The sequence below is a fragment of the Trachinotus anak genome, unplaced genomic scaffold (assembly GCF_046630095.1).
Source record: "Trachinotus anak isolate AG129_WGS33_773 ecotype Australia unplaced genomic scaffold, CSIRO_AGI_Tana_v1 ptg000018l, whole genome shotgun sequence".
In the NCBI taxonomy this organism is placed as follows: Eukaryota; Metazoa; Chordata; class Actinopteri; order Carangiformes; family Carangidae; genus Trachinotus; species Trachinotus anak.
The window spans coordinates 1,368,515-1,478,551 of NW_027273869.1; the positions used below are offsets into that span (position 1 = coordinate 1,368,515).

The window sequence follows — 110,037 nt, forward strand, 5'->3', positions numbered from 1 at the left end:
TGCAGGCAGAACAACCTAGAGCTAAACGCTCTGAAGACAGTGGAAATGATAGTGGACTTCAGGAAGAGCCCAGCCCCACCCACCCCCATCACCCTGTGTGACTCCCCCGTGGCTACCGTGGAGCATTTTCGCTTCTTGGGAACCACCATCACACAGGATCTCAAATGGGAGCTGAACATCAGCTCCCTCATCAAAAAAGCTCAGCAGAGGATGTATTTCCTGAGGCAGTTGAAGAAGTTCAACCTGCCAAGGACTATGATGGTGAACTTCTACACCTCCATCATCGAGTCCATCCTCACCTCCTCCATCACCATCTGGTACGCTGCTGCCACGGAGAGGGACAATAACAGACTGCAGCGTATCATCCACTCTGCTGAGAAGGTGATTGGCTGCAATCTTCCGTCCCTCCAGGACCTGTACGCCTCAAGGGCTCTGAGGCGTGCAGGGAAGATTGTAGCTGACTCCTCCCACCCTGGACACAAACTCTTTGAGACACTCCCCTCTGGCAGGAGGCTGCGGTCCTTCAGGACCAAAACCTCTCGCCACAAAAATAGCTTCTTCCCATCTGCTATTAGCCTCATCAACAAGGCTAGAGAGCCCCACTGTTGCTTATCAATTGCACCAATCACCAGAAAAAATTCCTTGTATGTGAAAACATACTTGGCAATAAAACTGATTCTGATTCTGATTCTGATTCATGGTCCGTGTGAATTTCTGCTTCCAGGTGTGGACAGTTTAAAGCAAAGCTCCAGCTCAACACTGACTGAGTATGAAACTGTTTTCAGTGATAAATGGAAAAAGTGAAAGCATCACTTTTGAATTTTTATTCAAAGGATGTACATGACATTAAAGCACATGGTAAATTGTCTGAACTTACAAAAGAGCTGCATGATCTCATGTGACAGTAACAACACGGCTTTTCTCAGTTCAAACAGAGAAGACCTTCAAAATAAGCTTCCAATACATCACCTTCCCCACTACTACCCCACAACCCCCACCCCCCAAGAAAAAAATAATGCATAAAAGCAAACACATGAACACACACACAAAAACAATTCCACCACTAAATCATGTATAAGACTAGCCTTTAAAATAAAGCCTCAAATTCCCCAGGTGCTTTGGACGCACTCCAAAACATTTGCTATCTCACAACTAGAAACTACACTTTCTACAACAGGTAGTGATTTCTGTGTACACGAGGGTTTGTGCAGACGCCTCTCCCTCCTCTCTCCCTGTCCATCTGGTGACCTTCACCCTGTGGCAGGGTCAGAGGTCATCAGGTGAGTGTGAGCCCGGTGCGAAGCTGCTGCGGTCAGGCTGGGAGGAAGTCCTCGTCATGAAAACTGGATCTGTTGTACAGTGGGAATCTGGAACAGAGCGGCACAGTTTAGTTGGACAGGGTGTGTGTTCATCAGAGCTGGGGCACAGCTGTGAGCTGCTGCTGCCTCCGTGTGGACCGTACCTGTTGATATGAGGTGGTGTACACCATGACGTTCTGCTGCTGTCCATCTGCTGTGATGATCCCAGCTGGCAGTGGATTTGCTGATGGAGGGAGAAAACGTATTTTAACCAGACTCAAAAGATCAGATTGAGACACAGACGGAAACAAACTGTCAACACAGAGGGGGATGAATTAACAATTCACTTACTGAAGCTGTCGTCTGTCAGATCCTCCCCAAGGCTTTCTCCCACCGCCACCCCGGGCATCCCCTTCTCCCCCTTCATCGCCTGGAGACACAGAGTATAACACATGTGAACAACATGTGGAACCAAACAAGAACACGCAATCATCTGGTAACAGGCCTTCACTGCCACATGAAGAAGAAACATGAGCCAGTGAGAGGTGTGTTCCATAAAGACGGATGATGCATTAAACCAGGATTAAATCCTGCTTCAGGGAGTTCAAATAAGTCTCAGTTACCATGGAAACCAGGTTAGTTTTCAGGCTGAACCAGTCTGACAATCTGACAGTTTCATTCTCCCTGGATGTTCCGCTTCACTGTTGCACACAGTTTACAGTTTGTATCAAATCTATCCCATTTACACACACAGAGTGGATTTACTTACTACTTTCAAACCTTAGTGTGGGTCATTTTTTACTCAGTGGTTCCAGCCTGTGAGAGTGAAGGTACCACAGGTGGGCCGTAAGAGTCATTTACAAAATGGTACAGTTCAGGTGAAAAGATGTGATTAACACATTCACACTTCTTCTAAATCCACAGTGAAGAAAGAGTGCTGCAGCCAAAGTCCCAAACAGATCAGCTGAGCAGCAAAACACACGACATCACAGAGGGAAGTGACACAATTCAATAAAATCAGCTCTGCTCCACGGACTGGAAATGAAAATACAAACTGAGCAGCTTCATTCAGTTGCTGTCACATTTTAAATGAAGTCACTGTTGTTACACTTCCAATTTATTGCCCCCTGAATTTCAAGTCCATCGTTCAGAATATCTTCAGGAGGAAATGTAAATGGACCAGTTTTGTAAAATGTGTGTTACATTAGATTTGGCAACAATAAGCCTCTGAACGCTTCTTGTGGATCTCTAGTCTCTATCTCTTGCACCTTTCTGCTGCCACTGTATCTGCTGCTCCTCCACTGCTGTGTTCAGGAGCCCTGGTTTCAGCTCTGCAGAGGCTTTAATGGGATTAGACTCACTGCTGGCCTCCTCCTAGGTTCAGTGTGGGGGTACGGTCTGCACTGAAAGCACCAATCCAGACTGCTCCAGGTCAGTCTGATGCTCTTATTCTATTTTGTTTTTAACTCATTTAAACTCTCTGACTCATTTGTGTTTGTATCATTTCACTATCATACAAGTGTTTTTTCCTTTTCTTCAGTGACCATGGACATTTTATGAAAACCGTCTGCTCAAAGAAAACCAGTTCATTTGCTTTTCTTTCTGAGGATGTTCTGAACAGTGAGCAGGACTGGACATGGCCACTTTGTGTCTCACCTCTCTAAACTTCTGCAGGTAGAGCTTCAGCGGCTCCACGTACATGTCGAAACCCAGTGTGGACATGGCAAACAAGATGTCCTCCCCATTGATGGTCTTCCTCTTCTCCTGGTGGCAGCGCTCGCTCGCCTCCGACGTGATGAAGCTGATGAACTCACTCACACACTCCTGCACACACTCCTTGGCATCTTTCGCAATCTGTGGAGATGCATACACGCATGCATGCACGCACGCACGCACGCACGCACGCACGCGCGCACACACACACACACACACACAATACAGAAAGGAAGAAGTCAGCCAATAAAGAAGAGTTTGTGAAGTTCATCAACATTATATTGTTGTTAACAGACTCATCATCATCTCCTCCTCCTCCTGTTTCTTAAACTAATCACCTATACACCACTTCATCTTTAGAGCACAGCAACAGCCACATACACCATCAGTGTGTGTGCACTCCGTGACAGTGACAGTGACAGGGTTCAGGTAGGGAGAGACTGAGCCTGGAAACAAAAAGTACTTCTGTCACCAACCAAGGCTGATTGCGGCCCCGTCACAGAGGGGCAACAAAAGTCTAATGATCATCACTCACAACAATGTCAACACGTGAAATTTTAAACTCACGCACTTTCAGAAAATGCATATGTGATCATTTTGGCTGCAGTCTGGAGCCCTGAGGAGAAACACTGTAGCCTACAGCAGGTGACGTTACACCGTCTGCTCAGAGACCTGCAGACAGACCCTGAGACTTTACCAACAACTACTGAAGTGAAAAATAAATATTCCCACAAAATGAACAAAAAGCAAAAAATACAGAAAACATGTTGCCACAGTTCTGTTTATTTTACTTATATTATTCATTTTAAGGAATTCTTAAGTCAAGTGTTTTTCCCCTGTGGAGAGTCCCTGGGTCAATTTTCACTGTAATTTAATCCCAAAGTTCCACAATGACAGTGTGTGACTACTTTGGTTTACATACTTTCTGTAATCAAAGTTCAAATCTGATCAGATCAGGGTCTGTGCTCTTATTTCTATCAGTTTAGGTCCTTGATGATTGAGAGCCACTGATGTACAGGACTCATACATCATGCCAGGACCGCTCGTTCAGACCTCAGAGGAACACTAAGAAAGAACAGATCTGTTCCTCCCTGAGACTCACTGGTCTTCAGACAAGTAACAGGCAAAGGGTTCAAGTGGAATTGAACTACATCTTCTCCACCATCACCAGTTTCATATAACAACATGATGATCAGTCTCATTTCCTCTGTCACTGAGTATAACCCACAAAAAACACTGACACCGACAACCCCACCCCCACGCACACACTCACAAACACAAACCTTTCCAGTCTGAGGAACAGCATTCTTCATGATGCGAGCCACGTTGGCGATGGGGAGGTAGATGTCCTGCTCCCTGTAGTTCTCTTTGACTCCACCGTCTTCATGGTCGTTCAGACTCTCTTCTGCATCATCTACACAAAACACACACACAGTCAGCAGCTGTTCACTGTCTACACTGTTCTCAGACCAGCTCCTGTGTCTGCTCCTCACCATCTTGAGACTGGAGAACATAGTGACTGGACGCCATGTACTCTCCAGTGATCCCCAGCTGGGAAGCGTCGGTGGTTGAGCTGTCTCCGTCCATCTGTGAGACAAACACACATCACACTGACTTCAGTATACCTGCAAGGCCTGGATGTACCCCACAAACACACACACACACACACACACACACACACACACACACACACACACACACAGCTTGTAGTTCTTCTCTTCAGAAAAGCCTGACAGGCTGAACCTTGATCATATGAAGCAGGAAGTACAAAAGTCCCAAAGATAATTGTTCTGGGTGGTTCACAAGCTGTGTCTGCACAGACACACAAAGGTAAGAATTTTTTGGTGATCTTCAGAATCTTTGCTGTTGTGATTGACAGCTGGAAAAACAGGAAGAATCCCATCAATATCCCTGAATCCTTATCACCCAGAGCTGTACAGCAGTTCTCAGCTGTGCCCGTGTGAGGATTTGTTGCTTTTCTCAGAGTAAAATAACAAAACGTGTGTCTCTCTACGGGTTCTGGAAAATTATAGAAGATTGCATTTTCTGATGTTTTATGGAAAAATTAGAATGAATTATCTGAGAAACTAATCATTAAAGGGCCATAACACGCCTGTACTCATGCTGTCAAACACAACCACATACACACTTTATACTTTGGATTCCTCTCAGTCCCATCAGGGAGGCGTCTGTTTGAATTGAGAACCCGTTCCACTTGAGAACCTGTTTCAAACTGTCTGGACCATTGGGATCCTACAGCCCCAAGCTCAACAATTCTTTTTACTTATGCCAGCATCAGTAAAAAGTGTTAAAGTGTGTCAGTGTTAAAACTGTGATGAGAGGACGAAGTGGAACTATCTCTCTGGTAGCTTTGTGGTAGTTTTGTGCCTCTTTCAGTCAGGTCTTTCTGTCTTGCCTCTATGCAGGAGGGGTGGGGGTCCGTCGTGTGTTCTTCAGCCACAGAAACAGGAAACGTCCACTGAACTGGCCTTGGCACAGTGAGTCTGGTAAATAATTTCTTCCTAGAAGGCTGGATCTCTCAGTCCTGTGGTCACATCAGGTATGACCAGTGTGATGAACACCGAACAGACAACATGGGGCCTTGCATTGTGAACACATGGCTAATGTCGTGTTACTGAAGAGTATTAAAACGTTTCTGACTTGTCCACCTTCACGGTCACTGTGTGTGGCTGCAGGAATTCAGCCGGAACCCATCTGCTCTCCGGGTGCAGCGCAGTTATCTGTGACATATGTGTGTTTCGCTTTGTCTGTGTGTGTTAACGACAGGAACAGCGACCAGCGGATTCATCAGCTCACTGGCCTGCTGTTGTACTCAGCTCATCATCATTACACGTTTCCACCTTAAAGACACCAGCTAATGTGCCCTGCCCCCCCCCCCCCCCCCCCCCCCCCCCCCCCATGTTTGGACGGTTATATGATGAACTGTGTTTGCGGGCTCCGACATGACACTGGGGCTGCTAGCTGCTTGTGTTAGCGAGGTTAGCGGTATAACCTGCCTGTTGTACAGCTGTGACCGGGGGGGGGGGGGCGCCGCTACGCACAAGCTAAAAGCACCGACCTGTGTTTAGCTAACGTGTGCTAACTGGAGTAGCAGCTCAGGCGCGCTGTGTGACAGGGTGAGCTAACGAGCCAGTTCACCGGTCTCCATGAAACTCCGTGAATTAGTTGAGCACAGAGGAGAGAGGCTGTCCGGTGGGCTGTTACCTTCTGTAGTTAACCTTTTCAGGTACATTGTGTCCCTGGAACAAATTGTCGGTGTAAATCCACCGCAGCTGGCGCCTGCACAGACCGCGCTGGCCTGTTCTTTGTCGCACGGAGCAGAGCAAGACGTGGCCGAGGCCGAAATGATAAAGACTTGTTTTTAAAGTTTCACCCGCCGGATACTTCCTGATGAGCAACCCTCATTCACTCAGACAACAAATAAAAAATCAGGCAGAGACGGACATTTCCATTCGAGCTAACGAGAAATCGGTTAGCAATCATTGGCCGGAGCCAGGCACAAACCTGCAATGAAGCCCTGGTTGGTTACCTCCCTGAGACGGCTGTTTGGTTGGACAGAAAATGGCTGCGAAAGGACCAGTCCCAGCGCGGAGCTGCGGCTGTACTACCGCCTGTGGCCGGCAGGGGGCCGCCCGGCGTTCAGGGACTGCTCACAAGCTCCTACACCGCAGAAGCCTCGACCGCCAACGCAACATCACCAGTGGAAGCACATCGAATTACAAAATACATGATGATTTAAAAAAAATAATCATCATGTCTTTTAGCTTTTATTTTAGTTTTATTTTATTTTAGTGTAACAATCAAGCACAAGCCAAGCACAGCTTCACTGCAGTCTGAAACGACAGAAAGAGAAGAAGTACACATCTAACATGCATTCATTAGTCAAAACCATAATAAAATAGAACTTCTACAGCATTTTGTTCATATGGTTTCATCCCCCTAAGTATGACATTTCGGTAACTCTGTTTCTAGCCTGTAATATAAAATTTGTTCTTTCAGAGGAGCGACGGTCGGTCGTAATCGCTCGTAACTATCATAATTCCCATAGTTGTGGCAGCAATTGAACGCATCTCTTCCAGCCTCCGCCTGGAGCGAGTACAGCTCCTGCAGGGCCGGAGGCTGCAGTCTCAGGACCGCAACTTTAGGACCCTGGTTTCTCGCGAAACTGCCACCTAAGGACTTGGGCGACAGCATCACATTTCTCAAGAAGACGGACGGTAAACGGGATGTGAGTGTGACAGTTCATATAAATATATTAAGAGTAGCCAACTAATTAGGCTACTTTATTGGCACAACCATCTACCATATTTATAATAATGAAGTAATATATAATTATCAATAATACACAGCTGCGGTCCTGAAACTGCAGCCTCCGGTACTGCAGGAACGGGTCTTATTATCTATTAGAGGAACATTAGGTATTAAATTCGGTGGGCAATTTCGCAATAAATTATTAATGCTGCTTTTTTGGTCATTTTTGTACTTTATAAACCAACTGTATTGTTTTATAATGCTGTTACTGTACTGATTTTAGTTGCCCTGACCATCATCTCTGGGAGAAGAGCTGAGGGAAACGGAGTCTGCCTCTCCTGCACTGTACCTGGCCTTCTGCTTTATCAGAATAAAAGATAATCCCATCACGTTTTGTCAGGTACCGGCCAAGTAAATAAATCCATCCAGTCCTAAAGCGGTTCACACCTATATGAAGTGATTTAACTGCTACAGATTCATTTCTGTACATCCGAAATGAATTACAGTTGAATTTGTCTGTGCAGGAGGATGAGCAGGTCTTCCTCTCTGGTCCCTTTATCACCGCAGGTAAGAGTAGACAATGTGCTTTTTTTTAGACAATGCCATAAAGTCTTTATCAGCTATAAATAACAATAGGTAATACCTTAGTTAAGTAGTAATGTTAATTGTTAATGTAATTAATGTACCCTGAAAAGAATTACATTAACAACATAATCAGTGCTTGGTTAACACAAATATTGGTAACACTTGAAAAAGTGTTACCAATATTTGTGTTAACCAAGCACTGATTATGTTTTCTGTGAAGTGGAGGAATTTAGAAGAGGGATTCCAAAGGACTTAAGGAAACAAGCAAGACTATCCAGATGGTACATGGAGCTGTTACCTACTTACAATCAGGGGTAATACATTTCAATAACATGTTATTCTCTCTCTCTCTCTCTCTCTCTCTCTCTCTCTCTCTCTCTCTCTCTCTCTCTCTCTCTCTCTCTCTCTCTCTCTCTCTCTCTCTCTGTGTGTGTGTGTGTGTGTGTGTGTGTGTGTGTGTGTGTGTGTGTGTGTGTGTGTGTGTGTGTGTGTGTGTGTGTGTGTAATAACGCAATGTAAATTTAACAAGAGTTAAGGGTAGGTGGTAGGGAGGTGAACTATTTGTAGAAAACTGTTCCGACATGCACTAACATTTCACCAGTCGTTTCTCATCAAAGTAAGAAGGCTCTGGGGGCTGTGTGTGCACAGTTTGGCACTTGTGTTGTCACTATGGGTTTTAGACAGTCTGGTATGTTTACTCCCTGTGTTTTAAATTGTGCAGCATGTCTGTGAAACCTGTTTCTCAGGATCTCCAACAGGCAGCTGCTGAGAGAACCTGCTACCAGTTTCCACCACAAGATGTCACCTTGATACCTTGAAATCAACAAAGGCTCTTTTCTTAGTGTCTATGTTCTTTTGATGTGAGTTAGTACAAGAACATACTAAAATCTGCCTTCCTGTCAGACTCTGGGCGACACACAACACACGGTAAACATCTGGTGGTTTCGTGAAGTTGTTGCACATTTTAACCTGTAATGATGTATGCCAGTTATTTGATTGGGTTCTACACCACAACACTTCTCTTTACTTGTTATTGTGAGATTGCTGCTTATTTTCTTTGGCACTTGACACCAATCACACTACAGTTGTGTGATTTCTGCACAGTGCAGTTATCACACTATAGCTGTCTTGGCTCTTTATAGTTATCTTTATTTTCATCACACTATTGTTATCTTACTCCACCATCTTTTTTCTTCCACACATTCTTTGACACACTACTAGCCCTGGACACTAAAATGTTAGATATACAGATATCTGTAACGGTTAATCTTGTATGAATTTTTTTTTCTAATGATTTTATTTATTTATTATTTGTGAATGGTTTTCTACAGGGAATAAAAAAACATAGGCCACTGCTGTAAAAGAGATGTCGCTAACAGTGTTGACGGAACACTTTCAGCAATAAGCAGAGTCTGTTATTACTGCTGTAATGTTTATTTTTAAGCCATGGGGTTGTAGTCTTTGTAAAACTTTAGCATTTGTTTCATAGTGCCATCCTTGAAGTTCACCAAGTCTGTCATTCATTCACAACAGTCATTTATTTTATGGCTTTTACTTTACATTGGGACCCTGGGTCAGCCCAGGTCAGCAACCCATTTCCTCACGTTATCATAAGCTGAGTTGGTGTTATTTAGGCTTTTGACACATACTGATGTTTTTTTCCTCAGCAACATTATTAATTCACTGTCACCTTTTTGATGTCCCGTCATGCCCTGTCTCAGAGCTCAGTTTTGAGAAATGACCATGTTCGGCTGGTGATAAAACTCCACTGTCTGGGGTCAGTGCTGGAGCAGTCGATTCAAATGAGTTTCTTGCTCTGAACTACCTGTCTGTCAAAATTTAATAAACTCCATCACCCACAGTCCATCCCAGATTGACCTCATAGTGCATGATCAGGTTAATACTTGAGATTTTCAACCCTTAATTAATAAAGCATTCAGTGAAGTGTTAAATAGAGGTCACTCTATTGTAGTGGCTAACCACAGATCCCCCACAGGACTGACTGATTAGATATATTGATTGAGGGATGGAGGATGCTGTAATTATGCACCTTTTATTGACAGCATGTTTTACAGGCCAGAGGTCAGAGATTTGTTCCTGGATTTCAAACTTTTACACACTTAAATTTTACAAGAATATGGAAAATAACAATGAACCAGTAAGCATGAATTGAAGACCATCCTGCAATGGGATCACACTAGAGTAACCAGACATCCCTGTTTCCTGGAACAGACCCCCTTTTTAGGTAGCCTGTCTGTTAAAAACAGACCGATGACACAGATGCCAGCAGAGCAGACAGGCAGACGTCTAGCCTTGCACTTGTTTTAGCCAACAGAAGGGGCTGGCTGCTTGCAAAAGCAGCTTCACAAATGAAGCTAAAGCCATCAAAATAGAGTTATCCAATCAGATTTTTCCTTTTTCTGTTTTCTCTAGCCTAAAAAACTACATGGAGCTACCACCCTTTAGGCTCACCACCTGCAGGATAGGCATTGGGATCAAGTGTATTGTAGGCTGGGCAGCAGGCAAGAGAGACCTAGGCATTCAGACTGGCTCTGCAAAATCTCATCTCTTTGGTGGAAGGAACTGCAGCTAGGCCTGATCTGAACCTGAGTAGTCCTTTATTATTGGATGTCTGTGCTAGTCATGGATTGGCCATAGCATTGTCATTGAGTCATTGAGTTTGTGGTCACATTATTTGATCTGTAGCCGTCTACCGCAACCACTTTAATAATGATAGGAGCAGAGCTGTCTCTGATCACCAACTGGTGGTGAGTTTGATCAGATGGAGGAGAAGTCTGCCTGAAAAAGTCAGACATGTAGAGATGGTGAACTGGTCATTTGTGATTTCACCAGCTGGTGGACACCAGCAGTGAAGGAGGCCTCTGAAGAAGAAGGCCTTTCAGGCCTGGCTGACCCAGCAGTCTTCTGAAACAGCAGACAAGTACCGCCAGGCCAGAGGGGCTACAACTGCCCCGGTTGATCTGGGGAGTTCATGGAGAAGGCCTTTAAGTGAGCTTCAAGGAAAGTCTGGCATCAGATCACATCACTCAGGAAGTGAAATCAGAGCTTGACTTAGGCTGTGTTCAGCAGTTGAGAAGAATTGCTGACCCTTGACTGTTGATATTATCAAGCAAAAGAACACTTTGAGAAACTCCTGAACTTGACTAAGAGGCAGAGTCTGAAGACACGGGGAAAGCCTCACCCATATCCTTGGCAGAGGCCAGGGTGCTGGGTGCATCCAGGGTGCTGGAAAAGGGGGCCTCAAACAATTGCTGAACCTCAGATCCAAGCGGAACAATGTGAATTCTGTCATTGTCATGGAACAGTGGACTAGCTCTTTACCCTTGCAATGTTATTAGAGGGGTTTTGGGAGTTTGCCCATCTAGTCTATATGTGTTTTGTGGACTTGAAGAATAAGTGTATTGAGATCTTGTTCGGGAATGAGGGAAAAATGAACCACGAGATTAACAGGTGCAGCATTAATGGGCGTCTTGTACCAGACATTGTGGTGAAGAAGGAGCTGAGCTAGAAAACAATTTATCAGTTGATACTATGTTCTAACCCTCACCTATGGCGAAAAGATATCTGGATGGCACTCAGAGATGCTGCTCCTTCATGTCAAAAGGAGCCAGTTGAGCTGGTTTGGGTATCTGATCAGGATCATCTGGGTCACCTTCGTTTGGCACCTCCAACTGGTACAAATGATTATATATATCTGGCCTGGGAACACTTGATGGATGGATGGATGGATGGATGGATCTTACAACTAAAAGTCTACAGATGAAAAGTCATGACTTGGATTTCCTAAATAATAAATTATTCCTAAAGGATTTAAGAGTAACTTCTGTTTAAAGTATTGTTTTTATACAACATAAGTAAGTAAGCACTGATTTTCTCACATTCTCTACTACTCTCTCAGCCCATGGACACATGCTGATAAGGCATTGACCTCACTGACCCAGAACCCAGCATATGTCTGAGGCCTTGATGCTGAGGAGAAACTGCTGAGATCACCCCCTGCTGTTAATCACTATTCCCTTTAGCAACAGTACAAGGCAGCAGGGAAGTGTCAACAATGATATCCGGAGGCAGGACGGTGTTCCAATGATGCCTTCACCTGAAGCCTGTAGCCAGACAGGTGAGGACTGATGTGTGTGTTTGTGTCTGTGCTGCTTTACAAGTTTGTGTACATTTTTTTATGAACCGTTTGCTTCCAGCATAACTTGCAGCCCCACTCATGCATTTTATGGCTCTCAACTTTAAAGAAGATAAGCTTTAAGGTTGTGCCTTTGAAAGCCTCTGTAAGCTTTAATATAGCAGAGTATTTAAAGGCTCCAGGAGAATGATAAGACTCTGGGATTTGATACATTTACATGAAGCAAAAGCTCCAGCTTATTCTGTGTTTGTATCACTATGGCACGAGCCTCAGCCCTAATAACATGCAACAAACTAGATAGGGATTATGGAATTAGACAAATTAATAGTGTTTATTGGTTAATGCTCTCACTTTAATTGATGCATTTGTTGGCTTTATTGAGACATTAGGCCAGAGTTTCTGAATCACTCTCCTGTTTGCTTTCCCTCTTTTATATTCTCTCTGATTCAGTGCCTCCAAGCATAGCAGTCGTCTTAAACAACTGTTGAATATTCATTTGGATTATGAAGTGAAGTGTCTTCAGGGACTGGAGTGGAGATGTTTTTCAAAAGCATGCCGCTGATTTCCCTGTCACCTCAGCTCTACATGAATAGTCTACATTTACAATTGCACTGTCCATCTGTGAGTGCACAACAAGGGCATCATTTTAATTCTTGGCATGTGTTGCTGCTTGTCCATGTTAATGCATGTACTGCTGTGCACTGCATACATTACAGTGCAACAATTAGTCTGTGCAGCACATTGTCTGAGGTTATCCTCCAGACCACCTTCAGATTCTCCCTTGATCAGACCTGCTTGTGTAAGTAAGACAAATGTCTTAATTAGAAAATGTGCATAGGAGTCTTTGGTATGTACTTGAAAATACCATTAGAGCACAATTTGATCAAAACAAAGCAGTTTCTATGACTATGACAGGTCTCACAGCAATTTTAAGATGCTGCATACAGGTCTACCTGTCACTGTGCTTATCTTGGACAGTAGTCTGTGATCTCATCTGACCTCTGTGCAGTGTGTGCTCTTATACCACTAGGTGGCACTGGAGTTGCATGTGGAATAGATAAATTAATTTTGTCAGACTGGGAAAACAGAAAAGTAAAACTAACATAGTAATACTGCTATAATGTCTCCAACCATACAACCACTGGCATTATTGCTGTAGGATTACTACTAGGCCTACCACCGTTACTATTGCTCTAACTATGATGTGTACTACAACCATTACTTCTGCTGTTACTACTCAGAACTCAGTGGTAGAGGAAGTAAAAGTAAAGGATTTTAACTGAGTAAAACCACACAGTCAAAATATGTCATTAAAAGTGAAAGTTTTCTTCTCTTTTCAAGAGTAATTAGTAACATCATCTTACATTATAGTACTTAAACGTAATGCATCAGTAATAGTACTCCAATCTCCTAGTAAATGCCACTATAAAGCTCTGAAAGAGGTCATTCTGCATAATGAGTTCTTTTACTTTTACATTTGTTCATAATACTTAAATTTTACTCACAGTAAATGAATGATGTCTTCTTTACACCACATTTCAGAGGGAAGTTGTGTTAGCTACTTTGCTTCACTAAGTGGTTTTGTGCTACTTCAGAGCTGCAGTTACTTTGCATATTAATCATTTGCTCACAAAACAGCTCATCAAATCACTGCATTATTATGGCCAAAACTATCCAGCCCCCCAGCTACAATATTAAAGTGCTGCTTACACAAGAATGCTTTGTTTTTAAGTATAGGGTATAATGAAATAACATAGGGGCCATTTTTCCTGCAGAATGAGTAGCCTATGCTTTAGGACAATAATCAGATTTTACTTTTGGTAAAACTTTGAATCCAGATTAGCAGTTTGGGAAACGTATGCATTACTGTTTTCTAAAAATAGTGAATATCTCTGCCTCTGCACTCACCCAGAACAGTGAAGCTAATGCCGTTCACCACTGTTTGTTTCTACCAGCAGAAGCCAATTGATTTTTTTTTTTAAGTTTGTGTATCTTTCAGAAACATTATTGTGTTCCTGTAGTGTTCTGATGATGGGAAGGAGCACATCTGGACGCGTCCATTTCCTCTAAGCAGGGGTGCCCTCCCGCCTCCCCACCCCCCCTGCAGCACAGCAGTGGTACGCTCCGTGTTGGACGCTTTAGCTCATTGACCGGCGGACAATCCTCATCAGTACCAGCAGAGCCCCGGAGCCTCCGACAAACCGGCCCTTCATTCCTCCACACAGCGAGCAGCAGCCTCCAGCCTCTCCGCCCGCCATGAAACAGACTCTGAGCGAACTGTTGAGGATGAGCAGGATATGCCGGATGGTATTTGCCACTTGTTTGGGATCCTTTATCCTGGTCATCTTTTATTTCCAAAGTATGTTCCAACCAGGTAGGATCTCTCTCCTCTCTCGTGTGTATATGTTTGTGTAGCTATTATGTGTGTGTGTGTGTGTGTGTGTGTGTGTGTGTGTGTGTGTGTGTAGCTGTGTGTATACTGATGTATGGAGTCTTGTCTGACAGCCTCCTGGCATGTTGACAAATCGATTTGTTCAGGCTGTACAGTAACGCAGCGGATGAATAATTGATACTTGTGTCGTGTGACGGCGTAAATCATCCAGCAGGTGTGCGCTGTCTCAAATCACTCTTCTCTGTGGCACGATTACAAGAGCCTGGATCGATTGTCTTGCCGCGGTGATTCTCCGGCTGTTGCTGAGCGGGTCTTTCTTTCTTTGTGGAGGTGCATGTGCGTTTGGGTGGGAGCGGACGGAGCGAGCGAACAGCGCCTGGTTGCGCGCTCCCCCTCAGCTGACAAGTGGCGTGGAGATGGTGAGAGAAGGCTTTTTGTCTCCAGAAACGTGGCGTAGCGAGGGGAACTCATGGTGCACGGGCGGCAGTGGGCTTGGGCAAAGTGCGCACATGGAGCCTGATGCGATCCAAATCGGATCCGCCCGGAGGTTCTCACCATCCGAACCAAGAGGAAAGCTGTCATGGAGAAATCAATCCGGAGTCCAGCCTTAAAATAAACCGTCTTTAGGGAGAATTTAAAGCCGATGTCCTGTCTGGTCTGCGCACGTCCGGAGACCCGCGGTTCACTCATCACACAGTAACGCGCAAAGCAGAAGCGCACCGACTGTGCAGCGGCGTAGTCTCTGCCGTTGACCTACTGTACAACAGGTTTACTGTACGGTGGTGGTGGTGGTGGGGGCCATCTATAACTGATCGCTCTTGTAGGGTCAGTGAAGTGTCCATTGCTGAGGTAATAAGATGCCGAGGACAAAAAGGGCTGTGTATCAGTCTATAGGTGATGATGTGGAGGTGAGGTGTGAATATGTGAGTGATGGGGCTGTGGGATAAAAGCTGCACACAGGAATCTCAGCATGAAGCTGAACAGACCTGCTGCCCCTGACTCAGGAGCCATGTCTGTCTTTGTGAGTCACCTGTGCTGTTGCTGGCAGCATTTCATATTTCTAAACCCCCCAAAGAAAATAATTGTTTCCCCTAAAAGTCCTGAAGTGGTAACCCTCCTCTCCAACACACACTTCCTCATTTGTTGCATCAAGTAATGACTTACCTTGCTGCATCAAGCATTAACAAACATGCAGAGGCGTCCAGAAGTCTGAGACAGAGGCACATGTCCGGAGGTTCACCTCAGAGTTGTCCATCTACAGAACTGCAGACGTTGTCCTCACGGTGGCAGTGATTCTGCTTCAGGTCAGTCACCACAGAGTGAGCGCAGAAAGTCTTCACTCCCTGTCAGGTGTCTAATGAACAAGTGTTACAAAAACTCTAACACCAGAAATCGATACATGGATTTGGGATGAGGGTAATTAGTGACACCAATCACAACTACAGAGCAGGTGAAAGTTCATTGTTTTTAAATTATGTTTTACAGCAGAGGTCACACATGATTTCCACAAGGGACATCTGAAACATGTTCTGCAAAAACTATAGTTCTCATGAAATTGTGTTCTAGTAAAACAACAGTGTAATACACAAACACTGGGACTGCACAGGTTAAATAAACCAGATATAATGTGTTAGATAGGGTTTTTTTTTAATGAGGTAGATTTTATTCCCTTTGGACAAAGCCAGTTTTCCCATCTCCAGTCTTTATGCTAAGCTAAGCTAATCGGCTGCTGGTTGTAGCCTTATATTTACAGACATGAGAGTAGAATCAATCTTTTCATCTACCTCTCTGCGGGCGATTAAGTAAGCTTGGATCTGCAAATGTAAATCTGTTCTTTTGAAGTTGTAGTTTCACCTGCTGAGGTTTTGAGATGTCTGTTTCTGAGATTTCTGCTTCCAACCCAAGTCATTTCAGCTGAAAGGAACTTAATTAATGGTGTTGACAGCTTTAAAAAAAATACTACAAGATCTTTTTTACCAGTTATCTTTGGACCTACTCTCATGAAAAAATAGGCCACTGGAGGCTGCTGACAAAGTGTTCGGTCAATGATCAGGTTCACTGATGCTCATGCTGAATTTTCAGTGCTGCGAGCACTAATTATAGTCCACTGAGTTCTGCTGTATTGTGTTGCAGTAGAGCTCTCTATGTGTGCAGCTACATTCAATATGAACTAAGTGATGGGCTGAAACATGATGACCACCCACAGTGAGGAGTGCTGAATAAGCTCTGGGATTCAGAAGACAGCGAGTGAACGGTTGGTTCTTCCAGTCAGTGTGTTGGGCGAGGTGAAAGGACCTGAGCCACTTTGACAAGGACCAGATCATTATGACCAGACAAGTGGCTCAGAGCGTCCTCGAAACAGCAAGGCTCATGGTGAGGACCCACTGACAGGGGTCTGATGAGGGACGGCCCACCGACCACAGACAGGGTGCTGGAGGATGTCTAACACACAACAGCTCCATCCTTTAAGTGAATCAGGACTTTAAGTTCAACAGGACTCAGAGGATCAGGTGCTAACGTCTTGGTGCCAGATGCCACGGGGTCCCTACCAAGGGTCCATGTCTCTGCAGGCAGCAGCAGAGCTGTTGTAATATTTTGGCTCGTCATGGTGTGTTTTTTATTTTCATTTGGGTGAAGTGAGCCTTTACCCTCCACCTGAGAGGGCCCTGGAGTCAGATATGATTTAGTTCAGAATTAAGTCCCTGTGTTCTGTCACAGGAACATTGTACAGAGTGAGACCTCTCCTCTTTGGTGCATCATTAAATCAGCTTCCAGGGAGAGAATTGATTGTAAAAATTAAACCAAGACACAATTAAAGCTCTGTCAGCGACCCCCAGATTCTGCTCTCAGAGTGCACCAACTCCACAGGCCTTGCATCAGCTCCTGTTCAACACACACACACACACACACACACAGACAGGTCACAAAGTGGATGTTTTATTTTGTATTGGTGATGACAGGGTGCTACCTCCAGGACGTGCTGATTGAAGAGGAGATGTCTACAGATGAGTGTTTGTGCAGGAGCTTGGATATAATTTTTAATGATGCAGTGTGTATTTATGTGTGATTACACAGCTGAGACAATGATTTGTGTGTGTGTGCGTGTGTTTAATGTTGTTGACTTCCCTTATAACCCCTCTTCTTATCTCTATCTCAGTCTGTTTACCTTCTTTCTTAAATGACTTCATCACTTTTCACAATCCTCTAGATTTTTGCCCTGTTTTCACTCTCTCTATTCCTCCCTCTCTTTTTCTCTCTCTCACACACACACACACACACACATATGCGTGGCACCACCATTGTTGTCCATCAGATAAAGTTCCAGGCAGTGGCTCCCTGGTTCAGGCATGTTTAGTGGGCCTGGGAATACCATCTGGCCTCCCAGTGTAAACTCTCACCTCTCTTCGAGGACTTGTGGGGTCACGACCTCTTGTAAAAGGGACAGAGGAGGAGGGGGCACAGTGGTATCACACACTGGCCTTAACTAACACACACACACACCCCTCAGAACCTAAAGGCTTGTAAAATATTGTGTTTATACTGCAAAATGTCAGATTTATGGCCAAAAAGAAGCCCCACTACTGTGACATTTTTACTTCTCTACTTCTTGTGAGGAAGCCAGCTGTTTATACCTGTGTGTTAAAGGTGTGTTTAGTGTGGACAGCTAGGATTGTAGATGACTGAAAATGAGATTTTTAATCATCAAGAATAAAGTTTATAGTTATGGTTTATAGTTATAGTTATTCCTATTTGACTACTGTCAGCTGGTTTCAGTCGAGACTCAGCTGCTTTCAGTCTACTGTCAGCTGAAACTGTGACTGAAACATGGTCCATTAAGACGACGTGTTAACCAGCAGTCACTTCAAGCTGCTACTAAAATCCTGGTTTTATAATCACGACGTCGTCTGACAGAATCTAACACATCAGTCACAGACAAAGACTGTTAAATACAGACTGTGATGTTTGGTTAAAGGCAGAGCCAACCTCAGTAACTGAAGTGATGTAATTCATTACTTTTGCAATTTTATAATTAGCTAAGTAATGTAATTACTTTTTCAATGATTCATTTTCTGTCATGTGATAAGAAACTGAAAATCTGTTGGTTGGAAAAACAAAACCTTTGAAGGTTTTAATGTGGTTTTAGAAACTTTTTTTCTTATAAACCGGTACTTAAATCTGCTCCATCTCCACTGCAGGCTGGAGATTTGTGATTTGGGGCCAAACCTCTCCTCAAATATTGGTCACCAAAGTCCTCAAAAGTTGGTGCAGTCCTTTAGGAGTGTCGATCCAAATTGAAATCAAATATGAAGCTAATCTGACAGAGATCGGCTGACGTCATAAAAGCTCACATTAGAGTCTGACTGGAGTTATTTAAGATGCTCACTGACGGCAGTCCCGTCTGCTGGCCTGAAATAATGAGTCATGAATTTCAGACAGTGAAAGCTTTCTCCAAAATGAACTAGTAAGGTTTTAGGAAGCAAACAACAGATTCCTGGTACAGTTTACATCACTACAGACACACACCGGTGCACAAATACACAGTCTGGTGGTGAGACGTGGCTCATTCAGGCCTAAAGGAGGCTGTCATACCTGTTGCTATATTTCAGCCTGAAGGGCTGGCTTGTTTAGACAGCCCTGAGCGAGGACCTGTGCCCTTCCACCTCATCTCTTCTCTCTGAATTCACTAGAGTCTGGGGTCACTTCAGATCCAGTCTGCCTCATCAGGCCGAGTCTCTGCTGCTCTTCTAAAGGCAGAGGAGCCCAGATCAGCAGCTAATAAGGCTGTTTGCGCTCTGGGCTGCTTGTTTGTTTTTGGAATCTGTGTGTGTGTGTGTGTGTGTGTGTGTTTGTGTGCTGAGACTGCAGATCTGTTCACACACTGTACTGTGTCTTTACTCAGCCTCTGAGTGGTATCCATGCTTGTACACCCAGGCTTCAAAGTTGCACGCTTACATTTCACATCTCCTTCTACGCCCTCAGAGTGGTCGGCTGCTCGCAGAGCCTGACCTGAGTCACCTCATTTGAAACCCCACCATTAGAGAGATTTCCATAACAACAGACCTGCGCCGGTTTGAAGCGAGGAATGGGAAAGTCTTGAGAGAGAATAAAATTTGTCTGCCTGGAATTTCTGCAGGAAACTCTAAATTCCTCACCCTCATTGATCTGTGGTGGTGGTGTCAGTTGTGTCAGCTGTAACTGGAGTGCAGGGGGGGGGGTGCTGAGTGGCTGGGGTCAGCGACCTCAAACAAGGGAGCCTATAATCGCAGAAATGGGCTCCAATCCTGGAACTGCTCGGTAAAGATCTCCAGTCTTCACCTGAACACATTCAACACAGTCTATAAATGATGAAGAGAATTTCTTCTTTTCTTCAGGTTACAGTCATAAACTGAGAAAAGCAGCATCACAGAGGCTGGAATCTTTTCCTGATTCATGTCTTTAAAGATTCATCACTTTTTAAAGGCAATGTGAACCTTTTCATTTTAACACCACTTTACCAGTTCTGGTCTTATTGTCATTCACATCCAGATATTTCTGCTTTTTGCCTCCTTCAGTCTGTGAATAATTTGTTTTCCTCTTTATGATCTAATTATCACAGAGGAGAAAATAGACGTTAGTGCTGAGAAATCATGATCGTGCTCCATGAAGGCAATTCCAACTTTCCCTACATCAAGACACTGAGGTGGTTTTCAAAAAGTCAGTAACAAACAGGAAGAGCCTGACGGATAGAACTGTACTGATAGAACTGTACTGATAGAACTGTGTTGATAGGTCTGTATTGATAGGTCTGTATTGATAGATCTGTGTTGATAGATCTGTGTTGATAGATCTGTATTGATAGGTCTGTATTGATAGGTCTGTATTGCCCATGCTTATGCCTCACAGGAAAAAGATACTCGAGCCCAAAGCAGATAATGTGGACATATAAACATCCATATATATCCATGCCTTACACATATTTGCACATATCTATACCAAGACTGTAGCGTGGTATTTTATCAGAGGCTGCTGTGGCAGAGGCTGAAGAGCTCCTACCAAAGCACATCTGCAGCCAGATGGACGTGACATCAAGTGTGGAGTGATTTCTATTCTGAGACGTTTGTTTTGTGTTGATGTTCATTCAGACTCTCGTTTCATTTTTGGTTACGTCCATCAGATACGTGTGGATGAAATGTCCTCAGGGAAGTGTGGTCACTAGACTGTATTTGATATGGACGGTAATCCGAGGTTTAGAGGTTGGACATTGTTTGAAGGTTCTCATGGGTGCAGTGGTTTTAATGCAGAGCTTCACCACGTTGTAATTCAGTGGTGGATTCCCCTCATGAATCCTGGCAGTCTGGGTGGTGAATGAATCAGCAACACCTCTGATGATCAATGACTCTTTAAGAAGAAAAGCCAAATTCTCTGGTTCCAGTTTCTCAGATGAGAATTCACAGGCTTCCTTTGTCTTCTATGTAAATTGAACATCTTTGGGTTTTGTACTGTTGCTTGGATGAAACAAGATTTCTGAAGATGTCTTCTGGGCATGTTGGTCACACTTCACCATTACCTCATATTTCAAAGTCCAAACAAAATCTTCATAAATCATAAATAAATAATGAACAGATTAAGTGATACTGGATATAATCTGAAACCAACAAAGGATTTTTCTACTCAACTGGTTAGTTCAAGCCATTAGTCAACTAAGATTAAGATGAATATGTTCTTTTATTAGTCCCACAGTGGGGAAATTTGCAGCGTTACAGCAGCAAAGTGACAGTGCAAGAGAAAAAACTGCAAATGTTAGTAACAGATACTTAAGAAAAAGATAAATAATAGATAAGAATATGTTAATATATACAATCAGATATTTACAAAAATAGCAGCAGATTGTCACAAATGTATGTAACACTGTGCTACATTACAGAGAAATAAAAGCTGTAAATGTTCCAAATGACAGGTGTGGAAGGTGTTGAAGGTGACAGGCGGAGGTTTGAATGTCGCAGGGGTTACAAACTGAAAGTGTCGTCACAGCAGAGTCACCTCACAGAGTAGTGGAGTCTGATCATGTGACGAGAGCAGACCAGTGATAAGCCTTGTTTGAGGGGGCGAATATTTGTCTGGTCCTCAGCTTGTGTGTGTGTGTGTGTGTGTGTGTCACAGGGACGTCCTGCTTCAGCCTGACTGATGTTATCTCACAGTGACAGGGGAGACCACCCGACTCGTGAAATTAGAGCCGCACCCTGTGTTTGTGTGTTCGTGCCTCGTCTCCCCACCCCAGCCCATTCCTCTGCCCCCTGTGTGTGTGTGTGTGTGTGTGTGTATTGTGAGAGTGAATTGCGGATGTCCTGTTTGTGTGATCTTAGTGCTGCTGCTGTTTTCCTGCCCAGCTCTGCTGCTAAATCCTGGATCACACATCACAGCACATCAGCTGTGCTGCTGCTGTGTCCCACCATCCACATCCAGCACCAGTACCCCCAGTTCAGCTGCCACACACACACACACTGGAAGGACGATGACATGCATCAGCTGCTCAAACCAGCACAAAATAACAACTTTGGAAAATGAAGTTGGTGAAAGAGAGGCATGTTAAAAAACATGTTAAAAAGCTGATGTGATGTAATGGCGATGGCTCTGATGGTCTGACGCCCTCTCACAGTCACAGTCCACTGGAACCTGAGCTCTTCTGCTCAGGCTTGAGCAAACTCTCACAAACCAACCAAACATGGTTCCCATCAGGCTTCAGATCATGGACGTCTTCCTGGGTCACGCAGCGATGCTGAGGACTGAGCTCTTAACCATCTGCCTGAGTCTGCACTTCATCACAGCGGCGATGAGAGGGCTGCTACACACACACACACACACACAAACACACACACACACACACATATAAACCATCTTATGAAAGGAGTTAAACAGGACTGGAAAGAGTTCTCTTTTTTCTAGGCTTGTGAGGACACTGGAAATAAAACACACACTCACACTTACACTCCCAGTTTTTACGACGATGAAGTCATTAACAGAGAGAAGAACAAACAGGCTCATCAGAGAAACAATAGACAGACACTGTGTGTGCGTGTGTGTGTGTGCATGTGTGTGTGTTTTAAAGCTGGCTGCTGTATATAGATGTGGATTTTAAGGACTTCAGGAGAAGGGTGTTCCTCCTCTGAATGAACAGCGGGGTCCAGGTCCTGAGGAGGTCCTGCTCTGGTTGATCCAGCTCTCTGAGGACGGAGCACTCACAAAAACTACTGTTCAGGAAACTTCCCCTGACTGATGTTGATTTGTCACTTCCTGTGAGCAGAGCAGATTTCCTACCACAGGCCAAAGCCAGGTCAGAGAGGCCGGTGAAATATGTGACAAATTAATAAATAAATCAGGCTTCAAAATAAAAAGAACCGTTAAAGATGTGAAATGATTTTATCAGACAGGCAGGAGAAACAGGGAGAAAGAGGATGACTAATGATGAAGGTTAGCATCTTTGTTGAAGAATAGATGGAAACATGAATGTTATTTTCACCTTGTAGTTGTGTTGAACGTTACTGCACTTGATCACAGTAACACTTGGCACAGCAGAGTCACAGCGATCAATGGATTTATTCATGGAGACACAGTGAACTTTGGTGAACTCCTGACATGAGTCTGTGCCAGTGACCGACTGCAAACCAACAATGACAATGAGAACCGAGTCCAGACTGGAAGAAGGTCTTGTGTTGGTTGGGTCACATGACCTACAAGTAGGGCTGCAACCCTGCAACACTGGCTTCATGGTTTACAGTGAGTCTGTGGAGGAAGTCTTCACCTGCACGGTAAAAGTACTCAGTTACAAGTAAAAATACTGCATTCAAAAAAAAATTCCCCAGTGATTTTCCTGCTGTAGTTGGTGAGGTGGAGCTTTTTTAAACTATTTTGTATCTAATGATTCTTGTCATTGTGGATTCATTGGCTGATTATTTTCTCCAATAACTTATCAATTGTTTGATTTAAAAAAAATCTTAAAATAGTGGGAAATGGTGTCACGAGTGGCGTAAACATGACTGTAGGTGTGTGACAGTGCAGCCAGTCTGGTCCTGTCTGTACCTTTAACTCACACACACACACACTCACTTCATCAGCCCCCCCCAAGGCCAGGACACTTGTGTGTGTTGTTTGTTTATGGGGTCAGATAGGAGTCAGTGTGTGTCTGTTTGTGAGTCAGAGGTTAGCATTTACTGAACAACACAGACGGAGCCGGGAGGTGGCATGTGGGGAAATATTTCAGTCTTGCAACAGCGTTCGCACGTTAAGATTTAAAGTTATAAAGGAGACGCACACTTTCATCTGCACGGACGGATGATGTTCTCGTTCCTCATGTTTGATGTGTCTCCTCCACTGGTTGCTGCTGTGCGTCCAGTTTTTATGCAAACTGGAGATCTGCCCTCTCTGCTGCTGCATGTGCAGGTGAGATTCTCTAGTCAGTTCAGTTGTTTTCTTTTTTCTTCAGTAGCACTAACAAGCAAATGTACTTGGTTCAATATCCATCAATTTTCCTACCATGGTCTGAATAATGTCATTAATGTCATAAAAGTGTGAGCAGCAGTGGATTAATGGCTGATGACTACGAGTCGACGAGGAAGCTCTTGGTCGGTTCTTCACTGTAGGTCAAACACTTGCTATTAGACCCGTGTTTGCTGTGATATGTTTTATGAGCATTGATCTTGTTTTGGATGTAAATTTATAAGTGGGCCCTCACAAAGACCAGCTCAACGGGAAAGCACTTCCCACTGGCCAGCCCAGGCCCTGCCACCATCTTTAGTGTTTCAGACTCCAGTCAGAACTCTTGAAGTGCTTTGACTCTCTCTTACAGCCTCTCTGGCATTTAGCTAACAAGTGGAATCTGTGCCACTAGCATGAGTGGACGACTGTTTCTTGTGAATAACATTGATTTATGTAAATGTGTTTTAGCACATAGGTAAGGCAGTCTGTGTGACGAAATGAATTACTCCCCCAGACGCAAAACAAATGTATTATGTCACGTCTGGTTATATTCTCAATATCTTTTGTAATCAACAACAGATCTCATGTGCAGATCAAAACCACTCACAGCGACTGTGCATGTGTCCACTGTCCTGTATCTTACTCCTCTGTGCCACATCATTATTTTATTCATTTGGAAGAGCAATGGCCAATGATGTAACTCCATCACTCAGTCAGTGACATCTACAGGACTGGCTGCACAGAGGCGGTCCAGCCAAAAACATCAAGCAGACATCAGGGAGCCAAACTGTTGCACAGGGTGACATGTTCCTCCATCCATGAACACACACACACACACACACACACTGTTGTTTAGTTTGATCCAGTCACACACTCACCAGCCTGCTGCCGCAAATAATCGTCTCTGTTCCAGACTGACTGTTTGATAAGATCGCTGAGTAACTGCAAAAAAATCCTGAGCAGCTTTAAATATCATGAATCATGTAGGGGTGGGGGTCAGGGGGCTCTGTGCTATATCCTGTCTGAGGATCTTGAAGTGTCTAGCTGCACCCCTGATGTCTATGTGTGTGTGTGTGTGTGTGTGTGTGTGTGTGTGAGTGAGTGCTGGGTGCTGGCATGTTGATAAGTGTACAGTGGGAGTGGAATGGTTCCCTGTGGTCGTTATGCACGGCTGCCCCCGCTTGTCTGCAGGCCCTGGGCAGCAGTGGGAATGTAATCACTCCACCGCTGCCAATAAATATTGATTTGGTTGTTAGGTTTTCGCCCCGAGCAGTAACTGGAGTGTAAGCGACACGCGTTAGCTACATTTGGACATTCAGAACAGCGGAGCAGGAGGGAGCAGAGGGCATTTTTAGGTGGTGACCGAACGGCTTTCTGGCAGTCAAGGTGCCAGGCTAGTGTGTGTTTGTTTGTGTGTGTGTGTGTGTGTATGTATTTGTTGGCATTAGTAGGCCCAAAATATGACATATGTGCCTCTAGAGGATAATGCAACGTGTGTGTGTGTGTGTGTGTGTGAGAGAGAGAGAGAATCAATGTCGATGCATTGATTTAGGAATTGGGGAAAGTCGGTGGGCATGGTGAGCCCTCCTAGCTCTTTGAGAGTCAACTGAAACTGTTTGTTTGTGTGTGTGTGTGTATGTGTGTGTGTGTGTGGTGAGGAGAAGTGAATCATGGCTTTAATTAAGTGGAGGAGGGCTGAGCAGTGTCTCATTAAACAGGCTGCTCTGCACCAGCTACTGGGACACTGCACAAAAACTGGAAGGGATTTTCCACTCCTCCTCCTCCTCCTCTTCCTCCTCTTCCTCTTTGTCCTCCATCCTCTCTCTGGATCAGTCTGCTTGCTAAAGAAAAGAAATCCACCCTGGGATACTCGGTACACACCGCTAAATGTCATCAGTCTTTGGTATTCTGGTCATTCTGGAGGGATTTTGTGATAAAGTCCTGCAATTAAGGTTTTCAACCCCCCTACACACCCACCCACCCCCTACCCCACCCCTCCATCAGCCTCATCTGGTTCTACTTTGAAAAAAATATGGTAGGATTTCAACTGTGAACCAGCTTGTGTTTTTAGTCCAACCTTTAAACAGCTGAGTGTAAAGTGGAGCTCAGATTAGCCCTCGCCTGCTTCTCTCCGCCGCTCCGTCAGAAGCGTCGTCCTCCTTCTACAGCGTCTTCAGTCAGTTTGTATAAAATGTACATTTTTTCTAAATCCTTTGACTGCTCACTGCTCTCACCTTCACCTCGGTGGATCCACACCTGCTGCTTCCCGTCATCTCCCTCTGTCTCTTACACACACACACACACACACACATCTCTCTCCACTGGATTTATAATGTGTTCCCAGTGTTTGTTATACTGTACAGTAAAAATCATTTTCCCATCAGAATATTGTCTGGAACCATCACTAACCTCCTGAACCTCCTTCTAACAAAAACTACATTTAACTAAATTGAAGCACCAATAATTTAACTGAATTTTCCATTTATTTGGATGACTTTAATGATTAATTAAAATTATATGTTTAATAATTAATGAGACTGATCTGAAACCTCTGGATGCACCTTGATTCTTGGTCATTGGTGTGACATTTGACATTACCAAGTAGAGGGCCCAGATTGTTGTTTGCATTATGGGTAATGTAGGATCCAGTGTTTCTGGAGTGTAACCAATACTAAAGACTAAACGTCTGGGTATTTTTGGCCTTTGCTGCATTGATTTCCATGATTTTTTGGAAATCTGTCTCCTGGAACAGCTACAGGCTACTAAACTGCTGCAGTACCACTTTAAAATGTCAAATGTCATTTTACTTTCACTCTCGGTCTGATTTCTGCTGCTGCGGGTGCAGATGCTTGTCTCTACGTCTCTTTTATGACGGATTTCTTCCTGTATGAATGCTGACGGTTGGTTGTGGTACCAGATAAAAGCCTCTTTGATTCTGAGAGACTAACGCCAAAACCTGACAACTGTGATGTCAGCGCATCCACAGGAAAATGAAAATATCAATCCACAGTAATGAGCGCAGTATCAGGGATGCGCTTTGTGATTAGTTGCATTGATTCAAAGTTCTTTTCCTGACAGTTTTCAGTTTCTGCCACAGCTGTGTGAAATGACCTCTCTCTCCAAGCTGACAACATGACAGTCCAGATCTGTGGATTCACTACTCCTCCACAGTTTTTCCACATCGCATCCTTCTCTCTTCATGCACCTCTCTTTCCCATTATCCGTCCATCTGGGCTCATTGTCCAGGCAGTTTTTCCAGCTGTGGATATCCTGCCAGCGTGGCCAGGTTGGCCGGTGCAGTGGTGGATGTTGCCACCGGCCGGCTGCAGACTTCATAGTGTGGCATGGCAGCACAGAGCATGCTCAGCTGGTCGCTCCGACCGAGACTCAAAGGCTCCTCTCATGTCCCGCCAAACGGGTCAGGGCGGACACGTTGGCAGAGCCGGCCAAACAAATCTCTCCTCATCACTGACTCAGCAAGAAGTGGGCATAAACACACACACTCTCATACTCACACACACACACACACACACACACACACACACACACACACACATTTATGCTCTAGTGACAGTAAAATTCCTTGGAGAATAGTCTCTGAGCTGCCTCGTCATGGGTTAAGGTGAGATTTTGACCTGACTAGGGTGAAATCATGAGGGTCGCTGCTGTTTAGGAAATTGTGATTAGTGTTGATTTCCTGTGTGCAGAGTGTCTGCCTGTGACCCCCCCTGTCACAGAGTCAGACAGGTTCTCAGGCTGACAAATACCTGAAACTGAAAAAAAGGCTGAAAAATCAAGTCAAAGAGAGCAGACTTGTGTTGTTATGACTCTTTGGAGATTTCAGACCAGTGATGAGGTCAATCAGTCAAACTGTACTCTGACCACCAACCTGCATCAAAACAGCAGTGCTGACCTGTGACAGAACAAAACCAGGCCAAACAGAAGGAGCAGTCATGTGAGTTGGTCACATGGTTCTCAGGTAGCCATCAGGGCTCACTGACAGAAACAACAGCTGATTCCACTCATCATTAATACAAGTTCAATTCCCTTCAACAGTTTTGAGCGACGACCCCGCCACGAGGTTTGCAACCCCCTCACTCTTGTCTCACCCTTCAGCCACCTGCTTCACTTCGGCGCCCTGCCCTGTTGGCTCTGCTGTTTACATGATTGTGCACGTGCAGCGCTCAGTGTGTATTAACACACGGGACACAGGCTGAGTGACCCTCTGATGCAAACACACACTTCTCAGAGGTTACTGTCACACATGACAGCTCCCAGACGTACACAAACTCGTGACACTTGTTAGAGGCCAAATTTGTCAAAGCCGCCGGCGCCTCATGTAACATCCCACCTTCACATGTCCCTCTTTGGACTGGCAGACCCCGCTGTGCTGGGTCAGGAGGTCAGGAGGAGACGACTCCCACAGTCACACATACTCATTTCACTCACCCTGATCTGTTTTACCACCCCCCCCGGTGGTCCCGACCCCCAGGTTGAGAGCCACAACTTTAGACCAAAGAGTTGGTGGATGGACCAATCAAATGACAGATTGACCCATTTTGCCATTTTTAGGTTGGAGAGTATAAATGAAGCCAGATTGGTGTCGTGGTCATGAAAAAATTACTGTTCAATTTTCCACACACATTTAGTCACAAGGCCCCTCCTCTCTCTCTACCTCTCTCTCTCTCTCCTTCTCTCTCTCTTCTTCTTCTTCTTCTCTCTTTCTCTCTTTATCTGTCTTTCTTTCTCTCTCTCTCATGCCCCCCCCCCTCTCTTTCTCTCTTTCCCATGCTACCTCTCTCTCTTGATTACACACACATTCAGAATCCCACCTCGCCTTCAAACCGCTGTGGTTGTAGCGTTGTGGTGTGGTGTCTGGTCGGGTCACACCAGGACACGCCATGTCTGAACATGGCTGAGGGGAAAAAGGAAAAGAGGGATCAGGGGAGGAATAAAGAGAGAGGAGCTGAGGAGGAGGAGGAGGGCTGAGGAAGTTATGTCAGGAGTGGAGAGAAGAGATCATGGTGCAGATCATCAGAGAAAACTGTGTCCCATTTTATTAAACACAATATCACAGCAACAGCTTGAGGGAACTTCTTCTAATTTGGCACAAACATTTACTTGGACTCAAGGATGAACACATTACATTTTGGTGGTCAAAGGTCAAAGGTCAAGGTCACTGTGTGCTTCACTGAAGCAGATAAACATGGTGGAAATGATTTCCTGTCAGCTTCCACACCTTCTGCCATTATGTGAAGAATCTAACTGGAACTACATCAGAGCTGCTCCCTCATAGTCCACCAGACGTTAGTTGATGAGAAGAGTCTGAGTCAACCAAGTTTAGATCAGTCGGTTGGTCGCAGGGAAGAAGAAAAAAAATGGAACTCATTGGGAACTGGTGACAGACATGATTTCCACAGCTGCTCCCTGTGGGTATTAGACAGTCATGTAACCGAGCGCCTTGGGTTCAACTTCCTGGACATATTTAGTAAAATAATAAGGACAAAGAGATGCAGTACAATGAACAGCAGCAACAACGTTATTTTTACTAATGTGTGACAACAGCTCCTGGCTTCACAATTCTTAGAGGACACACAGCCTCAAATATCGAAACAACATAGTCTGCATTAAACGTACTGGTGGCAGACAGTGGGATCATTTCCTGAAGCTAAAGGAGCCTGATTGCTGCAACTAAAATAATCCACGTCTGCGTTGTGAAGCAGATTTCTCTCATAATTCAAGTCGCTGTAAAACACAGTGCAGAGACTTGTAGAAGCAGACAAACTCATCTGTAACAGCTTCTCTTCACAGTAATTATACTAAATAATATCTCAGAATGAATGTATTTATGGCCTGTTGACGTGAAGAGGCTACAGTACACTTAGAAGACGAGGCAGAGCGGAGTCTGTTTAAACCACATCCAGGCAGATACATCATAATGACAGCTGTCTGTTCTCTCATCTCTACTGCAGTTATCTTCCTCCTCTTCCCTCACACCATACCTCACTACCACAGGGCTCACTGACACACAGTCACACACAGTGTGGCTTTGGATGCAGTTGGCTGAACCCTGCTGCTGAGGGGGGCTGGATAACACTTGTTCCTGCTGCAGACTGAGCAGGTGAGTCTGACAGGGCCGTCGCCTTCCTGCAGCTCTGTCCTGCAGTTTTGTGGGGCCACAGGAGGATTCAGCTTAGGAGAGGTCAGATCTGTCAGGAGGACAACCACTTGATTTGCACTAAACTGTTCAATCTGAGCAGTGAGGAGAGAGTGGAGGTGGATGATGTGTGTGTGTGTGTGTGTGTGTGTGTGTGTGTGTGTGTGTGTGTGTGTGTGTGTGTGTACACGGATGGCTAAATTGTCCATCTGGATCTCCAGAGAGACAGAATGTGGGGAGGGTTGTGTGGACCCTGAGCTGATGACTGGAGGTCGGGTGACTCCTCCCTTCTGGGATGGGTGATGTGAGGTGGTGGGCAGACTGGGAGACCTCAGCCTTGTAGGGACTGTGAACAGAGCTCTGTGTACACTAGGAGATGATGGATGATTGGTCCTGCTGGGACAGTGGCAGCCAGTGGCTCTGCAGGTGATGAATGTGATTTTTGTTTATAATGCTGTGGGGCTTTTTTGGTTCTGTGGAACCAGATTTACACATGCAGGCTGTATCCTTTGGAGAGCTATGAGTCAATCAAGGTTTATTTAAAGGTCTTCTCTTGTCTGAAGCTCAATGCTTTCACCTCAGTGTAATCTGTCACTCTTGGCCTGCGAAGGCCCATCTGTCTCCTGTGTGTGTGTATGTGGGGGAGTTGTGCTGTATATGTACCTGAAGGTCTATGTCTATGTGCTTCATGAATCACCAGCGATGGAGATTAGGAGATATTTATGAGGAATAGCTGGGCATCTGTTACCTGCTGATAGAAGTAGAGAAGGAGGGAGGGAGCGCCTGGTGGAGGAACAAAGACTGATGGGGGGGCTTGGCGCTCAGCTTTTACACCTTCTTCCTACTACATCCCGGTTGACGGGGGTCCGCCCAACACTATGGAACTATAGAGTGTGACTTCTGACAGTGAGCGAGTCTGGCGGAGCTCTGCTGGAGTCTGTTCTCACCTCATGTGTTTGTGGGGGGGTTGGACTAAATCTGAACTGATGAGATGAACACAATGAAACGTCTGTTTATCATCACTGTCAGCTACAAATAGGAACTAGGCTTGGGTCCATACTACATCATGCCAAAACCTTGAACTGCTGTTTAGCATCACTTATACATGAAACATGAAACACATGATTATAGATTATAAAAAATACCCGAAACATTAAAAAACTAGAGTCACTACCTGATGATTGTTTCCTTCACCAACCAGAGAAGTATCAGGAAACATGGTCACAGTCTCTCCTTCCTCAGTTACACTGTTGAAAAATAGCTAGAGATCTTTTTGCAGAACATTATGATGTCACAGTGAAGTTGACCTTTGACCTGTTGGATATAAAATGTCATCATTTCATTTTATCCTTACAGACATTTGAATTGAATTTTGTCAGAATTAGTGAATGAATTCATGGGTTATGACCAAAAAATGTGTTTCGTGAGATCACAGTGACCTTTGACCTTTGACCACCAAAACTGGGTCTAAATTAATGTTTGTACCAAATTTGAAGAAATTGCCTCAAGGTGTTTTTCTGACATTTTGTGTTCACGAGAATGAGACGGACAAACGGACGAGACATAAAAATCACACAAACACACACACGCACGCACACTCATATATACATCAGCTTTACAAAGACTAACAGCCGCAGCTTTGGTCACTGAATGAACATTTTTCATTTTATCCAGTGGGATTTGAAAGAGTTTCATTATCATAAGCTTGTATAATTTTCTTTACCCATACAGAACAGTGTGATCCTTTAATTGGGGTTTAAATATAATTTTTTTTTTCAGATTTGGAGTTACGAGGTTTCCTCATGGTGTTGGACATTAGAAATGAGGTTTGGAGAACATGATCAAAGATGATACACAAATGCAGCACATTATCTGCATTACAGCACTTTGTAGGCATGTGTATGTGTGTACTGTAAATTCTTCACTTCATTCAACTGCAGAAGACTTTTCTGAATGGGTTTTACAGTAAAGACAAACTTTTATTGTTTTTATTACACAAGTATATTTTATTTTATTTCATTTTATATTATTTCAGTAAGACATCTTGCTGTTTCCTGATCTGTTCGTGTTGTGATTTACTGCAGGTGTTTTACCTGTTGTCTTATTAAATTCAGCATACTGAGGCCATGTGACTTTCTCCCTCATTGCAGTCAGTTCCACTTTGCATTTTTTTGTTCCATATTGGTCCGCTGTAAACGAAACTCAAGATTTCCTGCATGTTTTTAAAATTAAAAGCCTTCCAGCAGCTCAAAGGGCGTAATCCGTCCCTTTTCTGGTCTGGAGTTTAATGTGAAACCTACAGGAATTATTGAGTCTTATTGATATTATTTACTTTATTGAAGAGATGTCAGCTAATTAAATGGAAATTCTGATGTTTCCAACGGGGTCGTGCTCTGTTCTGTTTTTGGATCACAGTAACTCTGCACTCAACACCTGCAGTGATAAAGATTTCATATACAACAATCCCAGTGAAAACCCTTTTTTCACCTTCACCAGGGGCCTTTAACTGTTGACACAGGACACAGCCCCCGTCATTATGTCAGACTCTCAATCACTTGAATAGCAGCTTTGATTTGAGAAGATATGGTATGCATGTCTGCTCTCTGTCTCTCTTATATCTGCCTGCGTCTTCTCTCTCAGACTCTAAGTTGAGATGACTTGGACACGTGTTTAGTGTCTCGTCCATTCTGAATTGATTTCCCACACATCCTCTTGCCAAGTTGTGGCCGTGATCAGCTGTAGATCTGACTGACACAGACACCTAAGATGCTGCTTTGTATCCCTGCTCTGTGTCTCTCAGGGTCCACTGGCTCCCTGAATCATGCTCAGTCACTCTCTCGCTCTCTCACACACACACACAGAGACACTAACATATGGGCAGACAGGGCCATAATTTCCCCTGCTGTCTATTTTAAGAGGGCTCACAATCCTCGAAAAAACACGCACAGTATAATTTAGCGGTGCATAACAGCAGTGTTGCAAGAGCAGGCGGCATTAAAGGTACCTCAGTGCACGGAGGGAGAAGGCCAGACAGACAAGCAGAGCGGGACATGACTCAGTGCCTCTATCCTTCATTTATGTCTCATTCAGGCTAATGCTATGTTCTCACAAATGAGCTCTTTGCATTTCCTGTTGATCGCTCTATAAAGAATAAAAATAACCAGTTCCACTTAAACAGCTTTAACGGCTCAGTGCTGGCATGGAGACAGATGCTTGGCTGCCATGTGACCATCGTGTTTCCTCTGCTCAGAACTGCGCTCAGCTCTAAACAAATGAAGGCTAGAGTCAATGGCGTGTCCGCTAATCTGTCTTCCTGTTTCTGTGTGAGCATCGGCCGGAAACAAAAAGATTAAACAAAGGGGCTGAAATGTGTGTCCTCCCCTGTGTTGTGTGTTTGTCTCTCTGTGGGACGGTGCGGGGTTATAGAGGCAACACAGAAACAAAAGTGAGAGTAGCAGCGTGTTTGGTTCAGTGCAGATGAATCACTAGAGCTTTAAATGCAGAGTGTAATGTGTGAAAACACATTCAAGCAAGTAGTTATTACCTGTTGTTAGTAATACAATGTTTGATTATTGATTTTTGACCTTTTAATTTCAGCTGCCATCTTTAAAATGGGCTCAGTTCCTGCAATGAGTGTTTAAAGGTCCATCCAGTCTAAAGGTAGATGTCCATGTGTTTGTGATTATAAAGCAGGTCTAGGTTCTATATTAACACTGTGAAAGTATCAAAGCCTCAGTCCACAGAGAAATGCACACAGCCTGTATTCAGAAACTGAGCCTTAAAACCGGCTTCTGGAACTTTGTGATGTCACAACAAAGCAGTCACTGCCCTCAGCCATACCCCCAAGCCCCGCCCACCTGGACCCACCATCCAACCTTGCAGGATTTGGTTTCTCTGAGTGTTTACCTGAAATCTGCTATATTTTTATTGGATCACTCAGAAAACAGTCAACCAATCAGGAGAGAGGCTCAGATACTCTCTTCTGCTTCAGCTGTTGAATGAATTCAGCAGGATCCATCCAGTGCAGGTTTTTTTTTTATCATGAGGCATTTGTGTAAGCGTGCTGTGTAGCTCTGAAAGTGTTAGTGGAGCAGATTGCTATAAAATGTTGTAAAGTATCATTTGAGGCTTGAGTAGACTGAGTATCATTTCTTCATTGCTGTTACGTTTCTCTTCATTGTGTTGAAGTTTATTTCCTATAAATGAGTTTGATTTATTATGTTGTTCATAGTTTTCTCAGTTTGTTATTTTGTTGAAATGTGACAGTTTGTAATTCATTCCAGGTGTGTTCTGTTGTGCTGTTTTTTGTTCAGTTTATTTTGTACTATGTGCTGTTGGTTTTCCTCATGAATGGAGTTTGAAATAATTTCCCCTCCGCACCAGTTTCCCATAGTGGAGAAGTATTTGGAGAGTCGTTCAGCAGATGCCCCCACCTCCCGGATTAGGCTGTCAAACTAAAAGCAAACTGAAAACTTAAAGCTGTAATAGATGATTCTGTCCTCAGGGTCAGTGTTACCCTTCGTGATCGTTCATCATGATTGGCTTGATTGATATTTAGAGTTGCTGGAGAAGGAAAAGTCAGTGAATATGATGTTTTGGAGAAAAGTCATAATATTCTCTTGCAGTTAAATTTCTAAGCCTCCAGCTGCCACCCAGACTGTGTTGTCCTTTATTCCAGGTGAGTTACCTGCCTGCCATGATCTGTCTGCTCACAGAGGTGACGTCCCCTCTGATTATGGTTGTTGGGTTTGAGGTGTGGTTGGTTGTTTGTGAGAAAACTGTGATAGAGTGGAACATATCTTCTCTCTGTGAGTGTGTTGCTTATTGTAGGTAAGTGAACAGATTGGATTGTGTGTTGGCCTGAGGGATTTGTTGCTCTGAATTATTTAGGTGAGTTTCTTGTAATAGGCATTTGTCTGGTTAATTCTGTTTGACTGAGTCAATTCCAAGAGATTAAAGTTATAGGAAGCAAAGAAACGTGAAAAAGAACGAAAATAATTCAGTAAGTTGACCACATATGAGCACAGATAAATACATGATGACCACATTGTAATGGCTGATTGATTGACAGGTTGTGATGCTGTTGCTGCGTAATGTCAATATCTAATTATGTGATTGAGTTATGTTTTCATCTGTGAATAATGTGTAAAATGTGAAGGGTTTCAAAATAAATGTCTTGTTTACACTTTGACATAATGTGATAAACAGCACTATATGTTTCCTCCGGTATTTACTATAGTCAAAATAATCCATAAATAATATTTATATTACTCAAAAAAATGTTACATATGTTCAGATCAATGAGGCCATTGAAACTACAGGCTCAAAAGAGAAGTGAAAAACATACCAGAATTATCATGTTTCTAAAAAAACAAACTATTATTAAATGATTTTTGTGGGGAATAATCTTCTTTTTAAATTGCTGAGTACAAAGTGATTTTATTCACATCTGTAATGTGACAGGTTCATTGCTACCACCTTCTTGAGGGAGAGAGACAGATGTGCACATCAGGCTGCACTCTGGGTCTGTGGGGCCATCATCTTCCTCACATCTGCCTCCCTCTGCAGCTTCTGCTCCACTGTACCCGCCCCTGACTGTACCTGCCCCTGACTGTACCTGCCCCTGACCGTACATGTCCCTGACTGTACCCGCCCCTGACTGTACCTGCCCCTGACTGTACCTGCCCCTGACTGTACCTGCCCCTGACTGTACCTGCCCCTGACTGTACCTGCCCCTGACCGTACATGTCCCTGACTGTACCCGCCCCTGACTGTACCTGCCCCTGACTGTACCTGCCCCTGACTGTACCTGCCCCTGACCGTACATGTCCCTGACTGTACCCGCCCCTGACTGTACCCGCCCCTGACTGTACCTGCCCCTGACTGTACCCGCCCCCGACTGTACCCGCCCCCGACTGTACCCGCCCCCGACTGTACCCGCCCCTGACCGTACATGTCCCTGACCGTACCCGCCCCTGACCGTACCCACCCCTGACTGTACCCGCCCCTGACCGTACATGTCCCTGACCGTACCCGCCCCTGACCGTACCCGCCCCTGACTGTACCCGCCCCTGACTGTACCTGCCCCTGACTGTACCCGCCCCTGACTGTACCTGCCCCTGATCGTACCCACCCTGATCATACCTGCCCCTGACTGTACACGCCCCTGATCGTACCTGCCCCTGACTGTACACGCCCCTGATCGTACCTGCCCCTGAGGGTATCTGCCCCTGGCTGACCTGCTCTTCAGGTGAGAAATCAAGTTGAAGTAGTGGGTGTCTGGACGTGGTCCCATTCTCTGTATGGTCCTGGTCCTGCTGGTGTGCTGCAGGAAAACACTTCCTGTTGGTGCTCGGAGCAGGACCTGACATGTGTCGTATATTTTCAGCTTCAGCCTCTTCCTCCATTGCTGCTGTTAAAGGAATAAGAGGAGCTCATTAGTGAAACTGCTGATTCTGTATTCTCTCCACTAATAATGTATTCAGCCTCTCTTCCATGTTGAGCCCAGCTGCTGCTGGTTTGCACCTGGTTTGCACCAGTGCCTGTGGTCACCAAATCAGAATCAGAATCAGAATCAGTTTTATTGCCAAGTATGCTTTCACATACAAGGAATTTTTTCTGGTGATTGGTGCAATTGATCAGCAACAGTGGGGCTCTCTAGCCTTGTTGATGAGGCTAATAGCAGATGGGAAGAAGCTATTTTTGTGGCGAGAGGTTTTGGTCCTGAAGGACCGCAGCCTCCTGCCAGAGGGGAGTGTCTCAAAGAGTTTGTGTCCAGGGTGGGAGGAGTCAGCTACAATCTTCCCTGCACGCCTCAGAGTCCTTGAGGCGTACAGGTCCTGGAGGGACGGAAGATTGCAGCCAATCACCTTCTCAGCAGAGTGGATGATACGCTGCAGTCTGTTATTGTCCCTCTCCGTGGCAGCAGCGTACCAGATGGTGATGGAGGAGGTGAGGATGGACTCAATGATGGAGGTGTAGAAGTTCACCATCATAGTCCTTGGCAGGTTGAACTTCTTCAACTGCCTCAGGAAATACATCCTCTGCTGAGCTTTTTTGATGAGGGAGCTGATGTTCAGCTCCCATTTGAGATCCTGTGTGATGGTGGTTCCCAAGAAGCGAAAATGCTCCACGGTAGCCACGGGGGAGTCGCACAGGGTGATGGGGGTGGGTGGGGCTGGGCTCTTCCTGAAGTCCACTATCATTTCCACTGTCTTCAGAGCGTTTAGCTCTAGGTTGTTCTGCCTGCACCAGGTCACCAGACGCTCAGTCTCCCACCTGTAGGCAGACTCATCGCCATCAGAGATGAGTCCAATGAGAGTGGTGTCGTCTGCAAACTTCAGGAGCTTGACAGACTGATGGCTGGAGGTGCAGGTGTTGGTGTACAGGGAGAAGAGCAGAGGAGAAAGAACGCAGCCTTGTGGGGATCCAGTGCTGATGGTCTGGGAGTCAGACACGTGCTTTCCTAGCTTCACGTGCTGCCTCCTGTCAGACAGGAAGTCGGTGATCCACCTGCAGGTGGAGTCAGGCACGCTCAGCTGGGAGAGCTTGTCCTGCAGCAGAGCCGGGATGATGGTGTTGAAGGCAGAGCTGAAGTCCACAAACAGGATCCTGGCATAGGTCCCTGAGGAGTCCAGGTGCTGGAGGATGAAGTGGAGAGCCATGTTGACGGCGTCGTCTACAGACCTGTTGGCTCTGTAGGCGAACTGCAGGGGGTCCAGGAGTGGGTCAGTGATGGATTTGAGATGGGACAGGACAAGACGCTCAAATGATTTCATGACCACAGAGGTCAGGGCAATGGGTCTGTAGTCATTTAGTCCTGTGGGCCTTGGTTTTTTGGGGACAGGGATGATGGTGGAGGATTTGAAGCAGGCTGGCACGTGGCAGGTCTCCAGTGAGGTGTTGAAGATGTCTGTGAACACTGGAGACAGCTGATCAGCACAGTGCTTCAGGGATGATGGAGAGACAGAGTCAGGACCGGCTGCTTTGCGGGGGTTCTGCTTCTTAAAAAGCCTGTTGACATCTCTCTCCAGGATAGAGAGAGACGTTCCTTTGGTAGAGGAGGAGGGGGGTTCTGATGTGGCTCTGATGTGGAGGTTAGTGTCAGGCTTGTCCCACTGTCTTTCAAAGCGGCAGTAGAACTCATTCAGATCGTTGGCCAGACGGAAGTCATTAATGGAGTGGGGGGGTTTAGGTTTGTAGTTAGTGATCTGTCTGAGCCCTTTCCAGACAGAGGCAGAGTCATTGGCTGAGAACTGGAGCTGAAGGTTCTCAGAGTACAGTCGTTTAGCTTCTCTCACCGCTTTGCTAAACCTGTACTTGGACTCTTTAAACCTGTCCCTGTCCCCACTCCTGAAAGCTTCCTCCTTTTGCCTCCTGAGCTGACTGAGCTTAGCTGTGAACCAGGGTTTGTCATTGTTATAACTCCCCCTGGTGCGTGATGGGATACAGCAGTCCTCACAGAAGCTGATGTATGACGTCACAGCCTCTGTGAACTCATCCAGACTGTTGGAAGCAGTCCTGAACACCTCCCAGTCAGTGCAGTCCAAACATGCCGCAGATCCTCTATGGCTTCACTGCTCCACTGCTTCGATGTCCTCGCAACAGGTTTACACAGTTTTAGTTTCTGCCTGTATGTGGGAATCAGGTGGACCATGACATGGTCAGAGTGGCCCAGTGCAGCCCGGGGGACGGCGTGATAAGCACCACTGATTGTGGTGTAACAGTGGTCCAGAGTGTTCCCCTCTCTGGTCGGGCAATTAACAAACTGTCTGTATTTGGGCAGTTCATGACTGAGGTTACCTTTGTTAAAGTCACCAAGGACAATAACTACGGAGTCCGGGTTGGTCCGCTCCACACACAGTATCTGCTGTGGCCTGTGGTGGGATGGAAACACCGACCAGGATGAATGAGGTGAACTCACGGGGGGAGTAGAAGGGCCTGCAGTTTATGATGAAAGTCTCCAGGTCAGGAGAACAGTGCTGCAGGATCACTGTCACGTCTCTGCACCAGCCACTGTTTGCATAAAAACAGATTCCTCCACCTTTCGTTTTGCCGGACAGCTCTGTGTCGCGATCCGCTCTGAAGAGCTGGAAGCCGGCCAGCTCCAGCGCAGAGTTCGGAATCGATCCACACAGCCACGTCTCCGTGAAGCACAGGACGGCAGATGAGGAAAAGTCTCTGTTCTTCTGCACCAGTAGCTGAAGTTCATCCAGCTTGTTGGGCAGTGAACGCACCTTGGAGAGAAAGATACCTGGGAGAGGTGTGCGGAGTGCGCGCCGGCGGAGACGCGCAAGCGCACCGGCACGTTTTCCTCTCCTCCGGCGTTTCACTGCGAGAGCAACGGTCAGTGCACCTCTGACCAAAATGTCCAATAATCCCACAGATGAGTCGAGAAAAGTAGGAAAAAAATCCACTGGAGTTGTTTCTCTGATATTAATGAGCTCTTCTCTGGTGAAAGAGCTCCGGAAACCAAAGCAGAAAACTGGATTTATAAAGAAAATAAGGCAAAAAAATGCGCACCAAAACACCGAGGCAGCCATCCGCGGCGCCATGGCAACCAAAGATGCTGATGCTCTGTGACTGAACTCAACCTCTTAAAAACAAACTGCAGATCCCTTAATAAAGGCAACAGCAGCTCGTCAGTGGTGGGAGTGTGTGGGTTTAGAGGAATTCTAATGAAGGGAGAATAGAAAAAAAGGTAACAGGTTCATTTCATTTGAAGGTGCAATGAGGAATTGAGTTCCCTAAATGTAAGTGGAGATGGAAGCGAAGTGGCAGCTCGCTCCAAAGGAACTAATGATGAAGAAAATGACAACATGCACTCCTGCATGCGATGGGGAACACCACACGATAAACAACCTATTAAAATCATTACAATCCCAATGCTGCTGATGCACACACACACACACACACACACACACACACACACACACACACACACACTACTGAGTGTATCAATACCAGCTCTTTTTTTTATCTGTCTGGAAGACAATTTCAAGGTAATGAGGAAGACTGGAGATAAATAATGTGGCTCATCTTGTTATCTTTCTAATGCACTGTGCTTGTTGCTATAGACTTAAATGTGTGGACACACTGATGCACTTGTACTGGGCACACACTCCTATTATTAATATTTCTATTTGTTATGGCCACTGATCTGTCTGGGGCCATAAACAGACACAGACACAGAGAGATGGATGTGATTGTTCGGTTTCATTCGAGTGATCAGAGTGAAGCGGAGACTGATGGCGACTGAGGCGAGGGTAGGGGGCAGGCTGTATGAAGGGCTGAAGTGGCGTGGGCTGCTGAGAAGGCCAGGTGGAGCAGCAGGCACAGGGACGTGGGACAGAGTAAAGAAACAGCACATCAGGTAAAATCAGAATCAGAAATACTCTATTAATCCCTCACGGGAAATTGTTATGTTGCAGTGCTCCATTTCACATTTACAGAAAATAATAAAAATGATTATCATTACACTGAAATCTAGTGCACATGGTCCTGAACAGCTGAGAGCGTATCTGCCACTGAGCTCAGGTCTTGTACCGTGAGGTGATGATTGAAGACAGGTGTGAAAACATAACTAAGCTAACAGGCTAGGCTAGGCTAGCTCTGTCCTGGTGTAACAGTGTGACTCTGTCATGTTTCTGTGAGAATCATCACAGATACAGAAACGGCAGAGGAGTGAAGGATGAATGAAAGGATGTTTCCGCAGCTCAGAGGCTACAAGCAGCTACCACACACTGTTAAAGTGGAATGTTTTCTAGCGTTTTACTCAGTGCGTGAGTTGATGTTTTGAATTAATCGATACACCTTAAATGTCAATATGACAATTTTGATTTTATTGGCACTTGCATGACCTATACTTTAGTGACGATTGGATAAAGACCCTGAATGAATTTCAACCAGACGAGGCAAACACTGAATACTTTATTTCTTCATGTTGAGTGAAAAAGTGTTGGAGCATTGCTCCAGCTCTGTAACAGCATCACCTGACCTTTCTCCTTTGCTTGGGTCATAATTCCCACAGACACTAGAGGACACTGTCATTCGCTGAAATGACTGATGCTGCCTCACACGTGCGCTAAAGATCACTGAACAATAAACGATGACACGACCTGCGGGGATGGATTTTTATTGGAGGACAGTCTTGTTTGCTGTGAGTGGGCTCAGAGCGGCAGTATTTCAGTGTATGGACACACACACACTTCCCCTCTGCTCCCTGCTGATTAAGGCTTTTATAGTAACAGGCCTCTTACTGCCCAACTTGTTTGCACTTCAAAGACGGCTGGTCGTGATTGGAGGAGGAGAGTAACGATGGCGTCACGCCAGAGCTGTCCTATCATTTCTCTCCAATTATTTTCTGCTTTTTCCTGAGCCTAATGTGTATTTATGGAAGGAGAAATGGTATCTCTGATAGAAACTCATAAATGAAAACACACACACACACACACACACACACACACACACACACACACACACACACTTCAAACACAACTTTCCTGACTCAAGTTTTCTGCTCATACAGTTTATGCTCTAACAGGAGGTAGTTTCCATTACAGTGTCATCAAGCCTTTTCTTCACACAGTGCTCCAGCTTTTTATCTTCAAGAGACATAAATCCAAAATGTTCTCCATTGTTCATGTTGCAACAGCAGAGAGAGGCTATTAAAAAATGAATACTGGGTTTTATTGCTAAATTAAGAGCTTGTTTCATTGCTCTTTAGGTCTGTGTCTTCATCTGTTGTAAATCCTCGTGCATAAATTCCAGTTCAGTGTTGCCCAGATAATGACAACTTCTTCCTCATATGCAAAGTCAGACATTGAAAAGATGGACTGGGAGTTTGAGCAGGCATTGTTTGACCAGCAGTCTCCTCTTTATTCTTCCCTAAAAGAAAATCGTCTTTTTGAGGCCTAAACAGGCTCAAAAACACGACACATATTTTCAGACGAACAGTGGTTCCTCTGTTTAACATCTTTTTATTTTTTATAACTCACCGTTTCTATCTGAAATGTTGGTTCAAGTCTGTGAAAGGGTCAGTTCACAAAAATTACAAATTAAATAAATAAAAAACAAGTCAACATTTCAAAATTTCTGCACTTGCAGCTTTAGCACAAAAGGAGTGAGAACTTTCGTGATTTGGAGGAACTGACCCTTTGAAGGTGGCAAAACTTAGTTTAGGTGGTTTCACCCTCCACTGAATTTCTTTTTAGAAAACATCAGTATTTCTTTCTAAGAGTACCCAAACACACACACGCAGCCTTTCCCATGTTGCCGTTCAGCGCGGCAGAACTGATTTGCCGCGAGAAATTTAGCGTGTGTTTGTGCTGCAGGTCCTTCAGCAGAGCAGCAGGTCGATCACCATCGATGGCTTGTGTAGACATTTAGCAGCCAATTGGGAACGCCACCCCCCCCCCCCCCCCTCGAAGTGAGTCCAGCTGCTGAGCCAGTGTTAGTGTAAAATCAATCCCATTTCTCTTCCTGTCAGCTCTGTCACCACATGGACTGTTTTTTTTTTCTGCGTTTTCGATTGGTAGAACTGGGCTGAAACTGGCTCCTTCCTTCTCCATTTTATGCTTCAGCAGCGTCAGTTGCTACAGAGCACAAATGGAGCTGACACGGAGAGGTGGCTACCAGCGCTGCTGCTGAGGCTGTCAAGTCATCTGAACTGAACGCGGGCCTCACCCTGTTTCCTGCCCGCTCTCTGCATTTCAAGAATTTCAGCAGTAAAGCTGCAAAAGAAGTTTGTGTTGTCAGACCAAAGTCATCAGCTGGGCTCAAAAGGCGGGAACATGCTTCTCTGGGCTGTAAATACGAACGAATAAAAATAAACTCCAATTATATAATTATATTAATTATACCCAGTTACTATAAAAAACAGAATGATGAAATAACATCTGATTCGATTGAGCTGAGTTTTAATCATTTCTTAAATACTTATAAATTATAAATTATATAAATTTTATTGGCTTATACAAATTCTTTTGTATTCTTCTTTTAACGATATATTCACAGAGGCCTTTGACAAGTTATTATGTTACAGTCATTATTATCTGCCCTGGGCACCTATTTATTGATTTCATTTAATAAAATATATCTTTTTAGAATCTAAATTAAGTATTGTTATGCACTTTTAAAGCTTCTGTAAACCATCATCACTACACCACCAGCATCTCAAACCAGAGCAAACACTTCGTCAGCCACACCTCAGGCCTCTGTTCGGCCTCCCCCTCACCCCGCCCTCCCTCCTCCCCTCCCGTCACATTCTCAGTCAGCAGGGTGTGAGGATTTGAGTCAGTGGTCCTCATGTCCACTCCTCCTGTGCTCTGGTCTCATCTCTGTCTGAGCCTTTCTTCTTCAGCGGAGGAGATTCTGGAAGGTCACTTTCACCTGAGCGCTGCATACTGCACTGTGTCATCTCACCTGTGGGCAGTGTGCTTGTGTTTAACAGGAAGGACTCACATGCACTAACATGCACCCGTACATGTACTAACATGCATGCACTAGCAGACTGGATACAAAAACAAAGAACAGAGAAACTCAGATTACAACACACACAGAGGGGGCGTGGCTTCATTCTCAGCTCAAGAAACCTTGACTCCTCTTTATCGTTACATCAAAAACAGTTGTTCACTGCTATGTTGTTTTAAATCCAGTTTACTGAACCTTTAAAGCATGACTTGTCTTGCAAGTGATGCCTTCAGGTGCTGATAGGAAGTTCAATCATCAGAAACACAGTCTACACTGTTAGGTCAAAATCCAAAAGAAAAACATTGAGCTTGCACAGATTTCATGAAAACGATAATAATAGTCCCCTATTAGAATGGACCTTCATGCTCAGGAAGGTTGATGTTTGAGATCTTAACCAGGAGCCTTGGATGTGTGTGTGCTTCCTGTCACCACTGGAGCACAGTGACACATCACAACACGATGATGATGATGATGATGTTTACCATGATGGATGACCTGTGTCCAGCTAATTTCAAGTCTCTGTGAGTTAATTTTCATCCTGCACTAACGTTAAATGAAACTAACGGCTGCCTGGTATATGTGAAAACACATTATTCAGCTCATTACATCAGCAGCTATACTTTGGAAGAAGGGGACCTATAATGTAAAAACCATGCAGCAGAGCAGCGGTCGGCTCCACACTGGCTTCGTGCTGAGGCTGTAATGTTTGTGTGCAGTGGGACTCACCAGCCTGTGAGCTGCTGAGCCGTTCAGGCCACAGAAAGTCCAGCTGGGGCCGTCCACAGCATCTGAAATCACCTCAGTCTACAGTGCAGGTTAGGGCTGGACAACATGCTCGGCTACGCTCTCACACTCTGCTCATCTCACTGCCTTTATTACATCTCTTTCTTCTCCCTCTCTGTGGAACCAGCCTTTGGGGTTTTATCTAAATTGATCTTCCTTCCTTCTGTGTTAGTATCTGCTTCAGACCCTGTTTTCTCCTGGATTGCCAAAGCCTAAGCTCTCTCTCTATATTTAGTCCCGGAGGCCAGCTGTGGCTCCGGAGGGGGCTGATCTGGCTCCAAGTAGCCCTCCCTGGGACTCAGCTCTCCCACAAAACCTTTAATCGTGCAGACCGCACCCCAGAGAGGAGCTAGATGGATGAGATGCTGGTATAGGGAGGGGTTGGGGAGAAAAGACTGCGTGTCAGAAAAGACGAGCTGAAAAGTAGATTTGAAAGAACAAGTGTGTGAAGGAGGGGAAATAAAAAAGTGTGAGAGAAAAGCAGAAAACGAGCCCATAAAAGCAGCTCATTAGCTTTGTGCAGAAATCTCATTTTCAGCCTCTGAATGGAACAAAGAGATGGAGGGAAAGAAGGAAACCTGGCACACAGACGAGCACGGTTTACCACCAACACATTTACATCCCTGTGAGGACTTTTAGAGGCCTCATCCATCTCAGTCAGTTTTCTCACTGCTGCAGATAATGAGGCAGCTCCGAGAACCACGGTGAATAACTGTAACTGTAATTTTTGTCTTGTTTGATTGAATGAAAAGTTGTTTGTTTCCGTTGGTTACTGTGGTACACAGCTAGCTTGGAAGAATTAATGTTGTTCTTAGTAACTAGAAGCTACTGTGACTATTAGAGATGGTTGTCGTTAAACCAGTCCTCCAACCTGAACAAGCATAGGTTGTTTTTTTAAACCCTTGCCTGAAACAGACGCCAGGCGTAGGGGCTGGTTGTCATGGTTACCATGATAAGCATGCGGAGTGTATGGACAGCAGCGCACTGGATGATATATGACTCAGTTAGGTTTAGGCAGAAAAGCTACTTGGTTGAGTTTAGGGAAAAGATCTTAAGTACTCGCTTAACAGTGGACAATCTTTGTTGTCATGGTTACAATAATAACAGCGAACGGTCATGGATAATAGAAACAACATAAGCTGCTACTGTCACATGGGAATCAAACACCGCTCTCCTGTGTCATATTCATCCATCCACCCCAAGCTCCTCCTGACGTGGACTTTGTCGCTCTATAAACTACGTCACCGCACTTTTCCCTTTGCTCCTGTCATCATTACTACGACCACTAGATGTCGCCTAGCAACAGAACCTAACTATGGGTTATAATAACCTGCTGACACAGACCTGTGGCCTGTTGTCACAGGAGGAAAGTCTCTCTTGTAATTAAGGGCAGGATTTGAATTCGAGGGAATCTGGGATAAACTCAGTTTCACAGCTAGTTGCTGAACTTTGTAGCATACGGCTGCTGACTCTACTGAGAACTGTGTTTGTGTTTGTGCACAACAGCTGACACACAATGATGATAGTGACTATAATCCAGGCTCAGACACTGACAAACTAAGACTAAACTTCTTTTTCCACAAAATACCACGACTGACATCTGGCCATGGCGAAAGCTGGAGCCACATTGTTTTCAGCAGTTTGTATAATGACAACACAATAAGCCAGGAGTGTGAATGTCAGTAGAATCAGCAGGATGTGCATGAGAGTGTGTGCAAGTGCTGTAAGTGCACAAAAACTGAATATAAGAAAAGAACAAATAAAGACCTAGAGCACAGGGAAGGTGAGGATGCGGGACTGTCAGCAGCAGCCAGAGGTTTATGGGCTGCTCACACCGGGCCCAGGTGTTACCAGCTGGCACTGACACACCTGCCCCACCCTCCAGGGATCTGAAACACCGGCAGACAAAAGAGGTTGACTTCACTGTAAAAATGTATTGCAATGAAGATGATTTCCTGTATATATTGTTGTTGTTCTTTTATGGTCCCTGATATATTTTGGCCTAGAGAAGAAACTTCACCACACGTTCTCCCTCTCAAGGATGTGAAAACTTTGGACATCAATATCTCAGCAGCACTAAGCTGTCAGAGAGAACTATGACTACTAGGAGACAAACTGGCCAAGTGCAGACAGTGAGACATTACAGTGGAATCTGAAAGCAGAGCACCTTTCAGCTAATCAGGGTTTGGTGTGAGTTCCTCAGATCAGAGTCAGAGCAGTCAACAGTCGCACAGTGAGAAATCCATCAGAGAGGAGAGCACAGCGCTGCCACCAGATGAATCCTGCTCTGGGTAAAGAACTTTTGTTTCTCTAAAGTGGGCGACTTCATTTTTTTTTTTTTTTTGTCTTTGTGATGCCATCGCTGCCACTCCCCCCGCCCACATGTCTCACCACAGCTGCATGGACCACATTTCTGGGGCCAGATGTGTAGATTCAAGGCTAAAGGTCTTGTGATGAGTGGTTTACATGTGCACAGTGCTGCCAACTCCCAGAGTTGTCTCTAAATAGATGCTGACACACCCGTATTCAGTTTGGACATAAACTGTCTTTGTTCACCTCTAAACGTCTCATCCTGGTCCAGTCTTTGTGCAGATAGTTGTGTCTGCCTTATTTTTGTGCCTGCATCTGCCTTCAAGGCTCCTCTCTGTGGGTTGATGAAAGGCATTTTGGGAAGTGTAGGAAACCACTAACTGAAGCGAGAGCAGATGGGGCGGATTTCATGACAGAAATGAAGCATCAGACAGTGATGTGCAACATGTACAAACAGCAGCAGGTGGTGGATTTGTCCTTTATCCTGGTGTCTCTCAAATGAAGTCAGGTTTGATCTGACAGGTTTAACATTTAAATGGACTTCCTGTTTCCACACTGGTTTTATTGTGAAAGTCCTGACTGGAAGTTGTGATTCGTATCTTTCCACCTCTTTTTTTTTGCATGCTTAGTTCATGTGGAGTTTTCATTTGCACAGGGCTGCTATTTATTTATGAGATGCAGTGTAAGTATTTTAATTTGAAAGTTCAGTTGCTGCTGCAGATCTTCCACCTTGTGTTTCCCTAGAACTCCAAACGCCAAACTCACTGAGGCTGGTTCACTTTTAAAATTAAATATCTTAATATAGAAACTTTTCATGAGGTGATCTGTATGATTCATCTGAAAAGTAGATCTTATGTCAAAGAAAGACATCTCCTCTCTCAGGCTTCTCTCTGGAGCTCTAGTAACAACAGGTCAGTCAGCCAATCAGAAGAGAGGATCTGAGCCTCTCTTCTGATTGGCTGACTGTTTTCTGAGTGATCTAATGAAAATATAGCAGATTTCAGGTAAACACTCAGAGAAACCAAATCATGCAAGGTTGGATGGTGCCCCATCCACCTGGACCGGTGGGCGGGGCTTGGGGCAGGACTGAGAGCAGTGATTGCTTTGTTGTGACATCACAAAGTTCCAGAAGTCCTGACGGCTGGTTTTAAGGCTCAGTTTCTGAATACAGGCTGTGTGCATTTCTCTGTGGACTGAGGCTTTGATACTTTCACAGTATTAATATAGAACCTAGACCTGCTTTATAATCAGAAACACATGGACATCTGCCTTTAGACTGTGTGGACCTTTAATATTGCTTTGCAAGTTGTCTGAAAGTCTAAAACTCAACCTGCTCCTCATAAAGATAAAACTCCCAATGACACACACTCACACTGACATGTTCAGCCCTCCCAGGAGCACACCAGAGGGAAGCCACTGCACACACACATAAATGACAAGTATGAAAAATAAAGAACAAACAAGCATTAACAGGTGACAGACTCTTTAAGAGGCGTTCAGGTGACACATGGAGAAAAGAGCACTTCAGTGGGAGAGAAGAACAACACGTCAGCCATCCCTTCACCTGATCAGCTGACATTGGAGCGACATTGGCTTCTGACAGAGAGAAATACTGTTGGCTTCTCAGCCTTGCACCGTGTCACACACACACACACACGCACACACACAGACACACACACACACAAATAGAGTTGTGCTCTGTCAGAATGTCATCAGTTATTTTGCACCCAGCTTCTTTCTGCTGACTCTGCTGACTCCTTTCCCCCTCTCTCTCTCTCTCTCTCTCGCTCTCTCTCTCTCCCCCTCTCCCCTGTTGAAAGACTCACTGTACCGCACTTGGTGACGTAGATCAAGGCGTTGTGTCAACAGCACGCTAACGCCGAGCTGACGTCAGGCCTTTCACAAAGAGTGCTTGGTGAGCTGGGAGCAGTGAGAGCTGCGAGTGCCACGTGTTGTGTTCGTGCTTTCTATATGTTCTAAGAAAATAAAGGTGATTTCTGCATGTTTGTTAACATTACTGCTCTAGTGCTCCATAAATGTGAATGAATGTATTTATGTTTCATAAATAGTAGGTTCATATTCTACTCTGTACAGTAAAAATATCACTTCACAGACTCTAAAGTTGCAGTAGAGATGCAGCAGAGATGCAGCAGATGCGTCTCTAATGTCCACAGGTGAATTGTAAAGGTTTTTACGCCACAATTCATCATGTGTTTTGTTAATTACAACTTGACTGGTGAGAAAAATAAAAAGAATAATGCTTTGTTGGCGGTCCTCCAAACGTTAACCAGCATGTATCTTACTTCACAGGGCAGAGCCAAACCTCATCACAGTCATCATCTAACTTTTACATTAGCTAATCTTCACACAACTCAACAGCTGCTTTCAAGAATCTGCTAACAGATATAATAATCTGCTTCAGATTGTTACAGACATGAACGAAAATGAATGAATTCCTGCAACATTCAAATTTAAAAGTCACAGTATGATCTGCTAAATGGTCAAAATAAAACCAGTTAACCAGTTTTAATGTGGCTGATCAGTGTATATGCCTGTAATAAACACACACACACACACACACAGGACCATGAGGATGGATGATTAAAGCTCTCAGAGTTAAAGTGAGGCTTGTTGGAGAAACTGCTTTATAACGGGCAGATAAAAACCTCACTGATGGTCAGACAGATGGAGGCAGAGAGAGAGGCTAAGGTGTAGGTGTAACAGATGCTGAAACATGTGATTTCCCACCATTGGCTCAGTTAATTGGCCTCTTCTGTTCTCGTGGCAAACAATGGGCAACTTGGCTAGTGAGCCAGCTCCTCCTGTGCCTAAGGGTCCAGCTGCAGCCTCGCTCATCTGGAAAACAGCCACTCTGTCTTCCCTCTCAGAGATGAGGCAGGTTTTTAAGACTTCACGACAGTCATCTGTTCCCTTTACAAGTCAGCTCTTAGTTTTCTGTCAGAAACACCCAGCACACCAAAATACATCATTCCCATTACTGCACTTGCAAACATACGCTGTCTCTGTCAGTTTCGTGGTTGTGATGAAAGACTGATAATTGTCTGATGGAGGAAACAGCAGATCTGGATCCCCACCAACACTGAATCAATTGTTCCTTGGCCCGAAGCCTAACTGCTCCCCAGTTTGCTTAACAATACATTCATCTATTTTGCAAACATCCTGCTGACAAACAAACTAATAGAAACAAGCATGCATGAATTAGGTAATGAAAGATTAATGTGATTCATTCACTATAACTGCAGGGTGACAGTCTCTAAAATTAGACACCTGTGTTTAAGGAGGTGGTTTGAAAAGTAAAGACATTCAGAAGTCAGTGCTGCTCACTGGATTTCATCACTGAACTCTCTACAGTGAGCTGTGACCTCTGACCTCCACTGGGTCTTAATGTGGCTCATTAAGCATATTGATTACAGGATGATTAAATAATCCTGCTGGTTAACAAAGTCCAACTTCTACACACACACACACACACCAACTCAAATGGTTTGTAACTGGTTGATGTTTCGGGAGCTTGACATCAACAGCGACAACCTGTAAGGAACATGTGCAGACTAGCTGTTTTGGATTTTATAGCATCAACCAGATGGCACCAGGAACAAACCAATCACACTTCTGAAGCAAAGATCACACACTGTGGACACATAGAGGATGAGGCTGCTACACAATGTAAAATGTGACAGTAGTTCATGTTACGTTACAACACTGTTTTTGCCTGTTGGTCATGTGTGACGGTTAGCAAAGGGTTAAATTAAGAGAACAAGATTTTAGGATTGAAAGCTAAAAATGGACCAACTGACACTGTGTTCTCAGGATCATTTTGTAGTTTTTCAGCTCAGTAGTTTGGTTTGCTTTAACGTCGTGGTTGACTCTCAGCAGGCAGCTGCTGACAAAGAGGTGGTCAAAAATTGATTACTGCACCTTTAAGGTTAGACAGCTGAGCTAAATTACCGCTTCGATTGAGACGAGGCAGTTGTGAGGCATCATCAGGGTTATTTTCTCAGACTTGATAAAGCTGCTTCACAGCCATAGAATACATTATACAACTCTTTTCACAGGATGAGTGGTAGCCTGCTCTTCAGGGCTATAAATCTCAGTCAGAGCTGGACACTGACACTTAGTGTTTAGTGTCTGGACTCACCCGCCCACTAGTCCAGCATCAGACGACTCTCTACAGCCATGTCTCCACCATACATCCTTTACTTTTATGGACATGTGTATCCGTTTCTTTTATGCACCAAGCATCTTTCTAACACACATCACGCTCCCTCAGATCAATCACCATCATCGATTCTGTGCGGTGAGAGAGGTGCCTTAGGTTTAAATCTCAAGCATCTCCGCCTGCTGAAGTGTCCTTGAGGAAGACACTAATATCCCAGACCTCCAACCCTTCCGTGGAGGGACCAGTGTTCATTGTGTGAATTAAAATTTGAAGCGTCTGTGTTTGTTTGACGTGACGTTAAAGTCTGTTGCCACTTGCACCATCCATCAAACCTCTGATATAAGGGAAGCCTGTAAAATGCTCACCAGGGAGCATCTGAAATACCATTATATTATGAATAAATTCTCAAAAAAAATCCATTAGCTTCAGTCATATGTAATGGTGAGTCTTACAGTCGTGCCAACATCATTTTTACAAGGGGGTAGATTTGTCTTTGTGGCTCACATGGTGAGATTAGTTCAAATTAGGTTGAGTCCCAGCTTATAGCAAAAATACACAAATTAGAGTTTCACAGTTTCAACATTTGAAAGGCCGGAAGTGCTGCAACACAGGTCCAACCTGGACAAAATGTGGAAGGACGTCTCACCAGGGAATACCACGAATTCAACACTTAGAGTGAGTGTGTAGCCTGACTCAACACCGGAGTCTTTTCTCTTTCTATCCTTACCAGTGTCACTGTAGCACTCCTAACAGTCAAGGAGCAAAGTCATTGTTTGGCCTCTTATATATCCAGAGGGGTTTGGAGGTTTGCTGCTGTCCTCTGGAAGATCAGCATAATTAGTTAAACTTCATGTTTTAAACTCTGTAAAAATCCTCTGCTCTGATTCATATTTAGTTGAACATGTTTTCATAGAAACTGGTCTGAAGCTCATCTACTCTGACGTCCTGACTGAGACACCTGGATCAGGCCTTGGCCCCGCCCACCACCTGCTGGCTCCAGGTGTCCAGGTGAAAGAGCAGAGAGGATGAAGATGTTAGAGGAGGAAACATCAGAGAGACTCAGCCTCATGTTGGAGCCTCAGTCAGACCCAGACTCAGATGAGGAGTCTGTTGAGACCAGAATCAGAGACCAGCAGACGGATCAGAACAGTTAGCATAGTTAGCATCTTTTATTAGTTTATGTCGTTTGTTAGCTTGTAACTGGCAGTGGCTGACACAGTGTTAGAGGTTGTGCTAATGCTAACTCTGGCTCTCTGTACTGACAAGATTTCAGGTGTGTTTAGCCCCGCCCCCCATCCCCACAAGGTGACAGGATTGGTTCCTCAGGTTCTATGACGTATGAATCCCTGACTGTCTGAATCTGTTTTTATGAGACTGTCATTGGTTCACTGCAGTTCAAGGTGGAAACAGTCAGTCATGGTGCTGACTTATTATTTCACTCATCATGTGTCTTTATTATAGAAAAACATCATGTGGACGTTAACGAGGTGAAACACCTGATCTTCATCAGAGGGTCTTCCTCGCTGTGCCAGCTGTTTGCCCTCACTATTTTTGACCACTGATTTATTTTCCCTGAGCCTGTTTGAATTGTGACACAGGTCGGCTCACAGGTCTTACATCAGCGAGTTGGGTCAAACAGAATTAATCTGGAAATGATTGTGAATGATGGTTCAGTTCCAGCTCCTAGACTTTAGCAGGATTCTCTCCCGGTGGGACTGGTGGGCCATGACAGTACAGTGAATAGACGTCCGCAGTCTCTGTTAGAGACATGCTGATTAGACTGTCATAGCACACTGGGTCACACCTGCTCCGGCTGGGAGTGCCAGTAAAATGTGTTGAGGACAGAGCCAACACAGTGTGGACCTCCACGCCATCTTTGTATTTTCATGCAGCTAAATCAGACACATAAGCACCAGCAGTATCAGTCTTCACTAACTGCTGCAGTATTAATAAGCTACCTCTCTCCACGTGAGAGGACAGCCAAGTGGGGAAAGATTCCAGCTGTTGAGGGTTTTAGTCTCCCAAAACTGTTCAAATGCTTTTTCAGAAGGTATTGCACAAGAGGAAATTTGTGGAAAAACTCTCAAGTCTGGCTTTGATTCATGTTCTGCCAAGAAAATGGTCCAAATTAAAGATATTGAATATTGGCACAAAATATGATTCAAGAAGCCAAAATCGCTGAAACTCAAATGTGTCTGTAAGCTGCACATGTAGAGGCATGGGTGTTTATGTGTGCATGTATGCACTTGCTTTTGAAATCCCCTGCTTTGCCTTGGACGTGATACAGCACTACAGATTTGAAGTAATCTCTCAAAGTACACAGATGGAGGCGGACGAGCTGGAGCGAATTCACACTGAATGAAGCTGAACTGGAGTGAAATCACAGCAAGAGAGTGTGTGTGTGTGTGTGTGTGTGTGTGTGTGTGTGTATGGGTCACAGTAGGGTGTACATTTGCTGGAGGGAAGCGTGTGGGTAATTAAAGAACTAGAAAAGCAGAGCGGCTGTAACATTCATCACTGTGCTGATTTTGTTCTCAGGGTGGCGCTACAGGGAAACTACAAGGTTATTATAGATTATATTATATATTAAGCAGGAATGGGTCCAGCAAATTTCATTTCAATTTGCTCAGTACATTTATTGTATACAAGTGAACATTGTGGTTAATGTGCTGTGAAAATCAGCAGGATCCATCCTCTGTGGACCATGAAGATCCACAGCCAGCTTCATCTCAATCAGACCAGTAGATTCAAGATTCCCCATCAAAGACCAAAGAGTTTGTTCTGGTGACATGAGGATGGCACTAGAATAATACTCATAGGCACAAAGTCATGAATTAAGATTTTCTGAGTCAGTTTCAATCATCTGTTAATTTTGAGGACTTAACTTTTAACAGTTGCTTTTCTATTTCAACTTCAAGTTCTTGGTGAATTTTTTTTGGAGCTGGTTCACACAGTCACTGTCCATGAGTCGACCACACACCGACCAGGATCATGAGAGTCCTGAGATCAAGTGCTTACACTGTGTGTGTGTGTGTGTGTGTATTCCAGTAGTAGTAACCTCTCTCACCCCGTGCTTTAATCTGACCCAGTGAACTGATTCAGCAGCAGTATGAGGAGTGTTTAGCGACAGCGTCTGACAGCTGGAGGGCAGATCCCTCCCTCTGATTCCAGTCAGCAGTGTCTGATGACAACACCTCCTGCCGGGCTGTGGTCAGAGGCTGAATGGGTAGTCATGTAACATTTTGGAGCTGATTAAATTTAATAATAAATAGTATTGGAGGACTGCAGACACATTGTGAACATGCTGCATTCTGCAGACACTTTGATCCACAGTGTCTCAGTAACAGTAACATATATTTTTAGCGTAGGCAGCCCCCAGTGGAAATAACAAAAGCAATGCAGAGGAGCTTCACACAGATGGAGAGCAGTGTGTTTGAAACATCACACAGGTACTGATGTTATCCACCATCCATGAGAGGAGGCGTCTGAACAGCAGCTGGTTTGGACAAATGGCGTCTTCAGAGGGTCAGAGTGAAGAGGCTGAGACTGATTTGACAGTCGTCCAAAAACCTGGAACAACAGTTACACCTCAAAATACAGTTTCGACCTTCCACACTAATTATCTTTACTCACTGTCATCTTCTTAAGCTTGATGCCTAAACCGGTCAGTCTGCAGGCTCGTGTTATGAGATATGCAAGCTTAACATCTCTCATTTAGTTCCCAAGAACTTGACTAGTGAACTTCACAAGGGGGTGGGGCTTAGTCAGTAAATCATCCTGAATCTGGGCACATGTCTGAGGTATTTTGATACAAGGCCGATACAAATAGCAAGACCCAGTGGACACAATGTCACTAGTTCAGGTGTTTTAACCAAAACCTGAAGTGCCGTATTGGTTTCAGATATTTGCTCATAAGTCAGTATGACTTTGAGGCATCCTGTGTTATCTCCTGAACACACACAGTTTCATTCAAATCTGATGAAGGGGGGGCGAATGGCAGAGATGTGCAATTACTGAAATGCTTTTTACATTGTAATGAGGACACACGTGTGTGATTGGTCTGACTCCCTCTTTAAACAGAGTCAGCTGAAGGGACTTTGTGAAGCCTGAAACCTGCTGGTTGCTGCTCACAGTTTTCATTTTGGTCGACTGAGCTGCTTCCTCCTCGACTTGACCCCAAAATCACTGCTTTCAATATATTTTTTATTTATTTATTATGCAATTATATTTATCATGACTCTAACCCTTCAGGAGTAATGTGTGTGGAACATGCATGGAGTGCATGGCCCTGCCCCAGGCAGAGAGCAGGACAAACAAGCATCAAAAATCAATGTGTGGCTGTGGCCGACCTCCACAGATAAATCAGAGTGTGGGAAACAGGCTCTTTAGTGTTCGTGTCAAAACACTGAAGTCCAAGTAAAAAGTAAAAGTGTTAAAGTCAGCATCTTTTCTTATTTTTTCTAAAGTCATCAAATTTTAATTTTCAAGCCACCTCTGTTGATTGGTGCAAGTGGGCGTGGCCTGTCATATATTTGCTCGTAAGTCAAGATGCCTTTGAGGTTACTGACTAAACTCACTGCAGACATCCTGTGTTATCTCCTGAACACACACACCAAGTGTCAAATCCACTGACGGGGGGGACAAATGGTGGGACGTTGAGTGTACCGTCATTGAAATGCTGCAGACTCTGTGATGATGAAACAGTGTGTGATTGCTCTCACTCCACCTCTAAACACAGTCACACTCGCTGCAGTGACTTTGCTCGGCTTTGTCAAGTCTGAAACCTGCTCGTTGCTGCTTGCAGTGTAAAGCTTGTGCGGTTGACCTGCTTCCTCCTGGTGCTTCAGCCCTGGAGTCACTGCTTGCAGCTGTGTTTCTTGGTTGTGTTTTTGCCTGCAGGAAGTATCTTTAGCTCTTCAGCTGCTAAAGCTCCACCACCTTCACCAGTGAAGCTCTCACCCCCTCTCTCTCTGTTTGCTGCTGAGCAGGTAGCAGACAGCAGCTCTAAATGTTTTCACTGGGTTCGTCACTTTGAGCAACACCTTTCAAATAACATGAAGTCATTTCATCCCTTGTTATTATAAAGATATTAACGACAGCAGCTTCAGAGCCACTATACAGTATATAGACTTTGGACTTTGCTCTCTAGTGGCTACATCAAAAAAGACAACAACTGAAAGGCTTGAGTCAAATCATCAACAATTCAATCAACTTATCTCAGTTATCCATGAACAGGGCGCTGATGATTAGTCACCACAGACTCACCATTGAGTGCTTTTATTTATGATTTCATGCAAATGTATTCAGATAGCTCGGCTGTAGCTTTCAGCCTATTGAATGTCTTTCTCTTGCTATCATGTTTTCTGCCCCTGAGCTTTACACTAGGATGTGCTGCCTGTTTCCAGTCCAAACCGCTGACCGGCCCTGGCTGTCTGTGTGGAGCTGTGCTGCACAGTCCTCTCACTGCAGCACACACTCAGTTCAAACAACGTGGTCCGGCTGTTTGATATAAGTTACAAATAGCACAGTAAAAAAGATATGTCGCTTAAATCATCAGGACAAATTATTGTGATTTATTATCACTGTGCTGTTAGACATTTTTATTCTGTGTATGCAGCCGGTCCCTCTCTCTCTTTCTCTTTCTCTCTCTCTCTCCGTCTCTCTCTCTCTCTCTCTCTGTTTCTCTCTCCTTGTGGCTGACGGTGTTCGAGGAGAGAATCTACCCTTAAAAACAACGACCTTGTGTCTGTTTTCCTGATTGGTGGCATGAAACTGTTTTAATATAAAGAAATATTCTTCCCAATCTTTTACTTGTAGAAAATCTTTCAACAGATTAAAACATCAACAGTAAATTTCCAGCCATTTCCAGCCGCTCCTCCAACCTGAACAGCCATCAATCCTCCGATACGACCCACAGCTGCGTCTCCTGAAATAGCGCCCCTACAGCAGCAGGTGTACCGGACCTTGGTTGTCATGGTTACAATAATAATCATTTTGGCTTGGTTAGGTTTAGGAAAAGATGGTGATTTGGGTTAAAATAAGTACTTCCTCATAATTAGACAATTTTTGTTGTCATGGTTACAATAATAACAGTCATGGACAATAGAAGCAACATAAGCTGCTACTTTCACTTGGGAATCGAACACCACTCTCCTGTGTCATGACGTGGACTTTGTCGCTCTATAAACTACGTCACCGCACTTTTCCCTTTGCTCCTGTCATCATTACTACAACCACTAGATGTCGCCTAGCGACAAAACCTACCTATGGGTCATAATAACCTGCTGACAGACGACCTATGGGCTTGTTTGTTACTAGACAGTGTTGAATAACTTCAACTGTGCCAGTAACATAACACTGGCTTTACTGTCCTGATTTCAGCTGCATTTTCAAAGAACTGGACCAAACCTGGTCCAAGCTGGTCCCGATCAGTCCCGATGTCCAGATAAAGTGAGCAATGAGACGAGTAGCTTTGTTTAACTTCTCATGAAGAGACAGATGTAAAAACCTGTTCAGTCAAAAAAACGATGTCATTTGTGGATTTGTATAATTCAAATCAATGAGATGCAGCATGTTAATGAGGGAGTGTTACAGGTGCTGGTCTCCACACTACCTGTTTACTAACACACAAACACAACACTTTCCTATAAGAAGTGTGTGTCGACCAGCACACACTGATTATCTATCAGTGTGAGTGTCTGTTCTCCAGTGTGTCCGGCCTCTGACAGAGCTGACTTTAGCCTGCTGACCTCTCTGCACCCAGCTGTTAGCGTGAATGCAGCCCTCCCTACCTCCCTCCCTGCCTGCAGCAGCTGGGGCATGGCTCCACCCAGGCCACATTCTTCTTCTTCTGAGCTTAATGCCGCGGGCAGAGCTCCTTATGTTCAGCTTGAGTTGATAACTCATCTCTTCAAGAATCATTTCACGTCCACTCTTCCTCGATCTTCTCTCTTCCTCCGCCTTTGTCTGGCGGAGCGGCTGTGTCTGACTCATCTGTCTTCATGTGGCTCTTCTCTGTCTCACTAAACAAACCAAGGGCACTGTAATATTCAAATCTATTTTTAACATCTATTATCAGGCCTCTGTGGTTCTGATCCTTACTGCGGGTTGGTGATTTTCAGGAATGAAAGCTTTTGAATGAAAGATTGCAGTTACCATTCAACTCCCCAGACACAGTACAGACGAGGATGTAGACTCTCTGCCTCGCAGCAAACTTAGTGAAAAGAGTTTAGTTTTTCTAAATGCTGGTGGAAAAAATCAACCCAGGACAGTTTCTTCATTAATATGCTGAGCGTGAGGAACAGCTTTCTCAGCTGAAGACTGACTGCGACCTTCTGTTGAATATGCAAATAAAATATCTGCAGAGTCTCATTCCATAATTACATATCTGCTGTGTGAACTGTGTGACCCTGCTCTGGGGAAATGATTGCAGGCCAAAGAGATTATTAAAGACAAGAACTACAGTGAGGTCCAAAGGTCTGAGACCACTTTTCCCATGGTCTGACCTCATTGTGTATCTTTAACCCTTTAAATCTAAAATATTGCATTGTATTTGAGGTGGGTGGGGAGAGTGCGTGGAGGGTGAGGGGTTTGATGTGGATGTCCTTTCTCCAGCTGTTCACTGACTCCTGGTTGGTGCCAAAGGTCCATGTTTTAACTTCTCCAGTGTTTTATTTGAGGTGTCCATAAAAAGATATATTTGTGATTTAGTTCATATTATTGTAGTGTTACACATTCTCACTCGATTTTCTCTCTGAAACAGGTCGGTGAGCTAATCAGAAGAAAAGCTCTGAGCCTCTCCTCTGATTGGCTGACTCTTCTGAGTGACACATGATCAGGCCAACCAGCAGATTGTATCCTACTAGTGTAACTTGGTAAAACTCACCTGTAAATCAATTGCCGATGGTCAGTCAGTGCAAACAGACAAATTCAGACTTTGATGTTTCAGAAAAAATCATCTTTAGCCACTGGTCTTAAATATCACTGAAATGTTCAGATGATGAGGTTTTATCCATGTTAGCAGCACAGCTCTGTGGATGTCAGAGTAGGCTGGTTGTTCCAGACATTGATGATCTGCTGACTTTTCCTCTCCTGCCAAAAGCAGGTTGATATTTTTGGGTTTTTAGTGAAATATCTCAACAACTCTTGTGTGGTTCAGTACAGGTGCCCATGGTGCCCAGACAGACAAGAACATGTTTGTATTCTTGTCCTAAAAGTCTCTTCATTTTTTCCTGTGAGGCTTGTTTTTCCAAGTTGGATTCAGGAAACTCTCCTAACTGCATGAACTTGTCATAAATTGCTCATTTCAGCCCGATGAGCACTTCCTGTTCATGGGAAGGTGCATGTTCATCAGATTTGATCATTAGTATGATCTGTGCCCTTAAACTGTCTTTATGAGGCTTCCTGTTCTGCTTCATCTGTGGTACAGGTTCATTCACAAAAATGTGACACAGCAGTAAAAAGTTTGATGCTGCTGAGCTTCAAGTCCCGTGTCAGAGAGACAGACCTTGACAGATCAGATGGAAATGATATAAACAGATGTGACACATAATGTGATGAATAAACAGTCTCGAGCAGTCTGTCTTGTTACAAGGAGAAACTATATCACAGTCCCCTCTGCTGACACAGAGGAGAAGCATTGTGGATACACAGTGAATGGTTTAGGCCTCATGAAGAAGATGTCCTCAGAAACCATGATTAATATGTTTAATATATGTATGAAATATCGTAGACCACACCCTTCGAAGGATGCAGCCCCTGAACAGAGACACAGCTACTGCCAGGTGTTGACCTGCAGCATGTTAACATTGTCATGTTAGTTAGCACACTGAAATTAGCATTTAGCTCAAAGCACTGCTGTTCCTAGGTACAACCTCACCACTACAGAGAGTAGCTATCGTGTTGCTCCTCCATGAATATGATGTAACTAATATAAAACACTTCATACCACTTTAAAATCAACCACTCTCAGCTGTAAGTCATTAATGTTTAATGAGAAGCTAACATTAAACAGGCTGTCCAGGCAGAGAATATGGTTTAATCTAAGCCTTCTGACTTTTTACTAATCTGTAAAAAGTCCAAATAAATGATTGCTTAACCATTAATAAAGTCAGCAATGATTTTAGGAGTATGTCCAGTCATTCAGCAACACGATTTAGCTTCCTCATTGAAATGAACGTGTTAATTGTGCTTTTGAGTGTTGCCCTGCAGACAGATTGTCGACACTTCTCCAGTCATTTGAACTCAGCCAGTCACCTCATGTCCTCATCATTACTGCTCAATAATTCTCCTTCCTGGAAGGAATCTCATGGATACCCACCCTCATGCATTACTCACGACCTCTCGTCAACTGAGAGCGTTTTTCCAACTTTAGATGTTTTATGCATAAGACCCTGGAGTGCAGGCAGTGAGGACCAGGGAAGACCACAACCATTTCAGTCTGTAGTTTGTTGAGAATTAAGTGTCTTTGTTGCTGCCTTCCACTGACTGACTGATTCTTCTCCCAGCATGCCCTCTGTACCCACCCTCCTGTCTGCCTGCCTCCCTGTCTGCCTGTCTGTGATGGTTTTAGGATGACAGCTGAACTTGTCTTCCTGCCTCAGGGATCAGATACCTCCGTCTGATCCCAGCATGCTTTTCTTCTTCGTTCATGTTCACTTCCATTCACACTCTTTATTGCAGGGTGGAGCGTGGGGAGGTGGAGGGTGCAAAGCATGAAGTGTGTGTGTGTGTGTGTGTGTGTGTGTGTGTGTGTCTGAGACTCCCACAGGGCATGTGTGAGGAGGCTCATTGAGTTCATTTTGATTCGTCCTGTCGGCCTGTCTGTATCCAGGCAGGCAGAAGTCTCTTCTCGTCTCCCTCACCATCCCTCTGTTCACGCTCATGACCCCCACCCGGTGCGTCTGCTCCAGTGCCCCTGTCGACCCCTCACATGTGACTGAGTCTCTCTCCACGCTTGGCCACCTCAGACCGATTTGGCCGACACTTGACCACATTTCACCACTGCTCCATTTCCACTCAGTCATATTTTGTGTGAGTGTGTGTGTGTGTGTGTGTGTGTGTGTGTGTGTGTGTGTGTGTGTGTGTCCCAGGGGAGGGGCAGACTGTAAACAGTCATCACTTGTTGACTTCCTGCCATCCATGAAAGCCTTGAGCTCCATTAAGTCCATGAACCCTCAGCTTCCTTCTCACGTATTAAAACTTGTGATATGATGAAGGTTCCACACAAAACTTTATTTTGTTTGCATATTTAATTTCGTCACCTGTTTGTTCAATAATAGCCTTGCAAAAACGTCCCTTATTTAAAGGCAGTGATGTGTCCACAACCAATAAAATGCCCCTGAATGTGACAGGATTTCCATTTTTAGGATTTACTGTCATGAATTGTGGTTCTCAAGCTTTCCCTCGTAAATGAAGTCTGGACATGAAAATCTTACTCACAGTAAAAGCTGCCTTTGTTTCCACTATCTGTCTGCTCTGCTAACAGTTTCCACGCTGACGTACTGAACCGAACACGTGTGTTGTTTGTGTCATGAATGAGCCCCAAAGAGTGAAGTGAACGTCTGTGGCCTTAAGGAGACTGGAGATGAATTCCTTTCCTTTTTAGTGAGGGGAATGTTGAGTCAGGCAGTGAGAGGGCAGCTCTGACTCAGGCTTCCTGGGACACGTCCTGTCGGCCCGTCTGAATCCAGGCAGATGTGGAAGTGGGAAGGTGGTGATGTCATGCACAGGAGTAGATAGAGGTTCGCAGATATTTTGGTTTTTATTCATTTAGATTTTGCGATATCGCTCTCTGAGATTTCTGTCTCACAGTTTTGAAAAATGACATCATACTGCACTTATTCAACAGTATACTTGAGCTAGAAGTGTGAGGAGTTTTAATTGGAACTTCTTCTACCAACGAAACAGTGCTTATGGAAACAGCTCACAGTGAGAGCTGTAGATTATCCAGAGTGTAAAAATGTGATGTAAATGTAAATGCACATACGACGCACACACTGCTGTATTGTTTATTTGACACTTTCTACTGCCTGAGCAGAGGAAAGTGAAGCACACATGAACAAGTAATGAATCCAGCCACACCAAAGAGACTGAAGAAGCTGGAAAAGCTAGTAAGTAAACTAAGAGTTTGAAATATTAACCACAAACACAATCAGAAAGTCCAAGGTCAAGAATCAATTAAAATGTACACATTTTCAGTGTTTTTTTTATTTATTTCTGTATTTTGGATGTAGGGCCCCTCACTTTATTGTGCTCCCCCACCCCTGATTTCTTCTGTACAGTTTCAGTTTTTTAATGCCAGTGATCAGACAGCCAGTAAAGTCACTGTGCCCTTTATGGATGACTTTAAATGAGTCACTAATGAAGAGAGCTGGACAGAGTTAATCATGTCCATCACTGTGGGTCACCATCATTCTCCAAAGTCGAAGCCATGCTGTGGGATCCACCCTGCAGCATCTACTATGTCACAACATTATAAATGAATGAATCATGTGTTCATGCAGGTACACTTCTCATTTTCACTCCCTCCTCCCCCCCGACCTCCCCCTGATGTGGTGATTCGTGTTGTCTAACAGTTCTACATCATCGAGAGCCTCTTCACCAAATCTACCTGTATAACCATGTGCTGTAAACGCTCAATTCCCCAATGTAAGTCTGACTGAGTATTATTAAATACCCAGTGATTACTGTATTTCCCCTCATCAAGCTTTAATTACTGAGCTAATTAATGGAAGAAGCCTTGAAGCTGTAAATGTATAATTTATTCTTCCTCAGAAACATCTTGTATCCCAAAGACTCTAACATAATAATGTCTGTATTCATTAAAGATGTTTTCAGGATCCATAAATTATCTCATCACAAGTAAAATCATCGCACACATTATCCTAGAGGCTGCAGCGCACTGTGGTCGATTGAGGCTTAAGCCAGTGGAGAAAAAGTTCGATGTAGATGTTTTTAAAGCTGTCAGGTGCCGTCTTTGTCTTTGGTGGTTTCCCATTAAGTCTCTGCTTTTCCTCTTATTATCACCCCAGAGCTAGAATCACTCAATTTTCCAGCTGCAGCGAATGCACCAGAGTTTTTCTTGGTGACATCAAAGCATGGACATATTGACAGGCAACACAGTGAAATGTGACTGGTAGACTTTGTGCAGGGCTACAGGAGCTCTCTCTCAGTGTAAACAGGCTGCGGAGGAGTACTGGTGGTAATGCATGCAGTCAGGTGCAGTCAGGAGGGCAATAAGTGGCAAATTAGCAAAGTCAGATCTTATTTTTCTTATTCAAGATAAATGATCTTGTCAAACACTGTTTGCTTTAGATTACTAAACTTGTCTCAAGGTAACTGGTCCTGATTTTTCTTAATAAGATATCCAATTTATTTCTCAGCTACAGCTGGCAGGAAACAAATCTGAGAGGTGGATGAAAGCACAGTGGTCACAGTCAGAGCTCTGTGTCCTGTTAAAGGAGCTATTTGTCAGTTTTGCTACTGCTACATAGCTACATTAGCATGAACAGCTGTTTACTCACCAGTCTCGGAGGAAACATTATGCACTCAGCATCAAACTTCATTTCTGTCCTTAGTTGTGGAAAACTACCCTTTTGTTTTGCCTCTATTTCTATCACTTCTTTCCTTCTGCTGAAGTTAGCACGCTAATCAGCTAGCCCCATGCTAACCAGCTAGCCCCAGCCCAATGTCACCGAGCCAGTTGTTTTAAAGCATCCTGCAAACAGCTGGAGCCAATAAGCCAGTAGAGAACTGATGCTTCATCATGTTGTGAGATAGTGGATGCGAGCACAGTGATGGACATGGTCTTTAGTTTCCTTATTAAACACTGATTACTGACAGACATGATACTGATGATTCTGTTTCTAACCAGTCATCATATACAGCACTGTAACACACCCCAGGTCACATGTGACTTTGTTGATATTTAATACTGTGGACCGGAGGTAGAGCAGGTCGTCCAGTAATCCAAGGTCAGTGGTTCGACATCTCAAAGTGTCCTTGATACTGTGGCTGCTCCATCAGTGTATGAATATGTGTGTGTGCGTCGATGGGGGAGTGCAGGCCATTTAGCCTGCAGGTGCACGACACAGACGTCACTCAGTGTTAAGAACTGCCTCATCCAGGATTCATATACAACTCTCAGTTTCCATCTTTACTACCAAGGCAACAGTTTAATTGTTTTGTATTTGACTGATGTTCAGCTCTGTCTTAGCAAACTGTAAATTAAGATTCAGATTAATTGATTGATTTTTTTTTAACCCAATATAAATAATTCACAGGACTTTTCCATTAGTGTGTGTAGGTGTTCATTGAAGGCGGCACATTTCACTGACAGTCTCTGCAATAGGGTATAAGGTCTATATCCTAAGAGACGAGGCCCAGCAGGGAAGAAATGAGCAGAGCACTTGGTGCTGCTTGTGAAGTGTACTGCTTTGAGCTCACAGTGTAAGTACTGCAGGAGACTCAGATGAATGAATCAACATTTTTATCAACACAGATTTTCCCTCTTCTGGACTGTGGAGCCTTAGCAGTCAGAGGACAGCATTCAAAGAGACTTCAAAATCGACCTCACAGAATGAAAAGAGGATTTTGGAAAGTAAAGGGGTGTCCTGAAGTTTCCTCGTTCCTTTTAATGGTGGAGGAAACTGCTTCCTTTGCACTTCCTCTGAAGGGAAGACTCACATTTTAAAGGGTTACAATGCTCTGCCTTCATTTGTTAATGGCCTTATGATAGCATCATGATAGCAACATGCAGTCCTACCTCCTGCAGGACAGTATTGTCCTGATACTACATCAGAGGGTGTAGTGACACTCCAACACTGCCTTTGTGCAGACAGAGGGGTTTGGAGGTTGGTGCACCTGTAGGAGCTGTTTGCATTCATTCAAGGGTTACGTTCGTTCCACTGCCGCAGAGAAGCTGTACATTGTTATCACACTGTTTGATCACTGACAGGGTCCTGCAATTTACATTACTTTTCAGTTTTTGTGACCTGAACTTTTTTTTTTCACCATGTACTTACTGGACTTGCCAGCTTTTGACCAGTAGTAAGTGGAATGAGGATTTGCACAAAATGTCACAGTTTTGTGTCTTTCTGTTATTCAAAATCCAAAACAGTGTGAATGTTATCATATTGTCAGACTGCAGTGTGTGTTGATTGACACGTCGGACCTCCTGCTGTGCACAGCTGTCAGTTGAAGCTCAGCAGACGTGAAGAGTACTATGAGACCTTCTCCCTCCTCCTGACTGTGAGCCGGAGGTGAGGTGAGGACTGACAGCGCTGGAATTGCTTATGCATTGTCTTCATGTTAGTAATCATCATTAAAGGGATTAAAATGAGCACTCTAAACAGGAAGAGACACACAGCCAATCATCACTGCAGATGTGATTGGTTTTATGCACACAAACACATGCACACACACACACACACACACACACAAAATCATTTCCAGGTTCTTATTGAGCTTTGTTTAATGAAGTTGTGCCAACACTGCTAATCACCTGTGTCTCTACTTCTCTCCTCCACTTCCATTGTTCATTTAAATCCCTATTAGGCTGGAGCACTAGTTTTGTGCAGGACGACGCAATACACACATTTAAACACACACTGCCACTAAGAAGCAGTGTGCGTGTGTGTGTGTGTGTGTCATCTCCACCCTCTCCTAATATGAAGGTAAGATTAGCGACAAATTAATCCTCCTCCAGTGGACCATAATCCTTTGCTGATAGATGGCGGCAGATGTTGTACGTGATTGCAGGCCTGTACTGAGCATGTGCTGGATCAGGACCTGCTGTTTATTGGACGCCTTGTGTGTGATCAAACTCTAAGAATATATAGGGCAGTCTAATATTTACTGTCTGCAGTGTGTTTTGCTTGAGGTAACTTTCAGCCTTGTCTACTCTGCTGAATCATCTCTGACAGTTTTAAAAGAACTGGTCCACTAAATGTGTATTTACTGCACTGCAAGGTGTCTCATTTATTATGAGTGTTTGTGTCATTCTTTATAATATATGTCAAGTGAAGTTACTTATTAAACTGCTGAAAGTGATAGTTCAGACTTTGTGGATGCGAAAGATGAAAACAAATCTTCACTTTGTCACAAACTGAACTGATATTTGGCCACATGGAAACAGCTGAATATAAACTGTAGCTGTGCATTCACAGTTTTCCTGTAATGTTAACTTCAGTTTGACCTCTAGATAGAGTGCTTTAGATAATCTAGATAAAGTGTTGGCTTTTTAAAGCTCCATATTTTAACCTCTCCAGTGTTTTATCTGAAATGGTTGTATCCATCAGAAGATATATTTGTGGTTTTACCATCTCAGTGTAGTTTTACATCTCCTCTCTCAGGCTTCTCTCTGAGTGATCCAATAAAAATATAGCAGATTTCAGGCAGTCAGAGAAACCAAATCCTGCAAGGTTGGATGGTGGGTCCAGGTGGGCGGGCTTGGGGTGTGGCTGAGGGCGGTGACTGTTTTTTTGTGACATCACAAAGTTCCAGAAGTCCTGACAGCTGGTTTTAAGGCTCAGTTTCTGAATACAGGCTGTGTGCATTTCTCTGTGGACTGAGGCTTTGATACTTTCACAGTATTAATATAGAACCTAGACCTGCTTTATAATCACAAACACATGGACATCTATCTTTAGACTGTGTGGACCTTTAATGGCCTGTCTGGTTGTCTGACAGCTCATGTTTCGGACCCTGTCGGTCTTCACTTTTGTGATGTCGCTGTGTTCCCACATCTCAGAGTTTGCTTTAGTGACTATAGTGTAAATGGAGTACGAGTTTTACTGAACCCAAATGTAGACGCTGAGACAGCAAATCCCTAAAAGTTTCACTTCATAACAACTTTTCAAGTTTTTCTCTGTGCTGAGAATTCATCAGTGTGATTGTGAAATAAATTCAGGCGATGAATTAACGATAAACGAACAGGATGTTATAACCTTCTTTACAGAAAGCAAAGGACACAAAAACATAAGTTAATATCAGATGTGCACATGGCTCCCTCTTTGTTCTGAGCTCCCTAATGATTTACAGCCTTGGTTTCCTTCTTGGCAGAGGCAGCTGTGGACAGAGCTTTCACTGGGATTTCACTGCTTCGTCCTTTTTCCTCTCAAAGCCAACAGACATTTTGACGGATGTTATAAGTGAATTGTGAAATCAGTCTGTTTCTGACACTTCTGATAATGAGGCTTAGTTTAGAAGCACCTCATGGTGTTTTCTCCAGTTTCCTGCAGCAGGATGATGGTAACAGGGACGAGAGGAGGTGTCAGCGTGACAGTGACCCCGCTGAGGATGATGAAAGCTGACCAGAGTGTGTGCTGCTCTCTGAGGATGTTTGTGCAGCACGCAGAGCATCTCATACCTTCAGGCTGCATACTGGAGCCTGGGCCCTGGTGTTTGGGCTGGCAGAGGCACAGCCTGAGGAGGGGGAGGGAGGTGAGGTGATGAGAGAGGAGGAGGGAGTGGAGTTTGGAAGTCAGTGAAAAAGGACCCAACCAACCAACTCTCTCTTGAAGTACACATTCAGTTTTTACCTCCAGACATCAGTGACTCCAGCTACTGAAGATTAAAAAAAGGAAACACTAGAAAGTTTGTTTGTATAATCAGCTGAGCATCATCTACTGTGGCTTCAGCTTGTTTTTCCCACCCCTCCTCCCCTCCCTTCTGGCTTCTCCCCGTGCTGAAATGTTTCTGGCTGCACTGACTTTCTGTTGAAGTGAAAGGGCATTGGTGTTCAGTCTCAGCACCTGTGCTCTTCCTCTAAAGACACTCGCTCTTTCATTATTGAACATGCTCTGCTGGCTGCGGCATCAAAAATGTACATCTTCATGAGAATGGGTAGGGATCTAACATTCAAAGCTGACAGTCCACAACACTGACCATGACCACATTCATGAGTGTGTGTGTATTTTGTGTGTGTGTGTGTCACTGTCAATACCTGTCAGCACTAATGAAATGAAGAGGTTCTGCTTTCCCATGACTTCACCTGATTCCAGCCCTGAGGAATCCAGCCAGCTGCTGCAGGTGAGAGGATACTGAAGGGTACTGGTTTCCATGGTTACAGATCAGTTCCCACCCTCCAAAGACCTTATGTTCCTGTTGGCTGGGTGGGTGTACACTGGTTATACTGTCGGTGAAGTTTGATGATTCAGTGTTTATTCCAGTCGTCAGGACCCAGAGTGTAGACCTGATTTATTTTGGCGTCCGTCTTGATTAGCGTCAGTCTCTCCAGTGCTGGCAGATAAATATCACCACCGCTCTGTGACCCTTCAGTGTCACGTGGTGCAGTCACTCACACCAGGACTGAATCCTCATTACCCCGAGCTCCACCTCAGGTCTGTGTCTTCAGTAATCACCACTGTTCTGCTGATTCAGTCTGCTGGGAGTAGGGGTGTGTGCATGCGTGTATATGTGTTTCTGCATGAGCGAGTCTAGAAAGTAAATATTCCATGATTGTATTATTGCACTGAGAGCGCTCATCCTCTGAGGATACAGTAATTGCCTGTATACATTGTCCACAGTGGAACAGAGAGCTGAACTGCATTATTAAAGACCAGCTATAGCAACAAGGTTATCAATCACACTCTGTGTGTGTGTGTGTGTCTGTGTGTCTGTGTGTGCTCTGAGAGTGTAAAGGCATCCCTTCCCTCTCTTGCCGTTTGAAGGTCACGGCTGTCTGTTGGGGCTCATTACACTAACAAGCACTCAGCTTGCTCCCCGGGGCTCTGTCAGTGGATCTGGTTCGGGCCAATAGAGGGATTACAGTTCACGTACAGGGATACTGGGTATATCTGTGGTTGGCGCCAACCTCAGCAGACTCCATTCTTCAATTTTTAACCAGGATTTTTTTAAAACCAACAGCCTGCTGAGAAAGCGTGAATCCTCCTCTTTGCTTTGATGTTCCTCTGATGTGTGAGACGAGGATGAGGAGACGAATCCTTTGACCACAGCTGCAGCAACAAACAGGCTGTAACACATCAGCTATAATGGATGAAGATCCAGAGAGTCACAGAGAACACCCTCATCAGGCTGATTTATGTTTGTACTCAACACATTTGCACATTTATCGTTCAGCACTCGAGCGGGTGTGAAGCCGTAAATGTGGATTCTGACGTTATCAGTTTTTCAGAGCAGATGTGCACATTTGCATCCTGCACTACTCCCACTGCACAGTGTGAGTGTGGGCAAACACACAGGACGCAGAGGCACAAATCAGCCTCCACATCTGTGACAGCTGTGGCTGGAGGAAGTGTTTTCAGGTGGTCCCTCTGTCCGTCCGGAGGGAATTTCATTACATCTGGTACAAACTCAAGGAGGAACTGATTAGAACAAGGTTTTTTTGGACATAACTCAAGAATTCATACACTAACTATCACATATGTCTAACCAATGATGAAGCAATGGCATTTTATATCTCAAGGGTCAAAGGTCAACTTGAATTTGACATCATCATGAGCTGCAAAAACACTGGGCCATTATTCAATACTGTAACTAGAGATTGTGAGCATTGTGGTATATTTGCATCTCCTCGTAGTTGTTTTGCATTTGGATCTTCACTTTGGAATAAACTGACATTAAATCCGTGGCTGTGGTTTTTTCTGGGCCCCTCCTCTGCCGTCCTTCAGCACTTTTCCATCCACAGTAATTGGAGAGAGTGTGTTGGCGGAGCAGTGTTGCGCTGGCTGCTCCCACTGAGCTGCTGCCAGCAGCTACTGCTCTGTATCCAGTTCTGTAAGGAGCTGAGATCCAGCCAAACAAACGCTGAACTGTGGCTCTGCCCTTGGCGCACAGTCACTGCTCTCATTATTTATCCCTTTAGCTTTCTGCCTCCTACTTGCAGCAGTTGGTCATTTGAAGCGATGGTTCCCAAAGCGGCCTCCTTAAGGAGGAGTCCAGGGGGGTCCGCACCAAAACAAAGAGCAGCAGGATTTCATTGTTGCATCAGTCATGGGGATTTAGCACAGTGGAGGAGCAACTTGTTGAATAGGCTCTAGGTGACAGACCTGGACTTCACTGTCCTATCCAATGAAAATGCTCACAGAAAATGACTGTGAAAGTCCTCAGCTCTTATTGTTGTCTCATCTGTTTTGCAGTCATGCGGAGGAACCCCTTCATGGTGGACGGCTGCTGTAGGAAAGGGTCCCGCAATGCCCTGCAGGAGCTCTACAACCCCACACAGGTAAGAAGGCTGATCTGACTCTTTTACCTGGCATCTGTTCTCGTTTGTTCCTCACACAGCTGTCAGAGGTCAGACCCAATAACGACCTCTGAGGCACTGACCTCAGCTGGCTTCAGTTTTCTGTTTCTTATGCCTGCCTATGTGCAGGCCTGTTTTTAGTGTCTCTGTTCCTAAACAGGAATTGGTGCTCAGTCTCTACTGACTATATGTGTGTCAGTGTCTGAACGTCAACCTGGTAGTGACAGCAATGACTGTCCCAGAGGACAGCATTAGCATAATGACCGTCTGTCTTCAGTAGTCAGGGAATGTGAAGGGTCCCTGGCGGTAAAGCCATCTTCAGTCTGTCAAGAATGAGAGCGGACAACAAGGGACAAGAGATGAACCTCTCTCAAGGACAGACAGGAAAGAACAAAGTACTAAAACAAAGTACTAAGCAGCAGCAGCAGTGTTCAGCAGCATTCATCAGTTGAAGAGCAGGACTGGTTTTGCTGTCAGTGTCTGTTCCAGTCAGAGACGCCTCACTTCATTTAACATTTCACAGTTTAGATTTAAAGAGTCTGACGAGGTGTCAGCTGTCTGAGAACATGACACCTGCTCTCACTACATGGTTACCTGCATGAAATTACAGCATGATATGGATTTCAATTTTTATGACTTTTCTCCTTCATTGGTGAGTTCACAGTGGAGACAGACAGCAGGAGGACGCCAAGATGAACTGTCGAGGTGACAAAGATCCAGCAGGACACCCTCTGTTAACTGTTACAGTTAAAGCCAAATTAATGTAAAAAACATCACAAATTTACAAGTCAAAATGTGTGGAGGAAGTTCCCTCCACACATACAGTAAACGTAGCTTCATCCTGTTTGGCCAAATGATTTCTTCAATTATTTGTCATTTGTACAGATGATTTAGCACAACTCAGCTACAAACCACTGTTCAGGTTATGATACATTTTAGGATGATTTCCTCCCCACTCTTCAATTCAAGGCTTCAGTGTTGTATTAAGATTTGTTGTCTTCAAAAGAATAATTACATGTGGTTGATTGGTGACTTTAAAGATCCTATGTATAGGATTTCTGTGTGATGCAGCTATGATAGAATAGGTTGTTGTTTTCTAGAAAAATGAGATTCTCCCAGTGAATTTGTACAGTCAGCATGGGATTGTTGAAGCTTCGATCCCAAGATGCCTCCAGGAGACAGCCAGGAAGCAGGCTACAGACTGGCAGACTGGGGTGAGGGTTGGAGGCTAGCAGACTGGAGGCGAAAAGCAACAAAGGGCTTTTTCGGGGTCGTGGGGCAGGCAGGGGTCGAAACCAGAGAGGGAAGACCGACTGCTTAAATAATGAGGAGAGTCCCTGCTGTAATGATAATGTAATCCAGACAAAAACTCCAGAGACTTCATGTTCATTGTTCATTAATTAGCAATCTGAAACAACTGAAGAGAAACCAGTGGAGGCTTCGAGGGTCAATTCAGCAACTTAATCATCTCAAAAGAGTCGGTGATGAAGAAGAGTTTACACAGTTTGTAGGTGATGAACTACATGATGCAAATCCACATTTTCCCAGAGTGATACTTTCAGAGGCTGAAACACAACACGTTGTCCAGCACGTGTGTGTGTGTTCAGTCTATCAGTGGTGTGTAGCAGCGGCTGAGGAGAGGAGCCGACAGGAGGGCCCTGCTGGAGGTGATGCTATCACAGTGATGGATTGGATAGTTTCTGCTGCTCCTCTCCTTCGTCACCACCGTCCTCCTCGCTCTATCACTGACTGTCTGCCTGACGCTAACGCTGGCCTGTCTCTCCTCTCACACCTCCAGCTGTCCTGTTTTCCCTCCGCTCTGCCTTCTCCGTCCATTACTGTCTCCAGCTCGCGTCCCCTCCTCCTCACATTCGCCCCCTGAACTGGTTTCTTCTTCAGTGGTGGACAATTATCACTGTGCACCTTTTAAAAGTATTCATGGGGCTTCGATTGGTTTTCTGGGCAGCTAAGATTAGACCAGGTGCACCCAGATTTGCTGAAGGTTGATTTTCCGTGGAAGATTTTTCCACACGTCCTCACTCATGTGAAGTCCCATTGATATATTTCTGTGTGCTTGGGGGGTGGGGTGTCACTGAAGCTAGAGTAAACTTTAGCAGGGTGCATTGGGTCAGTGGTCAACAGAGAACAGTGTGTGTGTGTGTGTGTGTGTGTGTGTGTGTGTGTGTGTGTTTGTGTGTGTGTGTGTGTGTGTGTGTGTGTGTGTGTGTGTGTGTTTGTGTGTGTGTGTGTGTGTGTGTGTGTGTGTGTGTGTGTGTGTGTGTGTGTTTGTGTGTGTGTGTGTGTGTGTGTGTGTGTGTTTGTGTGTGTGTGTGTGTGTTTGTGTGTTTGTGTGCCTCTGTCCTTGAGAGAAGCTGCTTGAACTGTAGACTTTCAGAGTGAGAACATTTTTGCTATATTTTGACAAACCTCTGATTTAGTACAGGGCTGAGGTAAAACTAACAAGGAGGCACAAGTTTAAAAAAGATGCATAAAGATATGTGGGAAAAAACAGGAGCTGCTTCAACAACCACTTCTACACAAACAACAGACAACACAATCAAAACCACAATCTTTCCCTAACCTGAACCAAAGTGCTTTTGTTGTCTCATCATAACCACAGACAGGACTGTGACGCCCACAGATGGCAGGCGTAGGTTCCATAAATACATGCAGGGCTTCATTCATTTAAAAAATATGTCGCCTTTGCATGTTGAAAAATGACAGTAGAGGGCCATCGAGGAGTTGGGGACAGGAAGTGCTGGATCACCAGGTTTGGTACAATCTAACCTGATCATATCTGCTGACCTGTACTGTAGCCAAAGCCCAGACAGACAAACTGTTGGTCGTCAGGAAATAATCCTGTTCAACAGACACAGATAATCTGCTCTTGTTAATGTGCTGCTCAAACAGAAATAAATATCAAAAAATCAAGTGTCAAAAATCAGCTTTGAAGGTGTAGGCGCTTTGGACAGAGCCAAGCTAGCTGTTTCCCCCTGCTTCCAGTCTCGATGTATGCTAACCACATCCCGACTCCAGCTCTGAGTTCTCTGGCTGTGAGGTGACAGTGATACAGGAGAGAATATTTGATTCATCACTGCGTAGAGTTTTTAAATCTACAGGTCACACAATTAAAACTAGAGTGAAGGATTTCAGTCTCTTTAACCTACCTGACACTTGATTCTACAGTCTCTGGATCTGGAAAATGGTTGTTCATGCAGTGTTAATGCACAATCATAGTTGAAGGTGGTCTTTTCACCTTTGACCATGTTTGTTGGCAGGACCACCAGCTCATAATCTGAAGTATAATAGGTCAAACATGTAGGTTTGTATAGGTTCTGCCTTTTCTTCTCCTCTGGTTTTAATACTGAAAAACTAACATACTGTTCTGCCTTCAGAAGAAGATCCTCCTGTGTATCACCAGGATACCATCTTTAAATCAGCCCATATTCTCTTTTTACTAAGCTAAATTGAAGTCTTCCTTACCTTTTCCAGGCTTAACGTCTGGCCTGAGGGTCCAGTCGACAGGCAGTATTAAACCAAACGCTCACAGAAATTCTCTTCTTTCTTTCTTTCTTTCTTCAGAATGATTTGCAAAATGCAATTAACCTCCAAAGGGATGATGTGATGCGGCCTCACACACAGTCAGATATCATCTAAATACAGAGACCTTAAACTGTAATAATCTTTCCTCCTTATGGAAATATTTTCCTCTTCCTCCCAGTAATCACAGGCTGGCTCACAGAGCCATGTGGACTCCGTTATTACCCAGCCACAGCCTGGCTTGCGGTCCCAGCTGATTCAGACATCAGAGCTGAGCCAGCTCAGTCCCACAGTGGGCTTGTAGCAGGGGGAAATACTCAAGGCTGATGTGAGCACTGATGCAGTGTCATTGTGATGGAAGAATGTCCTCATGGGATCTGATGTTGTTATACCAGCATCACAATGATAGAGACCCACAGAAGATCAAGACTGAAGACAGGTCTTACTCCAGAGCTAAAAATGATCACTTAGCAAATGCTTAACTGAACCGGGCTGACTGCTGTTACTATAGTTACGATCGCTCAGCACAAGACCTCAAATGTTGTGGTGGAAAACTCTGCATAATACTGGTCCATCTACCCCCTCAGTTGCCTGCGCCCTGAACACTCTTGAAACACAGCTTGTATGTGGACAGTAGTGATTGCAGTTAATGAGGTTAACCTGAAGATTGGGGGGTGGGGAGGTGGGGGGGTGAAATGATTCATCATTAATGCTACATTCTCACAAATCTGAGCAGAACAGAGCTGTGGGTCGCTGCACAGCTTCAGAAAATTACTGACTCACAACTAAGCATATTAACAGTGGAGGCACAGGAAGATTCCCGGTGAGCCAGTCTGGACGTTGGGCCCCAAGGGCGAGGGACAGAGAGCGAGGGAGTGAGAGAGAGAGCAAGAAGATGAGAGGTCGAGATTTGAGTGGAGCAGGCTGCACTGCAGTTCGGTTCAGTTGCACAGCTCCATCCACCTGCTCACTGATTGTTTGTCTCTTGGCAGCAGTGGTACATGCAACTTCTGGTTCTGATGAGTATGAAGTATTGAAGCAGTATGATGCTGATAGCACCACAAACCATTGTAAGGAATGGTGGTGGTTGTGCATACAAAGCATCCTTGTGAGACAACAGACCATTCCCTGTCCGTCCGGTAGCTTAACCATGATCACCATCTTTCCTCAGCCAAAAACATAATGATGAAAGTGGCAGAGAACACTTCTAGGAATAACGATCTTTTGTAACTTGAGATTGATTCGTTCTTCACTCAGGAAACAAATACAAGATGAGAGGGTTCAGTCTCCCTCCAAGGTCCTGATTTGAGAGGAGACAGTCGAGTGATGAGAGGAACAGAGCGGAGACAGAGAGACGGGGGTGACACATAGGAGGGACCTTTGAAGAGTAACTACACCCACAAAATGTTTAGAGCAATAAAACAGTATTTAACACTTCTCTGACATTAGATCAAACAGTACCAGTCATTTTGTCTAATCACACGTGCAGGAGGATGTTTTCTTCTCAACACTCAGACAGAATGAAACAAACAGGGGCTGTTCATTTAAAATGCTTGTGTTTGTGTACAATAATGACTGTCCTAAGACGTGTGATCAGAGGAACTAGAATTACCACCTCACAGTTGTATCCGTCCACCAACAAGCCCAGTGTCAGGAAACAGTCTCTCCTTCCTGAGTTACAGTGTTGAATAATGGACAGAAGTGTTTTTATGGAACATTATGATGTCACAGTGAGGCGGACCTTTGACCTTTTGGATGTATTATTATTATTACACTGATGTTGGTGGGGGTCAGGTAGTGTCCCCTCACATCCTCTCAGCATTCCAGTTCATCACTTCACACAGATCTTTACCCCAACTTTGCATCTGTTGCATTTACTGGGATAGAGGGCACCAACAGGATCTGAGTATGGACTTCACTCTTAACATCTACATTGCCATGACAACAGGGCTACTTCATGTTTATTGCTTAGATCTATGAAAGAACTGACAAACAGAGTTTCCCTGCTGAAAGTAGCTCGAAACACTTCTGGGTTTATTTTGATAAATGACCTGTTCCTGAGTTCTCCAGTCACAATGTGATGTTCCGTCAACTGCTGATCTGGGTTTGGGTCACCAAGCAAAGTAACCCGCACATCCTCCTCCGACACTGTGACGTAGTTTATAGAGCTGTTGTTATTATTGTAGCCATGACAACAAAGATTATCTATTGTTGAGGAAGTACTTATTTTAACCACTGGTTGGAGGATTGGTTGGAGGACTAATTGGAGGACTGGTTAGGGAACTGGCTGGAGGACTGGTTGGAGGACTGGTTATAGAACTGGTTGGAGGACTGGTTGGAGGACTGGTTGCCATGGCGCCGCGGATGGCTGCCTCGGTGTGTTGGTGCGCACTTTTTTGCCTTATTTTCTTTATAAATCCAGTTTTCTGCTTTGGTTTCCGGAGCTCTTTCACCAGAGAAGAGCTCATTAACATCAGAGAAACAACTCCAGTGGATTTTTTTCCTACTTTTCTCGACTCATCTGTGGGATTATTGGACATTTTGGTCAGAGGTCACTGACCGTTGCTCTCGCAGTGAAACGCAGGAGGAGAGGAAAACGTGCCGGTGCGCCTGCGCGTCTCCGCCGGCGCGGACTCCGCACACCTCTCCCAGGTATCTTTCTCTCCAAGGTGCGTTCACTGCCCAACAAACTGGATGAACTTCAGCTACTGGTGCAGAAGAACAGAGACTTTTCTTCATCTTCCGTCCTGTGCTTCACGGAGACGTGGCTGTGTGGATCGATTCTGAACTCTGCGCTGGAGCTGGCCGGCTTCCAACTCTTCAGAGCGGATCCAGACACAGAGCTGTCCGGCAAAACCAAAGGTGGAGGAATCTGTTTTTATGCTAACAGTGGCTGGTGCAGAGACGTGACAGTGATCCTGCAGCACTGTTCTCCTGACCTGGAGACTTTCATCATAAACTGCAGGCCCTTCTACTCCCCCCGTGAGTTCACCTCATTCATCCTGGTCGGTGTTTCCATCCCACCACAGGCCAACGTGCAGGAGGCACAGCGGGCGCTCGCAGACCAGATACTGTGTGTGGAGCAGACCAACCCGGACTCCGTAGTTATTGTCCTTGGTGACTTTAACAAAGGTAACCTCAGTCATGAACTGCCCAAATACAGACAGTTTGTTAATTCCCCGACCAGAGAGGGGAACACTCTTGACCACTGTTACACCACAATCAGTGGAGCTTATCCCGCCGTCCCCCGGGCTGCACTGGGCCACTCTGACCATGTCATGGTCCACCTGATTCCCACATACAGGCAGAAACTAAAACTGTGTAAACCTGTTGTTTACAAGAACCTCCAAGAACCTCCAACTGCACCAATCACCAAAACAAATTCCTTGTATGTGGAAACATACTTGGCAATAAAACTGATTCTGATTCAGATTCTGAATCTGATTCTGATTCTGATTCTACACCCCAGTCCCCTCCTCCAACTCTTCCTAAGGGATTCCAGGTCTTCTGGTTCTGTCCCAGGGTCTCCAAGGGGCATCTGGGTCAGATGCTGAAGCTGGGTCATTTCACTGACATCCACGGTGTCTCTGTCAGTCGCTGCCAACAGCTCACGATCATCAGGCTTGAAAAGGAGGAAACCAGGTGAGCTGAGACTCTGACTTCAGGTTGGACTGTGACAACTGTGTTCATCCAGAAAAAGTTGAATTTTCCACAAGTGAAAATTTGAGGAAAATTATCATTCCTGATTGGACAGCAGACAGCAAATCATCCCTCCATCCATCATCTATACCGCTTATCTGAACCAGGTTCCAGGGGGTGTTGGAGCCAATACCAGCTGACAGCGATTTACAAGAGGTTTAAAATCAACATGTTCGGATCATGAATCATGCTGTGGAGAGAAGTCATGTGTTCAGTGAAAGAAACATCTGCACAAGACTGCTGCAAACCCCACAATCCCTCCACATTACTCAAGTGTGTGTGTGTGTGTGTTGTTTCTCTGGTGGCACCCTGGGCCAGATTATGCAGGAACACAGCAGCAGAGACTGGAATGGACTTGAAAGAACTGTCACACCTTTCACCCATAGCAAAGCAGCCAAAGCAGCTGTCTGAGCACTGCTCTGCTGTAGAACCATCAGACCAGAGCACAGCCATACACTGTGGGCATGGGTTGTGTGTGTGTGTGTGTGTGTGGGAGGATAAGTCATTCTGGGTTTAAAGACAAAGGGTTTTAGAGGAGGCTTTTCTCTTTTTGTCTCTGCCTATCTCTGGAGGCTGCATATGAACGAGGCTGAAGAAAGGAGGTGAAAGGAGAGAGACAAAGGGATTGAGAGGAGATGAGCGCTCTGTTTTTCTCTGAGATGATAAACTGTGCAGAGAGAAGAGACTGCAGCACAGACGGCCACAGACAACATGGATAAACAAGATTTTTACTGTCATTATGATCAAAGGAGAATTATTTCTTCATTTTGACATTGCAAGCATTTTTTCTTGATATTATGAAAGGATTACTTTGCAGGACCACACACAATATACACACTGGTTCAACTGTTACCAACTGTAACAGAAAAATTCACTTTTAAAGTTTAAATATATTTTTAGTTTATCATTAATATTAAATAGTTGAGTTAAAGATTTGAATAGTTAGTTCAACATTGTTATGTTTTTACAGACAGATTTACTTTTCCTTTATTTTTCTCAGCTTAAAGCTCCACACAGTCTAAAGGTAGATGTCCATGTGTTTGTGATTATAAAGCAGGTCTAGGTTCTATATTAATACTGTGAAAGTATCAAAGCCTCAGTCCACAGAGAAATGCACACAGCCTGTATTCAGACACTGAGCCTTAAAACCAGCCGTCAGGACTTCTGGAACTTTGTGATGTCACAGCAAAGCAGTCACCGCTCTCAGCCACACTCCACCACCAAATTTGGTTTCTCTGAGTGTTTACCTGAAATCTGCTATATTTTTATTGGATCACTCAGCCAGTCGTTGACTGACTGACCTGTCATTACTCGAGCTCCAGAGAGAAGCCTGAGAGAGGAGATGTAAAACTACACTGAGATGGTTTTTGGTTCTTAAAACCACAAATATATGTTCTGCTGGAGATCAACACTTCAGATAAAACGATGGAGAAGTTCAAATATGGACCTTTAAAGAGTCATGTTACAGCTGCAGCTGTAGGACCCACTTTGTGCCAGAGTCAGTACAAAGACAACAGTATTATATTATACAGTACATTACAAGAGACTGGATTAAATAGTAACCTTCATATTGGTTGACATTGTTTTCATTATTCATCACCTTTACACATATTAAAGCAGCAGTCAGCAGGGTTGCAAAAATCCAGGACAAAGGCAGAAAATTTGAACAGACACAAGTTTCAGGTCCCTCCCCCACTTTCCGCCGAGCTCCAAAACTGTCTCCCGACTACAGAGGAGGTAGTGCACGCCAGAGAGCATGCATGCATCTTAGCTCGGGTGCACGAGCACTGTATCCACAGCAACCAGAGACCCCAGAAAGTATGGAACATAAAGAAGTAAGAACTAGCCTATTCTACTCTCAGATAATGTTAGATATTGACTTTATACTTTAGGTAAGACTCAGCGTTTCTGTGTATTCAGCAATAGTCAACTTTAGGATAAAAGTAAGGTTGCAATGTTTCTGAAAGTACAGCTTGTTCACAGAGCTGAGGTTACCGATCAGTAACGGTTGGCATTCACTGCAGCGTTTTACTCACTGGCACTTTGATAAATGTGACATTTTGATGAGTTGATGTGGACAGAGTTTTGAGAGCAAGGCACAGGCCTCACAGGAAGAGCACATCCCCTCAGCTGCTTCTACACGCCAACAGACAGGTACAAGCCAGAGCCGTGTAGTAGACATGCCAACACGCCCCCCGGGTCTGATTGCTGGTATTCAATAAGGTAATTCAATCATTTATTCTTTCTTTTTTATTTATTTTAATGTACTTTCTGTCAATCAAACAGGGAGGGCACTGTGTGTTGGTCATTCATTTCTTCTCTCTGGGTTTGAGCTTCTGTCTCTGCTGCACATCCTCATCACCCACTTCTTCTTCTTCTGATTATTTCTACTACTGGACAACTAAATTGATTCCTGTGCAGCCTACCTGTGCATTTGTTAGCAGGACAGCACATATGAAAGGTTTTATGAACTGGTTGTAGGGTGTTTAGAATCAGATTTTCAACATCCTGTTCAAACGAAAAGGAGTTTGTTTGTGTTTGAGCTGAGAAACGATCCCTCAGAAATCTGACCTTAGAAATCTACATCTAACATCACATCACATTTATGATTTCTGGGTAATGTTCAAATAAGTTCGTCCTTGAACTTGAACCTGAGCTTTTCCAGATTCTGGTTTGAAAACAGAAAGAAACAGTTGCCTACAAGTGATAAGTAAACCGTTCTTTTTCATGTTTTCTCCTCCTCCTCCTCCTCCTCCTCCTTCTTCCTCCTTTCTGGTTTGTGCTCCCTGAGGGGAAAACACTCCACACAGAGAGAAAAAGAGTAAAGTGCTCATGAGAGGGAAGAGAAACTTTGATGGCGCTGAGGGAAAGTCAGAGCAGTTTGTCATTATCTTGTCTGTGGTGCTATAATTATACCCCCACTTTTCTCTTTGAGATGTACTGACATACACACACAAATACACACTGTGTATCTCCATGCTATTACTAGTCATAGTACATGCACATGCACTCTTGTGTGCAGATGTACAGCAGCACAGGCACACACATGTTATACACAAACAGTCAACACTTGCCTGATGTGTGCGCTGTGTGCAGCTACATTAGTGAGGTTTCTTCTTCTGTCTTCTCCCAGCACCAGTTCAGTTAAAGCTGAAGCAGCCTGGATGTCGAGCCCAGGTTCTGTGGTGCGGTCACAGGAAGTCAACATGTCTCTGAGCTCAGGTTACAGTGAACAGGAAGAGTCAGGTGTCTGTGGAAGTTTGTATTGGACTTTATTATTTACTGTCCACAGACACTGATTTAATGTCTCTGAGCCCTGAGGCATCCAGTTTTCACTGTGTTCAGTCTGTCCTATTCTCACGATATCTATTATCACAAACGTTCACTTGGACTGAAAGATGAACTGATTAGATTTTGACAGTGGTGTAGTCTGCCTGGTACGCAGATATACGCTGTATACCCACAAAGAAAGCTCCAGTAATCCACAGCATACCCACTAAAACAAAGTACACTACACCACTGGATTTTGGTGGTCAAAGATCAAAGGTCAAGGTCACTGTGACCTCTTGTTCTTGTGAACATGATATTTCAGGAATCATATAACAAGGGAATTTCATTACATCTGGCACAAACGTTCACTTGGACTGTGTTGGGATTGGTCACTTGTCCACTATATAGTGTTAACTATTTTTCTTACACATCTTTTATGTATTTTGTTTGTTTTAATTTGTGTCCACTGGACAATCTTCGCTTTGTATGTGTTGCTTCATACTGTCAGTCTGTGTTGTTTATAATCGTTGTTAAAATCCTGCTGCTCAGACAGAGGAGACGAGCCGCTGAACGGTCCTGATGTCTGAGGAGTGTTGGGCTCCCCAGGTTCTCTCAGAGGGTAATAACATCACATTAGCTAGCAGCTAACATTAGCACCTAAACTGTTAGGAAGATGAGTTGTTCAGGAGTACGTTCACAGGCTGCAATGCATGATGGTCCAGCTCAATCGATGTAGTGTGTGCTGTGTATGCTACATGTTGGTGGGGCTTGTGACAGTTTTGTGGTGCAGTATGTAGTGGATCAAACTTACAGTTGGGCTTATAGTGATTGGATGTTCCGAACAGAGCCTAAGACTCAAGATGAACTGTTTAGTTAGTGGTCAAAGGTCATAGGCCATGACTCAAGAATTCCTACTCTAATTACCGCACAATTTAACTCAAATGTCGGTAAAGATAAAATGAAGTGATGACATTTTATATCCAAAAGGTCAAAAGTCAGCTTCACTGTGACATCAGCAACTTTTTTTCCACATGACCACTGTATTTTATTTTGTTTTATAATGTAACCTGAGTTCATTGTCCTCAAATTTGCAGTACACCTACATCAGGGTCATCGACTGGGAGGACAATTGTTCTGCCAGAGACGGACCAGGAAATAGAAAAGCTCAGGGCAGTGATAAATCCTCTCCAACACTCAGACTGTAAGGGTGCTGATATGTATTTGGAGACAGTGAGATTTGTTCCAGGCCCTGGTGTAAGATGGGTATGATGTAACACCTCAGGGTTACAGCTGAAATATGTGGCCCAAACTGGTCATAAGGTGTTGATGACAATAATACAATAAAAAAGTTTGTGCTTGTATCACACACACACACACACACACACACACACACACACACAGATGCCTTGTCTTCAAAAACAGCAATAAGTGCATTTAAAGAAGATTAATTCTTTTTGCATTTTAATGTACTGTATCTTCAGGAAAATACTCTTATAATTAGTGCATTAATATGCATTACCTTTGCAGTTATACTGTAATGTATTCATTAAAAAATGTATTACTTTTTAATACCAAAAACTGTTCAATGCCTTTAAGCACGTTAATCATTTAACATAAAAGCCTGTTATAAGTTCAGTGGAACACAGAAATATGTGGGAAATGTTGTTTAAACACTTTTAAAAGTTTTATTTAAATACACTGAACACACAGTACAAGTGTGTGTAATACAAAAGTCTAGTTTACTAAGTATAAAGTAAATGAAAACAATCATAGTGCACTGTGAATTTATGGTGAGGGATTTGTAGAGACAGCAACATTCACTCTTGTGCAACATTAAATAGACCAGCAGCTAAATTCAAAAGTATTTATTTCACAAACACAAAGGGTGAAAAGACACAACATCTGACAAGTGATATATATACAGACTATACATCTAGATACAAAGAAGCCCATCGAAGTAGATGTTAACATATGGACACATAAAATAAAAACATATATGTAAAAATTATATAACCTATAAAACCTATTCAAATTGGAACTGTTTCATATATTGACATATATGTCTAACCCTAACAAATATATATGTTTATGTATGTAAGACTGAGACCACTTTCCCAGAATAAGAAAATAGATGTGTTTAATATTTATGAGAAATGAATAAGAACAACATACATAACATATAAATAAATATATATAAATGTAAATTTAAATAAATTATATGTTTGTTGTTTTAATAAACTTAGATATTTAAATCACATATATTGTTAAGATGCTTGCAACATTTTATACAATATAAAAATGAATCAGATGTTTTGATATATGTACATATACAAATTTTACTATGGGTATTTCATACATGTTCTAAACTTATATCTTCATATATTCATAGGATATTTATTGATAATGATATATCCCCTTATAGGTCACATGTAAGTAGCATCACTCTTGATATCAGGACACATATGTCATATATTATATTTCTGTGTGAGGCAGTATAGAAGCACCATTTGGTGTTGAACAACTGCCATTGGGTTTTATATTAGCGTACTCTAATGTCAACATATGTTTGGCTGTGGTGTAATGTGTGAGGCCTCTGCCTTTCATGATGATGGTCAACAGTTTAAGGTCCACATTGGACAATGTGACAGAAAGATGAGATTACCTGAGCCCATGCGAGGCCCAGTTATCGTTACCATGGAGCAGGAGACGCCGGTTGTGCTGCTCAGTAAAGCTCAGTGAGCTGCAGGCTGGTCTGGCTGTGAGGTCACTGTTAGCTCCTTACTGAGTTAGCCACTCGATGCTAACTCCTGTTGCTTGTAAAATCAGCTGGCAGACTTTTTGTCATAGCATCTGGTGCTAAATTCAACTTGTTCACTGTTGGTTAATCTTAGGCAGGCTCTCATCACTGCTGCTGAGAAGGAGTTCAGTGCAGCAGCTCGTGCTGCAGAGAGAGGGGCAGTTACTGCTGTTGTTGCCCCTGAAGGGAGCATAGGGGTTTTGTTGACCTGTTTATGGGCAAATGTTTTGCTCATATTTTGTCCTGTTCATTTAGAACATATTCCCTGTTGGTTCTGCTCTTGGCTCATGGTTAAATCTCTTTTAGGGTGGAAAAACATTAAAACCTCTGCTTGTGAAATTCTCTCAAATATCTGTTGACAGCTCCTTCAGGCAACGTGAGACCTCAGGGTTTCACTGCAGGTTTCACAGCCAACCCTCCCTGAAATGCCTGAATATCCACACTTCCATCCTTTGTCTGTTTGGCAACAATGACTCGTCTATCTGACTTTAGCTGACAGGGAGGACTGGTGGTTAGCAAATGATCACATTATTATTGATGTCACTAACTGAGGCTGAGAATTGATTAAGAATTGGACAGAAACCCAGCTTCACATTATTCATCTCTCTGTGTGTTTGTTTGGCCTTATTGGCTCCAGTGGTGAAGCCCAGTGCTTTTAGCCCCTGGCCTACACACAGCGTCCATTCACTGCCTCCCTGCAGAACCTTATGTAACAGGCATCATAAAGTACGGCACAGAAATCATGAATCAGTAGATTCACTTCTGTAGAGTTCTCCTCTTTGCTGTTTCTCTAAAAGTTTGAAAAAGTTAAGAAAGCTGGCCTCTGACTGAAAGGCTGCTGGTTTTAAGTTCAAACATGGATTAATCTGAATGTAGAGTGAGAGTCATATACTATTATATTTACAATTTACACCTCAACTGAACAGTTGCAGGTCAAACACTGAACCAGGTTATTAAAGAGATATGAAAAAATAATTTTCATCACTGTAACACTGACAGTAAATGTCTCTCTGGCTCAGTCATGTAGCCTTGAATGGGCCCATGTCACATGCACTCACATTTTAAGCCGTAGGCCACTCACCAGTTTATAGATTCTTCATGATGAGGAAGAAAACCAGTGTTAAACGTGTTCTTTGTTGTTGTCTCTGTTGAATATTTGAAGGCAAAACAGTGATTTTTCTGTCACTGTTCACTCAGAATGGGAATTGTGGATTGCACTGCTTGATTGCCTTTAAATGTCTACCTAAGAAAAATTCCAGTTTATTTCAACCTGGCATATTTACAAGTTTCTCTGATAGCAAAATCAAACCTTTGGCCCAACATGTGGCTGCATCCTTGATCCAAGTCTGGGCCATGTACAATACCTCCACATCTGGGCCGAATCCTGCTGTTATCCTCCAGCTGTGACTGACAGCTGGAAGATTTCCTCTGTGTGCACCAGAAATGGTGAAGATGTGGAAGTAACATCTGACAGTCGTGTTGTATGTGGGCCAGATTCGGGCCGTGGACCCTGGCGTGTGCTGGGTGAGCTGCTCCAGTCTCCTACAACTTTCCAAATGAAACTCATTTTTACAGGAATCATGGAGATCATGAGTCCGACTCAAAGTAAACACAGAAAGTAGCCTCCTGCAACATATCTTCTTATGGATATCAACACTTTGAATAAAACATTGGAGAAGTTAAAATATGTTACCATTGTAATGTTGGGTTACAGCAGCTTGAGGAAAATGTGTAACCAGATACAAGTGTTTGTTGTTGTTGTGGGGTTACACATATTACAGTCCCTCACATAAAAGAACATTTTGCACTGAGCTGGTCCAGCCTCTGTCTTTTCATCCAGCTGATTGTGAGCAGACGAAACAATGTCTGCAGGATGATGATGATGATGATGCTGATGATAAGCACTGGAAATTAATTTGCTATAAGTCAGTTACACAGTGGGGGTCGCTCCCACCTGGTGACATTTATTTGAAAAGCTGTAGGAGGCTGGTGCAGTTTGCTCCGATGTATGTTTTCATCATTCGTCTCCACAGCAGAGGAGCTGAAAACAAAATTCAGTCACAACTGGTCACATCAGACACATTTATGGGAAATATGCCAGGTTGAAATATATAAATTTTCTCTGTAAGGTGTTGACTTTGGCTGAATTTTGGTGAAGCTGTAAGGGGTGCGGGTGTAGTTATTATTCATAACTGCAGCTCTGTGTGTTACAGCCACTTTCACCTTTATATAAAAAAGCACAACTAAGCACAGTCAGTTTAATAATCTTTGATTTATGACGTAATGAGATGTTATTTAACAGAAAAAAGTATTGCTATAAAATCATGTTGACCAATTCACACATGATACAGTGAACATCATGTGGACATGTTAACAAGGCCACTAACACTGTGTCAGCCACTGCCAGTTACAAGCTAACAAACAACATCATTAAACTGATGATGTTGCTTCTTGTTTGTCTGCTAGTTCTTTTTTTTATTTTATTTGGTGAAGCAAGATAAAGACAAAAAAGTGATCATGTAATAAGGCATAAAATGAATCCAACATGTCATAAACTTAGACTTCTTAATATCTGTTGGTTAATAAAACTATAAGCACATTACCACCCACAGACTGGTGTGGTGGAGCAGACCGTGGTGACCTGTGTGATAATCTTTGTGTGAGGGAGGTGAAGTGTAACATTTTGTGCCCCCCCCACTGGGCTTGAGTACACCTGTACACAGAGCTGAATGTGCAGAGCTGCATGCCTGGGCCTGGCTCCCTGCTTGTCCAACTTCTCATAAATGACATTATGGAAAATTAATGTGCGACTGGCCTCAGTGGAAAGGATGAATCCACCTCGTAAACTGTGAGCATTGTCAAGACTTTAGAGGAAGGCCTCGCCTTTTGCAGACACAGGTGGAGCATTTCCCTGGAGAAAAATAGGTGTGTGTGTTTGTGTGTGTGTGTGTGTGTGTGTGTGTGTGTGTTACAGTTGTGCTACACTGGCAGCTTTATTCCTGCCTGCTCTATGAATGCCAGTCTGTAACCAAAGAGAGTCAGAAACAGACCGGCTTCAGTGCTGTTTGTGTGTGTGTGTGTGTGTGTGTGTGTGAGAGAGAGAGAGAGAGAGAGAGAGAGAGAGAGAGGTGCTTTGATGAATCCTATTGATCTTTGTTTGGATGACTTCACAGTCAGTAAGAGGAGAGGGAAGCCGATCCACAAACAGAAGACGAGTCCTGCAGACTGATCAGGATTTCATCACCAGCATCAGACCAGAGTGAGGATCAATTCTGAGGCAGCACGTTGCATCGGCATAAATGCATCCAATCTTCCTAGACACTGTTTTTATTTCCCTTTTGAGTCTTTCCAGACAGGTTCACGTCTGTGTAAATACTCCAGAATAGCTGGAGTTGACTGCTGTGGTGTTTAAATTGCAACAGGAAGCAGTTTTTTATGTCTTAGAGGAAAAGCAGTTTCAGACAGCCTCTGATGCTCTGCAGATTCCCGGGGCTACAAAATATGATGCATTAGCATCACATTTTCTCCCCAGCACTATTTAGAGCATATTTCTCAATAACATCCATTATCTACAGAAGGTGTCTCCATATGTGCGCTAATTCAAAGAGCCGAGGTTTCAGCTCTGATTAATAGTTAATTAGTGAATAATTTCAGCAGATTCTATATTGTAATTAGTGGTTCTGTAGTAAATTTCATGGCTGGACCAAAGTGGTGGAGCTTGACTGACCATCAGACTGACAGGACAAAGCAGCACATCAGTGCATCACGTTACTTCTTCTGAGTAGTTTGTAATGTAGCTGCTACTTTTAAAAAACATGTGAAGAGTAGCTTGTAGCTTCAGCAGCAGCTTCAAAGTAGCAGGTGAATCAGTCAAACAGCAAGGGAGCACTGGCCAGAATGTCAGTTGCATCACACATCACCCTCACAGGTTTACACAAGATCTGAGCGAAATGAGGACCTGCTCCTGAAACTAACGCTCTGTGAAGGACTGTTTGACAGGCAGACGTGATACAGAAAGAGTGAAACAAGTTAAAGTGATAGTTCAGGTTATTTAACGCTGTATGAGGTACTGATCTACAGTCAGTGTGTTACTGTGCTAGATTCAGATCAGTTTAGAGAAGCAGCAGGAGCTGAGTGATGAGCTGTTGTGGATGGATACACCAGAAAAAAAGAGTCTCAGCCAACGCGGAACAACCGTATTATTACATACAAGTGCAGCTCCAGCACGCACTGTATCACTCCTCAGATCGGCTGTTCGAGTCAGTGTCGGTGCACAAAGGCAAAGGTAACAACTTATTTCAGTTATATTTCTGTTTTTCACTTTTTTCACTCAGCTCCTGCTGATTCTCTGGGAGCTGATCTGAATCAATCTGAATGCAGTTAATACACTGACTTTAAAGAAGTAGTTCGCACAGCCCCACCTCACATAACCTGAAGTGATGGGAAGTCAGTACTTGCAGTGAAAGACATAAACTGATTAATTTTAATTGTGCACAATGACATCATCATTGTCCTGATCATTTTAATGAAACACAACTCTGTTTAGAAATGTGCACCATGTGTAAATGAAAACAAAAAAAAAAACCCTTAAAGCAGGAACCAATAATGGAACAATTTAAGTTGTAATTTTATTTTCAAGACTCAGTGAACCTGAGGCTTCAGGCCCCTGAGGATGCTCTGTGTCAGTCAGCTTGTTGCTCACTTGTGGAGTTTGTAATTCAGCCTTGTGGATATGAACTCATCCTTCCTCCCTTAATCCCCTCCTAGCTTCCTTGCTCTGTCTTTCTTTCTTTTGCAGTCATCAGCAGATCAGGAGGAAGCGATTTATTACAGCTATTGCATCTACAAGCATCAGATCATATTTCAAATTCATAACAACTCTGCACGTTCCCCTGTCATCACTTTCTCACACATTTTAACAACAAATGTGCAGCGACAAGAAAAGAGCATTGGCGTGAATGTACAATGGGCTGGTGTCGAACTCCTGCCGACATCCAAAGATAAGAAAGTGGAGATTTTTCTATTTGCATATGCGACACTGATAATGACTCTCATGGTGAGATTAGGTGGAAACGTCTGCATAAAGATTTTCTGTCCCTCTCCTCCCCTTTGAGATGTCTCCCAGTTTTCCAGAGAGTCTCACACACAAACACACATACACACACACACACCCTCATATCTGAATCAATATGTAGTATCTGTATGCTATAACACGACAGATGCACACGCAGAAAAACTGCTGAGCTGGAGGTTTGAGACCCTTCTTGACCAATCAGAAGAGATGAAACAAAATTGGCCATATAATGTGCAAGTGTTAACTACTTTTATCGCTGTGGTTTTATGACTTTTACCTGATGCTGACCCACTAGTTCATGTCCACAGGGGATTATTGGGGTTAGTGTGCAGGCAAATAGGCGAGTAATGGCGTCCTCTGTCCCATGGGAACAGCTTGACATGGCCAGAGGTCGACGACCTCCATCACAGCTTCCTCTCAGACTGTATCAACGTATCGCCCCTCTAATCTGCCCCCCCCCCCTCGCTCCCTCTCATTCTCAATCTTTCATCGGAGCTGCACCAGAGACTTGACTGAGCTGCTTGAAGGGGAGATAAAATGGCAGGAGGTAATTGTGGGGAATGAGCAGAGATAAAGAGGGGAAAGCTGAGGCAGAGTAGATGATAAGAGTCCCTCCCTTGTTTCTTTTTCCCATGTTATTTACTGTGTTTGTCCTCTGGAATGGGGGCTGCATGGTTGCTGCAACATTTGTGTGAGTCGCAGCTTGATGTCTGCGAGTGGATAAAAAGGAGAGATTTTCATCAACAAAGAACTGCTCTTCATTCGGCGCTGTTCCGCCTTAGCAGGCTTTGATGTGTTGGCGTTCGACTGAATGGCGACGAATGGAGAGCACACAAAGATAGAAGAAGTGGGAGGGGTAGAAAATGAGGCCTTGTTCTTGAGCAGAGATAATCCATCATGCATTTTCAATTTACACTCCCCACCTAACACTTTAAACGCTTGATATGACAGGGAAAGGTTTGAAGAAAGAGTAACAGGGTAACAGGTTAAAGCAGAGGTAACAACATGGGAAGTCTGTATTTGCATAAAGACACAAAGAAAGTGATGAAAGTCAAAGTGAAAAGATTTTATTTTAATCTCAGCAGAACAGGATATTAAACAGTCCATATTAGATATTATCTTGTGGCAACAAGATATTAGGTTTTTGTCACAGTCTGGTGTGAACAGGATCAGGAGCACTGAAGTTCATATGTTGTGTGACTGAGATCCATATGTTGTGAGAACAAGATTCATATATGATGTGCACAAGTTATCTTGTAAAAACAAGATTATATCCTTATTTTCTTGTATGAAAAAGATCCATATGGTTTTCTTCTTTTTTGTGTGAACTATTGTGTTGAGACGCAAACAAATAATCATCAGGAACAAGATCCATGTGCACACATATTTTCCTGTGGGAATGAGATTCCTCTGTTGTGGGCATGGGTTATTATCTTGTGGGATCAAGATTAATATTTAATGTGTACGAGGTATTTTTGGAAGCAAAAATCCATCTGTTGTGGCCGTAGTTGAGGTAATCTAAAAGTTACATTGTTCAAATTAAGAAATACCATCAGGTAACTGTCCTAGTGAAACCTGTGATTGAATCAGCAATAGAGACAGTTTCTAAGACTGTGGAGCGAAACCAGTCCAAGACACTTTACAGTGAGGTTGATCAGTGAAGCTTCAGGTCAGTGGAGACTCAGTGTCAGGACTCAGTTCTACATCTGTTTAATCAGTGAAGGAGATGAGGTAAAGAAGTGAACTGGGAGTCAGAGTCAGAGCTAGTTAGACATGTTAGTTAGTTAGAGGTGTGAGGAGAGGAGGTGCTGTCTGAAGAGAGGAGTCTTCATCAGGGTCTTCAGGATAGAGAGGGACGCCCCTGCTCTGAGAGACTTCAGGAGCTGGTTCCAGTATCAGGCACAACCACAGACCAGAACAGTCTGGACTTAGAGTGTCTGTGTGCAGGGAGGGTGAAGACAGACCACACTCATTAGAGGAGCTCAGTGGAGTAGAAGGAGCATCAGACTGAATCAGTTCACCAACTATTCAAACGTAAAACAATAAGATGCTTCTAATATGCCCTTAACTCTGATGTCATGACTCAGGCTTAGATCCCCACCCCAAGCTCCACCCACCTGGACCTACCAGCCAACGTTGCAGGATATGGTTTCTCTGAGTGTTTATATTTTTTTGGATCACTCAGAAAACAGCCAGCCAATCAGAAGAGAGTGTTTTAATGTGAGTGTTTCTGTGTTTGTTAAATTTTGAATTCACAGTTGAAAAGACTTTTCTCCCTCCTCTTCAGAAGGAAACAAAGACAGAACCTGGCTATCTCATACTGGAGCTTGCACATGATGAAGTGTCCACTTAGAGACATGGTTGGAGAGTGACTTCAAAGAGAAATACATAAAAACCTCCTCAGTCAAACTGTCTGTGGATGACGCTCGGTGGTGGTCGCTGAGTTATTTCAGCACTTCTCCCTCCCCCTCCATCCCGGCCAGCACTGCTCTGAAAGGCCACACTTGTGAGTGGGCTGGAGCTGTACAGATGCAGGCCACAACACAATCAATTTAGATTCTGCAAGGAAACGGGGGCACTGCCCTGGAGGGGAATTCAGGCCCAAAGGAAAAATAATCAAGAGGCATAAGAAAACATTCCTGTCCTTCAGATGCAAAGCCTTCAGGCTGCTCCCTGCCTCACACTCTTGTCATTCCTCTCCATCTTCCTCCTTTCCATCCTGCCCCGGTCCACTCCATCACAAGCGTCATGGTGCATATGAAATATGCCTCAGACGAATGATTGCTGACTGAATCTGCGCATATTAAACACTCAATATCTGTCATATCCTCTAATATCATTATTTTCCTCCGCATGGACTAATCTCTATCATAGACTGCGGGGTGACTCAGGTAGGGGAAAAAGATAGAGTCTGTAAAGAGATGAGTATGATAATAAAGACTGAGCTTAATTTCAGAGTGCTATGTAAGGTTGTCCTTACACTGCCAAGGAAATTATATGGTAACACATAAGAAAAAAAGGTGTAAAGACAACAAATTATTATAGGAAGTAAGTGTGAAACAGTATGTTACAAATTTCAACAACAAACAAAATTAACAAAATATAGTTTGTGTATATGCAGTATGAAGGCAAAAACAGAAGAACCAGTAGCTCCTAGGTTATGCTGGATGAAAACGGACAAGCAGTGCGCTGTTGTTGTTAAATATCTGATCTCCAGACCTGGATGGTTACCTCCTGAGAGTTTTCTATTTCACAGCAATGTCTCTTTCTCTCTCCCCCTCCCTCCTTCTTTGCCTCTCCTTGAGCAGCTGGAGTTGTCAGGAGCTGCTGTCCTCCACCAGACCAGGAGGGATCAGGTAGTGGATGCCTGTCGAGTCTACAGCGCTTCCAGCCGTAAGCGGCGAGTCCTGACACCCGGAGACCTCAAACACCTTGTGGTGGATGAAGACCATGAGCTCATCTACTGCTATGTCCCCAAGGTGGCCTGTACCAACTGGAAACGTGTCATGATGGTGCTCACTGGTCGGGGCAAATACAGGTGAGTCTAGCACCTCACAGTCTTTCAAATGAGCCTTTACCCTTTTATTGATCTGTGATTGACAAATAGGAAGAGAATGTACATTATATGTGTTGCTGCACAGACGTGAATACATATTATTTGCCTTGTTCCTCACTGTCTCTCTCTTACACAGTGACCCAATGGAAATCCCTTCCAATGAAGCCCACGTCCCATCCAACCTCAAGACACTGAACCAGTACAGCATTGCAGAGATTAACCACCGCCTGAAGAACTACCTCAAGTTCCTCTTTGTTCGTGAGCCCTTTGAGAGGCTGGTCTCTGCATACCGCAACAAGTTCACCCTCAAGTACAACTCGTCCTTCCACAAGCGCTTTGGCACCCGTATCGTCCGGCGCTACCGCAAGAATGCCACACAGGATGCCCTGCTCAATGGTGCTGATGTCAAATTCAGTGAATTCACCGAGTACCTGGTGGACCCAGCCACGCAGCGCGATGGCCCACTCAACGAGCACTGGCAGACCGTCTACCAGCTCTGCCACCCATGTCACATCCACTATGACCTGGTGGGCAAGTATGAGACACTGGAGGAGGATGCAAACTATGTGTTGCGGCTTGTAGGTGTTGGCAACACCCTGCACTTCCCAACCTATGCCAAGTCCACTCGTACCACAGATGCTATGACGGCCCAGTTCTTCAGCAATATCAGCACTCAACAGCAGATCCAACTCTACCAGCTTTACAAGTTGGACTTCCTCATGTTCAACTACTCCACACCCAGCTACCTCCGGCTGGACTAAGAGGACAGAGCTAGGACTCTGAGAATGGCTGCCTTGTTTAAGAAGAGCCAGCAAAATGAGTGAAGGGCAAAATCTTTTGGAAGCAAACTTGATTAAAAAAACTGTCTTCATACCTTGCAGGTGTGGGGTCCAAAAAGAACATAAACAGATGCTGAAAGAAAGAAAAATAATGTGTGCTTGTCTGGGCATAAGTGGGAGGATGTCCAGTCAACTCTGGGTGATCCAGGGAGCAGTGACTGCAAAAGAATATGGGCTGAATGGACCAAACGCATGCAAAGACTAAAATGAGAGGGTGAAGCAGGTCTTCAAGATGTTTTAAAAGGGGATCTTATCCTCAGAGGACGGACTTGAAGAGGGACCTTCCTGATGATGTTCCCTACACAATTAAACAAACTGCTGACAAATTAGGCTGCTTCAGATTCTGCAAACTAAACAGCGACCTCGCACGCACCCTGACCCCAATGCATCGCGCGAGCTAAGCTTATCTCTTCGTTCCCCTGATCAATAGAGAATCTCCGTCAAATTGTAAAAGACAATTCATGTCCTTTGCTGCTCTGCCAGCATGGTGTGTAAGCACCCATCACCCCTGCCCACATTAGATTCATAAATTTCAGAGGGAAACTGGCTCAAGGACACCCTGTAATGGACGGCTACTGACTTCACACTCAAGACCTTTATGACTGGTGGCATTACATTTAGCCAACAGCTCTGACGAAACAAGTTCTGTCCCTGGTCTATCTATGTCATTATAATGTTTGCAGAAGGGACCTCTTGTGTTACACACCAAGGACCCTGTGAAATTGGAGGAAGTATGGAAACACTTAATAAATTATTGCCTGTAATGATCTTCGACACTTTGAGCTCCCGGATGTGGTTTGGAAGGTACAGGATGCGCCGATTGGGATGCACCAGCTATTAGTCTGCAACTGAGGTGAAAGAAAAGAGACAGCCCGCGTGGTTATGAAAGGGTTAAAGGCACTGGATCTCATAACCCCGCCCTGCTGCGTCCAGCCCAGGGCCATCTCATCAAGGGCCACACCCACAAAGCCTCTGTTCCAATGACCAAACGTGTTTCAGTAAATTAAGATTATCCTTTTGTGTACATGCTTAGTTGAGTTTTTACTGAAGCGTTGCTGCGAGCAGCAATTACAAAAGAGTATTTAATTAGCTTTGTGCATTAAACTAAGTGAAAGATTTAATATTTTGTTTTCCTGGGCTGATGAACGTTTGAAAAGATTTTTAAAGTTGAACTGTTGTTGAGAGTTTTGTCATGTTAAGTTCTTTCTTCACAACTTGCCTCCGATGCCACTGCATCATTAGTGCATTCATTTCTGAAGGGTTTAGGGTACAGTTCAGCCCACGGCTTTGTCCTTCTGTGTCTGAGATCATCAGAGATTTGTGGGTGATTTTCTATTTCCTGTTATTAAACATTTGTTGCCAAATGGCTGTGAGAGCCTCAGAGGTCCACACTCAGTGTTCAGTGCACACCATTGCCATTAAGCAAACTCATGGGATGATTTCCCCACCCCCGACCAGACCATGAGAACTAGCTGCTGCTCCCAGTGTACATATCAATAATCCACTGCCCACATCACAGAATCAGAGACTGTAGCTCATACTGTAACGTGATTAATGTTAGCAATACTAAGCAATGTCGAGGTTAATAACTGCACACTCCATCACGCTGTTAATTGGATTACAGGCTGTTGTGTAAGCATTATACAGGAGGGAGAGAGGGAGAGGAGTGAGAGAGCATCTGACCTGTCTCTCACACTGAAGAGAGAGAGAGGGAGAGAGAAAAGAGAGAGAGAGAGAGACCACTCCAACTTCAAAGTAAAAGCAACATTTATGTTGCATCTTTTTTCACTTGATGGAACCAGAAATAATATTTTCTTCTTCTTCTCTCTCTCTCTCTCTCTCTCTCTCTCTCTCTCTCTCTCTCTATCTATCGATCTATCTATCTATCTATCTATCTATTTCTCTGTTAGACTGAATTTGAAAGAGAATTAAGGGGTTTTATTAATTGTGGTTTAGCCCGTCATGTGACCTAGAAGGTTAATACGGCCAGTATAAGACAGCTTTAAAAAGACTGAATCTGTTAGTATTAAAGTGATAGGTGTTGATTGTGAAGTACTGATCTAAAGTCAGTGTATTTATCACCTGCAGTAGATTCAGATTGTATTCAGTTTGGAGAAGCAGCAGGAGCTGAGTGATGAGCTGCTGTGGACGAGGTCAGCAGAAAAAAAAGTATTTTAGCCACTTAGAAAAAATACCCACAGGGTGCATGCAAACAGTGCAGTTATTACTGCTGAACCTGGGGTCATGTCCTCTGTTTCTCTGGAGACAGCTGTCCAATAGTTTGCCTGGTTGTGAAAGACAGTGGTGTTTACAAGGCAGTGAGGATCAAACCAAGGATGTAGAATTCAGTGTTTGTGGCTCTTGATTTATGCTTAAGCCTCAAAGTCATGAGACAACAGACTGTGCTGCTTTGATTCTGATCATTCTTTTTTCATCTGTCTCTAATGATCCCCAAACTTTTGGAAGTGCAATACTTAATAATAACTGGAGATTTCAGTAGACAGTTTACCCTGATATTTTACTTCCAGGTTGATAGTTTCACCTGGTGGTGACCCAGTGATTTTAAAAAGAAGCTGCTTGGTGAAATGTCAGGTGATACCTGTCAGGTGATAACCAACTCTTTTATTATGAACAGTCTGGTGGATGCTGCAGACCTCCTCATGTAGCTTTTCAGGTATTTTCAGGTATGTGTACATGCCTGTGTGTTGGCTGTAATGAGAGAACAGTGTCTTTCTGTTTTTACCCTCACACAGACATCTGGCTTTAATACAGGAGAAAGGCTCCCGGCCTGGCCTGTGGTCGTCACCCCCCCCACCCCACACACACACATAGAAACAATGGCTGTATTCTCAGCACAGACTCCTCATATTAGTGCTCCTGCTGTTGTTGATGCCACGCAGCATCTTACTCAGCAGTTGTGGGCCAAGGCACGGTGGGCAGCACCTCTGCACTTTAACAGACTGACTGAGCCTCGGCTTAAACTGCTCATTTGGCCCCGGAGTGAAGGACGAACGATACACAGAGGACCTCTTAGCCTGCAAACACGCCATTACACAGGCCTCTATTTTCTGCTCTCTAACTGCTCCAAAAGAGGCCTCCTGTATTAAAAAAAAAATAAAAAAAACAGAGGCAAGTCAATGATCCTGACCGTCCCTGCAGGAAAAGGGCAGCCTGCTTCCACAAACAGAGCTGGTATAAAATCCCCACAGGGAACAAAGTGAGCACCGGCTGATATAAACTAACGACTGCAGCTTGAGCGCTTTTGTCCCATAACTCCACAGTCTGTATGAGTCCAGACGGTCGGCTGCCCGGCTGTCTGATCCCGAAGGAGTGCTCATGTTCAGATTCATTTCTGCTGTTTTTTGAACGACGTCTGTTATTAGACTGAATCACAGATTTGCTGTTTTGCAGAGAGGAAAACAGGAAATCCTCCAAACATATCCAGTCAAGTTTTTGTCAAGGACGACTGGATGATGTGAATTCTGCTTATTTTGTTATTCATGCAAAGATAAACATATGTTTATATATAGTAAAGCACAGTGTCATAGCAGGTAGATCTCATTATAATTAAAGGGATCCTTTTGGGAATTATGTGTATTTGCTTTTATGCAGAGGTTTGGATGAGAATAGACAGATACTGTTCTAATACAGAGCCAGGAGCTGCTTGAACTAAGCTAACTGGCTGCTAGCTGCAGCTTCGTAGTCATCACGTTATCAATCTTCTCCTCTCAGCAGGAATGCAAATCTAGTTTTTTTCTGGTTTTATTTTGGAGCCTTTTGGCACCCAGAACACAAATGACTCCACCAGAAATATTATGACACCTCACATCATCAGTACAGAGGGACAAAGCCTGGAGTGTCTGATCTGCTTCTCTCCTCTGCCTCTGCCTGTCCTGTCTTCAGTCACATCTACAGTCCCAAAGCAGGATGTCTCCGTACAGGGTTGAGGGTACAGGCTGTCATTCTGCTACTGTCATGTTTGGATGTTATATTGATTCATTACTCTGGTTGCCTCACACACACACATACACACACAATGTATGGCACTTTTCCTTCTGTGTGCCTTTCATTTACAGAAACACAGAGACACTGAAAAGATTCAGAACACCTTTACTCTGTGGTCACCTGGGCCTTCCTCCATACTACTACCACACACACACACACACACACACACACACACACACACACACACACACTCGTCACTTGTTCTATGAACAACAAAAGACAAGGAAACAGCAATAGCATTTGTTTGAAGGATAATTCATCATAATTCATAGTTCATCCACTTTATTCGGAGGATAAACTAAAAGTGAAATGTCACTAATAAACACAGTGTACGGCAAGCAGCACAGGCCAAAGCTGAACCACATGCTGGTCTGCAGCAACCTGGTTCCATAACTTTCAATCAGTCTCTGATACAGTCAGCAACTCAGAAGTGCCCACTGACCAATCAGGGTTCTGTATGTGGGATAATGATGTCATCTTTCTACTGAGCTGCATTAGTGAAAATAGGAACAGAAAAATTGTGTCACATGACATAGAACTGTATAGGTTGTTGTAAGGTGACCTCCACAGCTTCCCGGCAGGAACAGTGTCAGGCTGAATGAATGAATGAATGAGGATTATCCATAAACTGCCATCACTGTTGACAACTAATTCCTCAAACTGTCTTTTGTGAACATCCATTGACAGTTTAGAGTTTCTGGTTTTCACTCTTCCTCCTGTGGACAAAGATCTGATCATCTGTTTCTGGTCTTTGGATTGTGTTGTAATGTTGTTTCATCTTTTCATCTCAGCGAGCGATTGATTCATACGGTGGCCCAGAGAGTCCAAAGCAGTGCAGTTTAAGACAACACATGCAAACAGACAAAACACAAACACATTCAGAAAACATCTTCATCAATTTCGCAGCACATGCTCTGCAAACTCACAACACAACCGAATACACAAAGACACTGCAAAGACTCACAACACAACAGAAGTGTTTCCAGCCGTGTTCCGGCAGGTTCATCACTTTTTAGTGTCCCCTGGAAACACCTCTCTGTTGTGTTGTGAGTATTTGCATCACATGTGTTGTGAGGTGTTTTCTGGATGTGGGTGTGTTTTGTCTGTTTGCATGTGTTGTCTTGAGTTACAATGCTTTGAGCTCTGTGGGCCACCGTAGATTAAGCACAACGATATTTTAATAGTGGAAATTGTCCTTTTCAATTGAAGAATTGTCCTTCAAACCAGCTGCTTTCTGGGATTTCTAACAAAAAGCTTGTTGCTAGCTTTGATGAGTCCTTTGTTGTGTACAGAGAAGCTGTTGTGACCTGTAGATGTACTGCACATGCCCGGTGGAACACCTTTAAGTGATTTCTTTGATAAATCAGTGTGTGTGGAAGGTTCATCATGTTTAGAAATGAAGATGTTATTAGGCATTAGCAGAGTTTGTCATCAGTGCAGCTGTGGCCTCAGTGGCCCTGCCATGTTTCATCCTCCCTCTCTGAGCAGAGGTCACACACCTCCTGCGTCTCCAGCAGCTTCTCGTGCTGCCAGATGGTGCAGGTGTCATGTGGTTACCTGTGCAGTAATGTGTGTGTGTGTGTGTGTGTGTGTGTGTGTGTGTGTGTGTCCTGATGAGGAACAAGTCCTGGTCTCCATTACTGAGTTTATACCACGTCATCAGCATTTCTCACGTCATGTCTATCGGAGTGCCTCATGTGCTGTAACTACTATTGGAGCAGCTAGATAATGGCTGCATGAGTGTGTGTGTGTGTGTGTGTGTGTGTGTGTGTGTGTGTGTGTGTGCGTGTGTGTGTGCGTATTCTGCACACACTCTGCCTTAGTGGACAGACTCTCATTCATATAGGCGCCATTTATTTATTTATTTATTCTCAGTCAACAACCCACACTCCTCCTTCACTATCACCATGGCAACACACCTAAACTCTTCGTATCTCTCATCTCCTCCCTGGGACAGCCTCTCGTTGTCCTGTTGCACTCGTTTTCAGGCGTGCTCTCTGACATCATGAGGAACTGAGTGTGTGCTGTGAGAGTGTGAGAGAGTGGTGTCTCCTGCAGCAGCACCACCCACCGTTCATCCTGTCTGATGTTTTCACAATAAAAGAACACTGAAACTCACACTGCCTCCCTCTGCTTATTCCATGTGAGGGTGTCAAATGTGTCACAGTACACATCAGCTGTACGTCACTCTGAGAACTAGAGAATAGAAGATGATGATAAGAGGTTATAATATGTTTTATGCTGAATATTGGTGCACATGTAAGTAAAAAGGCCTTATCTATGGGGGGGTGAGTGGGGTCTGTAATGGCTGCTATTTGTAGGGTTTAACCTCTATAAATGTTAGGGTCTGTTGATTTATTAAGCTGAAGCACCTGCACTCTTTTTTTCTGAGGGAAATGACCTTAACATTCCTGGGGAGTTTTCATAATTCACTCATTTACTCTTCTTCTACTTCCTGTGGCGTCAGTGAGCTCAACAATAATGGCTGAAGCAGCTTACACTGGTGCTCTGTGGTTTTTCATTTAAAAATATGAGCGTTCCCCTCAAAACCTATTCACACTATTTACTTACTCAATGTGTTGCTCTAGAACATCTGCAGGCCAAGTTTACATTCGTCTTCTGACACACATGAAATTAAAACTGAGTAGTGTGTGGTTAAAAGTGTACGAGGGTAAAATCACACATGGAAAACCTGCTGGAGCAACACTTTCAGAGAGAAAACTTTTTGTATTTCTGTCTGTTTTGTTGAGACAATGGCCGCCATTTTGCCAAGAGGGTGAAAAGAAAAGAAGTAACGCACAAAATAAGACTTACATTACTTGATTTTCTAATAATAAACTCCTGAATTAAACTGTTTTTACAGTTTACTTGCTGGAAAATAAAACTATAGTTTATGATGCTCATATGTAAACAAGAGGAGGTGAAAACCTGGTATATATCTGTGTGTGGTCAATGTTTAAAACTGAGAACATAGCTGAAAAGTGTTGTGGAACAACTTTCAATGGAAAGTAGCTAAAGCCTGTTAAATGAAACTCAATGACACAATAATAACTAATTAGCATATTTGTGATATTATGATAGCATCAGCTAGGATCAGTCTGGTGTCAGCTGCTTTCAGGCTCATATGTACAGTATTTCAATTTAAAATAAAGCTGTTCTTATTTACTCAGTTCACCTCTTCTGTTGGCTGCTTCCAGTAGGATAATGTTCCACTTCACAAACTGGTTTCATCTGCGTCACAGTGAGCTCAGTGAACTTCAGCGGCCCCCCCAGTCTCTAGACCTGGATCCAGTAGAAACCCCCTTTATGATGTGGTAGAACAGGAGATTGGCTGCGTGAATGTGCAGCTGACTAACTGCAGAAACGATGTGATGCTGTCAACATGGAGCAGTCTCAGTGAGGTGCTCACTGTGTGTAGGCTATAGAAATGGTTTCTGACACAGCTGTATAGGCGGTTATCTCATTATCTGAAGAGGTGCCTCTCTACATTGACAGTGTCCCTCTGCCACCACTCCATCAGTGTTCCTCTGTTCACTCATTTGTCAGCAGCATCACACTAAAAGTACCAAACTTGGTGGAGGGATGGGGAATGGGCCAGAGAAGAGCCCAGAACATTTTGGCCCAGTTGTACAAAAGTAAAGTACAGGTGAGTGTGTTAATTTGTGTTATTTGATTAATGTTAGCACTATTTGGGAGGTAGGCATCAGTATCTGTGCAAACTTTATGTGGTTTGTTAGCTTAGCTCTTTAACTAGCCAATTAGCCATCAAATAAATTAGCCTTGTGTTAGCCTTCAAGCAAGCCATCCAGATGCCCAGCCGTGCAAACGATGCTAACAGGAGTTGCACCGAAGTCTCGACCCCACATGCTCTATCTCTGTGCCTAACTTTGGATTAGCTGGGAGTTAGGGGCAGAGTCGGGCACTAACAAGGTGGCGACGGTGGAGCAGCTCACTCTGAGCCTTAAAACTGCTCTTCAGACACCTGTGGGTGACGTCATGGAGGCTGCGTCCATACAGTCGATGCCTGACAGACCACAGTGGGTTGATCTCAGCTCGAGCCTGTGATGCACCTGCTAGTTCTGAGCCGTGGCTCATTAAAGCTGCAGCAGCTGTGTTTGGTTCCCAGCTGGTGTCTCTGCCCCTCTGTAAGCCCGCACAGCCTCACTGCACCGACCTCATCTTTCTCATTACACCAGTGGTTCCTTTAAAATGACCCCACTTTACACAAACAGCCCCAGGTCCAAAACCTACCACATGAAAAAGGAAAACAGAGGCTCTCATCCATAAGCACCACAGATTGGAGTAAAATATACAACCCACTGACTGACCTTCTCTGACCTCCACACACAGTCTGTGTCACAGTGTAGGGACCGCAGGGCGGATCTAACCCTTCATCAAACTCTTTATCGTGGTCTTACAGCTTCAGTTTACTGTAGAAAGACAAGAGAGCAGAGAACTGTGTCCAGCTGGTCAGCTGTGATGTGTGATGCTGAGGTTAGATCCTGTTTGTTTCTGGGCCAAACTGGACTCTCTTCTGAGGAGAGATTCTGTGCCAAAGCTTTTCAAAATAATCACATATAAATGTAGAATCTATCGTCCACCAAAGAGATAGATAGACTAGTTTGGCTATTTGTCTGTCCAGTACTGGACTTGTTTAACTGCTGACATGAAATTGTAAATAATGTCTTTGTAAACTTGTCATTGATTGTAGATGGTGGTGCTGACCTCACACATCATGTAGGCTTTTTAAAGAATGGTCCTGGATTCCCTCCATCCACTGGTAGAGCCTCCAGTTCTACAGGGGACAGTCCTGTCCACTTTCCTCTCCACCCTGTACACCTCAGACTTCAGGTTTGACACGGAGACCTGTCACATACAGAAGTTCTCCGATGTCGCACACATCAGGGGAACATGTGTTAGAGTAACAGGGTGGTGGACTGGTGTGAGCTGAACCACCTCCAGCTCAGCTAAATGAAGGAGCTGCTGGTGGACTTCAGGAGATTCAGGACTTGTGCTAGTCCTCTTTCCACTAGGGGAGAGGTGGTGAACTGAAGTACAAATACCTGGGTCTGTTGGACTGGACCAGGAACTCTGCGGCTCTCTGCAGGAAGGGCCAGAGCGGGTTCTTCCTGTGAAGACTGTGGCACCATCCTGCAGCGTCTGTGTTCATGCCCATCAGGGACAACGTGTCTAACCCTCTGCACAGTGTTCTGGTTCACCAGAGGAGCACATTCAGCCAGAGACTCAGAATGACCAAGGGCTCCACTGAACACCACAGGAAGGAAGAACCTCCATCCAATCATACGATTACTGCTAATTTACATCTACTGCAAATGACTTCTTTCTGTTCATCAGTTCTCTGCTGCTACCTGCAGTTCTCAAACCATCCCAGACTGACACAGTTTAGGCCCCAGACCACTGCTCATAACTCCGGGAACACACCCTAGATATGGCTGTAGGTCAGGGGTCGGCAAGTAAGTTTGGCTTCAGGCAGTTTTTTTCTAACCCATTACATGACGGCCAGAACATAATCAAAGGCTAATTTAAGAAACTGATAATTTGCACTTTATTACTTTTCACATGTGGCTCTGTGGCCACAGTCACATATCACAGGCTAAGTTTGACTGATTCAGTGAACTGGTGATATTTTTTCATATCACACATCTCATCTCTGCTATTTCAGAGTTCTATCAAGCAAGTAACAGAACCTTTGGAACTTCCTGTCAGAACTTTTCATAATAAAAGCTAAAAGCTTGTTTGAACCATAGAATTGGAAAAAAAAAAAAGAGTTTCTTGCGCTTTTAATTTGTAGACGATATAAAAAGACAAAAATTGTTAAAGAGGAAGTGATTCAGGGGGTAACTGTTGCCGCCATGATGGAGATCTATCGCCAAACCAGGTTCTGTGCACGGACGCCAGATGGGACTGTTTGTGTCTGTCATTCACTCTCAACGTGGATAAAAGTATGATGATAAGCATCTTCAGGTGGGAGGAGATTCCCTATTTACTAGCTACAGCTTAATGTGAGACTGTCAGTTCAATATTGTAAGATTAAAAAAATCTGATTATCAAAATAATCTTGCAGGCCAGATATTATGACCTGCTGTGGAGAGGCATGTGTGGTTTCACTACTGCTAGCTCACTCTTCATAGAGTTTACAGGTTACTCAAATATTGATTTCTTTTCATTATAAAATAATTTCTGATTTATTTTTGACAGGAAATGTCTCGAAACTCCACATGCAGCTGCTGACTGTTATATTCTGCATCATACCCAGATTCAACCTAGACACAGAAACTATAGTGGAAGGTGCCATGTGATGTTGCTGGTATGATGTCACTATGACATCAGCAGGTCTTTGCTCTGCTGGGAGCTGCACATCACACAAGTAAAATAGGCGAGACGCTGAATCTCAATATCATGTGACACAGCCGTGAGGGGTCGCATGCATGTGTCCCACAGGCAGTGTGTCCACTCTAACCCATTAGCATGGGCGCCAAAATGAAAAACAAGTTGCTCTGCAGCCGCTGCACAACACACAGCCGGCGTGTTCCTGGCATCAGGGTCAGGGTAAGGTGTCTCCAGTGGGATGTCCATTGGTGGTTTGTCTCCACATGTCCAAGTGTCATTGAGGAAGATGCTGAACCCCACATTGCTCCTGATAAGCAGGCAGTGTGTGTGTGTGTCTGTGTGTGTGTGTGTGTGTGTGTGTGTGTGTGTGTGTGTGTGTGTGTGTGTGTGTAGGCGAGCAACATGTTTTGTTGTGCTCAGATAGAAGAGCACTCGATGAACACAGTCCAGTCACCATGATGTGTCAGTGTTGGACCTGAAATAGAAACACTGACACCTTTTGACATCTCTACATAATAATGTACAGAGGTGCTGAGAGTCCTGCTGTAAACAGGAAATAAGATGACAGGGAGTGGTGGTGTTTTGATGGGCCACCGAGTACAACCACCTGCCTGACCCTCCCTCAGCATACACACACACACACACATACACACAAATCCAGACACACACACAACAAGCAGGGTTCCTCTTCGTGGCTGACCTTGTGGTCTAGATTCTGAAATACACACTGCCCTTCCTACGATCTGCAACTACACACCCTGTCATTAGAGGGTGGCCAGCAGTGCGTGTGTGTGTGTTTCAGTGAAGGCTGAAAAACAGAAAAGCAGCTTCATACTCCAACCATACTCTCATACTCTCTGCAGTGTCTTCCCTCTTCCTCCCCTACAGAACCAACAGTGTGCAACACAAGCTAACATTAGTTTACATCAACAAATGACTGGCTCGCAAGACAACACAGACTCCAACACAAACCCCAGGGAAACACAAAACCAAACAAAAAGTTGTGTCTAGTGAAACCAAACAGGAAAACTGGGGTCAACATCATCAATCCCATTTGCAAAAAACAGAATGTGAGTCAAACATAGCCAGACATATCCGTCAACATCATCCATCAGGTCCCATCTCATGTCGTCAGACTGACCAGCCTGTGTTTCTGTCAGTCAGGGTGTGCATGAGAGCGTATGTCTTCCCACAGATGAGTCCAGGGCCTCACACCACCGCCAGTAGACGTTCCGTCCATGCACTCACTGTTACATCGCTTCATCTAGAATATTTTCAGAGCTTTATCTTCCTGTCAAAACAGCAATTTCCTCTGGCACTTCTTTTTTCTCCACCACTGAACTACTGTGTTCCTACGCACGAGTGCATCTATGGCACTCACTGTATCACACCACAGCTGCAGGTCAGCTGAGTGAATAAGAAAGAGCTAAACTCCACTTTGTTTTGACGGGAGGATAAAGCTCTGAAAATGTTCTAAATGAAGTGAACATTTAATCAGATGTTGGACTGATTCTTTTAAAAGTGTCTAAAACACATTTTTCCTGCTGACCCTGAACACAGCAGCTCATCTCTCTGTTAGTGTGTCTGTTCCTGCTGCCTCTCCGAACTGATCTGAACCTACTGCAGGTAACACACTGACTGTACATGATCACCTCACACAACCCCACCTCACATGACCACAACTATCACTTTCAGTCATGGGAGACAAAATCCAAATGACCTCTTCTATGCAAAAACATGTTCAAACATCAGGTTTATCTGAGGCATCTGCAGTGTGTGTGTGTGTGTGTGTGTGTGTGTGTGTGTGTGTGAAATGAAGCAGAGACAGTTTGTTTCCACAGACTGTGTTCACTTGTAGAAGGATGACAACAAAAAGAGGCTTTCATTCTCTCATGATCGCACTAACTCACACTGTTGAAGCTTGATACATTTCACTGTGGACTGTGGATTTTAGGACGGGTAATGATCACCTGTGTCACTGTGTCACTGTTCATAAGAGCACCTAAATGCTGTTTTAAGACATGTCAGCCTGTCCTTTAAGCCTTGTTCTAGACCAAAGTGACCGTTTCAATCACAACAACTGAAAGTGACCTGCCAGACATGGTGCATACTCAGTACCAACAGTCCTCAAGCCTTGAATGTCATTGTCTAGTTTCCTTTAAAAAGATTAGAGGAGTGAATGAAGTCTTAAAGCTTCTATAAACCATCATCATTGCCACTAGATGTCGCACTACAACACCAGCATCTCAGACCAGAACAAACACTGCGTCAGCCACACCTCAGGCTCAACTGAATAAAGTGACTCTGTGAATACAAGAGCCAACAAAAAACGATCTAACCACAACCATTAGCTTCACATTAGCATCGCTGTGATATGCTCCACAGCAATGCTGACAGTTAGCCAGCTAGCGATAGCAACATTAGCCAAACAAATTCATAATGTTGGTAACAGCAGTCAGCTAATGTTAGCATGCTTCTGTAGCCGTCACTAATGAAAACAGACATTAACATTATGAAGCATCAAGTCACTGACACATGGAGGAGAAGAAAACCAGATCTGAGACCAGCTGGAGCCTTTAGCAGCTCGTAGGGTTCTCCACCTCTGTACAGACAGACCAGGACTGGCTCCACGGTCAGACTGGGAGAGAGATTCAGCCTTGGACTTTATCTGCAGTTGCACAAATGACACCAGTAAAACTGGCAAAAACTTGACAAAACTTTCTGGTTTTCGGTTGCTGTTTGGTTTTGACGGGCTGAACAGGATCCAACTGCAGTCCAGCTAGGAAGGTCTGAATTCAGCCTTGGATTTCTCCGTCACACAAACAAAAACTTTCTGGATGTTTTGACGGTCCACCGGCTGACAAGGATTTGAGCCAGAGCCATGGTCAGTCCTCCTGTGCTCTGGTCTGTGTGTTTAAATGTGGGGAAGGCCAATGATTTAACAGGAGGGACTCAAACGATTACACACACAGAGGAGGCTTCGTTCTCTGCTCAGGACGCTGTGACTCCTCTATATCGCTACATACAAAATAGTTGTTTACTGCTGTGTTATTGCTCAAAATCTCATTTACAGAACCTGTAACCTCAGACTAATTAAGCCATGTTGTTTATTTCTCATTTGGTTAAGAGGAGCTCCTCAAGCCAGACAAGACCTTGTTGAATTTAAATATTCATTCATGTAACCCTAAGCAACTATAATCTTTTTTTAAAACTGCATTCATTTATTTTTTCACCACATGAAGGGAACACACAAAGCTGTAAACACACCATCATTTTGACCTTATCGAGTTGTTATCACTAAAGTGAAAATGAAATCACCGCAATAAAGCTGTTGAGACATTAAAACTGTATTAATGGACTGTTGACCATATGAGAGATGAATGTGTGAGGAAATGTTTTCAGCTCAAGCAGACACAGAGCAACATGGTGATTCATGAGGAGCGGTGTCTGTGTCACCTGATGAAGTGTTCACTCTGTTTTAGCTCAGTGTTTGGTCTCCACCTTCCTCTGCAGCCAGACTCTACCTGTGTGTGTCTGTCCCTGAGAACAGCTGCAGCTATGAGATGCTGAATAAACTCTGTCATTAATAATAGTTCTGTTCTATAACATGTCAGTCACAAGTCAATTATATTTGCTATAAATTGATCCAATATAATAGGCTTATGAGAACGTATGTAACTCTGTTTTTATTTATTTATTTCATTTACATGGATATAAATATGCATATACATGTGTTTATATCATTTTGTAAACCACTATTATTGTTCAACAATAATTAGGGTCAAGGAGGACTTGAAAGATATATCCAAACTACTCTGGAAACTTATTATGTTCAAAATCAATGAAGATAAGTGATACAAAAAAAATTCCATAAAAAGGCCTTTCAGGGCAGATTTACGGAAATAGATTCACTTAAATCTCTAAAATCTCTAAATGAAATAAATCAAAGACTACAGGCTCTTCAGTCTGTTTGCAGCTGTGTTGTGGCTGCTTGTAATTTATCTCCTCCAGTCATGTGGTCACATGCAGGCGTGACCACATGACTTAATACTTGCAAGCTATAAAGTTCAGAGGAGGTTTAACTACAGATCAGACAGCAGAGATCCTGGATCTTTGTATTGAACAGGACTGAGTGAAATTCTCCCGCACCGTGCAGAGAAATTTAAACACCAGTGTGAAACATGAATTGACGTCCTGTAGTGTGAAAAAAAAAACGTGATATGATTGTTTTCATGCTTCTTTTTCACAGTTAACATGAAATTTACTGAGTTTCCCATGACAGGCTCGTGACCTGACTGAGGAAGGGTCAGATTCACACCAGAAACTTCTGATTCCAAACCCCACTCCTCTTTCCTCCAGGCTGCTGCTGCTGTGCTCTCCAAACAGAGATGCTTTCCCCTGTTTCCTCTGCAGGTGAAATCCCCCACTGCTGCACACTGGTCACAAATAAAAAAAACTGTCAGAGCACAAGTGTGAGGGAGGGTTCTGCTGTAAAACATTATCGTGGTTTGTAAATTTCTATCCATAAAGATAATAAGTGTTGGTGGGATATCCAGAGTGAATGGATTATCTGATGTGATGATAAATCACACACTGATTTATGCAAATGATGACATTTAGCGCCAATCGCTAAATGGACAGAAGAGAGGCGGATCACTCTGCTCATATCTCAGGTGTTTTGCATCCTGAGGGTTAATGTCGCCATAAAAATGTTATCTGTCATCAAGAGGGAGAATTTATCACATGGGGGGGCCTTGAGGTCAGAGGGGCGGGGCTTTAACCAGAGGACGTCAGTGTCCGTCAGCAGAGTGAAGACACTGAGTCGCTGAATGAACGATATCATCACAAAATTTACTTTAATTTCAACGCAGGTGAAGCTTGATGTGTGAATTTGTGCCGCTGATCACTGATGAACTGTCATGAGAGAGATGTAGAAGAAGAAGCTTCCTCCGTCGCTCCAGGGACAGAGTGGTAATAAAAATCAGCCCAGGACTGAGTTGGACTGAGCCACCAAAACAACCAGCACATTAGCCTGTAGCTCGACAGTCCTACTGTGTACGGCAGCAGCTGTACAGAGGGCGAGATGAGAGTTCAGACTGGACAGTACAGTGAAGGGGGGGGGGGGCTTCTTCAATGTGCATCCTACGGTGGCCCTGAGGGCTCAGCTTCAGAAAACACATGCAAAGAGAAAGAGACAAAACACTAACACATTCAGAAAACATCATAAAGTTCTGCTAGTCTCAAAACGTTCTGCCATTGTTGTTGTTGTTTTTTGTGTTTAGTCTGGTTGTGTTAACTTCACGTATATATTATACTGCCCCCACTGTCATTGAGCTGAACAGCATGTTGTAGGCAGCAGCAGTTCTGAGGATGTCCAGCTGCTCTGCAGGAGTGCAGGGGACACAGGGCAGTATCAATGCTCTCTTGACTTACCACTGGTTTGGATATGTTCTGAGGCGTGCTTGGTTTGCCTTGATTGACAGGTTTCTGAGCCAATTAGTCACAGATGAAAGTGAAATTGTCCTTCAGGAAACCCTGGTTGACGGCACAGATGGTACTTGATGTTTTCATCCAGTGTGTGATGCTTTGCTGTCCCCTGCGCTGTTCTGAAGATGACCTCTGACCTCCCATGTATTGATATAACATGGTTATTGATGGTTATGGAATAGTTTTGGTTGACTCCACTGGCTCTTTGCTGCTCCTGAATCAGCTCTCAGGAGACAGACCCCCACCCCCACCACCACCCCCCAGCAGCAGATCTGCAATTACAAGTTGTTTGCCAGACTGGATACGTAGGTGGGCAGCTACATATTCAACAGGAATAATCAGTCTGTGAGCTATAATGTGCAACACTTCACCTTCAAGCTGCACTGTGTCTGCCACTCATCCTGATGAGCTGTCTGCACCGACACAAGCTCCAGTTCCAGGCTGAGCTGAAGATGCTGCACCCACAGATGGAGAGCGAGGCTGGGCTTCACTTCACTTAACGTCTGGATGGAGGCACAGGTGATGTCTGACTGAAGTTCGGCTTCTCTCCCTCTCTGCATAAAAAAAAACGTGTGTAGAGCTGAATTACATTTGATCTTTATGACATGTAAAATATAGACTCACATTGGTTTCTCTTTTCCATGTAATCTCTGTGACTCTACTCAATATACAGTGCTTCATTTAGTCTGTGGCAGTGAGAGAAGGAAGGAGGAGCTTCTACTGTAAATAAAAAAAAATTCAGAGCAGCTCATCAAAAAAACGAAAGAGATGAACTTGAACAGTTTGTAGTTTCATGTGAACAAGCTCATGGTAATCTGTGTTAATGGATCTTTGAACCAGCTCTACTGAGGGGTGTGGACTTGCACAACACTGGGGGTGAACTGTGAACACAACACTGACACACTGTCAACATATAAAGTTGACATGGTTAACATGTGAGCAAACAGGTGCTACAGTCACAGGGCTACATGATGATTCATATGGAGTGGTGTTAGTGATGAATCTCAGTCTGTTGAAGCTCTGTGTTTGGTCTCCATCAGCTGCCTTCCGACGGGGAATCAGGCTGAAACGAGATAAGATAAGATAAGATGAGATAAGATAAGATAAGATGAGATAAGATAAGATAAGATGAGATAAGATGAGATAAGATAAGATAAGATAAGATAAGATGAGATAAGATAAGATAAGATGAGATAAGATAAGATGAGATAAGATAAGATAAGATGAGATAAGATGAGATAAGATAAGATAAGATGAGATAAGATAAGATGAGATAAGATGAGATAAGATGAGATAAGATAAGATAAGATGAGATAAGATGAGATAAGATAAGATAAGATAAGATAAGATAAGATAAGATAAGATAAGATAAGATAAGAAATACTTCATTTATTCCTATAGGGAAAATCAAATTGTCCAGTAGCTTATTCATGTATTTAGTTAAAT

At 44.0% G+C, this 110,037-nt stretch overlaps 2 protein-coding genes across 7 annotated transcripts; one reads left to right on the forward strand and one right to left on the reverse strand.

The window, feature by feature from the left end:
• Positions 1-809: 809 nt before the first annotated feature.
• nfyba (nuclear transcription factor Y, beta a) lies at positions 810-6,673 on the reverse strand. Of its 3 annotated transcripts, none has more exons than XM_071502138.1 (7): positions 6,537-6,673; positions 4,505-4,598; positions 4,295-4,425; positions 2,955-3,152; positions 1,650-1,728; positions 1,463-1,542; positions 810-1,367 (listed from the first exon to the last, which is right to left on the reverse strand). In XM_071502138.1, exons 2-7 carry the CDS (start codon positions 4,596-4,598, stop codon positions 1,335-1,337), a joined length of 615 nt encoding a protein of 204 aa, XP_071358239.1. In that variant the 5' UTR covers positions 6,537-6,673; the 3' UTR covers positions 810-1,334. The 3 variants fall into 3 exon arrangements, with proteins under 3 accessions (XP_071358239.1, XP_071358240.1, XP_071358241.1); XM_071502139.1 differs by having other exon boundaries at positions 6,237-6,543; XM_071502140.1 differs by lacking the exon at positions 6,537-6,673 and adding an exon at positions 5,428-5,871.
• chst11 (carbohydrate (chondroitin 4) sulfotransferase 11) lies at positions 6,522-98,871 on the forward strand. 4 transcript variants are annotated; one of them, XM_071502134.1, is made up of 8 exons: positions 6,522-7,260; positions 7,567-7,683; positions 7,808-7,850; positions 11,788-12,006; positions 14,046-14,398; positions 69,870-69,955; positions 91,662-91,891; positions 92,046-98,871. In XM_071502134.1, exons 5-8 carry the CDS (start codon positions 14,281-14,283, stop codon positions 92,668-92,670), a joined length of 1,059 nt encoding a protein of 352 aa, XP_071358235.1. In that variant the 5' UTR covers positions 6,522-7,260; positions 7,567-7,683; positions 7,808-7,850; positions 11,788-12,006; positions 14,046-14,280; the 3' UTR covers positions 92,671-98,871. The 4 variants fall into 4 exon arrangements, with proteins under 4 accessions (XP_071358235.1, XP_071358237.1, XP_071358236.1 ...); XM_071502136.1 differs by having other exon boundaries at positions 14,046-14,383; XM_071502135.1 differs by lacking the exons at positions 6,522-7,260; positions 7,567-7,683; positions 7,808-7,850 and having other exon boundaries at positions 11,666-12,006.
• The last annotated feature ends 11,166 nt before the right edge of the window (positions 98,872-110,037 follow it).

Excerpts from the sequence above, each read along its gene's own strand:
- nfyba (XM_071502138.1), bottom strand. The coding sequence starts at position 4,598 with ATGGACGGAGACAGCTCAACCACCGACGCTTCCCAGCTGGGGATCACT. Across the intron at positions 3,153-4,294 it reads CTGTTCCTCAGACTGGAAAG|ATTGCGAAAGATGCCAAGGA; the intron begins GTTTGTGTTTGT and ends GCATCTCCACAG. Across the intron at positions 1,543-1,649 it reads TCTGACAGACGACAGCTTCA|CAAATCCACTGCCAGCTGGG; the intron begins GTAAGTGAATTG and ends TCCCTCCATCAG.
- chst11 (XM_071502134.1), top strand. The coding sequence starts at position 14,281 with ATGAAACAGACTCTGAGCGAACTGTTGAGGATGAGCAGGATATGCCGG. Across the intron at positions 14,399-69,869 it reads CCAAAGTATGTTCCAACCAG|TCATGCGGAGGAACCCCTTC; the intron begins GTAGGATCTCTC and ends TCTGTTTTGCAG. Across the intron at positions 69,956-91,661 it reads AGCTCTACAACCCCACACAG|CTGGAGTTGTCAGGAGCTGC; the intron begins GTAAGAAGGCTG and ends CTCCTTGAGCAG.